At 37.8% G+C, this 137,315-nt stretch overlaps 2 protein-coding genes and 1 long non-coding RNA gene across 3 annotated transcripts; all 3 read left to right on the top strand.

The window, feature by feature from the left end:
• The first annotated feature begins 37,656 nt into the window (after nt 1-37,656).
• EPYC (epiphycan) lies at nt 37,657-73,759 on the top strand. Its single transcript, XM_047867381.1, has 7 exons — nt 37,657-37,720; nt 40,061-40,238; nt 60,292-60,460; nt 65,323-65,481; nt 66,576-66,778; nt 68,104-68,199; nt 73,106-73,759. The coding sequence occupies exons 2-7, from the start codon at nt 40,074-40,076 to the stop codon at nt 73,274-73,276; spliced, it is 963 nt and encodes a 320-aa protein (XP_047723337.1). The 5' UTR covers nt 37,657-37,720; nt 40,061-40,073; the 3' UTR covers nt 73,277-73,759.
• A 6,932-nt stretch (nt 73,760-80,691) lies between these two features.
• CCER1 (coiled-coil glutamate rich protein 1) lies at nt 80,692-82,493 on the top strand. The gene has a single exon (XM_047866970.1). The coding sequence runs from the start codon at nt 81,117-81,119 to the stop codon at nt 82,341-82,343; it is 1,227 nt and encodes a 408-aa protein (XP_047722926.1). The 5' UTR covers nt 80,692-81,116; the 3' UTR covers nt 82,344-82,493.
• Nucleotides 82,494-84,548: 2,055 nt separating this feature from the next.
• On the top strand, nt 84,549-124,405 carry LOC125170383 (uncharacterized). The gene is made up of 3 exons (XR_007154007.1): nt 84,549-84,622; nt 95,463-95,631; nt 124,291-124,405. It is a non-coding gene; the product is annotated as an uncharacterized LOC125170383 (long non-coding RNA).
• The last annotated feature ends 12,910 nt before the right edge of the window (nt 124,406-137,315 follow it).

Here is a 137,315-nt window from a genome sequence, read left to right as displayed (position 1 = left end):
GCAACAACATGGATGGGTCTAGAGAGTATCGTGCAAAGTGCAAGAAGTCAGTCAGAGAAAGACAAATACCGGATGATTGCACTCGTATGCAGAATTTAAGAAACAAAACAAAGAAAAATCGAGACAAACCAAAACACCGACTCTTAACTGTAGAGAACAAACTCAAGTTCACCAGAGGGGAGGTGGGTGGGGGGATGGGGGAAACAGGCAAAGGGGATGAAGAGTGCACTCATTTTAACGCGCACTAAGTAATCTACAGCATTGTTGAATCACTGCATCGTATACCTGAAACTAACATAACACTGTACGTTAACTCTACTGAAATTGAAAGAAGAAGAAGAAGTGCAGAACGAATGGTAAAGATGCATGGAGTAGGGTGTCGTAAAGAAGCTACAAGTAGGAAGGAAAGGGAATTACACACGGACTCCGGGGGCTCTTGACTCAGGTGGCTAAATAGAAATGACCATTGGCTCCATTTTGGCCTGCAGATGGAGAGGTGGGTACGCATTTTACTATAGGAGGTCAGAGCCCGGAAGTGAATATTGTTTATGCTTTTAGTGAAATCACATCGCTCCTTTGGTCTATAGAAGACCAACACGCTTTGTTTTCTCAAGGTTCTAGAGGCTAGACATCCAAGATCAAGGTATTGGCAGGTTTGGTTTCTCCTGAGGTTTCTGTCTTTGGCTTGCAGAGGGCGGCTTTCTCTCTCTCTTCACATGGTTCTTCTCTGTGCACACAAAACCCTGGTGTTAGTGTATTCAAAATTCCTCTTCTTATAAGTCAGATTGGGTAAGGACTCACTCTAAGAAACTTATTCTGACTTAATTGCCTCTTTAAAGACCTTATCTCCAAATGCAGTCCACTCTGAGCTTCAGCATATAAAGTTTGGGGGACACAATTCTGTCTGTGACAATAATCATCTGAAAATGTAATCTTTTCCTTTTCCTTAACTGTTTTAAGTATTTTATTTAGTAACTGGGAAAGGTACACAATAATAGATTGTGTGAGTGTTTTTCCCGCATTTTGTCAGACTAGCCATTACTATCCACCTTTACACACAACTACATTTGCCTGGGTGTTTTAGTGCTTAGAGGAAAGTCTGATTGCATTAGTCACTGTATTTAGAAGACTGATCTAATTGGTTGTTTTAAAGTATTTAAATGCAAGGTAGCCTAGAAAAAGGAAAACACACAAATCAGTATTAGATTCAATCCTAGTTATCAGCCCTACAAAATACATAACACTTTAAATGTAAACCTAAATAATTTGTGATAGAAACAAGACTAATTAGTGAAGTGTTGTCTAAAGCCAGTTCATTTCATTTGTTCGACATGAAAGTTTCTACTCTTAAAATCTAAGCAAATAAACTTTACAAAGAATGAATGCTCAGTATAAATTCTCAGCAATTCTAAATGGCCAAGATAGTTCAACAATCTCTAAGTTAGCTGACAGAATCTTTTGGTCCTAAGTCATAATTCCAAATGTTTGGGGAAAGATGTCAACAGAATAAAATGAGAATTGCCACATCAAATCTTCTGTGTTTATAAAAGAAACAGCTGTGACTAAGGAGCCTGAGGGCAATGAATTAATATTCAAAGTTATCCTTCTAAAATGGAGTTATGAATTTGAACATGTTCACAAGAAAACAAAATAAGCTGACATCCATTTGAATGATCTTTACAGATGTGAAATAAATATATACCAATCTGCTTTGCAATTAAATCCACATAATTAGTTCAGGGATTTCATGCCAAAAGTATGTTGTAATTCTACTAAATTTAAATTGTGCACAGTGGTAAATGAGAATAAATATTCCAAAATGATAGCTAATTTAGCATGTCCACACACACACATGCATCCCCCCCCCACACACACAGAATCAAACTCATGCAAATCTGGAAATAATTATATCATCTCTTTACTGGCAAACCTAAAGGAAAAGTTCACAAGGAAACCAGTTTTACATTTAATATCTCATATTTCATGCACATAAGGAAAAATAAATGATGGCCAAAAAAAAAAGGTTTATATGTATCTCTTGTCGCAGTCAAAAGATAACTTGTTCTATGAACATATTGTAAAGACATCCAAATGTTCTTTCTTTATCTTCTTTCCTAAATGATAAGTATTTTAATTCCAGATGGTACATATTACACAATGTCATCCATCAAAAGTTGTGTGATTCCAGGCACATAAAACTCTTGCACAAAAGCACTGCTCTGTAGTTCCCTTCTTTTTTGGTTGTTGCTTTTTCTTTCTCCTCTCCTTGTCTTTTTTTTTTTTTTCTTTTTGCAAGGGGCAATGGTATTAATTTCTGGTAATGTGATATCTAGCAGTATCTTTGTAAAGTAACAAAGATTCAGACATCACTAATATTATTTTCTAAGTAGAATGTTAGCCCTCACTCACCATTCTTTTAACGTTTATCAGACTATGCACTTCTTCCAGGAAAGTGTGAAATGCAGCACAGCATCATAACTAAAAGGTTTTTTTAAAAGTCAGCATGCCAAGGATAGCAAAGTGCCAAATCAGTCTAATTTGAGTAGAAGACAGTGTGTCAAAATTGTTATGCTGTTTCTATGGGAGATTTTTTTTTTTTAATCAGGAACTAGAGGTTCAAATCCTGCCCAAGCCTTAGGTCCTAGTAGGATCAGCCTGTAAACAATCAGCCCACTATCTAAGAGAGAATAATCTAGTTGCTGAAGTTATGGCTGAGATGAAGAAGAAAAATACCCTTAAAGAAAAAAAATGACTTTTGAATCATCAAAAGTTACTAGATATATATTGATAACATTATAAACATATAGTATTTAATATATATTGAACAGTAAATATTAGGAGTTTCAATTATGTAAACAGATGAGTAAACTTAATGGTTTATGAAAAATCAAAGATGTTATTTCTCAGTCTGGGAAGCAGAGAAAAGAGTTTGCAGAATCAACGAAGGCAAAAGAAGTTCATTCTGCTTCCACTTCTGATGTATGTGCTTCATTCAGCCACAGAGAACATGCTTTCACATCCTGTATGGCTGGTGTTGCGTAAATAACAGACTGTATTTGTCAGTCACACCACTGAGTTCTTGCAGGAGTTCAAGCAACTGCAAAATACCTAGACTTTCATTTTCTCGTCCATTAAATGAGACTGGTAAGAGTTGCTATAGCAGTCGGTTCTGCCACTGCCGAATCCTATTTTCTATTTCCCAATTTTCCATAGAGACGGGAAGGGCTAAACACTTCCTAGGTTCCCCGCTGTCCTCATTTCCGTTTTTCCTAAAGCAGTTTCTGAGACAAGGATTTGGGTATAAATACCAGGTGGAAGCCAACCGAGGAAACAAATGAAAGGGCAGTGAAGTAAGAGAGCCCATAAAGGATGTGTTCATGAACAATGACCATGGTGGGCAAGTGGGGATCAAACACTACGGGGGCTCTGGGACACTTTCAGAAGACCTCTTGGAATGATCCAAGTGAGGGGTGAAAGGGTTGGGGCTTTTATATAACTACTCCTGTTCTTATCAATTCATTGTTTGATCTCCGTAACATAGGTACCTGAACATGACTGCATCATTAAGAATTGTGGAGATGCATGTATAGTTTGAAAAATGTCGTGTTAAAAATATGGGTTTGTGCAGTATTACTACTTTTTCTTGGTGGTAGAAACTGTACAATTTGGTAAAAAAAATAAATAACCTGAGTTCTATCCCATCCTGCCTTTTCATTCGCTGATAACAAAACAGAATAGTCTTTCTGACTGGGCCTTAGAGTTTTGTGATTTGAGAAATGATGAGCTTGAAATATTGATGAAACCAACAGATTTTCAGTTCCAGTTCCCAAGAGTCTGTGATTAAATACATTTTTATGATATTTATAATAACTTTACTCATTTTTGGTCAGGCTTTAAAACTTTAAATACCACATTTATTGTTTTTCATTAAATAGAATACAGAATGCCTTTCCAATGTCAGAAAGCCATCTGTAAAGTGAATAAATTAACATGGCTAAAACAAAATCCTTCCACAGGAGAAATCGAATTATCTGTTAAAGCAATTGGACATAGCTTGCACAAACTTTCATGATGGTCCATTTAGTACGAGGACTATTACTTCAAGATTTGGAAAGAAATTAGTCAATGTTTAATTTTGAATTTTAAAGAGAATGACACATGTGCAAGCAATAAACTTAGGATCCCAAACAAACCAAATCCTCAACAAAAAAAACCTCTCATGATTAAAATTGTTTCCTAAACTACCATGTTATTGATGCCAGATGTTAATCATAAAAACAGAAGATAAAGAACTTATGCAGAAGAAAGTTCATTTTAAACAGTAGGATGTGAACTGATGAAAATAAGGAGTCAGTGTACGTCTGGTTAGCCAATAAGCCTTCTGTAACATATTATAACATTTTCCATTAACTATGGTTTATATAGTCAAATCTTTTTTATGGGATAAAAAACATAATTTTTTGATAAGTCTTAGATTGTTAAAGGTTAGTAGTCATGTGATAAGTGCACAAAAAGTTACATCTTGAGAGATTTCTGGGAGATTTTCCTCTTTTGATTTTATTTTTCCACAATGAGATAAGAGTTTCATCTATGATTTATAACCCTATCTCAAACCCTGCCTTTACCTTACATAGTCCAAATCCACTTTTCACAGCTTCTGTAACATCTTTACTTGATTGCTTCTTGAGCACCACAAACTTAGTATGCTCAAACCTTTTCTCCCTAGAAATTCTCTTCTTCTGCCAGCTCCCCTTTATTCAACAATGTATTCTTTCATTCAGTCATAGCTTCATTCATTTATAATTTCTTCATTCAAATGTCTACCAGGAGGAGATATATTGGTAGGAGCTAAGGCAGGTACAAAAAACACTAAAATACAGCGGCTGCTATCGAGGGGCTTAGCAGGGGATGATCACAGAAGACAGTTGTCATAAAATGGAGAAATGCTATAATTGCTATCCATGAAGCCCAGAGCACATTTTTACTCTGCAAATTTTGGAGATGCCTCAGATAGAACCCCTTGAGGTTGAATCTCGACTGGGGGGTGAAATTTTCCAGAATAGAAACAAAGGCAGTGGTATAGCATAAGCAGAGTCAAAGCAATGGAGAAAATGAAAGGGTAGCCTGTCTAAACTCTAGATTCATATTCCAAAGAGTATAGTTCCATTTGACCTTCACCATTGTGCTGTTAGTATCATATACATTGCATCTACCTATGTTATAGTTCCCATAAAAGTTTATCCATCCCACTGGATGCAAATACTCTTATTTTTCGTTATTGACAATATCTTCACCTAACTTTTATTTCCTAAGAATTTTTTTTTTCTGAATATAAACTTCACGGTAGACATACTTTTAGCGCTTTAAAAATGTGACTCCAACGTCATATGACCTCCATTGTTTTTGCCAGGTGTTTCTTGAGTTGTTCTCCAGGTCATGCATCATTTATCCCTGCTTCCTTTTTTTTAATAAAGTTTTTTTTTAATGTTTATTTATTTTTCAGACAGAGAGAAACAGAGCATGAACGGGGGTAGGGTCAGAGAGAGGGTCTGAATCAGGCTAGGGGGTAGGGTCAGGCTGAACTGGGGTAGGGTCAGGTCAGAATCTGAAACAGGCTCCAGGCTCTGAGCGGCCAGCACAAAGCCTGACGCGGGGCTCGAACTCGCGACCACCAGATCATGACCTGAGCCGAAGCCGGACGCCTAACCGACTGATCCACCCAGGCGGCCCTCTCCCTGTTTCCTTTTAAGATGTTCTCTTTATTTCTGATTTTTTTGAGTTTATTCATGATGAAACAAGTTTTTTTTCCTTTATATTTATCTTGCTTGGAGTTCTCTGAGAATCTTGAATGTGTCAGTAGATGTTTGTTACCCAATTTGGGAAATTCGGGGTCATCATTCCTCTATTATAAACTGAATTCTAGCCCCTCAAAGTTTGTATGTCCGAGTTCTTACCCCCAATGGAACTGTATTCGGAGAGAGGGCCTATAAGGAGGAAATAGGTTAAATAAGGTTATATAAGGTTAAATAAGATCATATGAGATGAGGCCTTACTAGTCCTTATAAGAAGAGGAAGAGACACCAGATTTCTCCCTCCCTCTTCTTCTCCCTCATCCTCTCTCTCTCTCCTTGCCCCTTTCCCTCTCTCTCCACATGCCCACAGACAAGAGGTCATGTGGGGACACAGAGAGATATCAGCCATCTACAAGCCAGGAAGACAGGGCTTAAAAGAAACCAACCCAGATGGTACCTTGAGAGCAGGCGGGCTTGCCTCCAGAACCATAAGAAAATAAATTTTTATTGTTTAAGCCACTCCATCTGTGCTATTGTGTTATGGTGGCCTGAGAAAACCAATATATCTTCCAAATATTTTTTTAAATTTTTTTTAATGTTTATTTATTTTTGAGAGAGAGAGACAGAGATAGAGCATGAGTGGGAAAGGGCAGAGAAAGAGGAGACACAGAATCTGAAGCAGGCTCCACACAGCCCGACGTGGGGCTCGAACTCATGGACCATGAGATCATGACCTGAGCCAAAGGTGGACGCTCAACCGACTGAGCCACCCAGGCACCCCTCCAAATATTTTTTATTCCCCATTATTTTTCTCATCTCCTTCATGGAATCTAATTACATGCATCTTAGACCTCTTAATATAATCTCACAGATCACTGAGAATATACTGACTTATTTTCAAACTCTCTTCTCTCTGTTCTCTATTAAAACTGTATGTTTTCTCTTGATCTAGCCTCAAACTTAATAACCACTTAGTTTACCATATATGAGGACGTTTAAAAAATATGGCATATAGTCTAGCTCACAGAATTTACTTTGGGCTATTTTCTAGAGTTTCCATTTCTCTGCTGAGATCCCCTATCTGCCTATCCATTTTGACCGTATTTTACTGGGAGTCCCCAACTTTATCCATATTTTTTTTACTTAAAATCTTTGTATTCTCCTTTTAATAATCAGAGTATTTTATGATTGTTTTCTGTTGATTGGTTTTCTCTTGACTGTGGGCCACAATGCCTTGTTTCCTCTCATTGTCTAAGTTTCTTTTTATTGTACAGTGGGTAGCATGGATGATACATTGTAGAGACTGAATTCTGCTTTTTCTGAAGATCAGTGATTTTTGTTCTGGTAGGCGCTTAAACTGACTTGACTCAGACTCAAAATTATGGGTTCCTGGAAGTAGGCATTGGCTGAAACTACTCATTTATCTCATTCTTCTGTCTGTCGCTCTTCATGGAGAACTCCAAAGTCTCCACTGAGCGCATGCAGTTCAGTGGTTAGAAAAGGATTTAGGTTGGGGCGCCTGGGTGGCTCAGTTGGTTGCGCGTCCAGACTCTTGATTTCAGCTCAAGTCATGATCCCAGGGTCATGGGATCGAGCTCTGTGTCGAGCCCCAAGTTGGGCTCCACACTGCGTGTGCAGCCTGCTTAAGATCCTCTCTCTCTCTCTATCTCCCTCTGCCCTACCCCACTTCCTCAAAAAAAAAAAAAAAAAAAAGAACAAGACTTAGGTAAAATTTTTATACAAATTTGGGGTTCTCCCCTGTGTCATTCCTCCTTTACGGGACCTCTCTCCTTTCTCTCCTCCACCCAGGAAAATTCCACTTTGTGTACAACCTTGAGCATGCCCTCACCTGAGCTAGTGTAGTTCCCTGCCTTCATGTGTCAACTCCATCCAGTTTCTGTCTGCTTTGGCCACTCTCTATTTCTTCAAATATTTTGTGTATCATTTGCAATTTTTATCTGCACGAAGGTTTGTCATATATAAGCTACTCTACCATTACAAGAATAAGAGTTTGTGAGGAAATTTTAATAATGGTTACATTTTAAAACTAGATATTTGTCATATTAGGTTTTCTTTTTATTTTTTATTCTTCTTTTATACATTGTATTTTGCAAGTGCTTGCTTATTTCATATACTTTGTGAAATTTACTGGCACACATCCTGAAATTTTTATTATATTATTGAGTCATATACCACAAAGAGTCTGGTGCGTGCCCTGGGTTTGGATGCTGAGTTGTGGATTATTTAATATTACCTTATCATATTATGGATTTAATTCAGATACTTTTCATTTTTTATCTGCAAACATCCAAACTAAAGAGTGTATGTAAACAAATGTTGATAAGAATTAAATTGCCAAGATCCAGAATTTTTACATGAAAAATTCACTTTGTTTATACACTGCCGTTAAATAAAATCTTTCAAATGAAAATAGCAATTTCCCAATTTCCACTATTTCCATAACTGTCACCAATCTGTGATGGTGAAAGAGAAATATAGAAAATGTGACTATTTCATTAAAGAGCTTAAAATAATTTGTTGGGGCACCTGGGTGGCTCAGTCTGTTAAGCACCTGACTCTTGATTTCAGCTCAGGTCATGATCTCACGGTTTGTGGGTTCAAGCCCCGCATCGGGCTCTGTGCAGACAGCGCAGAGCCTGCTTAGGATTCCGTCTGTCCTTCTCTACTTGCCCCTACCCTGTGCTCAATCTCTCTCTCTCAAAATAAATAAACATTTTTGAAAAGCTTAAAATAATTTGTTTTAATCAGTCCCTTGTGGATCCAAGTAAAATAGTATTTTCAAGTTATCACCAAATAGTGGGGGACTTATTGTAAGGATACGGATACAAGTGGACATAAGAAAGTATGACACTTAGGTATGCAACCAGACCTGGGGAATAATGGAAACCATATCAGTACCTAGTATTACAAAGGCTGGAGCTGGGTTCTCAGTAGCTCAAGGTGATTCAGTAGTGACTAGGCTTTAATGCATTTTTACAAACTTCCAAACATCTGCTTTTCATTCTTTTCCCCAAACCAATCTATTTCCTCATAGCTTTTGCTCCTTCATAATTTTGATTTCCTTATGATTTCGCATGCTTCTCTCTTTTAAGCTGGAGATTTTTTCCCCTGTGCATAAATTTCTCATCAATTGAGCTATTTTTAATTATAATTAATAGAAATCCAAAAGAAATTGCCATTAACATAAAATATAATTATTGTTGTATAGAACCGATAAATAAAGGTTTCCCATTGAATTGAGGAATGGTTAATTCAGGGGCTCAAACAATATTACTCTGCCCCTTTTGCTATCTCTCTTCATCTCCATGGCTCTGTCTCAGACCAGATTGTTCCATGTGCTAGCCATGTTGACACCACTAGTCCTAGAGTTATGTCCTATCATCTTGGTGATCCAGTTGGAAATGAGTTTATAACCAACGGCTCTAACATAACATCCACAAGGAGTACTCTGTCTTTAATTAACATAACTTACATTATGTGCCCATCTCTGAACCAATCTTTGTGTCAGTGGCCGTGGAGACAGGAACGGTGTCAGCCCCTCCTGAATTGTATCCCATAGGTTTCCAATAAGTAAGATAATTCTATTCCTGGAAGAATTGTGGAAAGAACTACTGGGTATAGACACAAAGAAAGCCAGCACACTCTACGGTTCTTAATTCAGATTTCTGACAACAGCTGTGCTGTCATTCAGGGCAGTTTCCACTGAGCAGTCTCAGTCTGGCAAGGATGCACTTCTCTTGGATGCGACACTGGGGTCAAAGTGCAGTCATAGGCCCTTGTAGAGTGGTATCACGCTGACGTCAGGTGTATAGAGTAATCCTGTAATAAAAGCTCTGAGTGAAATTGTTTTTCTTAGAATTGTGGGTTTGTGGGTTTGGAAGATATCATAATTGTCATATTTAATAATAGTTAAATAACTATTATTTCAGATGAAGAAAGTCAGTTGGTTACCTTACTTTTATAGACACCAAAATAATCCTTATTCTCTTATTTTTCACCTTATATGTCTATAAATCTATCTCTTAGCTCTTATCACGGTGACAAATATTATAAAATTTGGCATATTTGTAAATATGCTGGCATATACTGTATTTGATTAAGTTTATTATTTAGGTGGGCTGAAGACACTAGGAGAATTTTAACCGCAAATTATCTCTTATAAAGGAACTAGTGGGACCGACCCCTCGATTGACTATGATTCATTCCATAAAATTAAACCATTCCAGAGGCTATGAATCTTTATTGAAATCAAGGGTAACGTTTATGCAAAAATGACCATTTAGACACAGAAAGGGATGAAACAAATTTCATCCAGAATAGTCTCTATATTATTATTTGGACTAAGCCTCAGTGAATGCTTTAATTCTGAATGTCCTTATAACTTAGTATTTTAATGTTCAAAGTAAGTCCAGAAATACTGCATATAAAAATTAAGTAAGGAGAAAAATGCCATTTATAATTGTCTGGTTTTAACAAAAAATAAGATACCAACTGGGCACAATCGTGCTTCATGTCTTTAAGTGTTTTCAGTAAAAAAATGGGACGTGCATGATTTGAATACGAAAAAAGTATGAAAAGTTATATTCATTCAAAAAACTAAACATAAAACAGAATGAATGTTCCCTTCCTTTCTATCTCTCACGCTAGGAAAAGGCTTAACTTTGAAATGTAAATTCTAAATTCAATGTTCAATAATACTGAAGTTTTCCCAGTCAAATTAAAAGGAAATTCTCTTTCTTCAACTAAAAATTCCTCTGCATTCCTCATAATAAGAGATATGGCTGGACTCCTCTACTTATCACAAACACTTGTGTAAACACAATTTTTCCGTAAAGTTCACAAAAAGTTCATCCTACTTTCCAACCCAGCTTCACATGTCTGGAAAACTCCACAACCCTTCCTTTCATTGAGAAAGAGCCATGGAAAGATCAAACTGTCACTAGAAACTTTTGCCATGGTAGTTTCTACTTTGCTTCATTCAGTGCAAGTCTTTTACAACAACAGTAGTGCCAAATTCATCATTTGGGCTCTTGAATTTAGTGTTTGCAAAGGACTCCTCTAAGCCTCCACAAATGAGGCATTGAAAGTGATTCCAGAAGAGACCACCTTCTTTGGAGTCCACAGGTAGGCCAGTGGCCACTGCGGGGTTTGGAGTCTTCCAATGTAACATTTGTGGTAAATTGGTTTTCAGCTAAACCATGATCTTCTGCTTTACATCATCTTATGAGACTTTCCTCTCATTTCACAGGTTAAGGAATATAAGAACTTGAAAGTCATTGCCATATGAGAACATCTGAGTCACGAATGCCGATACATACAAATATTCATATTCATGTCCATATTTGGGAATATGCGTATGTAAATGTACATATTTGAGAATCTTAAATAAATATTAATTCAAAATGTTGTAAACCTAATTAAAATTCATAAAAAATAAACTATTGCAAGTCTCTATAATTGTATACTGTATCCTGTATTTAGACTCTTCAGCTACTCTTTCTTTTAGAATCAAATTTCATGCAGTTTGTCCTCACACCCTTTTTCCACTTTTTCATTCACCTTTAATTTACTTCCAGTTACTGACATTTGCCTTCTGATCTCCTGTATCACTGAAATGGTTTTTGTTTTTTGGGTTTTTTTTTTTTTGCCATTGTCACCAGGGACATCCTTGTTACTAAATTCAGTTATTAATATAACCCCCGTGGCAATGCTGTTCCCTACTTAATAGCCATTCTTTCCTTCTGTGCTAATCAAATAGCAATTTTATTTGCTGTAGCAATGTCCTGTCTCCCTTTCTCTCTCCTCCTTCCTTTCTGTCTCATTCTCTCTCTCTCTCTCTCTCTCTCTCTCTCTCTGTGTCACACACACACATGCGCGCACACACACACACACACACAGAAACACACACACAAAACCTACATTTTCTAGGTTTCCACACCACAGTATCTACCCATTTGACAAGTCTGCCCAATGAACTGCCTACAATGAAGCTTACAGGAGATTTTGGAGCATGTGTGGATTTCCTGATACAAGCACCATATCCAATGTTTGGTTGCCTCTACCTTCTTTATGCTTGTATTTAATGGACAGAAAGTTTGAGGTGGAGAGCTGTTTTATGACTATCGCTTGGAGGAAAAGAAATGACTTATCTGGAGTATAATGTAATCCTTAACTGATACAACCTCGTTGCTGCCTTTATCATTCGTAAAGTCCTTTGTATGGAATCAATAATTTTCCTTGGTTTTGTGACACTTTCATATTCACATTTTTCTTCTTCCTCTCTGTCCATTCTCATTGGAGTTTCTATTTTGCTCTGCCTTGTGTTGCTTTCACTGTGTCTTCATTCATGTACTAAGTTTATTTTATTTTTACATTTTTTCTGAGTTCTGAGGCATTCAAGCTACTTAATACCTCGGTTTTTCTCATGTTAAAATAATAAGAAAAGTACCCACTTGGCATATTTGCCATGAGAATTAAATGAGATAATAATGTATGCCAAACACTTAGAACTATTGTTGGCACAAAATCAGCATCCAGTAAATGTTGGTTATTAGTACTTTATTAAGCTGATGACTTTGTTGTTTTTTAAAACATTTTTCTAAAAGTATAGTCCAATTCAGAAAATTATTAAGCTCAATGACAACAGATGTGAATAAAATTTATTGACAGAAGTTTTCTCAAAATATCCTTATTTATAGTTTTTTCAATGTCTATGGGATTGTAATTTTTTTTCTTTTTTATTCCTTATATTATACCTCTCTTTTTTTCCTAGATTAGATCCAGAAGAGATTTACCAATTTTATGAGCTTTTTCAAATACTAAATTTTGGCTTTCTCAATCCTGTCTATTGATTTTATTTTCTATTTTATTATTTTAAATTCACTATTCCATTATTTTCTTTATTTTAAGTTTCTGTCTTGTTATCTAAATTCTTTAAATGAATATTTAAATCATTCAAATTCTATCTTTTCTTCAGGCCTAATATGTCCATTTTAGGCCACAAATTTTCTCCTATGAATTACTATAGATGCATCCCACATGTTGTGAGAAGCAGTATTTTGTCATTGAGTTGAAAATATTTCCTAATTTTCACTGTGATTTCTTTTTTGATCTATGGATTATTTAGAAGCATATTTCTTTTTTTTCCCCCCTTCAAGTTTTCATTTAAAGCCCAGTTCGTTAACATATAGCACAATGTCAGTTTCAGGTGTAGACTTCACTGATTCATCATAGAAGTGTATTCTTTCATGTGTGACTGCCTTAGTAATTGTTTGTTACCAATTTGTAGCTTCTTCCTTTGGTCGGAGATTATATCCCAGTGACTTTAGTCCTTGGAAACGTGTTGAGTCATGCCTGATAGCTCGGAATACGATCCAGTTTTATAAATGCAATGAAGGAAACTAAACGTAGAGTGCATTCTGCAGTTCGAGGGGGCCGAGTGGCACATTTGCTGTCTCTGTAGCATATTCTACAAGTAGGCCCAGTTCTCTGCCCTTCTTTTCCTCTCCTCACACTTTGCCACTAACGCCAAGCTGAGGCAGAACTGCCTCGGCAAGCTCAGATCCAGGAGAATAAATAACCGGTATTTTAAGTTGCCAAATTGGTGAGAGGTTTGCTTTTGTTTTTTAATTGAAAACCATAAACATTTTTCAAAGAAATGTATTGCAAAACGGTGAATTTTATTAAAGAGGTGCATTTGTTTTTATTAATAATAATAAAAAACCCTCTATGAAACAGCAAAGACTCATTTCGCAAATAACTTACACTGAGTGAATGGTTAGTTTCATTACCAAACTATCAAACAAGGGACAGAGATTATATTTTAATAAAGACTGAAAGATCAATATAAATACTGACGGTGGGTGGGTGGGGGAATGTTCTATATCCCAAACTGCACTATTCCAGCTCTGTGTCCTGTTCTGTGATTATTATTTGTAAAAATCTTAACTACCCAGTGGTTTAAGTTTTGTGACTTCAGTGATGTGTTAGAGGACAATGAGTTTTGGTTTGAAGTATCTGTTGCAACTAAAAGCCAGAACAGTACTTGCCTTTAATGATGATTAAATACATAAAATTATGGATGATTTCCTAATACGTCCCGTATCTTATTTTTTAGTTCCGAAGTGGAATCTGTGCCTTGAAAGTCCCCCACAATATGAACTGTACCGGAACAGTAACTGCAAAGGCCAGAAAAGCATCTAAAGAGCTACATCTGTTGGCAAAGACTGATCTCTTTTAAATCATTTGTCTACTTATTTTCATAGCGCAGAGCATGTTTATTTGCGTGTACAACAAAGAAGATTATGATACTAGGTAAAAAGGGAAGCAATCTTCAGGAAAATGGAAATTAAGACTTTGAAGTGTCTGATTCTGGAAACTACTACATCCAGTGGGAAGACCCGCTGTGCTGCCTTCAGGAGTGAAGTCACTTCACCTGATGCCTCAGCAGCCTTTTCAATAGGCCCCTTTCTGCTGCGGTAATCGAGATAGTCTATGTTTTGCATCTTTTATCCAGGAACTCCCAGGAAACCTGAGACCAGCTTCAGATCTCAGAAGCCAAGATCTCCAGGCCCTACCGAACGGCGCTTAACATGTTCTCCAACGGCAGAGCAGATTTTAGGACTCGCGTGCCCATTGCTTCGTTCTTCTCTATCCAGCCCCTTAATAAGTGGAAGGCAGACAGTACATTCATGTTTTCTTTGATATCTAGTATCGTACACATTGCTCTGCATCTCACCTCTTCACAACGTAAAGGAGGTGCTTTACATTGTAGTAAAGGAGGTGCTTCTCTCTGTGCACTGTCAACAACAGGCCATGGATAAATAAGCATCACTGCCATGCGGCTCATAAGATCGACTTCTAGCAGCCTCCCGCTCTGCAGGGACAGGGCTCTGGACCAGGGATTCAGGTACTTGGTAATTGTTCAAATACCTTAGCTCTTGCAATTACGTATGTTGGTCACATCTTTGATATCCTTACTAATATTTGCCTTTTTCCCTCTATTGATCTAATTCGCAGAAATGCATTTGGTCATTGCATTTATCAACATGTCCAAATGTTCTCTTTCTATAGATTCCAGGTTGGTTCAACTGTGTTTTAACATTTTATTAGTAAATTTTTAGGCATATTGGGAAGTTGAAAGCATTTTACCTTGGATACTCATACATTCACCACCATGATTCCACAATTAACCCTCTAATCTACTGTATTTATGGAATACTTATCATATATAAACACTTCTAGCCACCCATCATCCATTTATTATTTGACACTTCTCAAAATAAATAGTGGATATCAGTATATTTCTTCCTAGATACTTCATTATGTAGAATTCAATATTTGCTTTGTTATTTTCTTTTTATTAAAAATTTAGATAAAATGGAATATGTAAAAATCCTTGAAGAGGGCACAGGTAGTAATCTTTCTGACATCAGCCATAGCAATGTTTTTCCGGAAATGTCTCCTGAGGCAAAGGAAATAAAGCAACAATAAACTATTGGGACTGTATCAAAATAGTTTCTGCACAGCGAAGGAAACAATTAACAAAACCAAAAGGCAGCCCATAGAATGGGAGAAAATATTTGCAAATGAAATATCCAATAAAGGGTTAAGATCCCAAATACATGAAGAACTGATATAACTCAATACCCAAAAAACAAATAATCCCATTAAAAGATGGGAAGAAGGCATGAACAGACATTTCTCCAAAAAAGACATCCAGATGGCCAACAGACACATGAAAAGATGCTCAACATCATTCATCATCAGGGAAATGCAAATCAAAGCCACACAGAGATGCTACCTCACACCTATCAGAATGGCTAAAATCAAAAACATAAGAAACAACAAGTGTTGGTGAGGACGTGGAGAAAAAAGAACACTAGTGCTCTGTTAGTGACAATGCAAACTGGTGACGCCACTGTGGAAAACAGTAGAGTTTCTTCAAAAAGTTAAAAATAGAACTATCCTATGATCCAGGGATTGCCCTACCGAGTATTTACTTAAAAATACAAAAACATTAATTAAAAGGGACATATGCACCCCTGTGTTTATTGCAGCATTATTTGCAATAGCCAAATCATGGAAGCAGCCCAAGTGTCCATCTACTGATGAAAGGATAGAGAAGATGTATCCGGATATATATATATATACTGGAATATTATTCAGCCACAAAAATGAGTGAAATCTTGCCATTTACAATAACATGAATGGAGCTAGAAAGTATAATGCTAAGCAAAATAAGTAAGTCAGAGGAAGACAAATACGATATAATCTTACTCATATGTGGAATTTAAGAAACAAAACAAATGAGCAAAGGAAGAAAAAAAGGAGAGAAAAAAAAAATCAAGAAATAGACTCTTAGCCAAAGAGAACAAACTGATGGTTACTAGAGCAGAAGTCAGCGGAGGGCATGGGGAAAATAGGGGGTAGGGTTTAAAGAGTATACTTGACATGATGAAAAAAAATGAAAAGAAATATGTAAATGTTTAGTATTCATTTGCTGAGTTTCAACAAACAAAGACAGTTATATCAAATTCTTACAAGGTATAGAACATCAATATCAGTCTGGAACGTCAACTCTTAACCTCATCCTCCTGCAAACATCCACTGTTCTAATTTTTTCCATTATAGACTCATCTGCCCATTCTAGAATTTGATATAAAAGGAATCATAGAGTATGTATCCTTTGTATAAAGCTTCTTTCACTCAGAAAAGTTTTAAAATCCATCTATATCATACGTCTATCAATTGCCCCTTTCTTTTAATTACTATGTAGTACTCTTTTCCTTTTTTATCTATTTTGGTAACGTTTGCCTTTTTTTGTTTAGTTTATTAGCATATAATGGAATTATTAATATTCATTGTTTAAGGCCTATCATTTTTCTATTTGTTTTCTGTTTATACTGTGTTTTGATCTTCTATTCCCTTTTTCCCCTTTTCAAGAAAGTATTGTTATTGAAATATAATTCACATGTAACATTCTGTAAGTTTAAGGTGTACAACATGTTGATTTGATATGTTTATTATTACAAAATGATTACCACCATAGCATTAGCTAACACTTCTATCATATCACATTATTACCATTTTTTAGTTGCTGTTGTTTCATTTTTTAAATATTTTTAATATTTATTTATTTTTGAGAGAGAGGGACAGAGCATGAGTGGGGGAGGTGCAGAGAGAGAGAGAGAGACACAGAATCCGAAGCAGGCTCTAGGCTCCGAGCTGTCAGCACAGAGCTGACATGGGGCTCGAACTCAGGAATTATGAGTTCATGACCTGAGCTAAAGTCGGACGCTTAACCAACTAAGCCACCCAGGTGTCCCGCTGTTGTTGTTTTAATTTAAGTATAATCTATGTACAATATTATATTAGTTTCAGGTATACAACACAATGAGTCAAAATTAATATGCCTTATGAAATGCTCGCCACAGTAAGTATAGTAATCCTCTTTTCTGTTTTTTGTTTTTATCATTTGTCTTTTACAATTCTATTTTAACATATATTTACTTGTTAGTTGTCTCTTGTATGTCTCTTTTCGTTATATTTTTAGGGATCGGTCTAGGGATTAGATTAGAATAACTCCCGCTGGAGTTCTCTTTGTCTGTTTAGATTTTGCACTGTAGCTCGTTCCATTTTGACAATTCGTGTTTGAATAAGATGATTTTTTCTGGCCTAATTATTTGGATGAGGTTTTCCTGACGGATGGGCCAGTGGTATATTTCAGGATGGTGAGAAATATTTTTATTCCCATCCCTGTGTTGATGTGTGTGAGAAGTTTATTAGCTCTTACCTATCCCCAAAATATTGAGGTTAGCAACTGGCAGGCAGCTCCCAATGGCATGAAGGACTCTCTCCTCTCCTTGGACTGAGCTACAGGTAGGTTGTCTGTGTAATTTTTCCTTCAAAACAGAGCCAGGCCCAAGGAAGCTCCCCCATCAGCCCAGACACCCTGTTGCCATTTTTGCAAACAAGAAACTTGCTTTTGAATCTCTAGATTGCAAAGAAGTGCTTATGGCCTTTGAATTGAGTTCTGCAGCCACAAAGATCCTCTCTCTATATCCCGTTGGTCTTCACTATTTGAACAGTCCTCTCTCTTATTTAATAATTCAGCGTTACTTACTATAACCTCCAGGATTTTATTCATTTATTTTTATTTATTATACAATGAACTTTATGTATCTGTTTTCTATCCTCTTTGTTGCCGCTGGATGATTGCCAAGAAAAAGAAGGGCACACTGATTATATTCAGCCACACACACACACACACACACACACACACACACAATTCACCCTCTGGGGGGTGCCTGGGTAGTTCAGTCAATTAAGCGTCCAACTTTGGCTCAGGTCATGATCTCACAGTTTAGGAGTTCAAGCCTTGTGTCAGGCTCTGTGCTGACAACTCAGAGCCTAGAGCCTGCTTCAGATTCCGTGTCTCCTCTCTCTCTGCCCGTTCTCTGCTCACCCTCTGTCTCTCTCTGTCTCAAAAGTAAACATCAAAAAAATAAATAAAACAAAAATAAATAAAAATAAGAATTCACCCTCTGAATAATTTTCTTTCCTCTTAACCTATTTTGTTGTCTTTGTAACATGTATATTTATTTGTTTGTTTGTTTATTTATTCTTTTAGAGAGAGAGAAAGAGAGAGTGCATGAGAGGGACAGAGAGAGAGAGAGAGAGAGAGAGAGAGAGAGAGAGAATCTTAGGCAGGCTTTATGCTCAGCATGGAGCCCAACATGGGGCTTGATCCCACAGCCCTGGGATCATGACCTGAGCCAAAATCAAGAGCCAGAGGCTCGACCAACAGCCACACAGGAGTCCAATTACATGTCATTATTTCAAATGTATTTTTTTCCTTTTTATTTGTCTGACACCCCCACTTGGAAGTAAATTCATTGAAAGCAGCAGTTTTGACAGCCTCAATTATTTCTGCATCTACAGTGCATAGAATAGCTCCTGACATTATAATTGACAAATATTTGTTGAAACAATAGGAGTTCAGGAAATATTTGTTGAAACTTATATTTTCACCTGAATAAAACTAATTATTATTGAAAGCATGATACACTTCCAAGCAAGTGGTTGTACGAGACACAGATTTCAGCAGTTTTACTTAGGTAATTTTAAATTTTATTTTTAATGTGATACACATGATAAAGAAAAACACTCACGATTTCTGTAAAATTTCTGTGACATTCTGAAGTTTCACAGAAATCATGAGATAATATGTTTAAACGAATCAAGTTGCATTTGATTTAATAGAAATATTAAGTAATGGAATGAGTTTATAAGGATATGACAAACCTCATCAAAGCAGCCTGGTAATAATGGAAGTTTGGAAAATACTGTATTGCTTCATATGTTTGAACAAGACAGTAATTACTAGGCTGTGCCAGCCTGGGGCTAGAAATCAGGTGACTTTTTCTTAACCATTCAAACTGCAATGACTTCAATCTCCTATCTGTCCAGACAGCCTCCTCCCAGGGCTTCTCTCTCCAAAGATCCCTGATGAGTGCCTGTCCTGCTTGTTGCTTACCCACTGCCCCCAGCATGGAGGACGGGAACTCACCTGGGCTCCTGAGGCATCTCCACACTGGTGACCTAAAAGGGATATGCCAGAGGAAGCTGGTCCCTATTGTGTTTAATTGCATTGAGTTTAGTTTCTTCTTAAAGGAGTGGCAGATTTGAGAAAGGTCAGCAGAGTTGAGTTGGATTTTGCACGTTTCTAATTTTTTTCCACACTTGCCCTTCAGGCACAGATTCTTTCTCCTGATGAGACCCGCATTCAGATGTCTCTGCTAAGGATGTGCATCTGACATTTTTCGCACACTTTATTCCACACCTCCCTTTCCCCACAGGCGATCAGTTATCTAGTCACATTTCAGGATGATGACTGAGATTACCTAAAAGGCTTACCCAAGAACTCTGCCTTAATATGTCAGGAAGAAGACTGGCTGAAAATAGAATTGGAGGTGCCTGGGTGTCTCAGTGGGTTAAGCGCCAGACTTTGGCTCGGGTCATGATCTCACTGTTCGTGAGTTCAAGCCCCACATTGGGCTCTCTTCTGACAGCATGGAGCCTGCTTGGGATTTTCTCTTTTTCTCTCTGCGTCTCCCTGCTTGTGCGCAAGTGCTCTCGCTCTCTCTCTCTCAAAAACAAATAAACATTAATTTTTTAAGTGAAATTGTACTTAATTTTTTCTATGTCTTGAAATACTTTGTATGTGGAGGTCCCTTAGAAAATACTAGGAAGGGGCACCTGGGTGGCTCAGTCAGTTAAGAGTTTGACTTCAGCCGGGTCATGATCTCACGGTCTGTGATGAGCCCTGCATCTGGCTCTGTGCTGACAGCTCACTCACCCTCTGTCTGTCTCTCTCTCTCTCAAAAATAAATAAACATTAAAAAATAAAAAAAAAGAAAATCTACTAGGAAGAGGAATAGTGGTCAAGGCAGAATGTCAGCATTCCTTGGATATCTAGCTAAGGAATCCAGAGAACAGCATTAATTCTAATAAAACCCATGGTGAATTATGAAATAATTACAATAGCTATCAAAGTAAACAAAAATTACTATATATGCCGAATGCTTCCCGTACATTGGAAATTTGTTATATGCATTTACATTCAATAGATCATTTAAATATACGATCCTCATGTTAATCCTATAAGGGTTTTGCTTTTCTTGTTCTACAGAACAATAATCTGCGGTGAAGAAGGATTAAATGAGCTTTTCAAAGGTACATAGCCAGTAAACGCTGACTTTAGGAACCATCTAACCCCAAAGCCGAGATTCTTCACACTGTGTGAGGAATGAAATGTTTTGAAACCTTTAAATGCATATCAGTTAAAAGGGGATGTGATAGTTCATTTTATGTGTCAACTTGATTAGGCTCTGGCACCCAGTTGTTTGGTCAGATACTAGTCTAGGTGTTGCTGTAAAGATATTTTGTAGATGTGATTAACATCTACAATTGGCTGACCTTAAGTAAAAGAGATTTACCATTGATAATGTGAGTGGGGCTCATCCAATCAGTTGAAGGTCTTTAGAGGAAAAACTGAGATTTCCAAGGAAGGAAGAAATTCAGTCTCAAGACTGAAATAGAGATGATTTCTATTTTGTTTATCATCCTGCCCTACACATTTCAGACTCAAGGCCACAACATTAACCACCACCTGAATTTCCAGCTTGAGGGCTAGCCCTAGGAATGTTGTCCTTGCCACCACCCCCAACCCACACACACACAATGTGTGAGCTAAATTTCTATGGAATATGTGCACATAGTCTACTGGTTCTGTCTCTCTGGAGAACCCTAATACTTGGGGTACTGACACCAGTCCTAACTTACAGTGTGTGCACAGCTAACACTTCAGGTGAGGTGTGGGTCAAGAACTTGCGTAAAATAGACTGCCATAGCAACACCTATACATGACTTCTTATGTGATGACCATTGTAAACCAAAGAAAATTCTTCATGCATGCTTTCAAAAATCCTAGCTCCACTTTGAAACTGCATATGCCTTTAAGATTTCAGGGAGCTTCAAGATTATCACCTTAGATTTCAAAGGGTAAATAAACCTACCCTGGTGCATTCACATTGGCCCAAGGCCCCACACACGCGCTCCCAAGTTCTTCTTGAGTGAGGTAGATTCAGATGCCTTCAATGAAACCTCATCTGAATACCCCATGAGAGGTATTTAAGTATTGCACATTTTACTTTCCTTCATGACCTTTGAGTTACCTGCCATTCTACAGATTCTGAAGTTCGATGAGGAATCTTTGCAATGACTTGTAGGAATTTGAAGAGATCCATTCTTCCTTTTCACTGCTCAAATTCTAAACTAATTAGAGTTGAGTATGAGATACGGAACACTCGGTTAATTCAAATCTTAGGCAAACAATGAGCAAGTTTTTAGTATAAAAACGTCCCAAGTGTTACATGAGGCATACTTATATTTTAAAAATTGCCATTCATTTGAAATTCAAATTTCACTGTGTTGCTATATTTTTAGTTCCTAAATCTGACAACACTTGCTAGTAATTGAGAGATACAATTACAGAGTAAATCAAACAAAAGGGTAAAACATCACATTTGCTAATATAATGGTAAATAATATTGATAAAATACTTCATAATTGCCAGCATTTTCACTTTAATGTTGATAAGAATACTCTAATAAATTATAATCATAAAAGCTGACTTAAAGGGCTTTGGTGTTTCCAGATAGTGTAGTTCAAAAGACATTTTACCCAGGGATGGTGAGGATTGATGAGAGATAACACTTTTTAACGTAAGAGATAATAATTCTGAAAAATAAAAAAAAATGTATACAAAATAAAGAAAAAAGATACAAACTTCCAGTTACAAAATAAATAAGTCACAAGGATGAAATGTACAGTATAGAGAATACAGTTAATAATAATGCACCAAACACCTTTGTATGGGGTGACAGTTGATAGATTTATCAGGGTGATCATTTTGTAATGTATAGAATTGTAGAATCACTACATTGTAAACCCGACACAAATATAATATTGTATGTCAACTACAATAAAAAATATAAACAAAAATAAAACAAACTTGCATACCTGAAAAAAAGAAAGAAAATATTGTATTATCTGTAATTTTAACACACAGAGATAAACATGAATAATATCTTGATGTATTTCCCTCCAGTCTTGGATGTGCATGTGCATGCACATGTACATGGTGTATAAATATGCACAAGCAGAGTGAGGAATTGGTAGAGTATTCTCAAGAGATCCATTCTGTCGACCTCTTCAGCTCTGAAGTTTGTCAGGTTTATTAATTTGTATTCCCTAATACCTATGGGTGACTGGCGTATCAGGACCGCATAAAGACTTCTTGAATGAAGGGAGAGCAGACTTTTATGAAGTGCGGAGTAAGAGGGAAGTCAGGAAAACTCAACAGCAATCACCCACTGAGTGGCTAGAACAGTATATCATACAACCGAGTGGTCAAGAGGCACCAGCTCAAAAGCTGACACAAGACATACTGAATAATGGCCACTACCAACTACTGTTTCCACCAATAGACATTTTGACCTCATGAGGAAAGAGTCTTCCAGATGGTCTTCTTGTATTTTACTTGGGTATGACCTAGTTCTATACTAATTTGACTCAATGAAACCAAATGGCCACACGATATAAATTTTGAAACTGTATTTTCTTTAGCCCTACATTTATTGGAGTCCTCCTTTGTTCCAGAGACAGAGCTAGACAGCGGATATCCAAAGATAGGAAAACAAAACGTGATTTTTGCCCCTATGGAAGTTTGCTTTGTGGGAATTAAAGAGGACAATAAATAAACACAAAATATTCAATAAGAAAAAATATGGAAAATGAAAGCAAGATTCTATAATAATAACAATAAGAATTTTGGTTTGGAGACATCATGAAGGCCTCTCTGAGACACAAATGATTGACAGGGGTGTTTTGAGAGAGGGAGGAAAGTACGTATGAGACAAAAGGAAATGATAGCGGTGAAGAAGTCAAAATAGAAAGAACTTGGTATATTGGAGGCAGTGAAAGATTAATGTGACCGAATCTTAAAGGAACATGACAGGATGAGGTTGGAAAGGTACCAAGCCTCTACAGAAAGCATATTTCAGCTAGTTCAATGATGTTTTATTTATTTCCAAGCACAAGAAAGTTCCATTGCTTTGTTGTAGATATAAACAATGTTTTCAGTGGATTTTTAAAAAGAACAACAGTATGAAAAGATGCATTATAGACAGTTTTAAAGGAACTGATTGTCTGTGTTTTCTCTTATAAAAGAGAAGCATTTCTGATTCCTAGAGGCATTTACTTAGTATTTTAAGTAATAACAAAAAGACTAGGAATACAAACCAAAACTGCAATGTGATATCACCTCACAACTGTCAAAACGGCTAAACTAAAAAAAAAAAAAAAACAACAACTCAAGAAACAACAGATGTTGGCGAGGATGTGGAGAAAAAGGAACACTTGTGCACTGTTGGTGGGAATGCAAACTGTGGAAACAATATGGACATTCCTCAAAAAGTTAAAAATAGAACTATCCTATGATCCAGCAATCACACTACTGAGTATTTACTCAAAAAATACAAAAACATTAATGCAAAGGGATACACGCACCCCCATTTTTATGGCAGCATTATTTACAATAGCCAAGATATGGACGCATCCCAAGTGCCCATCAGCTGATGAATAGATAAAGAAGATGTGGTACATATATACAATGGACTATTATTCAGCCATAGAAAGAACGAAGTCTTGCCATTTGCAATGACATGGATAGAGCTAGAGAGTATAATGCTAAGCTAGGTAGATCAGTCTGAGAAAGACAAATACCGTATGATCTCACTCATATGTGGAACTTCATAAACAAAGCAGGGGCACCTGGGTGGCTTAGTGGGTTGAACATCTGACTTGTGATTTCAGCTCAGGTTGTGACCCCGGGGTTGGGAACCCCTGCGTTGTGATTCACGCTGAGCGTGGAGCCTGCTTAAGATTCTCTCTCTCTCTCTCTCTCTCTCTCTCTCTCTCTCTCCCTCTGCCCCTCTTCCTTGCTCACACTCTCTCTCTCTAAAATAAAAATTAAAAAAAAGAAACAAAACAAACAAGCAACGGGAAAAAGAGAGAGAGAAACTAAGAAACAGACTCTTAAGTATAGAGAACAGACTGATGATTGTTAGAGGGGAAGCGGGTAGGAGGCTATGTTAAATAGGAGATGGGGATTAAGAAGTACACTTGTGATGAGCCCTGGGCGATGCATGGAAGTGCTGAATCTCTATATTGTGCGCCTGAAACTAATATCACACTGTATGTTAACTAACTGGAACTAAAATAAAAGCTTTAAAAAATAATAAAAAAGACTAAATAGAATTAAATCTTTAGGTTTGGGATTCATATCACCAAATATACTGTATAGTTGCTTTTACAAATTTTTCACCAATTATTAATAAGCTTTTGAAAATTCCATTTTATCTTCTTTTTTATGTTTATTTACTTATCTTTGAGAGATAGAGAGAGCACCAGTGGGAGACAGGCAGAGACAGAGAGGGAGACACAGAATCCAAAGCAGGTTCCAGGTTTTGAGCTGTCAGCACAGAGCCTGATGTGGGGCTCACACTCACCAACCACAAGATCATGACCTGAGCCAAAGTCAAACACTCAACAGACTAAGCCACCCAGATGCCCCTAAATATTCCATTTTAACTCTCTTTCTTAGGTATATATATTTCTCCTTTTATCATTTATCATTTTGTTAATGGCTTTGGCAATTATATATTAAAAAACTGAAGTCTAAAATATGATTATAACCGAAGGAAACTATAAGGAGAGAAAAATAGCAGCAACTTATAAAAGCTGTATCAAATGCTATCTCAAGCTGCAAACATCAGAGTAAAATTGTTTAAAGCACAGAAAGAGCAAAAGTTTGATGTTCTGGGATGAGAATCAAGTTTGGAGCAAAAAGCCATCTACACGAGCTGTGAAGGCCAAGACGAAAAACGTATCGTCGTGTAAACAAGTACATGAATTAACTTATTCATTTCAGAACGACTGATTTAACCAAGTTAGACAACATAAAGTCATTTCAGCCAAGCGAAGACTGGATGTTAACTGTAACAAAGCCAACAAACCGAAGAGTCAGAAAACTAGAGAGCAAAGTGTTAAGACTGCTGGCATTTATATCCGTGTGTAGACATAAACTTAGAAGCGAGGCTATATTCTGTAGTAAGAACACCATCAATGCACTGTGTGCAACAGTTCTCTGCTCTGAGAAAAGCCTCTTTTTATTTCAATGGTTTTCCTTTAGAGGAAAATATTTGCTAAAGGAGAAAAAATTTCTCATATATATGATATATGATATATATATATATATATATATACACACACATATATATATATAATGTACACACTGGGTGGGTTATTCCTGCAGATTAATGCAGGAACCCATCCATAACTAGAGGTAGTAACGGTGGGAGTTGTAGTAGCCATAGTAATAGTTACCACATTTTAAAATATGGTCTATCCTTAATCCAATATAATACTGTATGTTTACTTTAGGTGCTCCCTACATCAGGAGAATTCCATAAAGTTGTATGCCCCAAGTACAGTGCCTGGGTACACAGGCACACCTCATGTTCTTGCCCTTTACTTCATTGAACTTCGCAGCGATTGCATTTTCCTTTTCTTTCTTTCTTTCTTTCTTTCTTTCTTTCTTTACTGGGTAGTGTAAGCATAATTTTACATGCACTGGGAAGTAAAAAAAAATCATTTAACTTGCCTTATTTGCAGAACAAAACCTGCAGTATCTCTGAGGTACGTCTGTAGTAGGCACACCAAAAATAAGGCAAATTAGTGAGCCAATTAATATATTAATCGTGTGTGTGTGTGTGTGTGTGTGTGTGTGTGTGGTGAAATGAAAAGACTGAATTTTTTTTAAAGATTGAATTTTTGATTAATAGTTTTAGATTTGCAGGCAAATTGGGCAGCTGGTACAGAACTTCCCAGGTTCCCACCTCCCGTGCCCCATATACTATTCCTTTATAATTAATATCTTGCATTAGTATGGGACATTTCTTATAATTAATGAACCAATATTAATACAGTGTTATTAACTAAAGTGCATAGTTAACATGAAGGGTTGCTACTTGTGCTGTACTGTTCTATGGGCTTTGACAAATGCATAATGTCATGTATCAATCATTACAGTATCATACAGAACAGTTTTCCTGCCCCCCAAGTCCCCTGTGCTTCACCTGCTAACCCCTATACACGCCCTCTAAACACTTGGCAAACACTGATCTTTTTACTGTTTCTATAGTTATGCCTTTTTCAGAATGCCATATAGTTGGAATCATACAATATCTTGACATTGAAGATTGGCTTCTTTCATTTAACAATATATATTCAATTTTAATCCAAGTCTTTTTATGGCTTGATAATTCATTTTTCAAAAATAATTTGAGGGGTGCCTGGGTGGCTCAGTCGGTTAAGCGGCCGACTTCGGCTCAGGTCATGATCTCGCGGTCCGTGAGTTCGACCCCCGCGTCGGGCTCTGTGCTGACAGCTCAGAGCCTGGAGCCTGTTTCAGATTCTGTGTCTCCCTCTCTCTGACCCTCCCCTGTTCATGCTCTGTCTCTCCCTGTCTCAAAAATAAATAAAATGTTAAAAAATTTTTTTTTTAAATAATTTGAATTATTTTCCATTGTATGGGTATACTGCAATTTCATTCACCTTTGAAGTATATCTTGAGTGCTTCCAGGTTTTGGCGAGTATGAATAAAACTGCTATAAACAGAATGCTCTCAGTTCCTTCCTCCCATTCTTTATAGCGCTGCTGCCATTCATTTTACTTGTCCATTTACTACATTATCTGTTTGTCTTTGCACGTTGTCCACTTTTTCCAGTAGAGTCCTTCACATAGTAATCATATTTATTTTAGATTCTCTGTCTGATCATTTCAAAATCTGTGTCATCTCTGGAAAACAGTGTGGAGGTTCCTCAAAAAATTAAAAATAGATCTACCCTATGACCCAGCAATAGCACTGCTAGGAATTTACCCAAGGGATACAGGAGGACTGATGCATAGGGGCACTTGTACCCCAATGTTTATAGCAGCACTCTCAACAATAGCCAAATTATGGAAAGAGCCTAAATGTCCATCAACTAATGAATGGATAAAGAAATTGTGGTTTATATACACAATGGAGTACTACGTGGCAATGAGAAAGAATGAAATATGGCCTTTTGTAGCAACATGGATGGAACTGGAGAGTGTTATGCTAAGTGAAGTAAGCCATACAGAGAAAGACAGATACCATATGGTTTCACTCTTGTGTGGATCCTGAGAAACTTAACAGAAACCCATGGGGGAGGGGAAGGAAAAAAAAAGGTTAGAGTGGAAGAAAGCCAAAGCATAAGAGACTCTTAAAAACTGAGAACAAACTGAGGGTTGATGGGGAGGTGGGAGTGAGGGGAGGGTGGGTGATGGGTATTGAGGGCACCTTTTGGGATGAGCACTGGGTGTTGTATGGAAACCAATTTGACAATAAACTTCATAAAAAAAAACACAAAATCTGTGTCATATCTGAGTTGTGTTCTGATACCTGCTTTGTCTTGCCAAACTGTGTTTTTCTTGTCTTTTAGCATACCTTGTAATTTTTGGTTGAAAGCTGGGCGTGATGAATTGGGTATTAGGCACCGGGGTAATTAGGCTTTTAGTGTGAGGTTTTATGTTAATCCGGCCAAGAGTTGGGTTGTGTTTAATGTTCACCATGGCTGTAGATGCTAGAAGCTTTAGTTTTCTCTAGTTTCTTTGTTGGACATTTACTCCCTCCCCCCATTGCCTATGGGTTTGCCCTAAGAACGCTTTCTTAAATAGATTCCACATCTTGAATATTTCTCAGTTCCAATCTGTTGTTTTGTTTTGTTTTGTTTTTTAATTTTTTTTTCAACGTTTATTTATTTTTGGGACAGAGAGAGACAGAGCATGAACGGGGGAGGGACAGAGAGAGAGGGAGACACAGAATCAGAAACAGGCTCCAGGCTCTGAGCCATCAGCCCAGAGCCTGACGCGGGGCTCGAACTCACAGACCGCGAGATCGTGACCTGGCTGAAGTCGGACGCTTAACCGACTGCGCCACCCAGGCGCCCCTCCAATCTGTTGTTTTTAAGTTGAAGCCCTGTTGATGTGCTGGTAAGATGCTGGGGAGGGTAAACATTATATATTTTTATAGTTACAGCTCAGGTTTTTAGTAGAACTTAATCCCTGGGAAGTATGCCTTAGTGCTTTCTCTCTCTCTCTCTCTCTCTCTCTCTCTCTCTCTCTCTTTATGTGGGACAAAGAGGCTAACAGGAGCTGGAGTTGGCTGGTTGCCCTTGCATCAAGTCAGAGAGGCCTCTGGTAAAGTAGCTTCCCATGGACAACAGGCCTTTGTTAATTTTCCTTTGGGCATAATTCAAAATATTTACTAAAAACAGTAAAAGAGCGGCCAGTTTAAGGACATATACAGGAAAAATAATAACTTTGACTAGAGTGAAAAGAGATGATGACAGAAAATAACAAAATGTCTCAATATGATGTATTTGTTATTTGAGAAAAATGATTCCAATGAATTAAACAGAAATCAAAATTCAAAGGTAAGCTAGAAGCGATTTGTGCTAAAATTAAGAATAGTAACTAATCTGCAAGTAAAAAATGCACTTTCTTCTCTTGGAAAGATTAATACAGAACATAAATGTCAAGCCATCATTTGGTGATGTTACCAAGGCTCAAGGTGTAGAAAACATCTTATGAGCCTCCAGAGGAGAAAAGAAAATGACCTAAACAGTGGAAAATGATTAGGCTGGCTTCAGACTTTTCCACTGCAACCTTTAGAGCCAGAAGACAATGAAGCAATGTCTCAATGTCCCAAGAAAAATGTGACCTAAGAATATCCTACCAAACAATTTGTCCTCAGAGTAAAAAGTTCACAGACATTTTCAAACATGCAAGGCCTCAGGGAATTTGGCACATATGAGATGTTTTTTTGGGAAAAAAAATCTGGAAACAAATGTAGCTAAAAGCATTGTTATCTGTAGATACACAGAGATAACATTTTGGGCCCTGAGCATTTGGATGGTTATCTTCCCTTTTTCTCAAAATGTCCTTGAATTTTTATAATGACAAAATATATAATTTATACCAAAATAATAAGCTTTTTAAAAAGATGCAACATAAAAAAAAGCAAATAAAATGTAATACTTTAGAGTCCAAATTATGATAAAAAAAAACCTCAACTCTGTCTATAATTGTTATTATAAGTATTACCGATTAGGCTTGAACAATGTGAAAATGATACAGAAAACATGATCTACCATAAACTCTCCATGAAGCAGAGATTTAATGGTACTATCACATGTTGTTTGTCAATGATTTGTTGATACCTTACATCAATTTACTGGGAAGACATATAAAAATAATAAATTTATCAGAAAACTCTCAGATCATACAAAATAGTTTTCAGAAAGTCCATGCATTAATGTTCAAAGACTGTCTCCACTCATGATTTATTCTCTCGTCTTTTACTAGTCCCTGCTGGGAACCCCTTCTTTCTCAGTTCATTGCAGGCTCAAGGGTAAAGCATTTGGCCAGAGGTCTAGGTTGGTTCATTAATTTATTCAACAAATATTTGTTGAACGCCTATTGTGTGATTATGGGCTAGAAATGCAGTGATAAAACGAATACATCGTGGTTTTGTGAAGATAACATTCTGGCGAAGAAAATAAAGAAAATTACTTTCTTTATTTTCTTCGCCAGAATGTTATCTTATGCAGTGATGTCAAATAGTTAGAAGCGTTCTGAAGAAGGTTGGCTCTCTTTTAGACAGAGTGGTCAGAAAAGGAGTGACCGTAAAGGTAACATTTGAGCTGAGCCTCAAATGAGGCAACGACTCAGCTGAATAGACACTAAATTCTCTCAACTCCATTTTTTTAAGTAATGTGCATTGATTTTATCAGAATTAATAGCGCAAAAAGTAATATTTTCTTAGGTTACTAAAGAATCCCCCTTTCCCCCTGGATTTTCACCCAAAAAGATGTAAGATATGGAGCAGACGTAGTCACCTCCTTGGCTAGGTGGCCCACTAAGAATGACGTCAACCAAAAGCAAATTCTCTGAAAAGAGAGAAATGTACTTTTCAGTTACTTGGGTCAATGAATTCCCTGTTTCCTAAGTCAGTTTGAGTTTTGGATTTCTATACCTCTATTCAGAAGGATTCCTAACCGGTATGGAAACTCTCTCAAATTCTCATCACAAGTCCTCACAAGTCCGTACCATATGTCTTTGTATGTGACACAAGGAAGCATTAGCAGCAAATAAACATGAAACCTTGCTGCATGAGGCCCATGGGCAGTGGCTTGAAAAGTGTTAAGAGATAGCCTGGCAGTTAGCTAAACAGAAAGATGCAATTAAAAAGAGAGAGAGAGAGAGAGAGAGAGAGAGAGAGAAGAAAGGCCAAAACCCACTTATCATAAATGCAAGTAATCCTATGATATATATTTTAGAATAGCCCAAGCAAATCATAGTTTATTAAGTAATTATGTCTTACTTTGAATTACTGTGCATTTGATTCAGGCAGTCAATCATTAATTGGCTGATTCATTCAAATAACACTGAGCATGGATTTGGGCCAAGCAGTATTTTAGACACTAAGGATACAATTGTGAATGTGACCAATAAATTTTAGGCATCGTGGTGTTTATATTCACCCAGGGGAGATAGATGTAAAAACAGAAAAATATAATAACAGATTGTGGCAAGTGCTATGAAAAAAAAAAATGTAGCGAGGCATTAGAGTATGATGCAAAGGAAGAGGGTCTTCTAGGATGGGGAGGAGGCCAGGCAGGAAAATAAAACCATAGTAAGATGAAAGTGTACTTTATTAAGTTAAGGCATAATTTCAAAAGTCAAAATTGAAAGATTTGTAGGGTGAATCAAGTCTGCAGATACAATTTTGGACTCTGCAGTGCTTTAAAATAAGTTGATTTTAAATTTCTTTAGCTTTACACATGTGTTCTCAAAGATGCTACTATACAGCCATCATTTTTTGACATTTATTCAGTTCGTTTGTGTTATAGGAAACCCCTGCCTGAACTTTGTTCAGAGCATGTGTGTCTGTATGTAGAACTGACCTAGTGGAAAGGGAGATACTGGGAGGGAGGAGAGAATTCAAGAAACACAGACCTTGAAAGGAGGAAAGGGTATAAGATCCTGGGCATCATTTGGGGGGTTTACTTTTAATGCCTTAGTCTGTCACAGAAGGGAAAACAGAGGGTGCCTATACGTGCAAGAGGATTTGATGGCCGAAGTTAATTGAGCATTATTCTGATGACTTTTACCATCACTCTGTTTTAAAAGGAATATGGGATGTTTGACAACAGAGGAAATGTTATAAAGTAGTCATCTTAGAATGTCAGAAAGGGCATCATCATCATCATCATCAGAAACATAGTATGGTTGAAGATTAGTTTAAAGAATTTAAAGTGATGCCCATCATTGTGTGTGATATTCACTGGTAATAGACAGCCGTTCCAATACAGGAGAGAAGAAAGCTGGGAGTTGTGTTCAACTAAAGTTGAGGTTTTCCCAGGTGAGTATGATGGGAAGAAGAAGAAAAAAAAAAGATAGCAGAAAGTACTTGAAAAGGTATGCATATGATAATGGTGCATCCAACCTAAAGGTAAGGAGAGAAGTAAAACAGGAGATTTAATGAATTGTGGGAAAGTGATGGAAGCTATGGAAGAAGGCCTCATTAGGCAAAAAGAAAAATAATAATAGGGCCCCATTAGTAGGTTTAAGTAAAACCTGGTGATGATGAACTAAAAGGCATGACAGTGGTGGTGAGTGGCTGGGTAGGAATGTGGTAACTTTCCTGTATCTGAGGAGATAAAGCAGCCGTCACACCACCATGATAGATGGATCGAGTACATGGAGGTTGGCATCACTGGAGATGATGACCGGGTATGAATAGAGGGTATGAGCGAGCCAGGAGCTGAAGTCATCAACAGCAAGGGGTTTGGCTAGGAGATCAAGCAGTTGATGACAAGGGAGAGGTTACAGATAGTTAAACCAAATGCCATGAATTCCAGAATGGGCAAAATTTTTGCAAGAGTAAAGAGGACAAGTCATTTGAAAGAGAAAATCTAAAACAAGTAAAATCCCCCCATCTTTGAGTTATGTGAGTGAAGAATTAAAAAAAAGAAAACATCAGTTTAAAGGACAGCAGCAGAAAACTTTGCCAGGAGGCAGCCAGATTCTATTATTATTATTATTATTATTATTATTTAATTTACTTATTTAAATTCAAGTTAGTTAACATACAGTATAGTATTGGTTTCAGGAGTAGAACTCAGTGATTCATCACTTAAGTATAACACCCAGTGCTCATCCCAACAAGTGCCCTCCTTAATGCCCATCACTATTTATCCCATCCTCCCATGTTCCTCCCCTCCAGCAACCCTCAGTTTGTTCCTATAGTTAAGAATCTTTTACAGTTTGCCTTCCTCTCTGTTTTTGTCTGATTTTTCCTTCCCTTCCCTTCCCCTATGTTTATCTGTTTTATTTCTTAAATTCCACATAGGAGTGGAATCACATGATATTTGTCTTTCTCTGACTGACTTATTTTGCTTAGTTTAATACACTCTAGTTTAATCCATGTTGTAGCAAATGGCAAGATTTCATTCTTTTTGATCTTTGAGTATTGTTCCATTGTATATGTAGACCATTTCTTCTTTATCTATTCGTCAGTTGATGGACATTTGACTTCTTTCTGTTATTTGGCTATGGTTGATAGTGCTGCTATAAACTTTGGGATGCAGGTGCCCCTTAGAATCAGCATTTTTGTATCCTTTGGATAACTACCCAGCAGTGTAATTGCTGGATCATAAGGTAGAGGGTAGTTCTATTTTTAATTTTTTGAGGAACTTCCATACTATTTTCCAGAGTGGTTGCCCCAGATTGCATTCCCACCAACAGTGCAAAAGAGATCCTCTTTCTCCGCATCCTCACCAACATCTGCTGCTTCCTGAGTTGTTCATTTTAGCTATTCTGACAGGTGTGAGGAGGTATCTCATCGTGATTTTGGTTTTTATTTCTCTGATGATGAGTAATGTTGAACATCTTTTCATGTGTCTATTAGCCACCTGGATGTCTTCTTTGGAAAAGTGTCTATTCATGTCTTCTGCCCATTTCTTTACTGGATTATTTGTTTTTTGAGGTTGAGTTTATTAAGTTCTTCATAGATTTTGGATAATAACGCTTTATCCAATATGTCATTTGCAAATATCTTCCTTTCTGTTGATTGCCTTTTAATTTTGTTGATTGTTTCCTTCGCTGTGCAGAAGATTTTTATCTTGATGAGGTCCAAAAGTTCATTTTTGCTTGTGTCCCTTGTCTCTGGAGACATTTCTAGCAAGAAGTTGTGGCTGAGGTCAAAAAGGTTGCTTCTTATTTTCTCCTGTAGGATTTTGTTAGTTTCCTGCCTTACATTTAGGTCTTTCATCTATTTTGAATTTATTTTTGTGTATGGTGTAAGAAAGTGGTCCAGGTTCATTCCTGTGCATATCACTGTCCAATTTTCCCAGCACTATTTGCTGAAGATACTGTGTTTTTTTCCCATTGGATACTCTTTTCCTGCTTTGTCAAAGATTAGTTAGTGATACATTTGTGGATCTCTGTCTGGGCTCTCTGTTCTGTTCCATCGACATCTGTGTCTGTTTTTGTGCCAGTACCACACCGTCTTGATGAGTACAGCTTTGTTACACAGCTTGAAGTCCAGCATTGTGATGCCTCCAGCTTTGGTTTTCTGTTTCAACATTACTTTGGCTATTCGAGGTCTTTTGTGATTCCATACAAATTTTAGGATTATTTGTTTCAGCTCTGTGAAGAATGTTGGTGTTATTTTGATAGGGATTGCATTGAATGTGTAGATTGCTTTGAGTAGTATAGATATTTTAACAATGTTTGTTCTTCCAACCCATGAGCATGGAATGTTTTTCCATTTCTTTGTGTCTTCCTCCATTTCTTTCATAAACTTTCCATAGTTTTCAGCGTACAGAACTTCTACCTCTTTGAATAGGTTTATTCCTAGGTATCTTATATTTTTGGTACAGTTGTAAATGGGATCCATTCCTTGATTTCTCTTTCTGCTGCTTCATTATTGGTGTATAGAAATGCAAATGACTTTTGTACATTGATTTTATAACCTACAACTGCTGAATCCATGTATCAGTTCTTGCAGTTTTTTGGTGGAGTCTTTCAGGGGGTGGATCCAACATGTTGGTGGAATCTTTCGTTTTTTTCCTCATACAGCGTCTTGTATGTCATCTGTGAAGAGTGAAAGTTTGACTTCCCCTTTGCCAATTGGTTTGCCTTTTATTTCTTTGTGTTGTCTGATTGCTGAGGCCAGGACTTCCAGCACTATATTAAACAATAGTGGTTAGAGTGGACATCTCTGTCGTGTTCCAGACTTTAGGGTGAAGGGGAATGCTCCCAGCTTTTCCCCATATTGGCTGTAGGCCTTTCATATATGGCTTTTATGACATTTAGATTTCTTTAAGATAAAATAAGCAAAGGGAAACTTTCCAAAAGAAACAGAAGGCAAAGGAGAGTTTTCAGATTTCAGGTCAGCCTTGACAGATTCTGGAGGAGGTGATCAGATCAGATTAGGGGATACATCAGCACAGTGTATATGGGTTTATGGTCTAAAATTCCAGGACTTCTATTACTGAGTTCAAAGTCTTTATGGCAACATGCAGATTCTTAGGAAGGTAGCTAATCACTTCAGGTATTGTTTTTATTCTTGATAATCGGTGGAGCGGGATATCTACACCCTCACATAGCTCTTACTGATGTGGTCCTCTGACACTGAGGACAAGGACAGGCAGCACTATACTGTCCTCAGAGTGCTCTTTTCTCTTCGTTACTGCTGTAGAACAAAGAGAATTATTAAGAGAAGACCATTTTGTTTAAAATTAATTCCATTTAAGCAAGCAGGACGATGTTTAATTAATTTTGTTAAGAGTTGTAGCCAAAAGGATTTGTAAAATGTTTGGGGGCTTAAAGAGATAAAGCCAGAAAGCCTTAGTTACTAGATAATGCAACTAGTCTTAATAACTGATCCCCTGAGGGTTTCTGATAACCAAGCTCAGGCTCTATTAAGAAAATCATCATGAAACTAAAAGATATTTACCAAGGATAAGAAAGACTGGAACTGGTAATTAATCCTTCTCACTATTAAACAGAGATTAGGTCCTCATGGGATTCTTACAAATTTGAGCTCCCATAGTTCAAAATAGATTTTGAAATATTGGAGACAGCCCAAAGAAGACCAACCTGAATAACTTAAAAACTGCCCATTTTTTATAAGGAAAAATGAAACACTTACTTATTTGGAAAAAGAGAAGACTCAGGAATGATCATTTGTGTTTTCAATCCTATATTAGGACAAGTAATTTAGGTATTGCCTTCTCACAAAACAACTGCATTAGTAGACAGTGTTATGAAGCCCAAGGACAGCATCACTTAAACCAACAGGTGACCAAAGGACAGTGTGAAAATATTAGTTCTGAAAATAGAGACTTATAGGTTCGGTCAGAGTCTTCCAGAAAACAAGGGACTCCATAGATGCCACCTTTGTCACCTGACAATGTGTGCAGAGTATTAGACTAAATAATGCAGCAAGAAGAAAAAAATTAGGTATTTTCATGGATAGTCTATTCATCTGTTTTTATCCCAAAGCACCTAGAAGAGGCTAAAAACTGGTGACAGGTAAACAGCCTAGAATCTAAGAAACTGAGAGATGCCACTGTCTTTTTACCTTCACCCATATCCCTTAGATGAGCTCAGTAACATCAGGGAACTTGACCCAATTTGGTTTTCTCTTTGTGTCACATGTGACCTTAGAGAATTAACTGATTGAGTGCCACCCACCTGGGAATGGAGAACTACTCTGATCGAGAACGTGTCGGGAGAGTTAACAATAGGTAAACTCATCTAGCATGCACTGTGGGACAGCGCTGTAACACAGCCAGTGTAGGAACCCAGCTTCATGCCTTTTTGTAGAAATGCTTCTGAAAGTAGCCTCCACATGATGTGAAACTGCAGGATGCAGGGAAGGAGTCCCTACCCCCCAGGATGGCCTCTCTGCTATTGGAGAGGTCTTGATAGATTCTGCACTTTATCCAGTATCACTGCTTCCATTACAAATAAAACTGGTCCCAAGGAAAATAACTCACACTGAGCACAGATCATGTGGAAGCAGGTGTGCGTGATGAGGATGACTGACTGTGCCCTGAATCCCCAAAAATTGGGGGTAGGAGGGAGAATAGGAGGGAAGGCAGAAAGAGGAGAGTCTTGAAGACAGACTTTCCTCCATCAGTTTGCCCTCACCTGCTTTCAAAATTCAATACAGCTATTCACTTCTGGTCAGTGAAAAAGAATTCCTGATGCACAGGTTAGAAGCAGACACCTGGATTTATGAAAGCATGCCAGAATACATGACATAAGTTTCATCTTCCTCTAGAACTTTTGCAGTGTGAATGGAAGTGGAGAGAGGAGATTTGACACAAATGTACTTTGTCTCCATACCTGTAGTAAGGCTCAGTTTCACAAACCATGTCAGGTACCAGGAGCCTACAACAAATCTTGTATTCTGTGGGAAAAACGTTTTTATGTAATCTGATTTGTTTGGTTCTGATAGATAAGAGAGGAAAAGGAGACTTTTTTTTCCAAAACACTCAGATCATATTTATGCATTGTTTCAGGGCATATTTTTCTTTGTAAATGGGAATGCAAAGCGTTTATTGTTTCTTTGATCTCAGAATGTTCCAAGCAATAAAAAAATGGATTTTTTTTTACTTTCCCGGCATTAAACAGGTAAGGCTTTTGCCACATTTACTGAATTTCATTTAACATTAATGAAAAGTGAAGAAAGCAATGCTAGACACGCAAGGAAAATTATTTCTTATTAGAACATTTCTAAAATATCCATTTCTAGTATCACTGTATACATTAACTTTTTCTTAATTGGTGAGCTTGTTATAGATTAAATATATTAAAACCAACTTTTTGCATTTAAAATGTTTAAGGCGACATGTTGGCAATTAGAACTCCTTTAACATATTTCAAGAACTCTATACACTATGGCATTTGGATTCGACTGCTTATTTTGAGTGACTATAAAGTAATTTGGGGTTTTTAAAGACTGAGAAGCATTTCTCAAGGTTAGCTTTTCCAAACAGAAAATTGAGTGTTATAAATTCCACCTCCCACAGACCAGAATTCACAACCATTGGTCAGGGGCACATACTACTGGCTCAGCGTCCTCAGTCACTTCGTGCCATTTCACCAAGTAGGAGCCAAAGGTAAGTTTTTACAATTGCTTTCTTATTGGGTGAGATACTTTCTTTTCTCCTCTAACAACTTTTTGAGAAATAATTCAACTTGCTTTCATATTTCATGGTGAACTTTGATTCAATGGTTTAGGTTTAAGTTTGTTATTTTACGTTTATATTACTCTTGGAAAACTCAACTTTTTAATTAGCTCAGGAATTAATAACACACAGTAAAATGGTTGATCTTAACAGCCAGGATAGATGCCAATAAAATTGTAGTAGCTTCCAATATATTCCTTAAATCAAGTGCCCTGACACTGACCATGTTTCTTGCCATTATAGACATGCACTATTGATTAGCATTGTTGAAATATCATGCAAAAGAAGAAAAAGGGAGATTTCAGGCGTTTAAAAATGTATTGATGATTATATGGCAATTATGCATTTAGAATGTCTTTATAAACTATATATTTTAAAGTTTTATTATAAGCATAATTTTCAAAATATCATGAAATGGTATAAAGTGGGCAACAAGTTCAAAGATACAACATTAAATACGAGTATAGTTACTTGGAGGAAGAAATGTACTTTTTAAACTAAGCATAGATAGGTGTTCTTCATATTTCTGGGGTTTGCACAGACTGTCTCATTGCTGATGACTTTGAGGGATATGCCCAAAGCAAATAAACTCTAAGAATGTAGACACATACTCACATTTATAGTTTGAAGTGAGAAAAAAATCATCAGCAAGTACATAATTACTTTGAACAATGAAAGTGGCCAGAAATGCAGAAGGAAATGTAAAAAGAAAAGATTTTCTCTAGGTTAGTGGGGTCTACAGTTAATGTTTTCCACTCGACTATGGAAGAATGGTTTGTGGAAAATTTGTAAATCACACTGTTTGATTAAGCAGGACTTTGCTGGTGATTGTGTACGACAGTTCGAAATCTGCAATCCTGCAAAGACCCCTGCAAAGGCAAGTGACATAGAGGCTTGGCTTATCCAGGATGGATAAAAAAATTACTTGAAGAAATCATAGGAGGGAATAAAAAGGAGCTCCTTGTACTGCTTCTTATTCTCGGAGGAATTTCATATGCCTCTGCCTAAACCTGCTTCATAAAGACTTTCTTTCAAGTAACTGAAGGTCAGTTTGTCTGCCAGTGCATTCAAGTTTAAAAGTAATATTTATCATGAATTCCCTTTTATACGTGTGTATAGGTACAAAACACCATAGGCACTGTTCTTGAAGTAAACCTGAGAAGTGTATTCAAAATACAACACCTTTAAAATTAGACATGCTTGATAAGAAAAGTTTTCCAGATTCTTTGCCTCCTCGAAAAATGATTACCAGGTAACATTTTTGATAAGCCCAATTTAGATGTTTAAAATTAAACGTGAGAGGTTTTTTCCCCCTAAAACTAGAACGTATTCAAAGGAGTACATACAGAACTAAAATAATTAAAATGGTAAGACCTTGATCGAATCCCCCCGCCACGATGTTACCATGGAAAATAAGAATTGTGCTTAACAAAGAATTACGAAACAAAAACTTCTTAATCTTATGTGTGTGGAAATCCTCCTCCAAGAAAATCTTGCCTTATAGTGTCTTTTAGGCATGTATTCTGACTGATTCTGAGTTTAAAGCTTAGATAGCTATGAAGAACTGAAATAAAACACGAAGGACTAAAGAAAAAATCATTTTCTGCCTCATTTGGTTAAGAATAAGTTTTGAAAAATATTGCATGAAATAGTAAATTATACACATATTAAATTATGCATACATCAATGATACCCAGAGGCAACAAGGAAGTAAAAAAGAAAAAAAAAAAGAAAACCTTCATTATTTTGTCTGGAAAAAGCCATAGGCTTAAATGTGCAAGAAACACTTATGAGTCCTAGTTAGATCGCTAGTCAACTCTGCCTCGGTTTCCTCATCTGTAAAATGGAGTTACGGTTATAAGTCCTCCGCCACCTCCTTCTCCTTCCTACATCCCAGAGTTGATGAAAGAAACTTAATGTTTAGTAAAAGGTAAAACTCTAAGGCAAAGGCTTTCATGAACAAGTGTATCACAATATTTCTGTGTCCCCTTTTTCCCTGTGTTTCTGTATGAAAGAAACTTAATTTCACTGTAATGTCTATATCTACTGTAAAAATGTGGATAGGTTTGTGAATTAATTTGAACATCTGCTATGAATAGCCTTCAGAATCCGTATAATTTCATGTGTTATGTTTATAAATGATCCATATAAAGAAAGCTACCAGCTTGAGTTTCACAGTGTCGAACTGTGAATTTATCATTCCTAGTTAGTGGAAACTATTCCTAAGTTATTATCAATTAGATATTTATACATTTAAGTATTTTTTGTTAGGAAAGCTTGAAAAATGAAAATGTTAGCAAGACTCATTCTGGGACTTGTCATCTTTGATGCTGCTGTGACTGCTCCCACTCTGGACCCCATCAACTATGACTCAGAAACTTACGATGCCACTTTGGACGACCTGGATAATTTATACAACTATGAAAACATACCTATTGGTCAAGCTGAGGTAACTGATTCCTGCCTCTCTTGAGACTTTTAAAAGCATGAATATGGGGAGTTATTGAGATTTGCTCTCTTCAAATAGATTTTTGTTTATTTATAAATAGAGATGTTCTACCTTAATGGTTTCATATGAACACTTTCTCCACAATCTGTTCAATCTGTTGGAAGTTAACATTGGGACACTCTTTTGCTTTCGCCTGGTTCACTTCATTTTCTTTATATCTTCTCACAAATTAAAACAACAATAACAAAAAAGAGTTTCTTTCAAGTTAGAACAGAGAGCATTAGAGGAAAAGAGTGGAAATAGTACACGTGTGATAATAAGAGGAAAATAAATTTGAATAAAATAAGAATGCAAAGAAAGGGCAGTGATTTGGAACTCCACTGTGTTCCAAGAGTGAGGGTGCTTTTCTAAATGACGGATTATCTCTCAGCTAATGTAGGCATTGGCAAGGTTACAGCCCATTACATAAATCTGATATGACATGTTTCCAATTAAATGTTAGACTTTTTACATAACTAAAGGATACAGACTAATTTCTTAAATCAAAACACAAATAGACCTTGAAATGTTGGAGGGTAATTAATGTACAACATTGACAAAAACTAATTAAGCATAAATCAACCAAAAGGGAAGTTACATCACCTTTACAGGATCATAACATATTTTGGGCAGTCACTCGAGTGTAAGTCTTGTTAGAATAATTACTTTTGGTAACTAGGGAAATAAAATATTTTGACAAAAGCACTTATTTAAATTGTATGGACATAGCTATATCTTTATTAAGAGGATATGCATTCTTGTTATTGTTTATGTTGCCTTATGTCAAATTTTTGCAACGCGATGACTCTCACATCTTCTTCCCCACCCCATTTTCCTTTCCATCCTCCTCTCTTTTGTTTTTACGCTCTTCCCACCCCATTCCTTCTCTGTCTCCCTCTTTCCTTATTTTTAGTAAAGTTTTAGGCTTGACAGAAGACCACTTGTCTTCTGCACATTTGGTTGTGATTGTTTTCCAAGTCTTTATACATTGTTTGATTCATTTTGCTGTATGACTTCTACTATGTTAAGGGAATTTTCTGTAGAGTTTATAGTCATTAACACTAGTCTTGCTATACATGTTCTCTAGATCTCCAATCTAATGCATCAGTTTAGAATATAAGGAGAAGCTTTGTTAGTGCTTAACTCCTCTGCTCTGCTCCTTTTCCCATTTTGCATAAATATTAAAAAAAAGACTCAGTATGTATCTGCAGTTATCTACCAAGCTAAATATTTTAGTTTTAAATGTACTGTCATTCCTCCAAAAGATATTTCATAAGATCAAAGATGTTTGATGAGTATCATCAGTGAATCCTCTGTTTTGAGTAGGCCTGTGGAGTGGGTTCAAGGCTGCCCTAGATAAAATTTTGAAGGAGATGAGCTTTATCTGTAGACCTCTTTGAAGCCATTCCTTGATGTCAGAATCCCTTTTTGCTGCACAGACATTCTCAAGAGATTCTGAAGTTCTTTGTGCCATCAAGAAGCTTAAGGTGATAAATGTATCTCTATAAAGATGGTTTCGTATCCAACCCTTCCTCAGTATTTGCTTATTCTGGAAGAGCAACCTTCTTGCAAGGTACCAAATATGTGGCATTGTATCCTGTTACCTCATTCAAATATGCTTAATTTTCACACTGACGTAGCCAAACTCAGCATCCTTAACAACTCTCTCCAGAGAGCCACAAAATAATCTCTTGTTGATGACTGAAATACATAAGTCATCCCTGATTTAATGATCTTTTGTGATGAAGAAAACCAGTTTATAGATAGATGATATACATATACATATATACCTGTGCTATAATGAAAATGTAACACATTTGAAAACAAACAATGCATAATTTTTTAATTTTACCAAGTTGGTCCAGTAGCAAAAACCAATTCACCAATCCACCCACCCACCACCTATGAAAGAACAAAATACAAAAACAATGTAATATAATAAATAAAAGGACCTGAGGAATAAAATTCAGAACTGAAGCTCAGATCTTAACAAGTTGTTAATGTAAATTGCTTTAGAAACAAAGAAATAATATTCAATTCCTTATGAGAAGATGTGAAACGAAGCCAATAGATCCAGCCATGCTGCATGGATTCTAGAATATAGTTACTCATTATATGAATTTCTTGACTTTAGTCATGGAAATTCAGATTCTGACAACTCCTGATAAGCTTATTTATCTCATATTTATCAACTAAGAACAGTTGTTCTACATTTTCTTATTCCTGTATGACACTTTTTGAGTGAACACACTGGTAACTTACCCATATAAGGTACAGTTGATAAAAAAAATTCATGGTAAATGAAGCACATGGAGAATGGTAAGATAAGGTTCTTTTCTTTTATGTCTTCAATCCCAAGAGTGTGGTTCTGACTATGTCAGTCTAGAATTTATTTCATTTCTAGAAAAGGCAAGTTTATATTTTAAAATTATAAATTTATAGAATAACCGAGCAATGTTTCTAAAATATATGCCAGTTTCTTTCTTACAAATTTTAAGACTTGCATCTTGGGCCAATATAATAGACCCTCTAGACTTTGAATGATTTACCCTTAAGGCCTTAGACATATGAGGTAGGCAGAAATCTAAGATGTCCCCTAAGTGACTCCTTCCCTGGTGTGTCCATGCCCTCTATAATTCTCAACATCATAACTGTATTGGGATATCAGGCTTATAATTAGGTTATTTTATATGGCACAACTGAAATTTAAAAAGGGAGATTCTACTGGTTGGCTTGATCTATACTAATGAGTCCTTTAAAACAGTGTCTTGAGGTCAGGGACAAATTTTAAAGCATGAAATGAATTCAAGGAAATGGAAAACTATTTGTTGCTGGCTTTAAAGATGGATGGGTCCACATAGCAAGGAATGCAGGAAGTCTCTAAATTTTGAGAGTGGCTGACAGCCAGAGAGCATATGGAAACCACAGTCCTATAGACATAAGGAACCCAGAGGTATACCTGAGATCACAGCCCTGGCCATTAGCTTGATTTTAGCCTTGTGAGACCCTGGGCAGATGTCTGGCCATTCCTGGACTTCTGACCATTCCCGGCCACTCCTGGACTTCCGACTCACAGAAACTGTTAGTTAAAAATGGGTATAGATTTAAGCTGCTAAATGTATAGCAATTTGCTTTGCAGCCATAGAAAACTAATACAATATGTAATAATGTAAATTTTTTTCTGAAAACCAAATTTGAATTGTACTGCTGCAAGGCTTGCATTTGTGAATACAGTGATTTATCTAGCAATGAGCCAAACCACCCCTCCAACCCCAGAGTTAGAATCTCAATAGAGCTTTGTCGATTTCTACTGGTGGTAGTATATTCATTACCTCCCTAGTGAGTGAAAGGGTCATGAAAGAATTTCTAGTTTTGAAAATGACATGCAGGAATAGTATTCAGACTGCTGACTTAAGTGATTTCTGATGATTTAGAATATTCAGAATCTGCTGGATTCTGTGTTAGAAGCAGATCTTAGGCTCAGCAATTCCATCATAATGCTCTATGTTACCCAGTGGATAATGGATAAACTTGCTGGTATAACATAAATTTTTTTCAGTCTTTTACTTAGCCTTTATTTTAATTTAATGGTACAAGTGAGAATTGGTTACAAGCAGTAAGACAAAACTATGAACTTTTTGCTTTCTGATGAATATTAGCTAACCTTGATTGAGCACTTTTTATGTGCTGAGTACTATTCTAGGCCTGTCACATGCATGATCTCCTTACTCACAACAAAACTAGGAAGTGATATTGTTCTTTTCATTGAATACATGAGACTATTGAGATAAAGAGCGGTTAAGTAACTTGATTAAGATCATAATTGTTAATGACATATAATTATAGTGATATTATCTTCTCGTATCAGAAAATAATTTCCAGCAGGTTAATAAAAAAAATATTATCCTCCCTCCATTTTCTACCATTTTCCAAATTGTCCTTTTAACTTGATACTTGTTTTAGTAGAACTGAATGCTGGTGCTCCAACACTGCTAAAAGCATTTGTTCTATGGGTGAATAATGTAATCTAGAAGTAAATTTTAGAGACAGTTGACTTACCCAACTTGTGAGAAAGAATGGCTTAAGACTACTTCAGGAGCTCCTGTGTGGCTCAGTAGGTTGAGCATCTGACTTCGGCTCAAGTCATGATCTCGTGGTTTGTGAGTTGGAGCCCCATGTCGGATGCTAGCTCGGAGCCTGCAGCCTGCTTCAGATTCTGTCTCCCTCTCTCTCTGTCCCTCCTCCACTTGTGCTCTGTCTCTCTCTGTCTCCCAAAAATGAATAAATGTAAAAAAAATTAAGTTAAAATAAAAAAAGACTACTTCAAAGATTAATTGTAGATAGTCATCCTCCAACATAGTATATCTATGCTATGGGGAATAGCCTATAGCTATCTCTCTATGTCTCTATTTCTATCCATCTATCTATCTATCCATCTATCTAACATCTATCTATCCATCCATCCAATGTAGATGTAGATATAGATATAGATACAAATATAAATATAGATAGATATATAAAATCATAAATATTTGGTGGTTTAGATTCCACGGAAACATTTTGTTATTTGCCTTAAAGTTTTCATCAGAACACAGTTAAAAATTTGATATTCTTTGAGTGATTTAAACTGAGACTGTATTTTTGATTAAGGTAGGTATTTGATGCTTCCGTTTCCATGGTATAGTTTTGGGGTTATTGATTACTCATTTCTTTTAGGTCTCAGAAAAACATTGGCCTGCCCATGAGTTATTTCCTTTGCCCAGAAAAGTACTCAGTGGCAGTATTCGTATTTATGGAGCATATGAACTTCCATTCCTGCAGTAACCTTTCCTTGGCTCCATCCAATCAGATTTACCCTCCCCTATCCTGCCTCACTCTAGTCTTATATAATTACTTGTACTTAATTGCATCTGCAGTGTCTCTGCATCTTTAATAAACACCATAAATGTTGTATCACAGAGCCCTGTGGAGCACTTGGTTGTACTTAATGTGGGACAGCATGAGGGGCACTTACAGTGATGCCATACAATGCTCTTCAGGAGGCTATGGGGTAGACATTTCTCTCAGGCCTCAGTACCCAAATGGGTTGCAAATTTTCAGGAATGTGCTTATTTTCTGGGCTCTACATCTTGTAAATAATTGTGTTTGTCATTTTGCTCAGAAATTTGTGCCCTGAATTTTTGCTGCATTCTTTCCTCATTTTATATTACTTCCCCCACCTTTACTTTCCCATCATCCTAATCTCCTCGTGTAGATTGTTTGAAGAATTACCATACGTGCTTTTAAAACTGCCTCATATACTTTCTGGAATAGGATGGAGTAAGCATTCATAGATAAATGGCAATAACTAATAAAGGGATATCAGTAATAATTGACCCATAGGGATTTTTTTGAATGAAAGGTGCCTTCTTTGCTATTACTCTCCATTGATCTTAAAATTAGGCCATTGTTTTCTTTTTCATAAGGAGAATAAGTAGTGAACTTATTTAAAATCATCCCAAAGAAAATCACCATTGAAAGAAATGAATTAAGCTTAAAAAATAGCTTTCAGGGATGAAGAAGTGATAAGATTCATCAAAGGAATGAAAGTTAAATTTAGTGGAGTTGTAGAAATGGGCAAGTATTCAGTGAAGGCAGTTGTATCCAGGAACAGTTGAACAATGGTTTCTTTTCAGTTGCCATAATGGTAATATGATGCCATGCAGAATAATTTTAGAACAAATGTTGGTGCCCTGTAACACTAGAAATTGCTTAAGAAAATGACATTAACTTTGAGCTACTCATAGAATCAATGTCCACTTCAGATAATGATATATAAAAAGTATTTTAATTAGGTTATCTAAATATGATAAATTGGTATAGAGCTTTGGTAATGCTAACAGATAACATCTTTGTATTTTCTGAACAGAAAGCAATTAATTAGTAATATTTCTACTATTTATTTCCTCTGGTAATAAAGATATGGAATACTTTTATCTTTTATCTTTTTTTTTACCTTTATATTTGGAATGATGTCTCACTTTGGCCAGTTTATGAAATATATTTAAACGTTTCAAACTTATGGTTTGCATATAAAATACTTTTTTTTGGAAGAAGTAACTTAAACTCAGCCTGAATTAAATGTTCTTTTCAGAATTTGGCAAAAAATAAAAGCTAATATTTCTCCTCACCCTCCCTCCTCACCAAAGACACTCTGGAGAAAGTGGGGGGGGGAGTAGAATTTTGCTGATGAGCTTTTAATATGGTTGTCTGATTGACTTTCCATATGCTTCTTTTAAAAACGTGTTAAACTATTTGAATCTCATTTTAAAACTATTTGAAAACTTTAAGAAAATGCAACAAATATGCAATCATATAGGCTCATCAGGAAACAAAAGAACACTGATAGTCTTTGCCAGTGACTTATTTGTGTTTGTATTATACATTATTTATGAGACCACAAGCCTAAGTTAATTCTCATAACTATCCTTTGAAATGATAAATTATTTTATTATTATTATTATTATTATTATTAACAATTGAAGATCAGAATTTTGCCCAAGGTTATTCAGCTAGTACGTTTCAGAGTAAAATTTAAACCAGATTGTTTTAATGCCAAACCAGAGAGACTTTGGCATTAAAAGCTTCCATTATTTTCCTTCTTCTTCTCTTTAATCTTTACTTCTTTTAGCTGTGTCCAATATTGAGGTTTCTTTCCTCTGAGGTTAAGTAATTTGATTATTAGGAATCAGAAAAGCAAGAATTTTCAAGTGATTATAATTAACACAATATCTAAGCATCTGTCTTAGCTGTCAAAGTATTTAAGGGAGCAAGAGGTAAGACAATCCCTCTGAACTGAAAGCTGCTTTGTGAGAAATGTGAGGATTGAGCAGTCTTCGCCAAACACATTTCTTCCTCATCCATTTTCAAGATAAAATAGAAAATAAGATACAGCTTTCATTGCCAGCGTCCATGGTCACATTCTTTTAGATAATTAATATGGATCAGTTAAATCAATTTGTACACCAGGCTGATATTTAGAGAAGAATTCCACCACACTTAAGATATCTACGTGCCAGTCTATGAAATCCTTATGAATGCTTCGCTAGTAACCCAGGCTGAATATATGAGAACCTTTTAACACCTTTGGAAGCCAATTGTTGACATAATGGTAACAACAAGGAATAGCTTCAAGATTTCTTATCAACTGTGTGGGACAATTTTGAGAAAAGAGAAATTTAAAATTCCATTCCGTTTAACAAAAACCTTATTCTGTTTTTGAATGAAAACAGAATGAGAATCCAAATAACATTCTGGATTTCTATTTTTTTTTTAATGAGAAGCAGATCTGTAATTTAAATATTTTCTGCTGAAGGCCTGGACTTACTGGTTAGGAATTGACTGGCAGAGTGAGGATCTTAATCAAAATGAATACATAGGTGAGGACATTTGTTTTCCAATCTGACTTTGGTTGCGCATTTAAATTATTAAACCACACACTACAAAGAATAATGTAACAAACCACTAACTTTGGTATTAACCCAAAACTGTGGTTAACCACAGTCGTCAGATTAGTGCCTGATTCAGTAAATCGTAGTGCATGGAGGGACAAAGCAATGTATGTTCTTGACAGGCAGACAATTCTCCCCAAAAGGGAAGATGAACCACTCAGTCCTAGTATCTTCTGCCATCCACCAATTAGCCTAGTCATTCTTCTTCAGGAAGAGTGAATGAAAGATGCACTCACCTCCCAGGATGGTGGCCTTCAAGCCATTAGGCTTAACTATTAAGTTCAAGATAGCTCTTCCCATTTTTAGGACAATCACGCTCCCATCTTTATGAGACCTACCACCATGACAGTCAGCACTCTTAGGCATGTATGGCAGAATGGCAGAATGTAGATTTTGATCCCAAAAGCTCTGAAATGGATCCAAGAACATCAGTGAATTTATCTCAAAGGCCGTCCTGCACCTGAGATTGATATCTCACTCTCACTTGTATGTTCTACCTAAAATTATATCAAGCCACATTAATAATAGAGCTTAGGAAAGACTCTGAAATGAAATGAAATTCTGGGTAAATATACTCCAATAAAACAATTCCAAGGGTGCCTGGGTGGCTCAGTCAGTTAAGCCTCCGACTTTGGCTCAGGTCATGATCTCACAGTTCCTGAGTTCGAGCCCCATGTCGGGCTCTGTGCTGACAGCTCAAAGCGTAAAGCCTGCTTTGGATTATGTGTCTCCCTCTCTCTATGCCTCCCCTGACTCTCTCTCTCTCTCTCTCTCTCTCTCAAAATAAGTAAACATTAAAAAAAATTCCAGAAACATAAAGATAACACAAATCTGTGTATATTTCCCCTACTTCTATGAAGCTTGTGTGGAAAAATAAAGGACCAAAGATTAATATCCATCTCCTGCAAATTAAAGTCTGAATTTGTTTAAATCCAAAGAGATTACAGTACAAAATCAGCATTGTTTGACTTTGATTGAAAAAGCCAAAGAACTTCCTTTTCCTAATTCTTTTTGCTTCTCTTCATCTTACCTGGGCCAAGCTGGACTCTCTCGGTAACACCATGACTGAATTCTTCCAGATACAGGTGTAGTTCCTTCAGAAGCACATACTTTGCTAGTAGGTCACTACAGTCTCCCATGACTTTGATATTTTAAGAGAACGAAGCGTTAAGTGTGCATGCAGTATTATCACAAAAATGGCCCTAACCCCCATCAGATTTAAAGAACAAATTAATCCCGAGTCTCCAAAATTAATTATTCCAAGCAAAAGGGTATTCCCCCAGACCAGTACATAGTGTTGGCAGATACTCAAGAAGAAACCTGGAGCTACCTAAGAAAAATCAGGAGATGGAAACAAAACAAAACCAAACAAAACCATGGTTTAGCCTCATCCAGATGTTGGTCAGCTGATGTTTATTGTCCCTAGTTTGCAACTTTGAGCTCAAACACTGGGAGAAATCTCCCATCAGGAGTTCAATTATGGCACAGTTTTACCATTCTCAGAGTAGCTTTTCTCAAAACGTAGTTTCTGAACTAGCAGTATCAGCATCACCTGGGAGCTAGTCAGGAATGCAAATTCTCAGGTCCCAACCCAGACCTACTGAGTCAGAAACTCTAGAGAGAGCCAGGAATCAGCGATTTTAACTCCTCTGTCATTCTGATGCACCTGTGGTTTGAGCAGCACTGAACTAGGAAACACTCCCTAAAATAATGGCTCTTTTCTCAGAGTAGCATTTGAGATATTTTTGTTTTCCAGCATCTTTTTAAAATATACAATGGCGGCTGGCCCAGTTACCAGGTCAATCAAAGTTTCTTCCTCTTTTTGCATACTCAAAGCCTTTGAGTGTCTAATTTCCTGCTAACTTCTGGGTTTCTGGCACCTGATTCTGAATTGTGTATTCTGTCAGGTGACAGATTATCTTGTGAACAAGAATTTTCAGCCAGTAGGGTTCTCCAGCTTGAAAGCTATGCCAGTGGCTTATCCATGGCTTCCTGCTATGGAATTCAAGAAATTTACCTCCCAGAGACCTTTCCCTTCTTCCCCAAGTTTTTGTTTGTTTGTTTTGTTTTTTGTTTTTTGTTTTTTTTCTTTTTGTTTTTGTTTTTGTTTTTTTTCCCAGCTGGAGAATCAACCTCAGCAGATTCTTGAACTGGAACTGTCATGGATGTTTGTGAAGCTTCTGGCCCTGGAAGCCTAGTGAAAAACAATCCTTCTACCACATTCTCATCAAGAATTTACTAAACTTTCAAAGTTCCAGGACTTCATTAGTATTTCTGTCTCCTACATGCTATTCAGTGAAGTACATTTCCCCTTTAGTGTGGGGGTTCTCAACTTTGGCCACATATTTGAATCACTGCTAGAGCTTTTAGAAATCCTAACGCCTAGGCCACACCCCAGACTATTGAAATCAGAATCTCTTGGGATAGGCCCAGATCCAGTGTTTGACTTCCCTCAGCTGGGAAGTGTGAGTCAGTTGCTGGTTTGTTGTGTTGTTTTTTTTTTTTCTAAATTATTTTAATAGTTCTAAATTATTTTCAAAATTATTTTACATTTTTGGTGCCCATACACTGTATGCCTTCTCATTTTTTTTCCAGTCCAAACTTTTGCTTTTCTAACATACTCCTGTAGATTTTGCCTTGTGGCATCTCACATAATGACATATATTTAAAAAAAAATAGTAAATTATAAATATGCCAGAAATAACATCTTTCAAAAAAAGTTTGGAAATCTTATATTTTAGAGTTGGGTAATCCTACCCTGACCATGTTCTCCCATCATACTAATTTCTAACCTGAGATTGAAAGTGACCTATTATTGTCTTGATTAGCTCTCTTTCAATATGCCTAATTTTCACTAGATCTTCCCCAATTTCCTATATTCATATGGACAAGTCCTGCTTAAACTGGTCTTGAGTTTGCTAGGAATAGAGAGGCTTACCTTATGTTTGTTAAGGTACACACTCACAGGCATGGAAATAGTTCAAGAATTATCGCTTGGTAATGTTGTCCCTCATTAGGTTGTACAATTAGTAGCTTTTGATGTCAACTCAGCCAATATGAGATGCAAATAAGTGAGATCTAAAGGGTAATCACAGTGAATCATGCCAGTCTCTCTGCTCACATTCAGTGTGGGCTTTAAAGAGGTAAATGGTATGGATGCAAATATATATTATACACTCCATTTCTTAACATATGAGAAGAATAACAAAGAAAATAAATATATAAGATATTGAGGCAGGATCAAATTTTCTCATAAGTTATGATATTAAGTTATCTTTGGAGTTATGATATCAAAACTCTCATTAAAGTATTAAATGTGAAAGAAATCAAATCCAGGATATTTAAAATTAAAAAAAATCCTCCTACTAAAATTATACTGAATCTGTAATATAGAGAGAGATAAAGGAGATTGAAAAGGATCAGTACATTCTGATACTGAGAGAAGAAAGGAAGATCATCAAATCAAATATTTTCAAGGCCAATCAACTACTACTTAACAGCCTTCAATTGGCAGGATGATTCAATCCTGAAACTAATAGTAAAAACTTATGGCCATCAACAAATTTAAAGATTTTGATCCCTAGAAAAACAGCACCTCCTTCGCCTTATGCTATTACAAAGCTGACTTACCTATAGTCTTTTGTTCTGGTGCTATGGTCAACAACAATCTTTTGATCATGATTAGTTTCCCGGGTGAGACTACAGAGGCTACAGGGGATATATTGGTGGCAGTAAGTGCCTTCAGGTTAGCATTCTGGTCTAGTTCAGTTTTTGCATTTGTTTAAACAAATTCTGCCTCTAAAAGATACAGTCAGGTTTCTAAATTTGTAAAAAATTTTTAAGGTTTTACCACTGGAACTAAACAGTAGAAATAAATAACATAATAATTATCTATTTCAAAGCTAATTGGCTATTAGCTAGCTGGTCCTCCCTGCTGCACATTTTCCTATTCAAAATGTCTATTATTACCCTCTGATAATATATACATCATCATCATCATCATCATCATCATCACCATGAGTGAATAGCAATTTTATGCAGATAAGTTCTATGTATTAAAAGGCATGGCTTATTATACTTTGTGAATCAATACAGTCTGTGCTAGAAGGAATAATTTGCTTTGTGTAAAGATAGGAAAGATCAAAACTTAAAATATTACTAAATTGCTCTGTCAAAAAAAAAAAAGCTAGAGTTTATAAGGTTCCAAATCTCTTGGTTTTCAGTCCAACTTCTTTGTTTTCAATTACTGTGATTGACTCTCTCTCTCTCTTTCTCTCTCTCTCTCTCTCTCTCTCTCTCACCTCTCTCTCTCTCTCTCTCTCTCTCTCCCCCTATCCTCATGAGATTACTGATTTCAGCCTACACTAAATTGTCCTTCTGGCATCCCTACTTGGGGAATAAGGGAGGTAAGGGGAAAGGGAATGTGAACTGACTTTATTATTAGATAATGTTTCTAAAGCCTTTGCCAAAGTTCTCTTCCAATATTATTTGGAGACATTCAATTAGAACTAGATGATACATTTTGTGAGAACTAAGATATTGAAAATCTATTAAGTTTTTCTGGAGCCTAATGGAATGGTGGTGAATGGAGTCCTTAATAAACAGGGATAAAACTAAAGTAGAAATTTTTTTCTGGCAACTAAAAATGGAATATTGCCACTTTCTGACAATAAGGAAAGGAAATGAGTAAATAAACATGGGAACAACAAAATGCTGTGGTCCCAGAAGAGATACAGACTAGAGAGGATATTATTAAATGAAACCCTCAAATCATCAACTCTCATCTCTCTTGCATTACAATTTTCACCTAAACATTGCATTAAATACAAAGAAACACTACCATTCAGAGTTATGAATTTATGATGAATCACCATCTATTAGGATAGATTTTTTAAAAGCATGAAATAATTTACATGTTTTCATAAATACATCCTAGCAAGTCAATATCAAATATGATTTTATGCTTTTTTGAAGTAAATAGAAAGCCATTAACTAATTTTGATATTGGACTTGTAGAGATTTATTCATAATATATATTTATAAACTCTGATTTAATCTAGTTAATAAAATACTGAGCTTTAAAAATAAGTGAATCGAAATAATTGTGAATTCACTCAAATGTGGTAGTATACCATTTCAGTAAGTATTCCACCAAATAAGCAAAATCAAAGAACAGTTGTTTGTAAGAAAGAAATCAGAGAGGATTGAGTGACACACGCACACAAAATGCATTTATGTTTTCGAATTTCAGTGATCTGTGCCAGGTAAATCAACCCATAACAATATTAAAAATTGTTCCCTCAGTATGATTAAGATATGGATAAGAAAACAAAAATTTAAAAGATCTATGTTAAGGCAAGTTACATTAGTAGCTGTAACAAACAACTCCAAAATCCCAGTGGCTTTACACAATAAAAATTTATATCTTGCTGACATGACTGTCCAATGCAGGTCAATAGGTTTACTGTCCTCCAAGTAGTTATTTAGGGATTCAAACTTCCTTCATGCTAGAACTTCACCATCTTCACCTTGGGACTTCAAGGTCACACTAGTATCTTCTGTTGACAGATGGAGAAAGTATACTTGCGCTTCACTAATTTGGACCAGATGTGGTGCATTACTTCTTTTCCCATTCAATTGGCTAGAACGAACCACATGACCCGATCTAGAGTCAAGGAAAGTAGAGAATGAACTTTAGCTTAATGCCCAGGAGGAAAATGAAACTGTGGTGAATGCATGGAATTGTCTTAGCCATCAAGTTTAACAGACTAAAGCTTCATTCTGACATAATACCTATTTCTCAAAAAAGTTAGAATTACAATAAATGCTGCTTGAATTTTACAATCCACCTATATTGATATTATATGATGCTTCTCACACTTGTCAATTTCAGGGGAGGATTGAATGACTGTCAAGAGCTCCCACAGGGCAATGTGGCCTTGGTATTGTCTTTCGCCTTCAGGATCAGCAACTGACTAACATAATCAATGATGATCAAATCAGATTGTAGGTTGATGAATGATGCCCAGCAAAAACTATATGAGGCTTGAAATTTTGACAAGATAGTCCATTTATGAATGTATAAGGTGAAGCCATTTCCCAGTAGTAAGGCTCACTTCCCTGATCCAGATCCCATCTTTCTCAGAAGGAAGTTTCCTAAGAAACAAGATTATTCAGCAGAAACTTATTTGGCTGAATACAGGTTCAAAATTAAGTAAATCAAGCAGTCTTGTGGCAGGACTAATTAGATTGGAATCCTGGTCTTACTATTTGTGTGACCTCAGACAATTCATTTTAGCCCTCCCATCTCCCATTCTCAGTTTACAAATCTATTAGATGTGCACAATTACTGCACCTTCTACAAAGAGCTGTTCTGATAATTACATATGAATCAGTGGGAAGAACATAACAGTTTCTCACATAGAGTGAATGTTCAGTCCATGCCAGTTATTTTTATCTAGCAGATTATGAGATCCAGTAAAACGTCTCTTCTCCATACCAGAGATGATCTCTTTAGTGACTGCTGCTTATGGCCAACAAATTTAAGATTTCTCTCCTCCAAACAATGCTGGACACAACAACAAATCATTCTTTCCTGAACTCAATTTTTTTAGGCGGTCACTCTCTTCATTTTACTTTTTCTTTAGCTATGTTATTATCACTAAAAAGTCAAGAGTCAGGAAGCTGTTCTCAAAACCTTGGTGAAACAGTCTTTTCTTGTGCGTTTTTAAGGTCAGTTTTACATCATGAGAACAATCTAAAGTGACTTCTTGGAATGGAGACCTCACTGCGACCCTCTCCCTGACCCTATCAGTATTTACACTAAAATATGCATTATTTTCTTGTATTGCCATAGGAACAATTATATCTTCATTCTTAAGTGAATATCAATGAGTCACCAGGGATCTCAGTGTGCACATGCTTTTGCTTTCTTTGTCTTGCAGGATTTACTGTAGTGTCAATAAAGCTGTTAAAAAATAAAATAAAATAAAATAATATTGGGGGGGAAGCTAAGGGATGGAGGGAATACCAAGCAGAACAACTAGCACATGCAAACGTCTTCTAGAAAAAGGAGCATAAGAAATTAAAGATGGGCAATGCTGAAAAAGTTCAGAGTTTGTATGAAATGGAAGAAGGCAACACTAGAAGGGCAAAGCCATGCAGGACCTTGTAAGGCAGAGAGTTTTGAATTTATTTTATTAATAATAACAAACATAAGGGGCGCCTGGGTGGCTCAGTCGGTTAAGCGTCCGACTTCAGCTCAGGTCATGATCTCACAGTCCGTGAGTTCAAGCCCCACTTCGGGCTCTGTGCTGACAGCTCAGAGCCTGGAGATGGCTTCAGATTCTGTGTCTTCCTCTCTCTCTCTGTCCCTCCCCTGCTCATGCTCTGTCTCTCTCTCTGTCTCAAAAATAAATAAAAACATTTTAAAAATTAAAAAAAACAAACATAAAATAAAAACAGCAAAAATAAAAATAGCAAATACTATTAATAATAAATTTCCATGGCACTTACTCTGTGTATTAACATTTTCATCCTAACACAGCTGTACTATATACTATATATACCAGGATGTTACAGGTAGAGAAACTGAGGTTTAGGAAGCAAAGTCCCTCACCCAAGATCTCACAGATAGGCCAGAGTCAAGTTCATCCAGTCAAACCAATATGTTACCTTGCTTCTGCAAGGCCACTGTTCTTGTGGCTATTAAGAACAATAAAATGCCATTTAAAGATTTTAAGCAGAGGTTGGCAGTGATCAGTTCTGTCTTTTAAAGAGCTTATTCTCATTAGAGAGTGAACATATAATTGAGGAGATGCCAACTTCCTGTAAGTAGACTATTGCTGTATTCCTGGCAAGACAGGTAGCGACTTAGATTCTGGCCATAATGGTAGACATAGAAAAAAAAAATAATGGTATTGATAGATGTTTAGAAAATAATACTGACAGGGAAAATGGACATAATGATCATTACTTAAATGTAATGTTTGGCATAGACATTCATTCTGGTTGATTAGGTAACCGTAAAGACTGGCAAAACTTCCAGCATTTACAAATTCACTCATTCATTCAGTGATCTTTTCATCCATTCATGAAGGTAGGAATCGATTGAGTATCCTGAATTCTTTCATAGCTTTCTTTCCGTCACACATCAGTGACATTTTCATTAAGTGTTTCTTTGGAAACTTAAGTTCAGTTTAAGTGCTGAGATCAAAAGATATCAAAATATTAAAACACACACATACACACATACATTATGTTTTTTTAGTTGAAACACATGCTTAGCAGCAGCAAATGACTCTCCATCATCCTAAACAAGTATAAGCAGCATGTTCAGCAAGAGTCTGCAGTGACGGGGTTCCTGGCAAAGGAGGCAATTAGGAAGAGAAGTGTGGCTATTGTTTCCGAACACACTTCTTTTTTCATATTTTTACCATGAACTTAAGACAAATACATTAAGTAGACTCAATGGTAACAATGTTCCTCCAGGTCATTTAGATGTGCTTTTGGATGAGACAAGTGGATTTGATTAAATTTGTTTAAAACCAAATGTTATCACTTAAAATGGTGCTGAGTGCTTTTAGAAGATTTTTCTGTGGACACCTCTTCTGATTATTGGAGAATGAAAGTCTGAAATCTTTTGCAGTATTATTGATAATGAGATAAATATCGCTGGTAAAAGTCTCAGTACACATAACCTGGTCCAAGAAATGTAACTGAATCATTCTTCACTGAGTCCTTATGTCTCCAGGGGGCAGGGACCTCATCTAAGACCCTTGTGAGTTATTTCAGACCCCTTTTCCCAGGGATTGTATTGGGCTTACATGGAGTCAAGGCTGTGAAAGGTGCAGAGGCCAAGGTAGGCCTGATGACTCTTTTTGGCACTGTTATTGCTCTAACCTGACATCTGCTGACACTTCACTCTACCCAGGTCACTGCCTGTGGGCTATGCATTTGTCATCTCTGGTACAGATGTACTCTTTTATGTAGATAGTTTATGTCCACCATGACTACAGTTCTAAAGCCAGGTAAACAAGAGGATAGCTTAGGGGCACCTGGGTGGCTCAGTTAGTTGAGCATCTGACTGTTGATTTCAGCTCAGTTCATAGTTCCAGGGTCGTGGGATCAAGCCTTGTGTCTGGCTCTGTGAGGAGCATGGAGCCTGCTTAAGATTCCGTCTCTCTCTTCTCTCTGTCTCTCTCTCTCTCTCCCTCTGCCCTTCTCTCTAGTTTGTGTGAGCTCTCTCTCTTTCAAAAAGAAAAAAAGAAAAAGAAAGAAAAAGAAAAAGCTTACTGCACCCCAGTCAACTCAGAGACGTGCCTTGCTGGTGTTATGTCAAGAAGATATAGGGGCACCTGAGTGGCTCAGTCGGTTAAGTGTCCACCTCTTGGTTTCAGCAAAAAGCATGCTCTCACAGGTCGTGGGTTCAAGCCCCACATCAGGCTCTCTGTGCTGACAGTGTGGAGCCTGGTTGGGAATTCTCTCTCTCTCTCTCCCTCTCTCTCTCAAAATAAATAAATAAACCTAAAAAAAAAAGATATGCAAGCACAGTGGTGGCTAAGTTCGAGGCCATGTGCAGGAGTGACCCTTTGTATTTATTGTGTTTGTAAAATCCAGGTAAACATAATAAACAGATCAAAAGAATTCAGTAAAAAAAAAAACCAGTAAAACAAACAGACAAAAACAACAGGTCAGAGTAAAACAAGGAGGTAAAAGGAAAAACAACGGAGGAACATTCGGGAAGAATGAAGATTTCTATCACAGGCTCAGTTATATTTGCGTTTGAGTGTTGCCAGTTGTAGCCTAAGAAAAAGGGGCAGGGATGTTTTCTGGCTATTTGTGTTGATTCCCAAATTTAGGTTTCTGCAGGATAAGCATAAAAGTCAGCCCCATGGAGAGCCAGGTGGCTGTGCTTCCCTGGCCACATTTCTTTGCACGCATTGCCTCATAACTTCATATCGCAGTGTGAAAACTGTTAAAAGAAAGGGGGAAAAAAGACAGAAGCTTAAATCATTTCTATTCAATAGTGAGAATAAATGGGTCTGCAATGCGAAAAGCTTACCAGGAACAGCACTTTGAGTTTATAGTTCTGTAATTTTGCTGAACTGAAAAGGCATTCCTTTCCCTTGGTCTTCAAAATGGTTCAACGTTCACATTTTATTAGCAAGTAAGCATGAACAAAACGGGTTTTGATAAGCACAAAAGCTGTTTTTTGCCTCATTATACTGGATGGCAAGTGAGATCTTACGGCTTCGCATCAAATCAGTGGAAAAACAATTATCTGTAGAAAGTATGTGCAAACATTTTTCCTACAAAGCTAAAGATTCAAGGCGACGTGTCTGGAATGTGTTTCTCCCTTTAGGCTGCCTCCATTCCATGAAACATCTGTCTCAATTTCCGCTCTTCCTGGAGCCTCCTTTTGGTCTCTGCAGATCTATTCCTTCTAAATCTGCTTCATTCTGATCCTGCAGATGGAAACCGTATGTCTCCCTGCTTAAGGAAGTGTGCCCAATCTTCTCAAGTGGAGATTTCTGGCCAAGAGTTACAATATCTTCACGTATGGCTTCCTAATGCACCAAATACAGTATGAGATGCTTTGGGTTTGATTTCATGCTTTAAAATGCATTAAAGTGGGCATTAACACATTCATGATTCTTATCAGTAAAATCTCTAAAGTTAAATATAAAGCTGTGAATTAGATATAGTTTGGACAAGCAAGCTTATATTTAATAAGTACTTGTTGATCATCTATTACGCTACAGCCTTGAGTTACAAAGATAAAATATGTAACTCAGAGTGTACCATGTAGTGGGCTTGGATAGGCAGGAAACTGGCGGAGTCACTACAATACAGGGAGGAAGGGCTGAAAGGGACAGACTCTCCAGAAACAGAAAAAGACACAATTCAGAAGTGTGAACTGACAAAAAAGTTTAGTGTTCCTTTAAAAGAGTAATTTTAGGGGCGCCTGGGTGGCGCAGTCGGTTAAGCGTCCGACTTCAGCCAGGTCACGATCTCGCGGTCCGTGAGTTCGAGCCCCGCGTCGGGCTCTGGGCTGATGGCTCAGAGCCTGGAGCCTGTTTCCGATTCTGTGTCTCCCTCTCTCTCTGCCCCTCCCCCGTTCATGCTCTGTCTCTCTCTGTCACAAAAATAAGTAAACGTTGAAAAAAAAAATTTAAAAAAAAGAGTAATTTTAATTTTCATCTGTGAAGCCACGCATTCAAATTTATTAAAAATAACATTAAATAATAAATGTATCTAATTTTAAATATATTACGATTACCTGAAACAGCTATCTAAAATACCAAAATATCTGGCCTAATTACATACTTACTTCATACATGAAAGTAATATTGTGCATACCATTTGACATTAAATACATTAAAAGGTAATTTGTAGGTTTTTTTTTTTTGCTTATTTAATAAATGTGAATAAAGAAGAAAGGTGGGAAGAATCAAGCAGCCATATAAGGGTAGTAAAAGGAGAATCTGAGATTTCTGGATGCCATCAGGAAAGTAGACTCCCAAAGTGTGTCCTTCATGTTGCCAATGAACTATCTTGAGCAGATTTCCTGCCTAAGGTTATAAGATTGTCAGGAAGGTAGATATTTATTAAGTAATGCAAAGGAATAGACGTTGAGACACGGGGAGGGATTTGAGAGTAAGCGGTTATTCTAAATGCAAATGGTGTTCTTAAAAGCAGTAGTAACTCATTACCTAAAATATGCAAGAAAAGAACACCACGTATAATCTAAAATATAATCTCTGAAAAAATATTTGAGTATTTTTTTTCCATTTTAACAGATGCCTTCTATTGTCAAAACTCTCACAAAGGCCAATTTTAACGAACCCAAATATTGTTGGTAATACTTGTTACTCAAATTAAAATTGAAAGTATATGAGAAATTGCACATGATAAAATCATATCGTTTTCATATATCCATACATATTTTTTTCATTTTAGTAGAAAGGATACTTCTCAGTAAAACTATTGGAAGTGTAAATTGTAAAGAAACAGAATATTTGAATCTAGGAAACTAAGGATGAAAAGGACCAGAGCATACACATTAATTTCTTAATAGTGATTATCTTCAAGCAGAGTGGAATCAGGGTTTCAGGGTGAAGGGGACTTTGGGATTTTATTCTGCACACTCCTGGATTAATTTAAATCTTCCACAACAATAATGCATTCTTGCAATGCTATGTATTTATAAAACAATAAATGAGGTTTTTAAAAAATAAATAATCATATAAGAATGTTTTAAAGAGCAAGATAATCACCCCCCCCCCCCAAAAAAAACATGGGCATTGGAAATTATTACTAAGATTTGAGAAACAAAATTAATTAAACCCTACAATAACAATAACTAGAACCACATGTGCCCTCCCTGGCAAGCTGTCCTGTAGTGTTGAACTTCAGAACACCAGTGCCCTCTTGTGGCAAAAAAAAATGGATACATTTAAAATTTGTGTCCCTACCACACAGGGGTGTTGAGGCTTCCTGGTGAAATTTTGTTTCTTTTCCAGATTGAAATAGCCACAGTGATGGCTTCTGGGAACAGAGAGCTTCTCACCCCACCCCCACAGCCAGAGGAGGCTGAAGAAGAGGAGGAGGAGTCCACCCCTAGACTTATCGATGGCTCTTCCCCACAGGAGCCTGAGTTCACTGGGGTTCTGGGCCCACACACCAATGAAGGTCAGGTCCATCAAAGCTGATGTGAATGAAGTCCACTTGGTCATACCGCAACACCGTCAAGCTCCAAGGTCATAGGCAGTCCACATGACTCACAGAGAAAGTTTTGCTACAGGCTAGGTTTGAAGCAGGAGATAGGTATTTTGCATTCAAATATAAAGGAGTTTTAATAATTCATAAAAAGCAGTTTTGATAATTAATTTAATAATTAAATAAGCTTTGGCATGATAGAAATGATCAAATAACCAAATCTGGGGACGAAAACATTCGCCTAGCATCGTTACTCAAAATCTTTGTGGTGGAACGCATTTCTAGAACAAAGAGTATACTGTTAGCAAGATGAGAATCGATGTCTGACAGATGAGGCCACAGCAGTTCAGGGTGATAAGGTAACGACAGCTGATTGGGTTGACGACAGTAATGCTAATATTTTACATTGACCGGGCACATACTACCTGTGGGCCATAAGGCTCAGCGCTTCATATTCTGTCACTTGACTACCACCACCCGCGTGTAAAGGTGTGAGGATTAATCTTTTCATCGTTAATAGCTCAAAAATGGTAGGAACTTGTCGGAGATCACGCAGCTGTTAGTGTCACACACTGAGTTCAAAGCAAGCCCGTTCCGATTCTTGTCTGTGTACTTATTGGAACAGTCTTCTTCTCTCACTCAGTCCTAGGGAGCAGCAGAGAGGAAGGCATTCCATAGCCCTGAACTCCATCTTGTACAGCCTGAGGGTGACCTAAGCCACGGCCGTTAGGAGTTCCTGAGGCTAGATGTGATTCTATGATCTATGTTTCTTGTTAGAATTCGTCCGTGTCACCCCTGGAGGCACTCCAGTGGACTCCCACCAGAATAGTTTCACACACAGAGGATGGCATAGTGAGGGGGTGTACCAAAATGAGCAGAGTTCCCATTGCAAAGGTTTATTTAGTACAGAGAGTGTCTCTGGACTGAAACTTCTGGAGCTACGAAACTTATCTTAAAACGGACTGCTGTTTTCGTGGATATTTTTCTCTAGTACAGGGAGACAGACGTGTAAACAAATGGAGAGGCAATAATGTGTAATAGGTAATATGACAAAAGGCTGTACAGAACATACTGAGAGAGAAAGCAGGGGAGCGCATTCAAATCCCAGCTTTGGGACTTGCTGGGAACACAATCTTGAGCAAGACATTCACCATATTTTGCCTTAGTTTCCTCACCCAAAATGTGGGATAACAAATAATACAACTTTCTTCATAGAGTTGTTGTAAGAATTGAATGAATGAATTTAGTGCCTGACCCACAGTAACATAATAAATGTTATTCACGTTGCTCCACTATTGATAAAAGAGCTTATTTTTTAAAATTCTCAACAAATATTTCAGTGTACAATACAGGTTTGCTAACTATGGGCACTATGTTGTACAGCAGACCTCAACAGCTGACTTATTTTGCATAAGCGAAAATTTACATGTTGTTGAGCAGCAACTCCCCAGTCCCTGGTAGGCACCAACCTACTCTCTGCCTCTACCGGGTTTTAACTGTTCACCAGTAAGTGATGTAAAAGATTGTCTTTTGTAAAATGCTGCCTATACGCCAACCGCTAAAACATTTTATGTATATCAACCCTTTGAAGAGTCAGAATGATACTCTGTACTAAGTATTATTATTTACGCTTTACAAATAGGACAACTAAAACTCCAACATAGGATAAAAGTTGTGCAAGATCATGGCCGTGGTACTTAGCTGTGCTGAAATGCAAATAACGACCCCTCTATCCTAAGCCAATACTTCAAGTGAATACATTATATTCTTACCGCATAGCTAACATTCTAAGAAGTAGTAGAGCACGCTACAAATAAAAACATGCAGATACACACACGATAGAGAGAAACGTAAGTATCCAGCAGAAAGTTTTCAGCAGGGAAATTAAACATATATAGAACGTTACTCACTTTTAAGTTATTTCAGATCCTTCAGAAGTTGACTTCTCTGGCACTGTTACCTATACTCAGGTCTTTCAGCCAAGCCAGGAACAACAGAAAAACATAACGCCCAATCTTTTCAAAAGCTTTAGATTTTGAAAATTGTGTTTAGTTTTTGAAATTATGGCTCAATAATGTCAGGTTTGAACCCATAAAAAAAATCTATGGCTTTAGAAAAAAAAAGTTATCTGCAAAGTAGTCTGAGGGTGAGTAATGAAGTTAAAATTTTACACTTGACCTTAGCCAAAAGGCTGAGAAGCGATGAAGTTAAAATTTTAATTCACATTTTAATTTCCACAGAAAAATCAGCACCAGAAATGCTAAACTTTAAAATTAAATTTAAATCTTATACATGCATCATAGCTAAATAGCTTGGAAGGAACTATTTAGAGCATTAATAATCAAAATATCATATTTTTTACTATGAATACAAATTTCTAAAAATAATTTTCTGAAGCCATATAAAATAAGCTTGGGTTATGAGTGGAAAAGCTAGAATTAAAATATAACTGGCGTGAATATATATAAATTACCTTAAGCAATTACTGCTAAATTAGCAAGGCAATGAAAATATAGAAGAATCAAATACTTATTTTAAAAAAATATATATGTGGTAAATATTAATTTATAATGAATTGAAAATTAGCAAGTGTTCAATATTTTATAGTTCCCCTTAAATTTTCTTTCCTAGATTTCCATTCCTAAAATAGTTTTCATTCCCAGAGCTGTTATTGTAAATAATTTCCCTACTTGATGATAGCAATAAGACCTTAGTAGGTACACTAATAATTCTTGATCACAAACCACAAGTAGATCCCTCCACGAAGGCAACCAAATGTCCGGGTCTGCCTGGGAGTGAGGCATCCCATAGTGGGGGGGTTTCAAGGCTAACACCAGGAAAGTCCCAGCTAAACTGGGATGAACTGATCACTGAGCGATTGCAAGGAAGCTCTTCCATCACTTTCGTCTAGTTTCTCTCATGGCTATTTCACATTCTCCATCTCACATCTTAACCACCCTTCTCCTCCTCCTCCCTTTTTTCTTCAAGCTCATCAGAGAGCCAAGCCTCTTGCTCAACAGTGAAAATGCAATCTTCTGGTCAGCAGCTCTTGGTCTTTCTGTTTTGAGATGTAATCTTCACCTACATGGACATGCACGCACCTTACCTCCCTCTCCTCCTTTCACAACAGATGGACTGTCTGTCCTCTCAAATACAGGATGCGATCTTGCCCACTGTGGCTTTGAGTCCATGTCTTACCGCCCTCTCAGGATCCTTTTGATCTTCAAATTCTACTTTGGATCTCTTTCTACAAATTTCTCCTGCTTCAGTCAATTTACACACTGCATATATATTTGCTTATACTTATCACCATCTCTCTTTCCTCCTTCACAGTTAAACATCTCACTAGCATTGTCTATATCTGCTGTAACTACTTCCTCACCCTCAACTCCCTCCTCAATTTGCTGTTAATCTGGCTTCTAGCCCCATCACTCTGTAGCTCTTACTGAAGTTGTATATAACCACCGCAGTAACTAACCCAAAAGACATTTTCAGTCCTTAAATTATCTGACATCTCAGCAGCTTTAGAATGTTTTCTATTCCCTTTTCCTTTAAACTCTCTCTCTCTCCATTTGGCCTCCATAATATCTCCCCATCTTATCTTGCTCCTTTCCTTCTGGTCATTGCATTTCTGTCTTCCTTTGAAGCTCACTGTCCTCTACATGACCACTAAACAGAGAGTGAAGGAGGGGTGTGTGTATGTGTGTGTGTGTGTGTGCACATGTGATAGAGAAATATAGATCAATATGTTGAGACATAACGCAGCTTCACAAATACCTTTTGGATATGTTGCCTTTTCAACATGTCACCATGACCCCAACCAAGCAACTATCATCTTTTATCTAGACAGCAAGTCATCTCCACTCTGTCCACTTGCCCTCCCTCAGTCTTCTATGACAACTTCAAGCAGAGTGTTTTCTTAATCTGTGCAAATCTGATCATGTAATAACTTGCCCATCCTTAGGATAAGGAACAAAACCTGTAATAGCACAGCCTATAAGGCCTCTGCATGGTCTGCCCCATACATTTCAATGTAGTCTGTGCTATAGACACATGGACCATCTTTTAGTCCCTCCAAAGTGAAGGGCCTTTGCAAATGCTGCTTCCTCTGCCTGGGTACTCTTTCCTCCCACTTGCATGGTTAACTCCTTCTGTTCTTGCAGATCTCAACTCAGTTATCACCTCCTCAGAGAACCATGACTGTCAGACTGAGCCAGATTCCCCTATTTTATGCTCATATATTTCATGACATTTTTCACAGTTACCATTTTATTTGTTTGTGTCATTAACACTTATCTTACATAGAAGATCATAAAATAGAACTGTGTCTCCTCATGCTCCTCACTATTTCACCAGCTAGCATAGTGTCATTTACATAGAAAGAATTCAATAAATATATTGAATGAATTAATATTAATGATCATTACTCTGTCATTTTTCTTGAAGCAGGTTTTGTTTCAGTGAGGTGTTTAATTATTAAACCAAAGACTTAATAAAAATATTATGTGTGATGTTTTAACTTTATGAAAACCAGTCTTACTATTTACATTCGAAAAGAGAATTTCTAATAAGCATAAAAGCAACAACCACACTTTATCCACTCAGTAATTTGAAATAAAATTTACAACATTACAAAGAATATACTAATCATCATGGCAGCTTTCCTTGGTACGCTTGACTTTAACTTCTATTTATAGAAAACTATATGATAAAATATGAAATATCCCAGGGTAGTCTATATGAGACCCTAATATTATTTAACAAACATCTAATCACATTATTTCTTGGAAATTGCTTTTGTTACTTACGCACAATTATTTGCCTCTACCTTGTAGACTTTCCAACCTGCCTTCTGTGTACATGTATAAGTACCACCGTATACTGTGATGACCATGAACTTGATGCTATTCCACCGCTGCCCAAGAACACCGCTTATTTCTATTCCCGCTTCAACAGAATTAAAAAGATCAACAAAAACGATTTTGCAAGCCTAAGTATGGATGACAGCATTAATACCATTTCTTCTTTACAGACTTTTCCAAAATTTTTGCACTATAAAATGTTGGTACTAAAAATGAACCTTGGATATGAAAATTGGCCCATAAACAACTCTTTTCTTATTTAAATATTTGAAGGTATTTTTAATTATATTAAAAATGATGACGAATTAAAGGTCATTATGAAACTATATAGTTGATATTTTCAAATGAGCTATTTTCAAGAAATAGAATCATAAGTGTGTATATTTTATAGGCTAAAATTCATTATCATGTTATGACATTGAGTAAAATGTCATGGTCATATATTTACTAGGATTTGGGTTGTTTGAATAGATTCCCATTAAAGCACAGTTGCTTTATGATTGATGCATAAAAGCCTACATTCTGACTTAATAATTTTGGCAACTTAGAAAAGTTTTTACAAAACTTTATAAAGTGTTTTATAAAGTGTCTTTATAAAGTGGTTTGATCATTTGAGAATTTCTTTTTAATGCCTTTGTATTTTAATGCTAATGTATCTATGACTATTAGAAAATACAGCAATCTGGCATCAGTGAGGAAAACCTTTTAAATGGTAAAATCTAGACAAAGCTTATGAAGAATATAGGGAAAGCACAAGTTATCTTAAATATAATGTTTTGTTAAAGTTATGCTTTTTTAAAAATTTTTTAATGTTTATTTAGTTTTGAAAGAGAGAGAGAGAGAGAGGACAGAGTGCAAGTCAGGGAGGGGCAGAAAGAGAGAGTGAGACACAGAATCCAAAGCAGGATCCAGGCTCTGAGCTGTCAGTACAGAGCCTGACGTGAGACTGGAACTCACAAACCACAAGATCATGACCTGAGCCAAAGCCGCAGCTTAACCAACTGAGCCACCCAGGCACCCCTAAAGTTATGCTTACTTATAAGTGTATAAAAAAATATGTATAGCACTGGGTGGAAGCAATTAAATTTGTATGTAAAGTAGTTAGAAATAATTATTTTATTAATTGTCCATTGATAATTAAATTCATTGTTAATTTATATTCATATTTTTATGCGAGCACAACATATTCAACACTATTTAACTACTTCTTTCATTTTTCCTTCTAGATGACTTAAAAAGAATTGATCTGACTTCAAATCTAATATCTGAGATTGATGAGGATGCATTCAGAAAGCTACCTCAACTCCGAGAGCTTGTCCTGCGTGACAACAAAATAAGGCAGCTCCCAGAATTGCCAAACACTTTGACATTTATTGATATTAGCAACAATAGGCTGGGGAGGAAAGGAATAAAGCAAGAAGCATTTAAAGTGAGTTTTAAGTTTGGATATGGAAGACTTTAATCTTTCCACCTCATTTGCTGTCATTGACTAGCTTTTTTATTTCCATAAGGAAAGTCTCAATTTTATGAGACTTTTAACTACTAAAAACAAAACAAAACAACAAACAAACAAACAAAACCTCTAAGTACTACTTATCAAGTTTTGGAGAAATATTGTGTTCTGGTAAGTTCTGAGGCTAGTCAAACACAAGAACAGAAAGCAGAGTGAGACTAAGGAGTTGGTTCTCCCTGGAACACCAGTCTACAAGGAACACCTAGAAATGGTGTAAGCCAGACAATTTGTATTTCCCAGGAACTCCGCTCAAGGCGAATATTTTACATGGCTTAAAGGATAACTACTTGTGCAGGGTGAGGGAGTTGCGTTGAATAGAGAAGTCTTCTAAATCACCTTGTAAAAAGGATGGATTCAGTTAATCTTAGAAATTTTATTTTCTAAATGAAAGAAGCAAGTCTGAGGCTAGAATAACAGCATAGAGTATGAGAACACTCACCAACCAGCTTTCATACCCTCTCTTTGTTCAAGCTGCTCTTCTAAATCTATGCCAAACAAACAAATTTAAAATACTATTTGAAGAGACACCATGTTATTCCCAGGGAGAGTACAGAGAGCTGTGTGGACCCATTAGCACTAAGCAATGGCGAAAGTTCCATTTCTCCACTAGCTCTCCCATAACATTACCCTGGTAAGGCAGTGGAGTTAGGACACCTTACTGTATGTAGTCTGCCAAGGGTCAAAGTTCAGTCTCCCCATTCAGCTTTTGTTGGCATGGGTGATGGTGAGTCACGGTTTATTCTGTAGTATTTGGCTAGAGTAGACCTCTTATTGTCTAAATGTTTTTTGTTTTTTGTTTTTTATCTTGTTACGCTGCCCTTTTCCTGTTATTTGAACTAGAAAGAATAGGATATTGTTGGAGAGAAACTCTTTTCTCTATCCATAAAAAATAAAGGACCTTCCTACGCCTTACCCAAATCTTCAAAACCTTATTGCAGAAGATCTTCCATGGGAAGACACTGCCTTGCTTAAACTGAAGAAGTTAGAGTGCACAAAGCAAGGTTCTTCCTACAGCTCCAGAAACACTTTACACTTTCATCAAGAAAGATTTGCTTACAGTTAATTCTTACAAAACTCATTTGAATTGTCTAGCAACTAGAGAACTAATCTGCTTCACCCTTGCAAAACAAGACCTGGATGGGCATGTGTTATTTTACAAGTAGTTGAAAGAACAGGGAATGGAAAATACAACTGTGGCACCGCTAATTTCCACTAAGTCCCTACATTTGGAATGTTTACAGGATATGTATGATCTCCATCATCTCTACCTCACCGATAACAATTTGGACCACATCCCTCTGCCACTCCCAGAAAACCTACGGGCCCTTCACCTCCAGGTAAGCTTCTACTAGTAAGGTACGCTCAATAGCTCCATGGAAAACAAAAGCAAAGAGGAGGAAGCTGGGAGGCAAAAACTGTTTATAATGTCCTGTTGACACACAGTCACCATTTTTCTTCTTCTTCTCCTCCCTTTATTCACTCTCTCACTCTCTATCTGAGTGCAAGGTCTTTGTATATTCATGCTTCTGTCTATACTGTTTTATTTCTGATAACCATAGTCTCTAAAGATTTTCAGTCTTTGTTAAATCTTAATACACCTTTCTGGCACATGAAATTACTTTTGAAAAAAAAAAATCAAAACCTTTATCTCCTGAAGAAATGTGTGAGAATTGGAAATGGAAGAGAAAAAGGCAGAAAGAAATTTTTAATTTAATTCCTGGCTTTCAGGAGGAAAAAAAAATGTCGATTTTAGCTTTTGATTTTAGGTTTTATGTATTGAATTAAATTCAATCCTAGGACATTCCTATCTGCTGAGGGATGACAGACTTCCAACTCTCTGGATTAAGAGATTATTACTGCTGTCTGTGATAATACTGACCCTACAAAGTAAATTGGTCTCTGATGTTGCATTCAAACACAATGGATTTGTATATACAATATGACATTAAAAAATAAAAAGTAATTGGCTTCACATACCCTACTCTAAGGTTTAAAAGGGTATCATTAAGTGCACCCTTTAAAACATTTCTCTTCTCATGACCACTTTATCAACATGCAGTATATAGCTGTTTTTAAGTTTTTTTTTTTTTTTTTTTGAGAGACAGAGGATGCAAGTGGGGAAAAGGCAGAGAGAGAGGGAGAGAGAGAATCCAAAGCAGGTTTCACACTACCAGGGTAGAGCCTAATGCGAGGCTCAAACCCATGAACCACGAGATCTTGACCTGAGCTGAAGTCAGACGCTTGAAGAGAGCCACCTACGCACGCCTAGCTATTTTAATTTACATTGTTTTCCATTTGTATTTATTTTTAATGCTTATATAAAAATCTCCAATTTTGATTCATTTCAAATGTCTGCCAAATATATATATATATACATATATATATATATATATATATATATATATAGTAATTAAGAATGAAGGCTCTGGCAAAAGCAGATTCCCCAGGATGAAATTCTACTCCCAACACTATCTAAAGATTGGATAAAATAGCTGAACCTCCCTGCACCACAGTTATAGGAACATGGTAAGTTCTTACATGTGAGGCACAATTATTATTAACAGCAGGTACCTATTACCTATCAAGGAAAATAGTAGAGCACATAGGCACTAAATCTGTTATTCCTGATGGACACTTTGTAATGAGAAGAGGGTCAATTCAACAGAATGATAAAATGATTATCCACATATATGCACCTAACAATGTATAATTATATATTCCTATATATTATTATTAATCATTATTACGTTATTATAATAATGACTATAAACAGTATGCCTCAAATTGTGTGAAGCATGAATAGAAGTGAAGGTAGAAATAGACAATTCAACAAGAAGTTGGATCTTCAATACTTCACTTTTAATAATGGGTAGAATGCTAGTCATAAGATCAACTAGGAAACAGTTCAAGAAGATCTTAGCAGCATCTCGTTGATCTATATATCAACCAGACTTAACAGTCACCTACAGAACATTCTACCCAACAACAGCAAAATATACATGGTTCTCAAGTGTTCAACGAACATTTCCCAGGATAGATCATATGGTAGGCCACAACAAATTGAAAAGAATTGAAATTATGCAAAGTACATCTGAGTATAATGGAATTAAAATAGAAATCAATAACAAAGGAAATCGGGAAAATTTACAAATATGTGGACATTTAACAACATTTTCCTTAATTAACAATGAGTTAAAAAAGAAATCCAATAAATGATTTAAGCAAGGTAGTAGGTAACAAAATCAATATACAAATATTAATTGTATATGTATACACTATAAATGAACAATTTGAAAATGAAATTAAGAAAACAATTCCATTTTATATTAATCACAAAATAATAAAGCACCTAAGAATAATTTTCACAAAAAAAGTACAAGATATATAGTTGGAATACATATTGTTGAAAGACTTCTGCACAGCAAAGGAAATAATCAACAGAGAGAGGAGATAATCTACAGAATGAAAGACGATATCTACAAACTATACATCTGATAAGGGGTTAGTATCCAAAATATATGCACAACTCAAATAACTCAATAAAATATCGACTATATTGGCCAAGTACCTAAATAGGCATTTCTTAAAAGGAAACATACAAATAGCCAACAGGTATATGCAAAGATGCTCAACATCACTAATCATAAGGGAAATGCAAATCAAAGCCACAGTAAGATGTCACCTCGTTGAATGGCTATTATCAAAAAGACCAAAGATAACAAGTGTTGACAAGGATGTGGAAAAAAGGGAACCCTTGTCTGCTATTGGTGCATAAGGGGTACAGGCATTCTAGAAAATGGTATGGAGGTTCTTCAAAAAGTTAAACAGAACTACCATATGATCCAGCAATCAATCCCATTTCCAGATATATATTCAAGGGAGAAACTAAATCAGTATCTCGAAGAGGTATCTGCACTTTCAAGGTCACTGCAGCATTATTAACAATTGTCAAGATATGGAAGCAACCTAGGTGTCTCTCAATGGACGAATGGATAAAGAAATTTTGGTATATGTATACAATGGGTAATTATTAATTCTTTAAAAAAGAAAAGAAATTCACCAGGCACCTGGGTGGCTCAGTCGGTGAAGCCTCCAACTTGATTTTGGCTCAGGTCATGATCTCACGGTTCGTGAGTTTGAGCCCTGCATCGGACTCTGTGCTGACAGTGCTGAGCCTGCTTGGGATTCTCTCTCTTTCTCTCTCTCTCTCTGTCCCTCCAGCTCGCTCTCTCTTTCTCTCAAAATAAATAAATACACTTTTAAAAAAATAAAAAGAAAAAATTCAAAAAAGAAAAAAAAATCTTCCATTTACAACAACATGGGTGAGAACATTATGCTGAGGGAAATAAGTCAGACACAGAAAGACACATATTATAAGACGTCACATGTAGAATCTAAAAAAGTCTAACTCAAAGAAGAGAGTAGAATGGTGGTTGCCAGGGTTTGGGGGCTGGGGCATATGGGAACATGTTAGTCAAAGAATAAAAAGTTTTAGTTATTCAGAATGTATTAAGTTCTGGAGATATAATGTAATACAGCATGGTGACTATAGTTAAGAATACTATACTGTGTACTTGAAATTTGTTGACAGTAGTGGATCTTAAGTGTTCTTACCAGAAACACACATAAAGGTAACCATATGAGGTGATGGAAACGTTAATTAGCTTGATTGTGGTAATCATTTCACCATGTATACATGTATCAAAACATTATGCTGTATACCTTCAATGTATGTAATTTTATCTGAGGAAAAATAGATCTAAATGAAGGAAAGATAGCCCATATTCATTGTTTGGATGACTTAATATTAAGATGGAAATAATCCCCAAATTGATCCATAGATCTTTTATACAGAAAGTCAAAGTAATCCACTAAACCATTTGAACTTAAATGAGTTCAGCAATGTGGCAGGTGATAAAATCAATATAAAATATCAATTGCTCAATACACTAGCAATGAACTCAACCACAATGAGGTACCACTTCACATCCACTTGGTCAGCTAAAATAAAAAAGACAGACAATTACAAGTGTTGGTTAGGATGCAGAGAAAATTGGAACACTCATACATTGTTGGTGGGAATCTAAAATGGTGCAGCTACTTTGGAAAACAGTCCAATACCTCCTTGAAATGTTAAACATAGAGTTACTGTATGACCCACAATTCAACTCCCAGGCCTATATCCAGGAGAACTGAAAACATTTGTCAACACAAAACTTGTATGCACATGTTCATAGAAGCATTATTCATAAAAGCCAAAAGTATAAACAATCCAAATTTCTGTAGCTGATGAATTGGTAAAAATGTGGTTATGTCCACACAATGGAATATTATCAGGCAATAAAAAACAAACAAGTGCCGACACATGGTACAAAATACATAAACCTTAAAAATACAATTGGAAATGAGAGAACCCAGTCACAGAAGATGATATGTGATTTCATTTACATAAAATATCAAAGTAGGAACATCCATAAAAACAAAAAGTAGATTAGAAGTCATCAGGGGCTAGAGATAGAGAAAAATGGTGGGGGGTGGGGGGGGGAAGTAATTGCTAACATCTATGGGATTTGAGGGGCTGTTTAAAGTGTTCTAAATTAAATTATGGTGATGGTTGTATAGCTCCATGACTATCTTAAAAACCACTGAACCACACACTTAAAGTGAATGAATTTTACGTTATGTAAAATATATCCAATAAAGCTATTTTTAAATACATATTTCTGGGCCCTGCGTATCTCCCTAAGATTTGCTCACTCTCTCCCTCACTTTATTGACTTCAGCCATTTTGACTTTTTTCCCATTCTTGAACATTCCATGGTAATTACTCAGATTGAACATGGTGTTCTCTCTCCCTGCAATATTCCTACTTTGGCTCTTTCCATTCTCAGCTCCATTGCTACCTCTTAAGATGACTTTCCACAGTGACCACCCTTCCTTTTCCCTACTCATCATTTTTAGATATAACATTTTCTTTAAATTTGTTTTCTCGCTTTCTTATTTTACATTTCTATTACTGAAATGTAAGCTCCATTAGGGCAAGCACATGTCTACTTTGTGCTTCAATGATTTAATCCCCACTGTCTAGAAAGTGTTCAATGCATAATGATCCCTAACATGCATTTTTGGATAAGAGAAAAAACAAAAGAATAAAAATGGGGGTGAGGCAAAATGCACTATGTTATTAATCAATACTAGGCATATGTTATATTTTGTCTTATAATTTATTATCATCTCTTTTAGAATAACAACATTTTGGAGATGCATGAAGATACTTTCTGCAACATTAAAAATTTGACTTATATCCGTAAGGCGCTAGAGGATATTCGATTGGATGGAAACCCTATCAATCTCAGCAAAACTCCTCAAGCATACATGTGCCTACCTCGTTTGCCTATTGGGAGTCTTGTCTAATTGCGGATAACGGTTAGCATTATGATGCCTGCTATAACGAAACAATTCTTACTGCTCTCTTCGGAAACAAAAGCTCAGCATACTTTCAAATAGTGTTCTTAAAAATGATATAATTTCACAAAATACAACTAAAAGTTTTAAGATATGATGACAGTTTATCAATTTAAGCAAACACCAGATAAGTCAAGGATAAAAACAAATGATGTACAGAAAGAGTGAAACCAAATGATAAAAAAAATATGTATCTATTTCGCAGATATTCTTGAAAATCACATGTAACTTGCAGGCTTTAAAGATTTCTGTCCCATATAGTTTCAAGTTAAGTACATAATAAAGAAAAAACTTTAAATGAGCACTTTAGGTGTATTGTCAAGATTTAGATTTTTTAATTAAACTTTCCTTTTCCTTTTTTTTTTCCACTAAAGCATGTTTCTGTTTCCAAATTTATTAAAGAAAATCAAAGAGAGAATAAAAGTATTTGAAATCTACAATGGCCTTGTGGGCAAATATTCACTATAATGCAACATACAAATAATTATATCCAACAACAACAACAACAACAAAAAACATGGCTTTGGTTGTTGAATAATAATGTTTTATCACCTTAAAGATCTATCAACTCATTTTAGAACCTTGCTTAAATGGAAATTTGTTGGCATATGTCATAAGATGGTGGTGTAGTAGGAAGACTTCAGGCTTGTCTCATCCCTTGAACACAACTAGATAACTATCGAATCATTCTGTTGGTATATCTTTATGCCTGTGAACAAAATAAAGTTTATAAACTAGAAAACAGAAAATGGATGATATGAGAGCTACATTAGGGAAGAAGCTAAGGAATGCTTTCTAAGGTAAGTTGATCTTTCTGAAATGTATGATCATAATACAAGCACATGGTTTAAAAGTGAAAGATGACAAAAGAATATACAATGAAAGGTGATTTTCCTTCCAGCTGCACACCTCAAGTTCCACTCCCAAGAACAAACTAGGCAATGGTTTCTTGCACACTTTTGTGAAAGTTTCCGTAAGAAACAAAAACTTGTACATAAGCAATTACTCCTCTTTATTACAAATATACACGTGCAGGTGCCACACAGACATATATATCACCATAATATATGCATCTATACATGTAAACATGGATTTTTAAATACAATAATCACTATTCTAAACTTTGCTCCTTTCACTTAAAAATATTTCTCGATGATTTTTCCATATCAGCACATACAGCTCTACTGATTCTGAAAAGCACGTATCAGCCCATTACATGAGCATACATTTTATGTTCTTTTATTTACACTAAAATTGGAAGGACTAGCCTTATGTAAACAAAAATAACTTTGGGTACATGTGAGAGTACATCTGTGGGTAAAGCCATAGAAGTGGAATTCCGGGTTGAAGAGCATATTATTTTAAATGTTAATAAATATTACTAGATTGGCCTTCAAAGATGTTATACCCATTTATACTTTCACCAACAGTGTGGGAGAGTGCACAATTCTCTATACCTCACAAAAATGTTTTAATATCAAACTTCTTCATCATTGCATAATCTGTTTCTTATGTTGTTTTTTTTTTACTTTATTTTTGAGACAGATAGAGAGAGACAGAGTGTGAATGGGGCAGGGGTGGAGAGAGAGGGAGACACAGAATCTGAAAAGTAGGCTCCAGGCTCTGAGCTGTTAGCACAGAGCCCAACACAGAGCTCGAACCCACTAACTGTGAGATCATGACCTGAGCTGAAGTCGGCCATTTAACAGACTGAGCCACCCAGGCGCCCTTGCCTAACTATTTCTGAATTAATATATTAAAGTAAAAAAAGAGACAATTGGCAATAGTACACCTTTAATAATTAAAAACATACAATATATTGGGGCGCCTGCATGGCTCAGTAGGTTAAGCGTCAGACTTCGGCTCAGGTCATGATCTCCTGGTTCATGAGTTCATGGTTCATGGGGTCGAGCTCTGTGCTTACAGCCCAGAAACTGGAACCTGGAGCCTGGAGCCTGTGTCTCCCTCTCTCTGTGCCCCTCTTCCACTCATGCTCTTTCTCTCCCTCTCTCAAAAATAAACATTAAAATTTTTAAAATAAAAAATAAATAAAAACTTAAAGTATATATTTTTATTTTCAACTATCTCTTTCAGGCAAATATATTTCTTCGTCTATATTTTCTGAAATTTTTCTCATTATTTCATACCATCCATCATATGCCATTATTTATAGACATTATAGCTAAATCCAGAACTTCTGTAGTTCAGCAACTGAAAAGAATTGTTATGTTTCTCCACAGTAGATGCATAAGCATTTCTTTGTTTCAGTTTAAAAGTATAAATACCAATATGTCTGTAATAATTAAAAATATGTATTAATTTGCTTGAGACATATGGGGTAAAATTAATCATGCACCCTGTGAATCACAATTTGTATACCCCAAGTTGTAAACCTTAGAAAAGAATAACCATCAAGCCATCATTATAAAACAGTGATATTTAGAAATTAATTGAGCTTTTGTTTGGACTTTTTAGACACACTCCAATACATGATTCTGAATCAGACTAAAAGTAGAATTCTAACTTTGCAACTCTATATTCGTTTTCTATTATTGCTTTAAAAAAATTGGCACAAAATTAGCATCTTACTATCTCACAGTTTATATAGGTCAGAAATCCTACATGAACCAACTAGGCTCTCAGCTAAGGATTTCACAGTTGCCAAAGTCCCATAATGGTTTTAGAGACCTATAAAAATGTCTTCATTCTTTTAATATAAAACAAAGCAAGATAATGATAATAATGATAATAAATATGCACTAATGAATCTAGTCTGGATTATATGTTTCCTTATTTCACATGGAATGTGCAATATGATGATAACATTTTAGCATTCCTTGTAAATGCATCCTATTTTTCAGTGGCCATTTCCAACACGTCACATTCTTCATTGAAAGCTTTAATTCTAAAACTGGCCCCTGATTAAATACTGTGTTTTTTAATAAACTTTTTTTTCTTTATTCAATTGCTACACAGGTTTATTTTTCTCGAATATTACAGGCCATTTTTCGGGGGGGGGGGCACTTCATTCTGTTGCCCCACACAATACAGCATACTTTAAACTTATTTATAAACAAACATTTTCATGCTAATAATTCCTAATTAATCATTACTGACTACACATGTTTTTCAGATGTCATGACTACAGTATGTCAGGTTAATTCCCCGAAAATCTTGAGTGAATAAAAGATTAGTAATATTTTCAAAGCGTGATAACAAATAATACCTACACATAGTACGATTACCAGTACAAAATTCCCATCCTTACTTCTCTTTAATTCTGCAGAAACTGTCTTTGTAGTTATCTCATTACAAAGTTAACTTTCTCTTCATAATTTACTTAAATGACACAAGGAGTCATAAGTAGAAAAGCACCACAATGTTATTCTTTGATGCACAGTAGGCCTCACAATATGCCAACTATCCCCAAACTTCCCAAATTATCAAGGGAAAGCAATGAGTACTTTGTATCTCACTATGTTTTAATATGAAATGTGTTGTCAAATTGGTTTCCATACGACACCCAGTGCTCATCCCAACAGATGCCCTCCTCGATGCCCATCACCCACTTTGAAAGCTGGTCTTAATACTTTGCATTTAGCCTCTAACACCAATAGATGGCGCCTCCCCTTGTGGTTTCAACTTCCTGTGCATGGATACCTTCAGGGTGGCAAAAAGCAAGTTCTTGAGAGTGCATAAAATATGTTCCATTTATTTGTTTTTTCATTTACCATAGAACTTAATTGGTTACAAAGACGGATCTAAAAAATATTTGTTGAATTTTATTTATCTGACCAAATGTATCAGGTATATCCAACTTCTAGCTAGAGAATTTTTTATACGTTTAATTGAGGTTTGCTTTCTAAAAGCCAATTGAAAAAATGCTAAAATCTAGTAACTCATATTGGCAAACTGGAATAGTTTAAATATAGTGTTCGTGATAAATATAAAAATGAAGTACCTATATTCTCACAGCTTGTTTTGTATACCAGGGCTTTCGCTGACCGAATTTTGAATGAGTTACTACTGCCATCAAGTGTTTGAATTCATCCTTTTCAATTCACACAAATGCACAAAAAACAACACTAAGATAGCAGTGTGTTTTCAACTTAAAAATATACTGTCTCGCGTACATAAAGCCTAGTGTAACCTATGCTGTCATGTGGCACTCAGTGGAATTTCAAAATGTAAAATGTCATTAAGTCTCCCAAATAAAATCATAACTAGCTACCAAGAAGTACATATTTTACTAAATTTACTTGGTATATGTGATGAACAAGCTCTAAGGTAATCCCCCAATTAACTTCCCACCTCTTGGTATCCGTGCCTTTGTGGAACCTTTTCCTCTTGAATGCCGGTAAGACATGGGGTCTTGTTTCTAACCAATAGAGTATAACAAAGATGATGGATGTCACAAATGTCAATGTCAAGCCCATGCTATGATACATATGTACGTGTGTGTGTATTCATTGTGCTAGGAAGCACCAGGGAGATCTACCTTGCTGACTTGATTGGAGTGAGTAGCCATACTGAGCCTAGGCCTTCCCATGGCAAAGAAGTGAGAATGGTCTCTAGGAATGGCTGTTGACCCCTAGGACTTGTGGGTGGCCTCCAAACCTCAGGGCATCCTCCAGAAAAAATTCTGTCTGTCCAACAGACAGCTGGAGGGTCCTAAAGGCAGGGTCCTAATTTGTATACCCACAACAAATTCTGCCAATAACCTTTTCCCAAATGGAGCCTCCAGATAAGAACCAAGCCAGACAAGTGCCTTGGCCATAGCCTGGTGAGACCCTGAGCAGAGGACCCAACTAACACCTGAAAACTCTGAAGTAACAAGTGTACATTGTTTCAGTGAGTTTGTGAGAATTTGTTACACAGCAGTAGAAAACTAATACAACATACTAAGCCATGGCAAGTATGTTATATTTTCATGATGAATTAGAACACCTCATATTACAGTATTTAAAGAACATGGGCCATTAAAAGATGTCTTAAAAAATTCCTTAGTTGCATTTCTGAAAGCTGTGTTTACCATACTCAGGCAGTAATTTTCTTGGGTGATTTACCACTACATGAACAGCCAGAATTACAATGCCAATCTTTTGATAAAACTAAAACTCATAAATCATAATTTTCTGTTTCTCTTAAGAAGAGGAAGGATGGGGCAAGAACAATACCACATTAATGTTCTTTAATAAGGAGAATTAATATGAAATGTATACATCACCGTGGAACAATTGTACAACAAACAATGTCCTTAATTATCTGAGTTAACCTTTTTTGAAACAAGACATTGGTGAGAATTCCACTATGGCACCATGGTCAGTTTCTAAAGTTCCCAATTAAAACCCAATATCATATACCACATAGGTCCTCAGAAAAAATAAATCTGGGGTGTCACCATTCCAATTTGAATTAAGCAGAGTAAAGGGACAGTAACTGCCAAATTTCTGGGTCTACATCCAGAAAGGGACACTGGAGGCTAAATGTGTCAGCATTCTGCACTTTGAGTCAAGCAGGCTAGTCTCAGCAAACCACAGAGCAAACAAAATTGAATGAAGCCTGTGGAGCCTGCAGGTCCCACGGCAATGGCTGAAGTCCTGATCCAAGAATCCCCACACTGTTCTCCGTTTTCAACCAGGAAAGCCTGCATGACCTCTGCAGGCTTCATGGCGCTTCCACCTTTTACTTCTTTGCCATTTACTGGGGGCTTGTATAGACTCAGGTTCCCAATGGGCAACGTTCCATTTTCCGCAATTCTACTCACCATAGGAAAGCAATAAAGGGATATACCCTGAGATGGTTTTTCTCTAGGATCAGGCCTCAGGGCATTTCCTTGATGTTTCTGAAAAGTGGAACGAGAAAAAGTCACAGGGCAAGGACACCTATTTGGGCATTACCCACAGGGTTACTAATCTTTACATACACTGAATCAACTTCTTTATCCTCAAGTAGTTAGTATGACAACAATGATAGTTAACAGCTACTGAGTGCTCATGGGGTACCTGCACTAGCTGTTTTAATGAAGTGCCCTATGTAATCATTAACACAACCCTATGGAATAGGTACTATAACTGTTTTCTGGATATGGGTAAGGAATCTGAGGTTTACAGAGACTAATAATCGGTAAATTGAAATTCAAGCACATTTTTAAATAGATTTCAAGTTTTTTAGCAGCTTAGGTTCACATTCGAATTGAGTGTAAGATCTCCCATATACAGAGATTTCCCATATATCCCCCTCCCCACTCATGCAGAGCCTCCCCAGTTACCAACATCCCTCACCAGAATGGTACTTTCCTTTCAACCGATCAACCTACAGTGACACATCATCATCACCCAAAGTCCATAGTTCACATTAGGGTTCAGTCTTGATATTGCCCATTCTATGCATTTGGACGAATGCATAATGACATACATCCACCCTTATAGCATCACTCAGAGTATATTCATGATAATTTAAATCACAGCCCGTATTTTCAATGTAATGTTATAAACGCTCCCAACGAATGGGTTTTCTGGTACAGATAGAGGGACATATGAAAAGACATAACTGGCATATTTGTGTTCTCACGAATATACATCCTGGTACTATTTATTTAATCAGTGGACATTCGCGTGCTATGATACAATTAGCACAGTGCTTTCCTATAGGATTTCATGTACTCCTCACAAGAGTCCTATTTAAGGAGGGTGGCAGTTGAGGAGAGTCACGTGGTTAAGCATGTGGGTTCTGTGGCCAGACAAACCTAGGTTTCAATACCAGCCCTGAAGCGCTTAATCCCCTTGGTAAAATAACCTCTCAATTTCCTACTCTGTGAGGTGTGATAACAATGCCTACCTCACAGGGGAGGTGTGAGGGCTACGTGCCGTGAGCCCACGCTTGCTGCAGGCACACGCAATAAATGTTCGTGGTAGGGTTTTCCCACATGACGCACTATAACTCTCAAGAGTTAGAAGAGTGTGCACAGGCCATAAGGGAAGGAGTGGGGCCCAGTTTTCTGACTCTAGGCACTTTCCCTTTAAAAGTTTTCCAATGTACAAGCCCCCACCCCCTGCCCCCCTTCCAAGAGGTTCAGCTAACGGTCCAGCTTCCATATGCTCGCACGTCCAGGGGGTACAAAGGTATCAAATATTATCAGAGTTGAGCACAACCCCAGCCTAGGGCCCTCTTTCCCTCCTTCAAAAACTGCGTCACAAGCCCTCTGCGAACCTTCACAGGGCACCTCGTTCCACCTGGAATCCCCCTCCACCACAAGGGGAACGACCTCGGCCCCAATTGGCTATCACCCTGGGCAACCAAGGACGCGGTGGGCACGCGGCGGCTCCGGCCGGTATTTAAAGGCTGCCTCTGCCCTCGGCCCCTCAGTCCCACCAGGACTGCGACGGTGAAGCACCTGGGTTGGGAGTGAGCTGCAAGGTAACGCGCAACCCTTGCCTCCCCGGTTCCCAGCCCGCGCCTCTGCCGAGGCGGGTGTGTGTGGGACCCGGGAGCGGGTCTCGCTGTGCGTCGCCCACCAACACCTTCCTCCCCCACCATCCTTACCCAGCCCCAGTCCCGCCCAACCCACCTGGGCAAGACAACTCGGGTGCGAAGAGATTACGAAGGAAGAGCGATCAAGCAAGAGGAGAAGAGGGAGAAGAGGAGTCCTCTTGGAGAGAAAGGCGTGACCCCAGGAGCAGGCACGTGGTGCTGAGCGGACTAACGAGGCTCTTCAGCTCTTCGGATCTGGCCAAACTTGACCGCTACCAGGACGCTTCCATTTAGACCTCCCGGAGCTCCCTGAACGATGACCCAGACTCTCCACAAAAGGGAGGACCCTCTGAACCTGGGTGGCGGCTGGGCATCCTCGGCCCCGTTAGGCACCTGGTCTTCCTGGCACCGAAGGCGCAGGGGCGCTCCAATAAACAAGCGGCGCTACCGCTCTGGTCCCAAGTCTGAGTATGAGCCCCCCAGGAAGCAACAGCACGGTCCGGGCCCCTGGTTCCAACCACCCCGACGGCCCCACTGGGAGGTGTACTCTAACTGGGGGCGCTGGGGAGGGCCCTGGCGCCCACCTCCAGAGGGATGCTGGAGGCCTCCAGGCCGAGTGCAAGTGATCCGGGTGTACGGGCTGCACCCGCTCTGCCTCTGCTGCTGCTCCTGCTGGCGCGGGCCCTGGAGCCCGCGCTGGGCCAGGCCCCCGGGCAGGAAGAAGCGCTGGGGCCGCAGGGGCCGCGGCCTGCGCCGCCACGCTCGCCGCTCCTTCCCCAGGAGCCCACCCGTGGATCTGAGCACGCTGCTCCGGCCGGTCAACCTGTACGGGTGGCGGGCACCCGGCATGCGGGCGCCGCGGAACACCACCCAGTTCATCATGAACCAGATCTACGAGGACATGCGGCAGCAGGAGAAGCTGGAGCGCCAGCAGGAGGCGCTGCGAGCGCAGCAGGCCCAGGCGCGCGGCCCGGCCTCCCCCGAGGGCCCCTCCTGGAACGACGCGCCCCCCAGCGGCGGCGAAGAAGCCGCGGAGCTGCGGGAAACTTTGTACAGCTTTGCGCAGAACCCGCCTCTGGTCTTCCCTCCGGACCAGTCTCCGACAGCACAGCCTGGGGAGGAGGACGAGGAGAAAAATGAGGAGGAGTATGATGAGGAGGAGTGTGACGGGAAGGAAGAGGAGAGCGAGGAGGAGGAGGAGGAGGAGGAGGCGGAGGCAGAGGCCGAAGATGAAGAGGAGGTCCAAGAGGCGGACTGTGTGGATGAGGGGGAGGAGGAAGAGGAAGAGGAGGAGGAGGAAGAGGAGGAGGAAGAGGCGGAAGAGGAAGAAGACGAGGAAATAGAAGAGGAGGAGGAGGGGGTGGAAGGGGAGGAGCAGAGGGAGGAAGAGAATCACTTACCTCTGGAAATGCCTTTATCCTTCCTAGTGGGCGCTGAGGAAGAGAGAGAGAACTTTATAAACTGTACTTATTTAAGCCCCACGCAGGTAATTCCCAAAATGCCACAGGAAGCTCTCTTCATGTTAGACGACATTAACTGTTAGACATCAGGAAAGGGATTGAGAATGAGATGGAACTGATTTGAGGCTAAACTGCATTAGCAACTTATTAAAACCTAATTTAAAAAGTGGGTTCCATTAATAAACATATCTATGTAAAGCCCTCCTTTGACCATTATAAAACATTTAAAAATTGGTGTGTTTGTGTATGACTCTGGGTGGGGGAGGGGGAGCTTTCAAATATAATTTAATTGGAAATGATTAAAGGCCAAATATTTTATTACTGCAGTTTGAATAGTTTCTTTTGGTGTTTTCCTCTCTAGACACTGGAGGTTTCTTTCTTTCTTTCTTTCTTTCTTTCTTTCTTTCTTTCTTTCTTTTTCTTTTCTTTTTGCTTAATTCTGGCAATGCTGAAAGGTTTTTTTTTAACAAATTTATTCAGCTGTCTACTTAATAAACTTGGAATCAACAGATATTTTGGCTGTTACATGTTTAAGAGGCACATGCCATGGCTAGTGAACGTCTATCAGTGCTCTTAATACTGAAACCATTTAAAAATGTCTATATTTCAAAAAATATTTTTCCTTGTAGATTCTCCACCTTCAGAGTTCGTTTTTGAGGGTTGTATTTTGATGACCCCATTTGCAATGTCTTGTGGCATCGCTCATTTATATTCCTTGTTCCGCAGCGCTATGGATCTTCCTCAGAAGAACATGGAGTTGCTTCTGTGGAACTGGTTATCTGCCATGGCCTCAACAATCCATAAATCCATGCATGGAGAGGATTCCCCATGGTCAGAAGTCAACTTGTACATCTAGTTAAAATCCAAGGTAACGGCCAGCAATGGAACATAGCTTAGGTTTTGAAGCCTTGTTCCTGGATATATTCTTTGTCATAAGTTCACAGGAACCAGAAAAAATAGTTTTTGCACAATGGATTTTTTTTAAAGGATTATTGGCCTATTGGGGGTGGAATGTTTTATTTCTTTCCCAGTTTGTCTTCCTTACAAAGGACAGTAAAACAAAGATGAGTAAGTGCAAGCCTATGTGAGCTAGTTTTTTAAGTTCTAAGCAATTACCTGGAGAGAATACATTATTCAGAGTAATAGCTTTTATTCAAACATTTTTAGGAAGTAGTAACACATTTCCTTCTGGGCACTTAATTCCAATAACTTAATAAAAGTTTCCACCGATGGCATATTCCAGAATATCCCTAGATGAAGAATTTGAACCTTTCTCAAAAATGACATTTTTTTTGACAAACTATACCTCCAGTTTGAACCACAATTTAGTATTTATTTGATGAAGAGAAGACTGTATGGTGGTATCTTACATGGATGTTGAATTTTACTCATATCCCAGCATACATAGCTTTGGGGGTGATAAGCTTAAGCTCTTGAAAAATAAAATAATTGAAGTGTTAAATGATAGTCCTTGGCTTTTCACTTATTATTTAATGTCAGAAATCTATTCAGCAATACTTCAGCTGTCAACAGGATGAACAGAAGAAACGACACACTATAGGAATCTTAAAATGACAACACTCCAAACTGTAGCAATGAATAACCAACCATTTAATAATACTCTAAAAAATCATTACTTTCCACAAGATACAGCTTCTGAGTGACCTATAAAGGAATTTAAAAATAGCCAGCCAGCCATATTACTGTTACTATTCTAATATGTATTTGTAGAGGGAAATCAAGAGTTCTGCTCCTGATACTGACCCACAAATTCTTGCAAATCAAAGCTCATAGAATACTTTGTCCAACACATTACAATATTCACTGGGTCATAAATATGTTCTCATTAAGGATTTAGGATTTCATTTCTTCATTATCACATCTGGACAATTATCAGTTTATTACTACAAAAGATTCTACTTTTACGTTAAAAAATTTAACACATGATTGCCTCCACAGGCACGCGGCATTCTTCCTTAGCCATTGTAAAGGATGCAAACCTCAAGAATTTCCTCCACTTCGCAAGCTTTTGTTCAAAACACTCCTAGGGGTCAAGCAATGTAAATCCTGATAAGGATACAATGGTGAATAAACAAAATCAGTACTCTCGTGTTGCTTATGGTTTAGGAGAAAAGACACATTAAATGAGGAGTTAGACAAATTAGTCACTCTGCAAGCAATGCCAAGGAAATGCATCACTAGCAAAGTATGTATCACAGGGGTTTCCAAGGGGATGTTTACTGTGGACAGAGGGAACCATGAGTGTAAAGGCAGAGAGCTGGCAGGAGCTTGGTGCCTTTAAGGGACTGAGGACAGAAATACGAGAATGTCCCGAAGGAGCAGCCAATGAACAGTGACAGAGGTAGGCAGAAGCTATGTTATCTATTAATTTCTGTGCAACCCATATCTTCTGAAATAGACACCAGCAAAAATTAATGACGAAAATGATTAGTACCTGATGATTCTCTATGGGAACTCTTGTTTTATTAGCCAGGTTGTGATGGCCCCTTTTCTAATCCTAAAGGCTAATATGAAATAATTAAATCATGCTGGGGGGAAAGAGGGATAGTCCCCCCGCCCCCAGTATACCCCACCATTACATTTCTCAGACTTCTCCCCATCCACTCCCATGTAATGACAGGATCCTAGGGGTTGTTGCTTAGCATGCTTGGAGCACTGTAGTTCTCAGTTCTCATGGAGAACCTCTACGCAGCTAGTTCAGTACAACTTGATGATTCAGTAGTATCAGTAAGAACTCAGAATAAATCTAGTCTTTAGTTTTAGAGTTAAGTGTACACTCGAAGAAAATACAATTTTCCAAAGTAAGTGTATCATTCTTAAAGTCGTTTCAAACTCGATGCGTGAACACGGCGATAAAGAGGTGCCATTTAGTCAATTCTCTCAAGAGTGGAGGTATTATTTCCCTTGCCAATGATAAGAAAGATAACATTATAAATCGCAGATATGTCTAGAAGGCCTAGGCTTGATAAGAATCTTTGCTGTCTATTCGCAAGTGTTTTTAAATATAGAGATTCCGGTATTTTCCTTTCCTAGTGACTGACAGCATTTCTTGATTTATCTTCATTACTTCATCTCCAGAGTAACTCAAAGGGATTTTTTTTCTGTGAAAATATTAGTCTTCTAAGGATGGTAAATACGTTTGACATTTAGAGATCAACTCTGAATTCTGAGTATGGTTTTATAAAATTTTTAACATCTGCTTATGAAAAAAGTAATTCCAACAGATTTAGTTCCATTACAATTAACACAAAAGGTGAAATAACCAGTTTCCTGATGGCTACACCAAACCTACAGAGTCTGGGAAGGAAATAATACAAATATCATCTCATAGGTGGTCTCGGGGTGAGGGAGTGAATAAGACTAAGAAAACAGCTTTAATTTTGATTTTAACAGCATAATAAAATTATATATGCAGCTATGTTGTTCATATTTAGCTACATTTATATTAATGGAATAACAATAGAAAATTACTCAATATTCATGCTTCCAAATTCCTTTGGCCTTGGTTATCTGTGTATTTAAAGCAAAATCAGAATGTGGCTGCCTCTTACCTGTTTCAGGTACTATTGTTGTTCTGTATCCATTTACTCTGTATTTGCATCTGTTTACATTTAATCAGTTAATGGAACACGGCCAGACATCAAGGTCAGTTGAGGGAAGAGAAGAGTTTGGGGCTCTGTGTGTGGTCACTGCTGCCTAAGAGTGCCTAAGTAGCCACTTTCCTTGGGTCTGTTTCCTCAAAGGTACTGGTCATACTCCATTACTGCTCAAGTCTACTGTGGAGATCAAATAACCCAGTATTTAAGAAGTACAGTGTAGACTGCATCACCATTAATTAGACGCTAAACTACATCTAATCATAAAAATCATGTCAATTTCTGAACATGAGATCAGTTTACGTTCATTAACTAGGCTCATGAAGTGTCATCTCATTGCAGTTCTGTTGGACTGAGATATCTAGATATTTTAGTTGTTATCACTAAACTAAGAATGAACGAATCTGCCCTTGAAATTCGGTTTTGTCTCCTGGTAAAATAGTGTGCAAATGTAGTGCTTTGGTGCCTTGCTATTGAAAGTGTAGTCCATGGACCACACAGCATTGGGTCTACCTGCGGTCTTGCTAGAACTATCGATGCCCAGCCTCCACCCAAACCTTTTGAGTTAGAATCTGCTTTGTAGCATGATCTTTAAACGATATGCCTGCACAGTGAAGGCCTAGAAGCTTTGTGGTTGAGGGGTTTGTGCCATTGGAGAGTCCTCAAGGGAATTTAGTGATCAAGGCTGCACTTTGTAGCTTCAAAACTTCTATTATTTACTACTTGTGCGACCTCAGGCATGTTACTGAAATTTTGGCTTCTCATTCTCCTCATCTGTAGTATCTGCCTCACGAGATTAAATGAGATTATGAAGGTTAAATGGGTCAATACATACCAAACACTCAGAACAGTGATATCCAATATCTACTACTTACAATACTAAGTATTTAATAAATGCACAGATGAGACCATCGACATATCCTGGGGTGTCTAAAAGTCACTTGTTAGTAATCAGAGCAACTGTAAATGTAAAACCCCACAAGGTAAGTAACAAAATGATTCACTAACTACCTTGTTTCCCCATGGATAAATGTAATCAGATACATACTTTGAGCTGTACTTACTGTTGTGCATGACTACGAAAATCAAATCTATATAGCTAGAAGTTTCTGTTCTTTATCATCTCCCCCTAATGCCAGGTCAGTGATGTTTCTTTCCTTCTTATGGCTGACATTAATATCCTAATGGCTAGTGCTAAGAACTACCCACCCCAGTCAGGATCATTCTTTTTTCAGAGAGGCAATGTATCTTTTCAAAATCAAAACACATGTGTAGTAATGCTTAAAGAAGAATGTTCTGTCTTATGTTACACCTAAGACAGTGAAAACTCCAATAAATATTAAATACCTGCTACAAGCCACCTAGGTGGAAAACATACACTATTCAGAACAGAGATCTTAATACTTCAAAAAACATGTAAGCATATGCAAGATTTTTTTTTAAATTTTTTAATGTGTATTTATTTTTGAGAGACAGAGACAGGGGAGGGCAAGAGAGAGAGAGGGAGACACAGAATCTGAAACAGGCTCCAGGCTCTGAGCTGTCAGCACAGAGCTTGATGAAAGGCCCGAACTCACAAACAGTGAGATCATGACCTGAGCCGAAGTCGGACACTTAACCAACTAAGCCACCCAGGCGCCCCAGCATATGCAAGATGCTTAAGATGTATTATCACATTGAAATACAGAGCCACGCTGTGAACTAATGCTTTATTTTCCTTATACAGATGAAGGGCCTGAAATGCAAAGAAGTAAAATGTTTCAGGACTCAAGTCCTCTGTTTGGAGTTTAAAGTTATAGGCCCACTGTATTATTGGAACATATCTCCCTATTGTCTTATTTAAGACACCTTGGGTAGGATCAAAATTTCCTTTAATAACCTTGACCTGAGTTCCAAGGAGAGTACAAAAGATTATATTGTCTTCGATGTGGGGTGGATGATAATGGCACCTAAGGAAGAGATACTAATATTCCTGTGTCTGTTATAATTCTTACTACTAGTTTAACAGCTTATGTAAGTCATATGATGACGATCACTGTTGGTTAATAATTTTATATATGTGCGTGTCAATATACACATATTTGGTGGGAAAAAAAACACCTCACTGAGAAAATTTAGTTTTAGTGATTGTATTGCTTCTCATCTATAATTAAAATCAATGTTTTCATGATAGAAAAATATTCACAAAAATTGTAGGTAATTTTGTAGGTGTATTAAGATACTGGATATCATTCATAACACTGTAACACTGAAGGTTCTGTCTTATGTTACTCCTAAAGAGAAACTATTAATATTAGCATCTTCTGTAGTTTTCATGTGGCATTTGGACTTTTTTATAATGATTGATACTTCTATTATCATGAAATATTTGAGTATTCTCTCCTGTGAAGAGATTTAAAAGTTTAGCACGTCACTTTTAGTAATTCAAGACCTTTTACTGATGTTAATTTAATTTACCGGTTCTGACAAAAATCACTATTAAATTAGACTTCATACGACATTTACTATTAATAGCACTACCAAAAGCAAAATTATAATGCTGGTATATATAATTGGATATTTTGTTGTTGTTGTAACTTTCTTTCAATTGTAACATTCCACTGAGCTGAGAGATAATATAAAATGACAAGCTGAGATCGGGACTAAGTGGATGGATGTACATCTTCCCACCCCCAGTGGATTTTCCAAAGTCAATGTTCATCTTTTATTTATTCTTTAAAAAAAAAATGTTTTCCTTTTCTGAAAAAAAATTTGTGAATTCCACATTATTTACTGCAATAAACCCATCACCTCAAAGTATATACCAGCACAAATATTTAAATACAAAACGAAGCTAAACTAACTTACCTTTCTCTTACATACTCTCAACTTTGCCTTCAGATGCGGGACATAAGCTCTACAACTATTAACCTATAGGTGCCACCTAGTGGCAAAGGTTGAACATTTAGATGTGAACTAATGATCATGGCATTCCTGTTGTATTTACAGATGCATTTTTCTGGTACACATACTATATTAATACATAGAAGATGAACATTTTAAAGGTGCTGGCCCAAGGACTTGAAGATGTCTGTATCATTTATTTGAACGTGTTGCCAACTATCTTGGTGTTTAACAATAGCATCTTTTTGACCTATGAAACTAAGCCATAAACATAAACTATCAAACTGTAAAAGAAAGAAGGAAAACAGACCCACAAGATTCTTGGATTTCCATGGATTATTATTTTTATACTTCTAATTTTATACTGATAATAAGTTTCTCTAAAGATATTACTATAATAAATCTATTTTGAATTCCTTTTGAGATTTACACCCCTAATTAATACAAGCAGTGTATTTTTGACAGTATATTTGTTTTGACTTAAAACCAACAGCAGAGAAGACAATTAACAAATTTGGAATTTATTTTTCGATGCTTAAATTTTAACTCCCAGTTGCTAAAGTAAATAATGCTTAATACTTTAATCCTGAAAAATAAAACTATGTGCCCATTGGCCTAGTTTTATTTTTTATTTTTTTTTCTAAAATTTAAGTTTTTATTTTAATTCCACTTCTCTGACATGCAGTGGTACATTATTTTGGCCTAGTTTTAAATGCAGGACTTGTGATCGTCAATTACCTCCTGGGACTTGAGCGTCATTTCATTTATTAATGATCACAGCCACTCCTTAGAGCACAACTTGTTAGGGAAAGAGACAACCCTGCTTATTTGTTTGTCTGGCATCCAGAGGATAATTAATATTTTTATTACTGTCCCATTTCCAGCTCTTTCCAGCTGCTTAACCACTTCTATTGGGAGCATAAGTCAGTGCTAAGGATTGGCTCTGCCTTAGCCTGAGAAGCAGTTTCCACGTATACAACTTTCTTAGTAACACTTGCATCAGTTGCTCTGAGCACCTCTGGAAAGAGCAGGTACTCAATTCACCGAGAATTCCATTATCCTTTGAAAATTATAGCTAGTTTTCTGTGGTTCTCCTCCGGCTAGAAAATCCCTCAGGGCAAGGAACTGATTTTCTATTTCAATACAGACTCTTATATATAAAAAGCCCTCAATAAATGTTTTTAATATTCTGAAAATCTTTATTCTGAAAAAATGAAACGAAATGTATGAAATGAGCTGTGATCATTAGGTAGCTCTCATAGGGAAGCACAGTGACTTATTCATGATGAGTGTACTAAAACCACTTTCAGATGCACATCTCTCGCACCCTGAGCTCTGTGTTATACACTAGGCACATCCTTGTGGACAAAACAGATCTGTATAGGGACTGAACACAAAGTCCTTTAATCACAAGGAAGCTCTTGACTCAGGCTTGCTAGGCCACAGAATCATGAATATGAGCCACCTAGATAATGCCCACAGCAACGATCTTCCTCTTCAAGTGCACCTGAAAATACATTTTAAGTTCATTATCATTCTACAATTTAAATAGGTTTGGAAATTTAAATACTTATTTTTTGCCACGTTTCAACTTAACATTGGCTGAGTCCCTACCCTGTTCCAGGACCTGTGCCCTGAGTATAGGTTTAGTTTCCCAGGGAGAAAGCTGAAGCTGACAGCTACTGAACAACTTACTCAAGGTTGCAAAGCTAACAAGTGACTGAAGTTGGAAGCCACACAGTCTGTTTCCTTGTATCATTGCTCTACTCCATGAAATGGAGGGGAGTGTGATGAAATTTTAAATTCAGCTCAGATTAGTCAAGGACATAACTCAGAGTGGATATTCAAAGTCAAACTTCTGCAGTCATACTGCATATTGTAATACTGTCCTGGAAAAATGCTGAGTCTCAGTAGTTGATGTCCAAAGGTTCTGTGATAAATTATTTATGGGAGGAGAAGTTTTTAAAGAGAGAAAAGAAACAGTGTGCAAAATTGTGCTAGAATCCTCACATCATTAGAGCCGTTTCCTGGCCCCTTTCCCCTTTCTTCTTAAGGTGAAAGTATAAAGCACGTTCTGATTGCAGAATTCTTCATTCTCTAAATTAGGAATCAGCTGTCACTAATGGAAGTGGGTGGAAATGGAAAATTGCTGGCTGCTGGCAGGGGAGGAGCCCAAGAGCTGCCACATGGCAGCCACGGTTAAGGAAAAATATAGAATACGGTGTAAAAAAATACAGGCAGTAGCCAATATCAGGAGGTCAGTTGAAAGCTTTGGGTATAATGAAGTGTCCAAATGTAAGAGCTAAGTATCACCATAAGGAAAGCATCAGGAATGAGAGGAGGCAAGAATTTAAACAGGAAATGTGGATGAAGTTAATAGAAAATATGGACTTGGGGCGCCTGGGTGGCTCAGTCGGTTGGGTGTCCGACTTCGGCTCAGGTCATGATCTCATGGTCCATGAATTTGAGCCCCGTGTCGGGCTCTGTGCTGACAGCTCAGAGCCTGGAGTCTGCTTGGATTCTGTGTCTCCCTCTCTCTGACCACAGCCCCCATCTCGCTCACGCTCTTCTCTCTGTCTCTCAAAAATAAACAAACATTTAAAAAAAGGAAAGCAAAGAAGGATTTAGCTAGGAATAATGCTATGTAAGATGTTACAATTCCTCTGTCACTCGTTACCATAAGACCCAGTCATAAATATGACAAGAGACAGGGAGTTTAAATTTTGGTGTACGTTAAAATTCTTTTTTCAAAATAGTTTCCACTGGTCAGTGGTATGTTTATGATTTTTCTAGCTTAAGCTTCCTACCTTAAGCCTCACCACTCCTTTAAGACATTTTTTATTTATTTATGTATCTATAAATCATCTATTAGATTCTGCATTTATCAGGAGAGAGTTGACAATGAATAAGCCCAATGACTATATTAGCATTGATTAGTTTGTCCAGTAATCAGTTGATCAAACAATTGATTGGTTTGTCCTGCTATGTAGCAAAGCTGTTGACTTGGAGGAAAAGAGAGTCCATAGAAGCAGAACAGAATTAAGATTTGAAGGGGATTAAGTGTGGTGATGCATTGGGGCACCTGGGTGGCTCAGTCGGTTGGGCATCTGATTTAGGCTCAAGGCATGATCTCACAGTCTGTGAGTTCAAGCCCTGCGTTGGGCTCTGCACTGACAGCTCAGAGCCTGGAGCCTGCTTCAGATTCTGTCTCCCTCTCTCTCTGCCCCTCTTCCACTCGCCCTCTGTCTCTCTGAAAAATAACATAACATAACATAACATAACATACATAACATAAAATAAATTTTTCCCAAAATGTGGCGATGCATTGCTGATAGAGGCTGGAGGGAGAAAGCTGATTGGTCTAGACTACATACACAAGACAGAATCACACATATTTTACTGAAATCCTTGAAGTCAAGTGTGTTTTAGAACACAGAAATTTTCAGCATTTAGGTTGTTAATCTTCCTTAACCATTGTTCTACAAAAACTATAGAACACTAAAGTGTAGACTCATAACAGCTACTTTGCAAATAGAAGACAATCAGTGCTCACCGAATTTAATATATATTAGGTATGTTACATGTAAGCTGCCCAGTAATTTAAATAGTTTCCCTAGGCAGTGATCAAGCATCAAGTTTACTTATCCAGGTAGATTAATTTATGATTCATCTTGATGTACCTAAGAATCTTTTCTATTCCATTACCAAATATACTACCCGTTCCTAAAATTATATTTATATGCAAATATATAAATATATATGATATGTAAATTCATACTATAATAGGTATACTGTAATATGTATATAAGATATTATGTATATGTATACATATATACACATATATACACATTTATAATTTCATATGACAAAATAGTTCCCTTTGGTATGCCATTATGCTTAGGCTAGTGATAATCTAAAAAAGGATAGGAATGATTTATGTTTGTCTTTGCCTTACAAGTGTTATAAGACCTTCTACAGATTACTTAATTAAGGGTTTTGTGTGTGGTGTGGAGGAGAGATACATTCAATAAACACACACTTAAAACAGACGGTAGGTCTAGTTTGGGATGCCGTTCATTCATTCACTCACCCATTGTGTTTTGTGTTCTTCCCAAATGTCAGGGACTACTCTAAGTGCTATAGATACAGCTAAGGGTTATATTCAAAATATTTAACCACTTGTACTATGGATATCAATTAATCAGAACAGACACTGACCAAATGGCACTCTAGGAATGACTGCATATAAAAAATAGTCTCTGCCTCCAGGGGGCTTAGCATTTATTGGGGAAGATTGATGAGTTAATAGGCAACAGATCTAACAAGGGTAAACACAGGACAATAAAACTTCTTCAAATAGTCTCTGAAGTTGTTTTTTCCTTATTTACATTCTTACCTACTCCATAATTCTTGACACATTGAAAATTGATAATCCAGAGGAATCCAATTAGCCAAAAATTGTTATCTTCAGAAGACAATTTAAAATAAAATCATCTTTAGGGACTTTTAAAGAGAGTTAACTTTTGAAGTTGGCAGCTTCTTTCTTTCTTTTTTTTTTTTTAAATAGGATATATATCTCTCATAGCTGCTAAATCATCCATTTAAACCTACCTTAAAGATCTGTTGCTTTCAAGGTCCCGTATTTGTTACATGGCATATTAAGATTACTGCATAGATCATATTCTATGTTAAATATGCTTTCAGAAATTGCCATGATTGAAAAACATCAGAAATTGAAGCAAAGAAAATTATCCCATTTTTATTCGAATCAACCAACTAAATTACCTCCTACCCTGCTTGCTATGATTTGGAACCTAGTCATAAATGCTCAGAAACAAATGACTTTAAGGAATTTTGTTTGTTAATTTCTAAGACTTGAGATAGAAAATCCTTAGTATGTTAGCCTCTTAAACATTTTCAGGATGTTAATTAAATTGCTGATTATTTTTAAATTGAAGAATTTTCCCAAAATGTAAATTTTACCCCTGTAGTCAAATATCAGGATATCTATTTTCTAAAAATATTTCCAGATATGGACAAAAAAATTAGAAGTCAATCCCTAATGCATAAATAAAAGCTATATGCAGTTTTAATGTTACTTAGGAATACAAATAGATATATAAATTAATTAAATTATGCAAAAATACACTAGTAGACCCGTGACCTAATACGTTTCCTAAGTGGCCCACCTCATTCACTGAAATACCTGTTTTTCTTCTTACAGATGTCATACTTATGCAGTGTCCGTGGTGCATTGCAGATGTTGCTTTGACTCATAATTTCCTCTAGGTGGCGATATTTTCAAAGAAGCCACGCCAGCACACCCACCTAATTAGAGAATTGAGCTTTATCAGCACCCAGTATTTACACCTTACTCTAGCTACTATTTTAATCTCCACAAGACGAAAAAAATACGATTTGGGACACCATAAGATTTTAATTTCTGTCTCCAAAATCTAACAAATTGAAGAGATGGGTATTATCCACTTTAAAATTCTGAATACATGTTTGAGAAAAGATGTTTCAAACACATTTGTCTGAATTAAGCTAAGATTTTGATTTGTTAAGAGGTGACGGAAACATGTTACTCAGATTTTAGTTTCTGGACTGTCTATAACCTCTTTTCTAAAACCCTGACATTATTATTTAATGTGATGCTTCATTGATCTCTTTAGATTGGTACTTGTTTTTTTCCACACTATCCACAATTGCTCTTTTGTGGGTATTCCATTGATGAATGAGGAAAAGTTGGTAAATAGTGCTAATCCCACTTCCATTTTAGATCCTTCTGTAATCTATCAAAAAGAGAATGAGACAGGGCGCCAGGGTGGCTCAGTTGGTTAAGCATCTGACTTCAGCTCTGGTCATGATCTCGTGGTTTGTGAGTTTTGAGTCCCGCTTTGGGCTCTGTGCTGACAGCTCAGAGCCTGGAGCCTGCTTCAGATTCTGTGTCTCCCTCTCTCTCTGCCCCTCCCCTGCTCACTCTCTGTCTCTCTGTCTGTCTCAAAACTAAGTTAACGTTAAAAATGTTTTAAATTAAAAAAGAGAGAGAGAGAGAGAGAGAGAGAGAGACAATAACACAGAAAGAGACTCCTTTAATGTAGATAAATGTATGAGGTGGAAAGTACTCTACAATTCAGAAAGACAGGACTTTTTCTTCCCTTTCCCACATTCTTTGTGTAATAGATGTCTTTCGGGACCTTCATCCAGCCACACTTGCCATTTGTATATATACATTTAGCTTTCTTCTGTTTTGGAACTTCACTTTTTGCTTCTGTTTGTGTTTAAAATTTTCAGAGGTCCACCCTAAGGCTTTAACCTTCCAGAGATGTGGGGCTCACAATGATGAAGCATGACTCCAGTGTCTCTTTCCTAAATGCTGTCACAGACTAATTTGTAGGATCCAGTAATCCTTAAAAAAAAAAAAAAGAATATAGAACTAAAGTACCAATTAATATTTATATAGCTATTTGCAAGGCATTTTCACATTTTTGATATACTTTGACACTTTTAACAAACCTGGGTCATCAGAAAGCAAAAGTGATCACCATCCCCAAAACCTCAAAGAGTTAAGGTCTTTCTTTGGGGTTAAAATTGGTCACTGAAAACCCAGGCCCCAAAGCCTTTTGTTTTGCCTTTGTAAGCCCCGTAAGCTTTGGCTATGTCCAGCTGTTTACAGTAAGACTCAAATTCTGTCCCTAGTGCCTTCCTTTGGCCTGGACCTGACCCCACACACCATGAGCACACTGCTGTGTTCAGCAAGAGGAGTTTCGATTTGAAGTGGTTTGTCTTGGAAGCTTCCGGGAGAGGATTTATTGAACCAACTTATGAGAACCTCCCAGCCTTCTGATTGGTGCCCTGAGCAATAAAGGTAAGCACTGGGGTTCAGGACACTCACACTAAAACTTCTGCCAGCATTCCATTTGGATCCTTGACAAGGTAAGCTCCATCTCTCTCACAATCTTCTCCTTGGCCACTGCCCAAAAGGCAAAGCCCATCATCCCCTGCGGTTTGTTTATCTATCTGCCCTCACCTAGAGTTCCACTGATGTCCCCTCTCTCTAGTCCTGCCCTCCTTTGCCCTCCTTCTGTGATCTTCCTCTGCTACCTCTGGAAACCTCAAGTCAGGGCCAGTTACAGAAATTGTAGGGCTCAAGTGCAAAATGTGAACGTAAGGCCCCTTGCATGAAAAAGCAGGGGAAGAAGCTCTTTCCTTTCTTCTGTGCTCTCTTTCTGAACCAGTCACAGTGGTTTTTAAAAAATCATTCCTTAACGTTTATTTACTAATTTTCAAAAAAGAGAGAGAGCACAAGCAGGAGGGCAGACAAAGAGGGAGACAGAGAATCCCAAGCAGGCTCCACGCTGTCAGCACAGAGCCCGACGTGGGGCTCAAACTCACAAACCGTGAGATCATGACCTGAGCCGAAATCAAGAGCTGGATGCTTCACTGTCTGAGCCACCCAGGTACCCTAAAAAGATACTTAAGTGTCATGTTCCCTTGGGTGAGGTACAAGTATAGAACCTCATGGGAGCCCAGACCCTGCGGTAGCACTTCCGGTGTGGGGCTTGCATTCCTCACCCCCTATTCATCCCCAAGTCCATACATAGGCCCTCAGTGGGGGCAGCAACAGTCACTGATCGGTAGGGGTAGTGGGGTGCGGGAAGCAGGTGGCTGAGGCCTTGTCCAGGGAGGCAGGGAGGCAGGACAATAGGTGAGCCGAGGTTCTAAGCTCTCACACATTCTCCACCGTCCCATCAGATTTCATTTACAAAACAAATTGAAAGGTAAGATTATAAGAATTTGAAGGCAATGTCCACAGAGTGTTAGAGAGCAAGGCCCCGTTTGAGGGCATTAGGAGCACACTCTGGAAGCTCACCTGCCCCATGAGGGGAGGCCTTCCCAGCATCTCAGTCTTTTCTCACATGGAACCTTCTGTCTTAAATCCGGTGCTCCTCCAAGGGACGCGGCTTCCCTTGAAGCTGTCTGAACATACACTGCTTATTCTCTCAAGTTCATGAAGACCAGTGTGAGGGTGGGAGGCATAACTCCTGCTCTGCAATGCTGCCCGCTTGTAAACCATGACTCTCAGCCTAATGTGAGTAAGCACCACAGCAAGCGCATGACCAAGGCCCTTCCACACCTTTCCTTTTCATCGATCAGGCACCCATACACTCTCCAACTTGCAGGGATCATTGTATCGTCTCCAGAGCCCAGTCTTCCTCATCACCCCAAACCTTGCCAAACCCCCTATCTCTGCTGGAAACCCATGCCATAATAGCTATTTCACAGCCCCCTGGCCTCCACCCCACTTGTCTTCGTGTCTGCCATGTCACTTAATTTTGTTGTCATATCTCAGTCTTGCCATAATCAGGGGCCACAAGACCAGTAAAATCTTAAATGTTCCTTTTCTATGGCAACTCTCTTCTCTTATTTTGTTCTCTAGCCCTGAAGAGCTGCTCTTCAAGAGAAGCACAACTTTTTAGGGACGAGCAAGGGAATGGCTTCTTGCGATGGAGTAGAGAGCAGGTTTTGATTTGGGCTGCAGGGTTTTAAATTGTCCCATATCAAATTGTCTCGTGTCTCATGTTTTAGTACTTCTGTAGTTGATGTCTTGTGCTTTTGATAGTGTTATCACATTTCCAACTGTTTTATACATACACACGCAGACACACACACACACAATTTCCATTCTAGAAACTGGAGGAAAGAAAACACACTTTCTTCTCCACACTCCATCCTGCCAGCTCTCTCCATGGAGGCCCACTACACATTTTTCTTAGATTTCACTGAGACTCTCAGACCCACCAACACTCATTTTTCTTTCACTCTGCCAAATCCTTCCTGGCTTCATTTTAATTAGTAATATGTCTAAATTTCACCATCTATCACTTGACCTGCTTTCTTGAAAATATCCTCAAATCCTTTGTTGTTGTTGTTGTTGTTGTTGTTGTTTTTGGTTGCATCAGCCCAGAAAACCAGGAACTCAGGGTCACTAACAATGATTAAAAATAGTACTAAACATTCCATGCTTCATATGTCTCACCTTGGTTTTATCTAATTTACTCTTCGCAGTGATCTTATGAGGTGGCTATAATTATCCTCAATTTACAGAGAAGGAAACTGAGGACTGGCAAGACTCAGGTGACCTGTTCACGTTATTTCTGAAGTTAGAATGTGTGCTTCCCAAACTTGAGTAAGTGAGAATATCATGCGGAGATCTTATGAAATATGGTTTCTGGGATATCCACCTTGGATATTCTGATTTGGGAGAGTTTGCAAGTGGTAAACGAATCTGCATGTTTGACAAGCCTCCCAGGTGATTCTCTGACGCTCCGCTGAGGTTCCCATGATTGTCCTTTCGTTAGGTTTTTATTTGGATCTCCCCTGGAAGAGAAAAGACTATGTGGAGGAGGAAGGCAGCTTAGGAAGCCCTCGCTCTTCCTTTGGATCATCACAGTCCTATTATTATTGCCCTCCTGCAAGCGAAGTGAGATTAGAAAGATCTGTGTCCAAAACCAAATTGACTTTTAAACACAAATCATACAATGAGTAATAGACCAGCTTTGTCAATTATAGGAAAAATAGTCTTATTCAAGTTATTGACACAACTTGAAACCATAGCATTAATTGATAGCAAATCGAATGGTTTTTCTTTCTGTATGGATTCCTTTCTTTTTCTTTTGTTGTTTTTTTTTTGTTGTTGTTGTTGTTGTTGATTTTGACAATTGTGACTTTTAATAAAATTCTTCAATGGTATTCTATAAACTGTTACAATATTTCTACTTCTGACCATGAGAAAGTAAAACAGGCAGGGACATGTACTGGCTTCTTTGTATAATTATTCACCTAGAGATTATAAGATAGAGGAGTGACATTATAAATTTTGTTAAAATGAAACATTATAAAAACATCTTATCATTAAACACGTGATTTTTAAATATATCAATAGCAGAAACACCCAGCATGTTTGTTTAATAGCCTGTGATTTTTCTTTTTTTTCAATTTTTTCAATTTTTTCAGTTTTTATTTATCTTTCAGAGAGAGAGAGAGCGTGAGCAGGGGAGGGACAGAGAGAGAGAGAGGGAGACACAGAATCCAAAGCAGGCTCCAGGCTCTGAGCTGTCAGCACAGAGCCCGATGTGGGGCTCAAACTCACGAACTGTGAGATCATAATCTGAGTCGAAGTCAGACACCTAACTGACTGAGCCACCCAGGTGCCCCTTTCTTTTTTTTTTTCTTTCCTGTTTTTTTTTTAATGTTTATTCATTTTTGAGAGAGAAAAAGAGAGAGTAGGGAGGGACAGAGAGAGAGGGCGAGAGAGAATTCCAAGCAGGCTCCGCACTGTCAGTGCAGAGCCTGACCTGGCACTTAAACTCACGAACCCTGAGATAGTGACCTGAGCCGAAGTCAAGAGTCAGACGCTTCACCAACTGAGCCACCCAGGAGCCCCGATAACCTGTGATTTGTCTGACTTGCTAATAACCTATATGTTGTAAACCGTACTGCCTTTGAAAGTCTGGGACTCTACATGCATTGCAGGGTGTTTTACCTTTCCATAATTCCCTTACTTGCATGTTCACCTGATTTCACTGCATTCATAGTATTCAGTGTATCTGGAGAACTTCTGAAATGTTACATTCCATTTTTTTCCCTTATGTCAGTGGCTGCTTTATTAGATGGAGACAGCTGGGATAACATATGTTTCTTTAAAAGAAACCTTTAAAATTTAAAATTTGAAGAACACACTTTAAAAATCCACCAAAAAGTAGGGTGAATTTTGCCTCTTATGAGATTTATGAGATATTTTAAAGGATTTAAACATCAGCTTGTCAGAAGCCATACCCTACACTTGAAAGCACGTTGCAACAGGAATTGAATCCAGAGATCTTTTCATTAATTTTTGGTGCAGTTTCATATAAGTCATTTAAATCATTATATGTCTTTATTTACAAATCAAAGTTAATAAGGCTTGTCTGGGTACCTCAGCGTATATATTTCAAGACGAGATGAAGCAATGCAAGTAACAACCGATGGATGAAGAGTGGGAGACAAGGGCGGGGAAACACAGTATTTACCAGACATTCATTCTGTTTACTGGTCATCCATTTGGTGTTAGGCACCAGGCCAAGCACATCACATAGATTTTTCCATTTAATCTTAACAATCGCTTCCATAAAGTAGACCTATTATTCCACATATTAAGGGCAGGATAGTAAGGCTCTAAGAAATTAAGTAATTTGCTTAAGGCCAAAAAGTAAATTGCAGAGCCCTATTGGCAAATTCTTTTGACTCCACCTTTCACGCGTATCAAGAATCAGTCACTTCTCACCACCTCCACTGTTGCCACCCAGGCACAAGCTACCACCAAGGCTTGCCTAGGCCACTGCAATAGCTTAACTCCTATTCTATTTTTGCCTTTGTCGCCCGACAGTCTGTTCTTAACACATAAGAGGGAGCCATTTAAAATTCGTCAGATCATTCACACCTCTGTTCAGAAGCCTCAGATAACTTCCTAACTCATTCAGAACAAATGCCAAAGTCCTTAATAAGTCATAGACCCCTATGCATTATCTGGGGTCCTGCCTCCTGATATTTCTTTGGCTTTGACCTCTTAGGAGTCTGTGCTTTGCAGGCTCTAATCCAGCCACACTGGCCAGCTGTGTACATCCCCACGCGTTTCCCTCACCTTGCTCTTTCTCAAACACTACAGTCATGCTCCTTCTTGGGCCTTTTGCATGGGACTGTTCTCTCCAACAGAAATTCTGTGTCCCTAGCCATCTACTTGTGTCTCTTCCTCGTCTTGTTCAAATACTTGCTCCAACGTCACCTTCTTAACAAAGCTTTGTCTAAATTGCTTCATTCCCAAACTTGCTCTCTCCCTTGCTTTATTTTCTCCTTGCAACACATCACCATCTGCCACAGGGAAAAAGAATATATTATTTTGATGACATCTCCCATTTCTCCACTAATAGATAAACATCATGGAGGTAGGCACTCATGTGTTTTCACTGTTGTATCCTTTTGGGGAGTGTCCTGAGGTTGAGCTCCTTTCTTGTTTTGTTGCTGTTGTTGTTTTGTTCTGTTTGTTTGTTTAATGTTCATTTATTTTGAGAGAGAAAGACAGAGTGCAAGCAGGAAAGGGGGAGAGAGAGAGAGAGAGAGGGAGACACAGAATCCAAAGTAGGTTCCAGGCTCTGTCAGCACACAACCCGACAAGGGCTCAAACTCATGAGCCATGAGATCATGACCTGAGCCAAAGTCGGATGCTCAACTGACTGAGCCACGCAGGCGCCCCTGAGTTCCTTTCTTGTAATTGCTCTTGGATGAAGGAGATATGCCTCACCAAGATAAATGCCTTCCCTGGAGAAGCCCCCGCTAAGTGACCAGTGAATGAGGCAATGAAGAACCAGAACCCTTCCCACAATCTGCGACAACCATGAGGGGCCATCTAGCTCAAGAGCTCCCAGGAGACAGGCCGAGGCCCTTTGTGCAACCACGTGTTTACAATTCATCTTCTCCCTCTGCCCAGTTTTGCTTCTTTCACTTTTTTCTAATTGTTGTTCCTTAGAGTACAGCCCAATAAACCTCCTGCAAGCAAATTTCCATCTCAGATGTTCTTTCCTTGGGAACCCAATCTATGCCCACCACCAACAAAAATCATGTCAAACAGTAGGCGCTTCAACAAATATCATTTCAATAACTAGGTAAGTAAATCAATGAATGAATAAACTAGGATAATACAGGTTCAGAACCTGTATTCCAGAGTCAGAAAGATCCTGCATGTGAATCCCCACTCTACCTCTCAATTCCTGTGACTTAGAATTCCTCACTTAACAATTAATTTCCCTCATCCATGAAAGACATTATACTGGTATCTTTCTCAGAAACTTTTTGTTAAGATTAGATGAGAGAAAGCTTATAAGACTCCCATCCTAGTAAACGGAACATTTAAGTTCTTAATAGATGCTATAAAAATAATCATTACTCTTACTATTTCTTGAAGAAATGTGGCCAACTTCCTACATCAAGAGTTATTTCTTTCTGTCGCTCGATTCAAATCTATTACCAGGTGAGAATATGAAGAAGGAAATAAATGAAGACACTTACCTTCATCATCCCTGGGACAATATACATGAGAGTAAAGATGGGGAACACAAAAACAGTCATTATGGACACAGGTTAAATAGACTAAATAGAACTATAGTCACAGACTGCTTGATCAGAAAAATAGTGGAATATACCAGTAAGTATTATAATTCTGTTAGGACGGTACTGGACTTAAGTTAGGCTGTCATCTAAGTGATTCTAACAGTTACATGTGAAGGAATATTTCAAGATCTCTGGCTAAAGTTTATTCCAGTATTTAATCCCTCAGTGCCATCAGATTCTCCTTCAAATAACTTTTCATCTGTTTCTAAAATTTTAATCTATTGCATCCAGTTTTGGCTACTATATGAATACAGGACCACTGATCTCTGTCTTTTTTGAGCCTCAAATACAGTATTCTAATTAATCAATGAGTTATTTACTGAACCTTGTGCCAAATACTGGACTGGGCTTGAAGACAAGTTCTAATTCACGTTCCTCCTTGCTGTTCTCTGACCTCTTTGGAGGCCCAGAGTCCCTTTCATCTTTTATAATTGTCTCATTTTCATTTTTGTAGATTTTCTTTGAATGAGCTCCAATTTCTCTACAACTCTCATAAATACTTCAGGAAAGGCTTGATTATTGCCAAATATGGGAGAAAGATTACTACTCATGATAAGCTTGTCATACTCCTATTAATATACTCCAGCATAATGTTAGCTTTTAAAAAAATTGCTTTATGCTGCTGAATCATACGATTTGTGTTAAATGATGAGTTTTAAGCCATTTCCCCCTTGGTACTTGAGCACACAAAGTCTTTCTTAAATCAACTGAATTTGTTTTTTTGTTCCTCACTGTACTTTCATTTGAGCTTGGTAAATCCAATCCTACTTTTTCTTTTTAGTTGTTTTTTCTACACATTCAAGCTGAATTCTCTCTCTCTTTTTTTTCCAAATAATTGGCAATGCTTCCTATACTCTTCCTGGTTTAATTCAATTCAACACAATAGTTGGCACCTACTATGTGACAGGCATGTGCTAGATGGAATTTTGGGCACAGAATTATTAAACATGAGCTTTATTAAGAAGTTCTTAATATTTCAAGTGCCAAAATAGAGAAATGCGTGCAGAGGGAGGTCAGTAGGTGGCTCCCTGGTGGAGGTAATGCTAACTTGAACTGCAATGATTAAATAGGAATTAAATAATGAAGAAGACGGGAGCCCAGCATTCCAGGAAAGGGGTAGTTACTATACAATTACAAGTTTAGAGACTTAAGATAGTAAATGTATGGGGAGACTATAAACAGCTTCTCATCACTAGTATAGAATGCAAACTGAGGAATCGTAAGAAACTTTATAAACATCATTTCAACCTAAGGAACTAATAAAATATTATCTAATCTTTGGCTGGCCAGTGGTTAATCACCCTTAGTACCATTGATCCTCATTATTTGCAGAGTCCATGTTTGTGAATTTGCCTACATGCTAACATTTACCTGTGACCCCAAGACCAATATCCAGGTGCTTTTGTGGATATTCACAAGCTTGTGCAGAGTGGTGAAAAGTTAAGTCGACCAACCCGCACATTCCCAGCTGAGGTCCGACAAGCTGACTCCCCTACTTTCTTATTTCGGCTCTCCTACTCTAAGCAAGCATCCTTTCTGAGTTCTACTTAGTGCCATGTGCGTTTGTATTTTGTGCTTTGGTGATTTTGCTACTTAACATGGGCCCAAAGTGTAGTCTGCATAGTTCAGGAGCGCTGCAAAGTGCAAGAAGGGTGTGCTGTGATTTCTGGGGAAGATATGGATGTTAGCTAAGCTTCACAATTAACAAGGCTAAACTAATCGGAAGAGAACCCTGTCTCCACACAAAGTCACAGCCGTGCCCGAACTTCGACTTTTCCTCAGTATGGAGGGTAGCTTGGCATTTCGTGATTTCAGCGCATTGTCAGTACTGCCAACCCATGCTTACCTTTGAGCATCGCTGCCAGTGACGTCCTCGAGTGAAAAGTGTCGGCAGGGAATCTGTGCCAACCATGTACAGTTCCACCAAAGTGGGCGTGAATTGCCTTTGTAGATCTTCAGTGAGTCTTTATTGATGGTGACTATAATGGCGGTGACGATGATGACGAAAATGGGCAAATGCTGCACATTCACCTAAAATGAAGCAGCTGCACCCAGACTAGGAAAATACATGCTGTGAGGGCACGTTCAATACAACTAAGTCAATCTGATGCTTAGCAAACTGCTTCTTCACGCACGGCTTTGTACTAGGATCGACCATGGGCAACACAGACTCTGTCCACAGGAAGTTTGCAATCTAGTGGATTTGTGAGGGTAAGACCGTTGTTTACAGTGATGTATATTAAGGAGACATAAAGAGAAGGGATTAAAGTGTTACGGAGTTTTAATGGTGATCAAAATCATACTTGGTAGTGGGGGAAATCTCTAAAAACGCTTACAAGGGAGATCATAAGGGAGATCATGTTTGAGCTAACCTTGGAAAGAACATGGTCAAAGCCAGGAAAACATGAGGCATTCAGAGGAGAAAGCATCCAGCTTGCTGGATGTGAAGGTAAGAAGCAAGAAATGTGACTAGAAAAGAAGGCTGCACTCAAATGCAATTGGAAGTGTTTGAGCAGAGGAAAAATAGCAGGAACGCTCCACCTTTGGAAGTTTCATCTTTTGAGAGAGGGCTGGAAGAGGCACGTGAACAGTTAAATCATTCTGGATGCAGATCCTGAGGGAGATTTTGAAGCCCAGGAACAGGTGGCTGCAGGAGTAGTGGAAAGGGGACAGACATGGCACATTTTGTTGCGCCTGCACACACAGGAAGCTAAGTCTTACAGAGCTGAGTTCTATGGGCGGAACGGGTTGATGGTCATAGGAAATTCAGGAGAAGCGCCTGACTAGATTCCATTTTATACAAGTTGAGTTTCAAAGTATCAACAGATACGTAAGTGAAAAGACACAAGTGGACACTTGGCAAATTGGGTATGGGTCATGAGAGAAATTGGAATAGGACTGGTTATTTGAAAGACATCTGCTTAAAAAACAGTCTTAAATCCTATAAAGTGAAAATCCTTTCACGAAAAAGTGAAAGCAATCAAAATATGCCCCACATGTAGAAATGTGTATATAAAAATATATAGCATACATACATGTGTTTAAACGTGTTGTCTCACTGAATTCTCAGTGTAATTTTGTGGGTCAGTTATAGACTGAAAAAAGCGTGGAAATTCTTTCATTTAGAAATCAGGAAGGAAAAACTACCCCCCCCCCCAATTAAGGAGAAACGGAAGAAAATGAGGGTGGAGGGTGGTGGAAAGAGCTCTTAAAATTCAAAGGCTCTTTCCTTGTTTTGCCTTAACCAGGTGCCTATTGTTTATTTCTTATGTAGCCTGCTAGACTAGGATTCTAACTGGTATTCCTGACTTTCTTTCAGTTCATCAATGCTCCATTCATCTGCTAGAGTGATCTTGAAAACGTTGCTATAATGTTTTGTTCCTCTGCTTAAATACCTACAGCGGTCCCCCCTTTCTTATCACAATGTCAAAGCCCCCTGAGTTCTCATTCCCAGCACCCTTGGCTCTGAGCTCACTCTGGGGCACTTGGCATTTATCAGACCCAGCAATGTAGGTTCAGATCTGTAAAACATTTCTGCTGTTGCTCGTTCCTGCCCACAAGCTTACCTCCTCCCAAATACTAGCAAAATCTTATTTAGCCTACAAGTTCCAGATCAAATGTAACGCCCTCAGATGCTTTTCTGATTTCCATATCCCAAGCAAATGTTCAGTCCTGTGTTGCCCAAGTAGCCAGCCCAGAATGATGTTGGATTAACAATTCTCGGTGCTCATGGGAATCTGACAGGATTGATTCCTTTGAAGGAATTGCATAAAACTAAGCAACAAAACATGGAATAAGTCTAGGTTTGTTTGCTCGCTTTTAAGTAAAATATTAGGACACGTGTAAATTTGAAGCCCTATCTATGTTAATATCAGAGTAAATTTAATTGAAAACTGCCTTGGGTGTATATGAAAGCTACCAAAGTGTAACCAGTGTTTTTTTTTGCATTCCGTACCACCTAGATTTGCTCAGACATGAAGTGTGTTACGAAGAATGGTGGCTTCAGCAAACATTTGCTACAGACAAGGGACTACTTTAATGTACGCCTATTGTGAAAAAGATTATAAAGGATGGTTCTTTCAAGCAGTCCTCTGTTATTGCATATACACAATCAGATTATAAACATTTTCTGTAAGGCCATGTTTGAAACAACTCTGTGGATGTGAAGTTATAAAATAACAACAGTGTTCAGTTTGATTTTTTTGGGACGTGACTCAATATGCAGTTTCAGAAACACAAACTGAACTTCTCATTATTACTCAGTGGGTGTGATCTTAAAGCCCGCCGTCTGCCTATCGGTTGAACTCTCTAAACCGATAAAAGGGTGCTGTATTACTGAAGACACAGCACAGGCAAGAAAAACTTTCAGAGCTTCAAGCCATGAAAATTACATTTCACTTCTGCCCTTTTAAAAATGTGTGTGCGATCCAGCCATAGACCGTCTCACAGCAGAGTCAACATGCCTTTCCAGGCTTTACTACCAAGCAAGGGTTTTATAATACAGGCAAATTATAATGCAGATATGTATTAAAACTGTTGAATGAGGACAATTTGTACCTTGTACTTTCCAAGAATTTTTCCAAGAGACTTTTGTTCTTTTTTGTTACAGATCTAGGCAAAATTAAATAAAAGTTGATAGCTTGAGGAAACAAACTTTACAAAAGGCAAGCTAATTAAAATATTGCTGAACACTGAAGAAATTTTGACAGATGTCTTATTTCGGCATTAATTCACAACTTCAGACCTTAACGAAAATTCTACTCCGTTTTTTGTTCTTGCCGATATCCAAACCCTCTCACCCTCTGCTTTGTGTAAAAGTGTTTCCAGGCAACCCCATCATAACTATTGCTTTTGTCTCATACCCTTTGTCCACCTCAATTCTTTTGTCATTTCTGTTACATAGATAGGCAACTCCAACTATACCTTTGCTACTTACGGAACCTATTTGGCATTGATTCATCCTATCTAATCCTATTCTCTTGCATTCATAATGGGTAAAAACATAAAAATACATAAATAAATCTCTCTTCCCCCAAAACTATTTTTGAGCCCCTTTCCTTTATCGCCTTTATCTGTCTTGCAGATAGATAAACACTCCAATTCTCCCCTGCCTTTATTTTTTCTCTAATGACAAACTAGAAGTTATGGCAGGGGTCAGCCTCCTCTGTACTTCATACTGCTACTTCTTTTTAAATTTTTTAACATTTATTTATTTTTGAGAGACAGAGACAGAGCATGAGAGGGGGTTGGGGGTTGGGTTAGAAGCAGAGAGAGAAGGTGACACAGAGGCTGAAGCAGGCTCCAGGTTCTGACCTGTCAGCACAAATCCTGATGTAGGGCTCGAACTCATGAACCGTGAGATCATGAACTGAGCCCAAGTCGGATGCTTAACCTATGGAGCCACCCAGGTGTCCCCATACTGCTACTTTTAAGGACATTTAACATATCATGTTAAACAGTATATATTTACCAGATCAAGTCCATCTCATTTTGGGGTATCAATCTTTTAGAATCACTCTTGCTGCTGTCTCCTCACATGTTTCTCCTTAAGCTTGTTCATTGCATCAATTTCACCTGCTGACGCACCTAGTTTCCTTAAGGCTACTTATTCTGCACAGAACTACTGTCTTGTGACTCATCATGCTGGAAGTAACCATTAGAAGGTGTCATATCTCCTCTGAGATCTCCAACCCAGCACCTTCCCTCTTCCACCATAGGTTACTTTCAGTTTAATACTCTTACTCAGCTGTTCTGCAACCTAATAAGCAATAATATAATTAAAGCATTTAGAATCTTAAAATAACAGAGGTTTCTATAGCAGTAACCTTTTTTCTCTCCTAAACTTTTGGCTCAATTACTTCAGTACTAGCACAATCAAAGCTCTCGTCTTCCTGAAACTTTTCAAGCCACTGATGTCAATTCCAAGTCAGAATTCCTTCCTAGCAACCACGGCCTAAGTTCCCCTAACAAGCCCACAGAGTAATCCTTAGGAAAGATACAGAACCACAGGGAATTGAACAATTAGAGTCTTGCTTTCCATTTTTAGCTGGCCTTCACCACTATCTGGTACTCTGATTATTCATGTATAATTAATTCCCCAGTGAATTTTCCATACTTCCTAGTCTAGGTCTGCTGAAGGGTAACTGGAAGTCCTCAATCTCATGGTTCCTTCAATCCGTATAGTTGGTATTTAGATTTATTTTATAGAGATGCATTTATCTGTCATAAGCAATCAACACTAAGACCTGAGATGCTAACACTGTAAGAAACTAAAAGGAGGCTCGGGCTGAAAACCAATCCACACCAGAAGATTCTAACATGTGTTACGGTGGGGCAAAAAAAAAAAAAAGTTATAACCTTGAGAACTTTCTAGTCCGAGAGAAAGAGAATGAAGTATTTTAGGTCATCGGTATGAGGAAGGAGGTTCAGGAGGGTAAAACAGATCCACCTTGAGGGACTTGGTGAGAATCCGGAAGTCATAGAAAAGAGATCTGAAATATAGTCTAGGGAATATGGGATAAGGACCAGAAAAATGAGGCTTCAGAACTCAGTTCCAAAGAAAGTCGATGCATTATCAGGCAGAGCCTGAGACACGGGGCTCAGAAGCAAGAATGATCTTGATGCCAAATAGTGCCTTCTGAGGTCAGGAGCCTAGAGCTAAACTATTCACAGGATGCAAGGGGTGAACTAGGTCCACAGTAAGAGTGGAAACGCTCCTGGGAGCGTTTAGGAATGGGAGCCAATAGGAATGATAATAAGGATGAAGCGGTGAAGACAATGGAGTGAAGGAGCATCTTAGCACAGATGCTTGTATCCCCTTTCCTTCATGTCTGTGCACCGACGCATATTTGTATCTGTTTAAAATTTTTCTTCAGATTCACAAGAGGAAATGCCTCTAAATAAAACTAACTGTTGCGTTTGTTTAATTGTTTTCTCAGACAAGACATTTTGCTTGCAGAGTCCGTGGAGGATTTCTTTAAATATTTTAATTTTCTCTGCTTTGAGAGCTGGGTCTTACACCCGCACGACTCGTTATGATTTCAGTTATCCACGCATGTGGTATTTTAAGGGCCATATTACGAAGGGGAAGACACCTGGAAACTTATTCTGATATCGTCATTTTACTGCCCGAGGATGGGAGATGGTCTCAATTTAGAGGCCTTCAGTTGCTCTTCCCCTGAGAATAGCTGTGGTTTCATTGAGTTCCTCCTTTTGTTTGACATTTAATACTTGATACTTTTCGCATGGATTAGAGTATCAAAACCACTCTGCAGAACTAGAGAGGCTCATTGGAAGGTAATTCATAGCAAAAAAAAAAGAATCAAAATTATAGGATGTCCCTGTGTCTCTAGTTACTGAGGCTGCAACAGCCAGTCAACTAATCTTTTATTTGCAAAACAATATTTTATTAATAAAAATAAAGGTAACTATTCCACCTGGATTGTAAACCACACCTTTCTACTCTCTTCTAGAACATTGTTCTTACAATGCTCTTTTTAACAGTTTCATATGGGTTCCCGACCTTCTGCCTTCAATTTCCTCTAGTCTCTGCCCTTCCAAAAAAATTAAAGTCATTTTTTTAACTTGACTGTACTTCCATTTTAACTCTCGCCTTCCTCTTTCTTAGCAACTTTTTTAAAAGTTTATTTATTTATTTTGAGAGATACAGAGACAACACCAGTGGGTGGGGCAGAGAGAGAGAGAGAGAAAGAGAGACAGTGAGAGAGAGAGAGAGAATCCCAAGCAAGTTCCATGCTCAGTGCAGAGCCTGATGCGGGGCTCAAAACCACGAACCATGAGATCATGACCTGAGCCAAATCCAAGCGTTGGGCATTTAATTGAGCTACCCAGCTGTCCCTTTTTCTGGCAGTTTTTAAGTCAAGTACCTGCCATTGTCAGACAATCTTGAAGAAATCATACTAAGTCATTTCAAACTCTATCATTAATCTAAAACAGGGTAATGAAATTTACATGTCTTCTTGTAATAAAGTTCTAAAATTCTAAAAGTATGTTTTTAAAGATTTGCAGGGGCACCTGGGTGGCTCAGTTGGTTAAGCATCCTACTCTTGATTTTGGCTCAGGTATTGATCTCACCGTTCATGAGTTCAAGCCCCGCATGGGGCTCTGCGCTGACAGTGGGAGCCTGCTTGGGATTCTCTCTCTCTCTCTTTCTCTGTCTCTGTCTGTTTCAAAATAAATAAATAAAATTAAAAAATAAAGATTTGGAATTCTAGAGAAGGTTAATAATGAAAACCTACATAAGAGTTAATTTGGTTAAACTCCTTATTTTATAAAGGAGAAATTAATTATTCTTTAGGATACAGTATGTGACTGAACAATATTTTTACTCATGATTTATATTTGCCCAATTGACAGCATCAATATGTAACACTTAAACTACTAAATAGGGATCAGTAGCTACTATTTTGAAGAAAATAAAGCACAACTCTATAAATGTATACAGAGTAATACCACTCTAACAATACTATATATTTTTTCAATGTATCTGGCATTTAATACACCCGGTAATTATTGCACAACATTTCAGATTGAGAAATGTGGGCATCTATTGTGTATGTCAATTATGATAGGAGCAGGTATAAGCTTTTTTGGCCTATTTACTCCTTTACTGGGTAGAATAGGGGACCAAGGAATGTCAAAAATATCCAACACGTATATAGTACTTGCTGTGTGTTCAGACAGTGTCCTGTTTTTTAAATATATATTCTATATGTATCAACTCATTCAGTCTTCACAACAACCCTAGGAGATACCTATTTTAGAGATGAATAACCTGAGGTTCAAAGAGGTCAAGTAACTTGCCCAAGGTATGTGGAAAATTTGGAATTCAAATACAGGCACTGTGGACCACGTTTTTATTCTAAGGGTGCTTTCTTCTGCTTCACATCAGGATCCTCTTTTCTGTCCATCTCTTAGCTTTGCTTGTCTCTTCTTTGCTTGATTAATGTGCTGTCTCTCCCACTTTGTAAAAATGGCCACCTGCAATATTGATGGAAAGATACAAATTTTCCCTTCCCTCCACATGAAAAGTCCAGGGGGGAAAGTAGTCAAGTTAACCTAATCTCTGCAGCCAAGAAAGTGCTGTGATTGGATAGATTTCAGTCATGTGACAAGCTTTTACCCAGCAGAGATCCATCCCATTAAAACCACTTCAAGATAGATATTAATTTTGCTAAATATAGCAATCTTTGAAGTAGATTCTAGGGTGGGCTAAATGAGAATTGAGAAGTATGAGACATGAACTTACCCCAATCCCTGTTTTGAATTTTGTTTTGTTTCGTTTGTTTCTGGCAAGTATAATTCAAACCCAAATTTTGAAAGTCAAAGAGAAACCCACCAGATTCCTTGTGTTCTCAGTTAACTCAGCTGACACAGTTCTTTCCATCTGGTCCCAGGAATTCTTGTGGTCCCATCTTTCATGATAATCTTGGTATGGTGCACATGCTACTAAATATATTGGTAGGAAGAGGGGAAGGAAAGAGTTTCAGTATACCTTATGAGTGCTTTTCACTTACCGAGGTTTTTTAGAATAAAAACCTGGTGAGAGCTGATTTTTTTTCTCCAATTCCCCTATACATCAGACTAATGCTTCCTTGAGTGGAAAATGATACAAACACAGGTTTTTTTTTTTTGTTTTTTTTTTTTGTTTTTTTTTTTGTTTTTTTTTTACCACAGAATGCTTGCGCTTTATACATTTTATGATCTATATACTATAAAGGTTACTGAATTCTGCTTGCTCAAGAATGCTATGCTTATTAAATGAGATAATGTATGTAAAGAACTAGAACATAAGAAAAATATCCATATGTTTTTTTTTCTTTCCTATTAGATTAGAAGTCGGTAGAGAGAGAATCAGTCATCACCATTCCTTTCCAACTTCCAATTCGATGTATGTCACCTCCACATACTTGTTTCCAAAGTTTTCAAAATTAGTAAATCCAACGTGATGCCAAGTGCAGTGGTTTACAAGATATAATTTCCCAAATTAGCACCATCGCCCTTACTGGGCACTCAGAAATGCAGTCTGGGGCTTGACCCCCACTGAATCAGAAATTCCAGGGGTGGAGCCCCAGTAATGTTTTAACAAGCCTTCAAGGTGATGCTGATGTATATTGACCTTAAAAACCACTGTCAGAGGGACTTTCTCTCTCCCCTTCGCAGGGCCACCTTCCCTTGCCTCAGTGATAGGAGACTGCATTCTTTACTAATTAGTATTTAAACAGAAATTTATGCCAGAGAGTTAACAATCGATCCCATATGATTCTCTTCAAAACACAGAATGTTATCATCAGGTCTTCAACAGAACTGGGGCAATATTTCTTGGCTTACCTATTTTGTGCTTGCCAATAACACTCTGATTTGACATCAATACGATATGTTCCCTGAATCTTGCTTGTGGTATAAGGTGTTTATCTCTTTGGGGACTACTATGGTCTGCTTCAGTGGCTGATCCATATATTCAGTGGGATCCTTTTCACAGTTTAATTTCTTAGTCGGTGAAGCTACCAGAGTCTTTTCCTTGCACAGCCATGTAAAATATAAACATTAAAACAGTGGAATAGATGGTTGAGGGTCATTTTTGGTGACTCCTCTGGGCAATTTTCAATAATGCCCAGTGAAAGCGCTATTCGTCATTTTTTTCTGACAATATATCTCTAGCATAGTATTCATAAATATTTGATTGACTCTCGCAGGCTAGAAATCTCCTAGTAGATAATATAACATGTCATGTTTTTTTTTGCACCAATCATTTGGATCACCACCATAAAAAATGGTGTACATTCTTCCATTGATACAATGTACTCAGCTTACATTCAATATACCACAAAACCCCATGGTATACAGGCAAGTCTTGTTGGTTCAGGTAGAATTAATTTTCTTGTAACAGTTGGAAGTTATGCATCAATATGCATTTACTCTCTAGTTTTAACAGTCAGTCCATACTTACTCATCTAAGTAGTTTCATAGCCTATTTGCAGATAAGTTGCAATAATTATGGCAGTTCAACAGTCTATACATTTCTGCTGTGAAGGACGAGCATAAGCCACATATTTACATTAGGTCTATAAAACAAGGTCTACTTACATCCAGTCATTTTGGCTGCAAATAATACTCAGTTGAATAACTCCAAGAAAAATATTGAAGTAGAACATAGGAATCCATTTTCCAATATCTTAGCTAGAATGTCAAAGTGTTTTTACTGCATCATTCCAAAACTTGTGCAGAAGTTCCTTTCGCCTGTGAACTTGGGGTCTAGAGGTCCATGTTGATAGTACAGTTCATGAAATCAGCTTTTGAGCACTGAATTACATTCCAGATAATGATTTTAGAGCCAAATGGGCACTGTGGGAGAGCATGCCTTGGGAAAACGTGGAGTTGGGGTGGGTTTGGCAGTAAACCAGACACGTACTTGGGTGTGGGTGCTTCTAAATCTGATGGTGCTCAAAGCAGATGGCTGATGTGTATGGCGTTCCCATCAGGTGAAGACCATGTAGGTCATCCTCTAATGAGGACTTAGTTCTCACACAGCTCCTGTCATTCAGACAGTGCTTCATTCCCTGGAAACTTCTGGGCCTCAGCTTAACTCATACGCGTTCTCCAACCTTGGGGCTCTCAGCATTCAGGCTTTCCTCCATGCTTTTCCTTTCTTCCCAGGCTATTTTGGTAACCCATACAAACTCCTTTTTTTACCCCTTTATAAAAAACAAAACAAAACAACAACCAAAAAAACACCTCTCTTCTTTCTTTTTTTCCTCATGATTCTTTTTGGACAATAAGGTGGATCCTGTTTATATGTTCAAACTTGAACCCCAGTTATTATTAGCAACAAAACTGCCTCCTCCACTCCACTAGAGGGCAGTGAAAGCTTAATCTTCCTAAAGACCATTGTTTGGTATCCTGGGGATGGTCATGGGGTTTCCAGATTTATCATTCTAGAGAAGGTTTTAAAAAGTGTGAGGAAGAGGGTGTTCAGGAATAGGGACCAGATGCAATAAAAACTTCTCTTTTATTTGAAGAAACACTTTATTCCTGCAATCTAGTCAATGGACTTTTCTATTTATAATGCCCAAGGCATGAACAAAGGAAGCTATGGATGGTCTGAGTCTACTATCAAAGGATTCTGAGTGCACTATATGAAAACTTCGGCCAGTATGCTACTTAGATATTGGCTGGAGCATCCTCCTTGACCATAGTCACTTCTAAAAAAAACCTTTTTCCTTGATGTGTACATAATAAATGATCCCTTGACTATAGGCTGAGTAGGCAACAGTGACCTCTGTGGCTTGACTTGAAAAGATGACTCAGGCCTGTCCAATTTCTGCTTCCATAAACTTAAATTTGGAATAAGAAATACATGAAATGTTTTCCAGTTACTGGTAGGAGTTTAAGGTGGAAAGTTATGATACGGGGGAAAAGCCCAAAAGAAGCCATGATGTGCAAACTGAAGTTACAAAGAAGCTTAAGATAGTGAGAAGGCTGATGTGTTGTAGAGAAGCAGATACAACCTGAGGGAGGAGAAAACAGGAGAAATAAGGTATTAGAGCTTCCTATGGGTTTCCACTTACAGTATATGTGTATCTTTACATAGCAAGATATGTGCTCTCATCTGGTTTTGATTTTAAGAACTCAGCTTCTTTTCGATGTATTTTAAATACTCATTTGATCCTTTTTGGGTCATTCTGTAACAAGTTCCTCTTGTTCCTCATAGTGTTCACAACCTTATCAACATTCACATCCTGCCAAAGGCCTTCCCTCAATAATTAGAGCTGTTTGAAGTCTCCTTTCTTATGGCTGGCAACAGCACAACCTTCCCAGCACACTGATGATGGATGCCCTTGCCCAATGGTCTTTCTGTAGAAATCTAAAAAACTCCTTTTACCAAGGAGACAGAGAATTTGGTTGATTTATCCCAAGACGATCCGCTTAACTGGTGATTCCCTTACTGAGAATCTCTTAGTTCCTTTTCCTCTTTGCTTCTGGCTCCTGAAATGGTCTTCCTCTTTTTTTTTTTTTAATTAGAAATTGTTTTAATTGAAATATGTATAACATATAACATTGTGTAAATGTAAGATACGAATCATGTTGACTGGATACATTTGTATGTTATAATGTCTGCCATTGTAGTGACAATTTATACTTCTGTCACATCACATAATTACATCTTTTTAGTGATTGGGATAATTAAGATCTAGGGATCTTCTCTTTTTTTTTTCTGTTTTTAATGTTTATTTATTTTTGACAGCGAGAGACAGAGCATGAGTGGGGGAGGGGCAGAGAGCGAGGGAGACAGAACCTGAAGCAGGCTCCAGGCTCCGAGCTGTCAGCACAGAGCCCGATGCGGGGCTCAAATCCACAGACCATGAGATCATGACCTGAGCCGAAGTCAGACTCTCAATCGACTGAGCCACCCAGGCGTCCTTTTAAGACCAACTTGTTTTGGGAAGTCCATCAACAATCTGTCTTCTCAGCTCTTTCCTGAGTTGGCCAAGTGTTATAGATTCTAATCTTATTTCCGGAAGAAGAGATTAGCTCACTTGTTCCTGCAGGTTCAAGGTTAACACTACACACCTACCAAAATAAAAGGGGGGGGGGGGGTACGCCTGGGTGGCTCAGTCAGTTGAGCAACCGACCTCAGATCAGGTCATGATCTCGTGGTCCAGTGAGTTAGAGCCCCGCGTCGGGCTCTGTGCTGACAGCTCAGAGCCTGGAGGTTGCTTCTGATTCTGTGTCTCCCTCTCTCTCTGCCCCTCCCCCGCTCATGCTCTGTGTCTGTGTCTCAGAAATAAATAAACATTACAAAAATTAAAAAATAAAACAACACTACATACCTACTTCCTTAGCTGTGAATATACTAGCTAAGCTCAGGACGGAAGAGTCCTCAGACATTCTTTTTACTTGTTACTTTGCCCTTCAAGCCACTTTGACCTCCACTAAGGAGAAATCATAGACAGTCCATACCCAGATGTATGTCACAACTTCTCCATATCTATAGTCCTCGGGGTCAGGCCCACAAGATTCAATCTTCCTCAATGAATAGAGATCTCAAAGCAAAATACCATTGCAATTCACCACACAATTCTATTCTTCCTGGCCTCTGATTGTATCATGTGTGCCTTTTAGTGTTCTTTTCACTGAACACTGGGATACAGCCATATGTTGTGCATTTGGCCCCTTTTATTTTGTCCAAATTCACCCTTTAGTATCAGTGGTATGGAATAAAAAATAAGGATCTAACTGCTAGAGAGTGTCATGGTAAAAATAGGAGAAAGTTCATACTGAGATAGAGAATATTTCACATGATAAGCATGTGACTAACCTCAAGTCAGGGGTTAGTTAAAAAGGGGCTGGTAATCTGAAAGAAATTAGTTTGAATTTAGAGAAGCACATGATCTTTGGACCATCTGCAAACCTGCAGTACAAAATTTCCTTCTTTAGCGACATTATTTTGTAAGAAGGTTACCTGCCCTATTTTAATAGCTCTCTGATTTCTCACATTCACTTTCTTGTCCCATGATCCACTTGACATCATGATACGGTGTTTGTGTGTTTGTTTGACTTTGTTTGTTTGCTTGTTTGCTTTTTAGCCAGATTTTGGAGGAGATCAAGTCAGTTACCTTTTCAGAAACCTGCAGTGGCTTTTTTTGTTAAGCATGACCATCACACGCATCCGAAGTCATTGTAAGAGTTTCAATTAATCCATCCTCTAGATTGTGCCCACTAGTTCTCTTTAAGATACAGAAGCTGAGGCCACACGCGTAACTGTCCACAACCCAAACTTCCTGAGATCCCTAACGAAGAAGTTTGGCCATGTCTGTATGTTTCATGATGATGCTTTGTCTGGAATATTGTTACTGTTCTCCTTGGATAATTTCTTTTCATTCCTCAACACCTAACTCAGGATAACGCCACACTGTGTTTTCTTTAATTATAACTCTGATGTGACAAAATCATGTGTATATTCCTCCCCCAGACTGAAATTTTGACATGTCTTACCTTTGTGTCCCCGGCAGAGCTTTGTGTCCAGCATACCATTTGCCTCCCTGAAGGGCTTGTTCTGGAGAAAGAGAGAAGGGGAGTGTTTAGGTGCCGACTCTTTCAGGGACTAACTCAGCTGCAAGAAAGCCACTTTGGCCAAAGTCGTGCCCCTTTCAGGGGTTCCTCATTTAATGGATATTTAATAAAAGGCATAAAGGTCTGGTTATTTGCTTCAATGTGGGACAAACTAAAGGCCAGGCTAGTTTTAGAGTTTCCTGCAGAATCTCCCAAGCTGTTATTGGACATGCAATGCTTCTTGACTTTTCTCCCGTCCTGATCCCTCTTCCTTCACCTCCCTTTCCCAGGAGTTGGTACCAAGGCATTGCTTCCTGATCTGCATGAAACACTGCATCTCAGACTCTACTGACTATGGAACTCAACCTGTAATTGGTATCAGGAGCGATCCAAGGAAGCAGGAGATACGTAGGGGTTTTGTAACTGGATCGTTTGCTGCCCAGATAGCAACAGAGACTGGTATTTTGTGGGCACAGATAGCCTCTGGCACAAAGTTATAGTCTGACATCTTTTAAAACTTCCACCGATGTGACCTGGAATGGTATACTAGTGTAGCAGCAGAAGAGAATAAGTGCATTAGCTGGTGCATTTTGTCAATAGTTTGAGAAATATGGGGAAAACGGTTAATTATAAGGTCAGTGAAATTGAGTAGCTTTTTCTCAGTTTAATTGACTCTCTAGAAAATGATAACAAGCTGAGAGCGATTAATCACCAATTGAAAGCTAATATGAAAGTCAGAGGGCCATTTTGGTAGCATGCGTAAAAGCTCTCATTTCCTGTAGAGGGAAGGGAAAGAACACTGAAAAACAGCCTGGAGACTTAATCATTAGAATAACCGAGCTAAAAGAAAGTTTCGACTGTCAAACAGTACAGGTGTGCTGTGAAGTTCAGGGCCCTAATTGGGAAATAATGACATCATAACATTGGGATAGGGCTGTTTGTGACACAGTTCCATAGGTCTGAACTGTGGGTACAGCAAGGCCCAGCTAGGTCTTTTACTTAAAATCTAACCAGACCCAAATCAAGATGTTGATAGGACTGCATTCCCTTCTGGAGGCTCCAGGGATGAATCTGCTTCCAAGCTTATTGAGGTGGTTGGCCAAATTTAGTTCTTCACGGTTGTGGGACTGAGGTTGTCATTTGTGTGTTGGTTGTCCACTGGAGGTCGCTCTTAGCTCCTAAAGGTCACTCTGGTCTCTACATGTGGGATCTTAACTTCAGAGCCTGTAGCAGCAGTTCATTGAGTCCTTATAACATTTGGAATCTTTTAAACTCCCCTGTTTCTGCGTCTTTCCTTCTTCGGGCACATCTCTGTGACTCTGCTAGAGAATGTTCTCTGCTTGAAAGGGCTGGTATGATTAGATTAGGGCTGTCTAGGTAATCCCAGATAACCTCCTGATTTTAAAGTCCAGCTTCATAACTTGCATTGGTTAAGTCCCTTTTGCCTTTGAACATAACATATTCACAAGTTCCAAGAATTAGAGCGTAGACATTTGAGGTTCCTTGTATCTTTCACACATGCCCAATTTCTGTATCCAAACCAATTTTCAGACCCAGTTATACTGACTGTAGAAAAAGCAGTGTTCCCAGGAGGGAATATCTTGCAGTACCTTGACAAATGAACATGGTAAAGATTTTCCTCCATCTAGTCCCAAAAGTAATGATGGCTCTTTATGCCAGTGACTGTACATTGGGAAAAGGGCAATGTTCGTACACTTGGAAGACTACTGAACATAAGAGTCATGACCCTCCTGTTTGAATGGGGGCATATGGGGCCAGGACATAAACGGAGTTCTGGCCAATGTCCAGCCCACAGCAGGTCCGCTGAATCCATAGACACATGGGTCGTTATTTTCTCACTTTCTGAATGTATAATTGGGACAGATGTACTTACTTATTGGGATAACTCTCACATCTAGCCTTAGTCCTGTAGGGTAGGAGCTATCATAGTGGGAAAGGCCAAGGAGAACCCTCTGAAATTTCCCCTTTCCAAGACTGTAAATAAAAAAGAGCATCTCTCCATGCAGATGGTGGCTACAGAGCTCAGCCAAAAGCTCATAAATTGTTTGATAAGTAACTAGCACAAGTTCCCACATATCATTAAATCAGACCAGGGTGATGTTAAAAAAAAAGAAAAAAAAACAGTGGGAATGGTCCTATGACGATGAGGACTGCCAGTCATTGCATAGCAGACCAATTTAGAAACTGCAGCCTGTTAGAGCATTGGAAAAGCCTGAGAAAGGCACTGCCGAAGCTCTCCAGCTTCTCCGTGTAGACAGCCCATGGGATGCCCTAATAATCAGTCTGCACCCAAACTCTGAGTGCCTCTCAGACCAAACAACCCGCTACATGTATCCTAGCTATGCAACCAATATTGTTGGCGTGCACATAACTAAAGTTCCTCCATATTCTGATGCTAATCCGCTCTGTACTGGGCATTATGCTCTACTCCTCAATATGCATTCCTCCCAGATCAGTTTGAACAATCCGGGTCAGTCCACTGGGCTGACGAGGGGCCAGCCCTTCCACCGCATTCACAATGTATTCTGAATCCAACCACTTCTGATCTTCACCACTATCATCCTTCTTTAAGCCACAGTTTCTTTATCTGTACTTCTTCCCTAGCCTCTTATCTCTCCTCCTGCATTTGCCCCTATAATTGATTCTCTGCAGGCAGAGTGATCTTTTTCAAAATGTAAATCAGATCACAACACTCTTCTCTTCAAAACCATTCAATACCTCCCTTAGAACAAAATCCAGCAACCTTACCAAGGCCTGTAAGACCCTTCATGATCTGCCTTCCTTGCTAACTTTCTAATTCAGCTCCTTACATAACCTATTTTTGGTATTCTGTTCTAGCCACTTTGCCTTCCACAGAGTTTTCTTGAACATGCCAGGTTCATTTTTGGCTCAGAGCTTCAGATTTGTTCTCTCTGTATAGAAACAGATTTCCTCAGATATTCACATGGCTCCCTCCTTCAGTTCACTCAGGTGTCTGCCTAAAAGTCACTTTCTCAGATACTCCTTCTCTGCCCACTCAACCTGAAATTCCTCCTTTAAAATATGCATATTCTTCCTTCTCCTTTACTCTACGGTATTTTTGTCCCTAGAATTTGTCATAATCCAACATTAAATGTTTTGACAATTTGTGTATTTTTGGTGTCCCCAACTGGAATACAAACTCTACGAGGGCAAGGGTTTCATCTAGTTTAATGCTGTAGTATTTAAAAATACCTAGAGGGGCGCCTGGGTGGCTCAGTCGGTTGAGCATCCGACTTCGGCTCAGGTCATGATCTTCTGGTCTGTGAGTTCGAGCCCGAGTCCGTGCGTTCGAGCTGTGCTGATAGCTCAGAGCCTGGAGCCTGCTTTGGATTCTGTGTCTCCCTCTCTTTCTCTGCCCCTCCCCCGCTCATGTTCTGTCTCTCTCTCTCTATCAAAAAGAAAAAGAAAAAACATTAAAAAAATTTAAAATACCTAGAATAGTGCTTGGCAACCTTAGATGGGCTCTCCAAGCGTTTGTTAAGTAAATAAGCTACTCAGAAAGTGGTCCAAATTTGGTCAGTGACTTGTGAGGAGAAGTACATTAAGTGTCTTCTGAGGAAGGCTCATCATTCCTAAAGTAGACCCTTAGGAAGAGAAAAGATTCTCTCTTCTTCCTCTGGATATGGTTGAAAATGTGTGGCTTGGAATGTCTCAGCCACCTTTGCATCAGCCCGAGGAGGAAACCTATGGAAAGACTGAAGAATGTGAAGAAGTAAAAAGAACCTGGGTCCTTGGTGAGCTCAACCAACTGCTGACTTATCTCTATGGAAGCCATCCATCCCTACTAGGAATGTGAATTGTGAGAAAGAGTAAACATGTTCTGCTTATGCCAGTGTTCTTAAGGATATTTCATTCATGATTTCATTCTTCACAGCCAAGAGCAATCTGGCTCACGCATGTACCTTTTCTAGCCCTTCCTACTACACAATTCCATACACCTGACTCTTCAGACTCATTAAAACTCCAGATGCCCAGCTAAATCTTCATCTGTGCTTTTGCTCAGCTGTTCCCTCAATCCCTTGCTTCTACACATGTGAAATTCTACTCAGCCTTGACACTCCCTCTTCTGTGATCGAACTCAGAAGTTTCCTTCCCCTTCATACCTTCCCTTGCTGCCTCATTACAATCATTCTGCAGTAACCTAATAATTCATTGCTTATTTTCTTCCTGGTTCCTATTAATTCAAGCTTCATGCTACACTTATTTCTCCCCATTCTCAACCTTCATTCATTCAATCATTTATTCATTCATCAACTTTTAGAGAGCATTTATTGCCAGACTTTGGCCATATATCAGTAAACAAAACATGCACAAATTTGGCTCTAATAGAGCCTGAATACTTGTTGGTAAGGATGGGAGTAATCATTCAATAAATAAATTAATTAAATAATACATCAGGGAATCCATAGTTTGAAGAAAAATAAAACAACAGAGGAGTGGATGAGGAATACCAGAGTATGTGAGGGGGGATTGCAATTTTATAAAAGGGTAGTTTATGGGGCGAGGGGTCGGGTTCACCTCATTGCAAGGCAACACATGAGCAAAGACTTGAATGAGTTGAAGCAGTGAGCCATCTACCTGGGGCAGAGTGTTCCAGGTGAGGGAAATAGGCCTTGGACAGAAGCACCCTCGAGTTTGAGGAATGGCAAGAAACCTTTTTGCTCAGAACAAAATGACTGCAGTAGTAAAGAACACATCTTCAGCACCTCGCCAGGAACCCTGCACAGTCACTCAACTACTGAACTTTCAATAAATTATTGCTGAAAGGGCATTTTGCTTTGTATCAGCTAGTTGTTTCTATTGATTGAATTAAAGATTATGTGCATCAAGAATCAAGATAGCCCTCACTTAACATTTTAATTGCATGTAGTATGAAGCAGATTTGTTTTCTACCATTCAGGGAACTTTCCTGAGATATTTACAGCTCCCAGTGTTTAGACTCACATATTTTAGTCTTAATTTATCCCACATTGGCATAAGCTCTAGATCTCAGGTTCATTGTCTTGAGGCTAGCAGTTATCACAATCATAGCGAGATGTAACATAAGCCACAGTTGTGAGATGAATGATCCAAAGAAATAAGCCTCTTGCTGATGCTTTGGCTTCTGCTCTTGCCTCTGGACTGGAACACTGCCGTTCATATCAAAGATTTAGTCCTGGCTACTCCAGATCCATGGTAACATTAGCCATCGAGTATGCACCTTGGTTGAAGACCATCTCAGCTTCTACTGAGTTATGATAACCTGCCCATCACTCCTGTCACTCTGTTCCAATAGCATCACTCCAGGCATCTAGCCAAGAACTAGACAATCTTTTATCATTGCCTCAGATAGACCTATACCATTCCCATCGCCTATTGGAACAGAGCTACCTGCCATGATATGTCTCCACGACTATACCACACCACCTAAGACAATCCAGGCCTAGGTGATTAAGACTGCATCATAAGTCTGGGCATCTGTACTTGGGCATCACTTCCTGAGGTCAGGGTCATCTCACCCCATCAAGAATAGTCTAATCATATTTTGGCCCACAGTGTTTGGCTCCCTTGATGTTCCATGGTTCTCTATGAATATGTATATACCCTTGTCAAGTACCCATTACACTTTCCTTTTTTTTTTCAGGAAAAATGGCTGCATAATTGCCTTACATCTTCATAATTAAGAAATCATTCAAGAAATTCTTCTCAAAACCAGATTTGTTTCAAGGCGCTTTGCTCTCACCAAGCTAAACAGAGAAGCTAGCCACCTTTAAACAACAGCTACTCTAATTTTAAATCACACACATTAAAATGGTTTCTTTTGTATATAGCTCATTTCTATAGATATTCTAATTAAAAGTTTTAAAAAACTGATTCATAGAAAATATGTCTTGATTACTAATTGGTAATTAGTAAGGACTTTGATTGCTAATTGGTAAGCTTGTCAAGAAGAAAAATATATGTTTAGGGGCGCCTGGGTGGCGCAGTCGGTTAAGCGTCCGACTTCAGCCAGGTCACGATCTCGCGGTGCGTGAGTTCGAGCCCCATGTCGGGCTCTGGGCTGATGGCTCGGAGCCTGGAGCCTGTTTCCGATTCTGTGTCTCCCTCTCTCTCTGCCCCTCCCCCGTTCATGCTCTGTCTCTCTCTGTCCCAAAAATAAATAAACGTTGAAAAAAAAATTTAAAAAAAAAAGAAAAATATATGTTTAAAAGAAGTTGTATGATTTTATTTGTAAGAACTTGCATGCATTATTATGAAGGAACTGCATCATAATCACATTTAAAATTGTTATTTCTGTAAAGTTAAGCTCAGATGTGCCACTTGTGATTATCAGGGCCCAGGGACAAGAAGAGCCAACTGCCAATAAAATTTCATGCTAAAGTCATTCTATCTGGATAAGCACTGGTTTGAAGTTGTCAGAGGAGAGTTCATTACAATGACATAGAAATTCTATAGTTTGTTGTTAACTTTTTAGCAAAACTCTCTAAATGTAGATGATTGACAAATCTAGATATAAACATAGATAGTATGCAGAGATATATGCACATATATATTTGTGCATTGTATCAACACTTATTGAATAAATAGGCTAGAATTTATTGAATTCTATACATTTACTGAATACTATAAGCTAGAGGCTGTTCTAAGTACAGGAGATGTGCTTGATCTACTCAGAAACAAAGGCAAACAATATATACTCAAATAATGGAAGTGTGATGAGTGGGAAGGAGGTAACTTAGGTAATATGTCAGAGAAGTACTGTAAGGAAGTAACGCTTGAAATCAGACCTAAACGTTGAAAAGGATTCAGTCATGTGGATGATTCCAGGAAGAATGATTTTAAAATGGAGACATTTTAAATGACACAGAGTACAGTTATGATATTATTGCACTGAGGAAGCTTTGAATGCTTTTAAATTATTTAAGTGACTATACAGAGTCATATTTAACCTTAGTTCCATCTTCCAAGAAAAATGTATCCTCAGGTTATGATTTAAAAATTCTCAGTAAAACTTATCACTTTCACTTTCCACTGTAGTTTTGTATCAGAAACTATTTTGGATGTTTGGATGATCCAACTACTACCCTCCATGGTCTCCACAGAGGTGACCATGTGACACAGCTCTGGCCAATAGAATATCAAAAAAAGCAAACTGAATGGGGTTTCCTAGAAGCCTTTTGTTTTTCTGAGTAAATAGCTTTTACTCATTTTCCCTGTACTTTTTTAGACAAATAACGAAAGCTTCAAGCTCTGAAATGAGGAACGTGAGAAGAAAACCAAGTGATCATGGAGATTTTGGATATTGCTAGGCTGAGGAGCCATCACTATTTCTCAACTTTAAGACTTCTTATTATGGGTAAACAGATAAACCTTTATTCAAACTATTATTATTTGCATGTTTTGTTACTTTGAGCTGAAGCATTCCTAACTGATACAGCTGGTGCTGTGCTCTGACCTTGATCACATTCTTGATGACTTCTATTCATTCCTCCTTGGTTATGCCCTCACTTCCATCAAGCAATTTCTTCTTCAGTGATGGGGAACTAAATCTTAGGGAAAAATATTTAACTTTATACTTTTCATGCATACTCAGATTTGGTACCTAATAATGTTTTACTATTAATGATTTTTAAAGCTGTACTTGTTAAAACACTTCCTTTGTGTTTATTTCTACAAAGAAAAAAATAAGCATCATGTTTATTTTAGATATTTTTTCATAGATGTAGCGTTGAGTAACACTTAGAACTAAATATACAAATTATCATCTTTCAACATTTTATAGATTATAACAGAGCTGGGAAAGCCCTTCTCTAGAATTCATTAAGTGATGCTTTAGATTGTCTTTTTGGGGATGATTTTGCTTTCACACAAATTCTTCAAGAAGGATGACTGAGTCTAGAAAGGGAAGAAGGAGGTGAGTCATTATCTCTATCCCTGCAGAGAATAAATAAGTCACTGAATTTAGCATCTTGATTTGGTGTTCCTAAATTGGTTTTCTTACATTTTTTTAATATTTACATTTGAAAATAAACCCAAGTAACAAATTATATCAACTAACATTCACTTTATCTGTTAAATTATTTTTTAAAAATTTGAAAATTTTCCCAGTTTTATCAAGTTTAATTACTTTATATTTCTTTTATTTGGAAATTATTGTTAATAAAGGTTATCAAAACCAAATATTTTAAATACATTTCTGTATTCTAAGTTTGTTAGATAAAGTGAGAAAAGACCCAGTGGTGAGAGAATAATGCATTGGTGAGTCAGAAATCCAAAAGTTTTTTTTTTTTTTAAACAAACAAACAAAAACCCTCAGACAAATGGTTTCATCTTTTTAAACTTGTGTTGAACATGGTCACTTGATTTGTCTTCTACCAGAATTGTACTTATGAGATGACTTATTTATTTTGAAACTAGAGGAACTCTATGCCAGGGTCTTAGGAAGAAAATTAGAGGGGCGCCTGGGTGGCTCAGTTGGTTGAGTGTTCGACTTTGGCTCAGGTCATGATCTCATGGTTGACGAGTTTTAGCCCCACGTGGGGCTCTGTGCTAACAGCTCAGAGCCTGGAGCCTGCTTTGGATTCTGTGTCTCTCTCTTGCTCTCTGCCCCTCCCCCGCTCATGCTCTGTTTCTCTCTGTCTCAAAAATAAAATAAACATTTAAAAAAAGAAGAAAATTAAAGATATATACTTATATGACACAGTCACTTCTTTTAGGCATTTTATAATCTAGTTGAGTGAATAAACAAAGTATATGTGAGAGAGTCTATGGTATATTTCATGAGTGGTACTTACCCAAATAACTATAAGAAATTGTAACAATATCTTCCAGTTAGGTGATCAGAAAGATTTCACATTTTGAGCTTTGGCCTTGGTGTTTTTGAAAACTTTGGGGGCATGGATTCAAGAGTAAGACATTTTCTGTTCAATTTCAGCTCATCTGGAATGTGTGCCTAGTCACCAGCAGATATAACAGTACCTTAAACTTATAGGACTGATGAAAGATTTAAAAGAATGTAATATATGGAAAGTCTTAGAACAGTTGTCTTCTGTTGTATGTGCTTGAAAATGTTAACTATGATTTTAGTGGGAGAAGAGGTATGGTCAGCATCCTAAACAAGGAACTCCATGAGAGCAGATATCATTAGGAAGACTCAGTTCACCTATTATGTGAGTTTCCTAGAGCTGCTGCAACTCATTAGCACCGACTGAGTGGCTTATAACAAGAGACACAGTCTTAGAGGCTGTAAGTCTGATGTCAAGTTGCCAGGAAGCCATGCTCCATCCACCGTCTTTGGGGGAAAATCCTTCACTTTCTTCCAGCTTCTGGTGGTTCCTGGTGTTTCCCGGCTTGAATAACTCCACTCTGCCTCTGTGTTCACATGACTTTCTCCTATGTCTTGTCCCTGCCTCCTCTCTTTTAAGAATGCTTGTTATTGGATTTAGAGCCTCTCTAGTCCAAGATGACCTCATTTTGAGATCTTTAACTTAATTACATCTTCAAAGACCCCTTTTCCAAATAAGGTCACTTTCACAGATTCCAAGTAGACATATATTTTAGGAGTAACCTTTCAACTGAAACACCTATTTATAGAAATTTAAAAGTGCATACAGGGGAGCTTTAGAATTACAGCTAGAAAAGTAAGAAGTGGCTTTCGATGCCTGGACATAAGGTTAATAATTTTACAGATATTGGAAATCTATTGCAAATTTGAGGGACAAGATGAGGGCTGCAATTTGGAAAGATTTAATCTGGTGGCAGAATGCAGAATTTGTTGAGTAGGGAAGAAATGGAGATATATGTAAGGGAACTCAAAGTGAGTTAAGAGTTGGTCCAGGGTCATGATGCTGAAAATTAGAAAGATACTTAGAGCCAAAAATTTAAAGACCTTGATGAAAAATTGGTTTTGAGTGGTTAATACGGGAAAACTTAAGGGCTCCTCTCAGATTTTAAATGTTAGTTACTCAGAGAATGCTAGTAGCACTTTCAGAAGTATAATTCAGTCCAGAGAGGGAGCTATGGTGAAGGGAAGGCAATCCATATTTTTGAGGGAGATACTGAATTTGTGCTGGGGATTCAGGACTATAACCTAGCAAAGAATAAGGACTTGAGATAGAAATTTGAGAGTCACTTTATAATCATGATTCATGAAACAATGAGATTAGATAATGTTCCTCAGAAAGTTTATAGCCAAAGGCTTTGAGAGACTGTTCAGAGATAGTCCTTAAAATGCCATATATAGTAATGTTTTTTGGGAAAGTGGCTAACAAAAGAGAGAAACTGTAATTTAACTCTTATTCAACCATTCTGCCAAAACTCATCCATGTAAGATAAAACAAATATAACAACTTGCCCCTCTTTCCCATCTGTATTAGGCAAATGGCCTAACTTCAATTGGCTTTGTTTCTGAGTTACAATTACTCCAATGACTGTGGTATCTGGTCATCTCAGCAAAAGCTCAGCAAAAGCATTCTGTCAACATTGTGGGTCATTTCAATCCATCATCTTGATAAAGGTCAAGCATGGCCAAAAAAAAAAAAAAGTTTTTCTGTTCTTTTCACCAATATACTCGCTTTCTCTTTCTTGCAGTTCGAAAATATTGATTTGCCATACTAATATGACAGACAATATAAACTTTAGAACATCTTTCAGTATTAATAGCATGGGGATATGTCTTGCCAATAGAGTAATACTTCTTTTATTAAAGAAAATCTACTCTTGTACTTACTACATTGTTGTCAAGAGCTGTATCAGAGATTTTTAAAAGGTATATACCCTATAGAGAGGAAAGACCACAGTAAATAATAAACAACAAATAAATAATATATAGTACATCACTAAGCAGAATAATGTCACTGGGTTGGCAAATGAGGGGAAAGGAAAGTTGGAAGTTTAGCAAAAAGAGTAGAGATGCAGGAAAATCAGCAGGAAGGACACTTAGCAGGTGCACAGTCAGAAAGGACTATCTCCACATTAGTGTTTCTCAAAGTGTGATTTATTTTGGACCACTAGGGCTTGATAAAAAGGTAGATACCTGGACCCTAATTCTGCAGATTGCTATTCTTTTTCTGAGGGATTCTTATTTGCTCTGCGCCTGCGGGAATATCACTCTAAAAACTCTTTGGAAGAAGCCAGGGAAGAAAGAATTCCAGCTAACCAACTCAGGAGTTGCCTGAAGTAGGCAGTTAGAGCAGTTGCTGTTTCTCCTGCCTTCAGGTCATTCTCAAGTGAGATGCTCAGGCTGATGGGAAGCAGAGTCTCCTTGCAGACTGCAGTCACCCTAAAAAAAAGGTTAAGCGAGCTTTACCTGAAAAGGCAACCAATTGATCCTAATATGGCTTTCCAATCCCCCACAGCTCATCTGAAATCTGACATTCCTTCAGTAAATGAAATTCTTTAACGCTTTCAGATCATAAAGAGATAAGAGACTGCTGAAAATGACTATGTCTTGTTTTAGGCAACCAACTGTCACCATGGATTAGATGATGTGAAATAAAGAAAAACGAGCTTACGTTGTGATAGAGGAGGGCAGTAAAGACACTTGGAGAGCAGCAGATGACTAGCTTGGTATAGAAGGGAGAAAATGGACATTAGAGAGAGACATAGATTCCACTTTGGAATTTTATGGTGTTGAAAGATGTTGATTCTTCTGCAGTCTAAGGTTCCCATCCTATGAAATGGAGATGGCTATCATGAGCATCAGGGGTGCTGCAAGGATTAAATGTGACAATATTGTCCTGGAGCACTCTAGGTGTTCAATGAAAAATATTTCTTTTTTTTTTCTTTCCTAGATTTGAGAAATGTTTTATCCTTAAAAGACTACAAACAGTTTGGAACGTAGAGAAGAATACGATGTAATCACACTTAAAGTCTTCATATTTTGCTCAGGATATGCCATGCAAATGCAAACTGGAAAATGGCAGGTGGAGAGGATATAAATGAGACTTAAAATATAACCTACCCCTGTGTATTAGCATCATGACCTGGTTCTCATGTGCTACCCAGCAGGAAATATGGGATAGCCAATTTTAGAATGAAAGTCCTGACTCAAGCATTTTACTTTAAAAAAAAATTATTTTTAAGTAGGCCCAAAGTGGGGTTCGAACTCACAACTCTGAGATCAAGAGTCATTCGCTCTCCAGACTTAACCGGCCAGCTGGTGGCCGATTCAAGCATTTTAAAGGCCAGTATCACCATTTTTTTTTTTACTCACGCCCCACTTACTTTTTGATCCTTTCACTTTTAAATCATGCTCCTCATCTAGGATATCAGACTACAGGATTTTTTCCTATACCTAGATCTGCTGAATTTCTTGTCCTCTTCCCTCAATTTTATAACTGCGCTCTCCAACCTCATAGGTAGAGGAGGTATATTGATTTCAAATGAAATATATTACAAACCAAAAGTCCTATAATTCTGTGAAGAATGGGATCTTGGCAATGAATGAATTGGGTGGGTTTTTTGTTTGTTTGTTTGTTTGTTTTAGATTTTTAAAGCCTGAACTATTTGTCTCACATGCTTTACAATTTACTTTTAATAAGACTGGTTTTTACAGGGAGAAAATTTTGATCCAGAAGCATCTCTGTAAACTGATTGAGATGCCTAGCTTTTGCCCTTGTCCCCAGCCAAGTGCGGTATTTGAAATAAATGTTTTAACCACTGGAGATCACTAAATGCAATAAAAGTTTTAAAAAGGTTAAGTTGTTTGTGAATATAGTACACATACAACAAAATATCCAAAATATATTTAACAGTGATTTATCATGTTGTTCACGTATGTAGTTGGTCATAATTTAAAAGGTATTTAATGGTCAACCACTGGGTATCTTAGTTATAAAGAAGAAGGCATAGTGCTATGAGAATTTATAATAGGAGACACTGATCTGCTTCTGGGAGTTTCACAAGCCCTCTCAAGAAAGTGTTGATTGAATGAAAATCTGAAATATGAGTCACCTCAGATATGGGTTTAGGAGCTTTCTGTGGAGAAGAAAGCAGTATGGACATAATTCTGAGGTGGGAAGGAGCGTGGTGCATGCTAATTGATCTGAAAGAAGACAGAGAAGTAATGGCTGCGTGCTGACCAGGGAACGATAAGCAAAAAGAACCAGCATATGCAGCCTTCTAAGACATAATACACATTTTGGTCTTTCTCTTAAGGGCAAGGGGAAGTCATGGAAAGGCTTTAGGCAGCATCCAGGATGAGGGTGAGGGAAGTCCTGAGTGTATTTATAGGGGTAGTGATGAGAGTCATGCTTTGGATATAGAAGAGTGAGTGACTTTTAGATGCATTCATAGTAAAATTTGACTTGAAAATATACTGGAGTGAGTAATAGTGTATATACACGAGGATATACAGATCAATGATGTGTAGGTAGATAGGTTTTGCAGTTGTGTAGTATTAATCCAAACTGGCTAACAGAAAGGAACATAGTATAAGCTCGTTAAGGGGACATTTGTCACATAAGATCAGGAATCTTCTCTTATGGTTATGAATAGCTGACATTCCTCTCAACCAGTCTCAGAGAATATAAAAATTATGTGTGGTCAAGTAGTATGTTTCTTCCTGTTTAGGTTCTTACCAACCACAACATATATATATGACCAGCTACTTCTTTCATCCATCTGTCTCAACCAAATACATCCAACGTTCAAACCATTACTCATGTCAGTGAGTCAGGATAATAATTAGCATATGGATTTTTAGGACACATATTATTGATGTACAAATCCCTGTTTTGACATTAAGATCTTGGACAGTTTATATATTTCTTTGTATGGCAGTTTTCTCTAAAAATTAAAAAAAATACTCTAATGAAACTTACTTCATGGAACTGTTGAGAGAAGTAAATGAGCTACTACCTGTAAAGTGATTAGGAAAATGCCGTACCTCAGACCTACTGGCTTCCACTCATCCAGTCAATGTTGTGGTGGCCATATTAGGAGTCTTATATGTGATACTAAGATCTAGACCATAGGTATTTTCTTAGAATATATCTAGCTACACTAAACAAGGCTGGAGGAGGACAAAGTTTCAGAGTAGAAATTATGATTTTCATCTTCAGCATATTTATTTTTAGCTGACTTTGAGGTATCCAAGTGAATGTTTTGAGACATCTGTGAGATAGACTGTTTGGCATTTGGAGGAGGTCAGGGATAGAGATAGAAATTAATGCTGATAATACAGAGGCAAAAGGAAACCACTGGTGTGGATGAATTCACTCATGGAGGAAGTAAGCAATGATGTTTCCCAGGAAAAAAAGATTCTATAGTGAGAATTAGCATATAAGCAGTTTATTAGAGAGCACTTTTAGGATCAAAATAATATGAAAGAAAAAAGTCTGGAATGGAAAGCATGAGAAGTTGGACTATGATGAAGTATGAAAGGCCTCAGGTCACATCACAGGGATGCTAAAATTAGAACAGAATTTCAGAATCGTCCAAAAGTAAGGAAAGGTTTCAGGCCATTGTAGTCCTGTGTTGGCCAGTCATTAATTGAAGTTTTATCCAACACATGAGGGCTCTCTGTGCATCCCCCAGAGCTGGGGGAATGGGTGCTACCATGCTGGATTTGGGAAGCAAGTGACCACATCCACCACAAGTGAAAGAAAAAAAGGTGTTAAGATCAATCCTTGAAGATCTCCAGCTTTTAAAAAATCCAGGAGGTGAAGATAATCCAGGAAAGCAGAATTAGAAAGGAGGGTAGGCAAGATAAATAATCTGTCATTAGCAAATACATTTCAATGAACAATGGAGAAAACAATTTCTACCCCCCAAAAATTCACACACTAGGGCAGTGTTCCTCCAAACATGGTTATGGACCAGAGGAATTAGAATCCATAGTGCACTTCAGTCCTCTTACATAAAAATCTTCCTGGGCAGATCTCAGGATCTACTTTTTTTCTTCCTCAAAATAGACTATTTTTTTAACAACTATTTCAAGTGTACCGAAAAATTGGGAAGATCAGTAGAAAAATCCCTCTATACCCCTCACATATCTTCCCCTATTATGAACATCTACATTAATACAGTATGTTTGTTACAACAGATGAACCTATGTTGGCATATTAATTTTAAAGTCCATGCTTTATCAGATTTCTTTAACTTTTCCCTCTTCTATCTGTCCCAACATCCTGCATTACATATAATTATTACATCTCGTTAGGCTCCTCCCGGTCATGAATGTTCCTCAGACTTTCTCTTTCATTGACTTTCACAATTTCCGGGAACACTAGGAAAGTATGATATATAACACACCGACAATGGCACACTTGAAATTTATCTGATATTGTTCTCGTAGGTAGACTGAGGTTCAAAGTTTGAGGGGACAAAATGAAAGAGATTAATTCCAATTTACATCACATATCTAGGATACATATTGTCAACATGACTTATGACTGTGGATGTTGACCTTGATCACCTGGCTGAGGTACTGTTTATCAGGTTTCTTCCACCATAAAATTACTTTTTCCCTCTTTTTTCATACTGTGCTCATTGGAAGCGAGTCACTATGCTCCCACCGCACTTAAACCCATATCTCTTAGGGCAGAGTATCTACATAAGTTACTTGGAATTCTTATGCATGGACGATTTGTCTGTTCTCTTCCATTTCACTAGCTTACTCAATCATTTACTTATATCAGTATAAACTTACGGATATTTATTTATTTTTTTTTAGCAATAAAGCTAACATTTATTGATTATATATGTTAGGCAATGTGCTAAACACTTTACATGCTTTGTTTCACTTAATGCTCATAACAAACTTGTAAACAAGTAATAGCAATATCTCTATTTTACAGACAAAGAAACATGTAAAAGAAACAGAAGTAAACATTGCCTAAAGTACAAGATTACCATCACTAGTAGTATTAAGTCTATCAGAGAGTTATTAAACACTTATTTTATATCAATAAGTATTCTAAAAATTCTTCCTATATTCACTCATTCAATTCTGCTGGTAATATTATTCTCATTTTACAGACGACAGTATAAATGTCAGTGCCCGTGTCTAAAACTAATAAGCAGATCCTACTGCTTATTTAACTTTTGGACTAAGCTAGTCATATATTTAAACTTTGGACTAGGCTAGACATGTACTATTTTCCCATGGACCTACCAGTGAAAAATACCCTCAAATCTCTGTGTGCCAGTCAATCTACCTGATCATCAATTTAAGGCTGTTTCCATGGCAGTGCTGATTGAAGAGGTTTTGATAAATAAAGAATAATGGTATCAAATCTTGCAGTTAATTAATATCCTTAACATATTACTAACTCTTACAGATATTGTGAAAAGAATGATAGTTAAAGCAAGGGACAATTTATGTGAAATTTATATATATTTTTTTTATGAAATTTATTGACAAATTGGTTTCCATACAACCCCCAGTGCTCATCCCAAAAGGTGCCCTCCTCAATACCCATCGCCCACCCTCTCCTCCCTCCCACCCCCCATCAACCCTCAGTTTGTTCTCAGTTTTTAACAGTCTCTTATGCTTTGGCTCTCTCCCATTCTAACCTCTTTTTTTTTTTTTCCTTCCCCTCCCCCATGGGTTCCTGTTAAGTTTCTCAGGATCCACATAAGAGTGAAACCATATGGTATCTGTCTTTCTCTGTATGGCTTATTTCACTTAGCATCACACTCTCCAGTTCCATCCATGTTGCTACAAAAGGCCATATTTCATTTTTTCTCATTGCCACGTAATATTCCATTGTGTATATAAACCACAATTTCTTTATCCATTCATCAGTTGATGGACATTTAGGTTCTTTCCATAATTTGGCTATTGTTGAGAGTGCTGCTATGAACATTGGGGTACAAGTGGCCCTATGCATCAGTACTCCTGTGTCCCTTGGATAAATTCCTAGCAGTGCTATTGCTGGGTCATAGGGTAGGTCTATTTTTAATTTTCTGAGGAACCTCCACACTGCTTTCCAGAGCGGCTGCACCAATTTGCATTCCCACCAACAGTGCAAGAGGGTTCCTGTTTCTCCACATCCTCTCCAGCATCTATAGTCTCCTGATGTGTTCATTTTGGCCACTCTGACTGGCGTGAGGTGATACCTGAGTGTGGTTTTGATTTGTATTTCCCTGATAAGGAGCAACGTTGAGGATCTTTTCATGTGCCTGTTGGATATCCGGATGTCTTCTTTAGAGAAGTGTCTATTCATGTTTTCTGCCCATTTCTTCACTGGGTTATTTGTTTTTCGGGTGTGGAGTTTGGTGAGCTCTTTATAGATTTTGGATACTAGCCCTTTGTCCGATATGCCATTTGCGAATATCTTTTCCCATTCCGTTGGTTGCCTTTTAGTTTTGTTGGTTGTTTCCTTTGCTGTGCAGAAGCTTTTTATCTTCATAAGGTCCCAGTAATTCACTTTTGCTTTTAATCCCCTTGCCTTTGGGGATGTGTCGAGTAAGAGATTGCTACGGCTGAGGTCAGAGAGGTCTTTTCCTGCTTTCTCCTCTAAGGTTTTGATGGTTTCCTGTCTCACATTTAGGTCCTTTATCCATTTTGAGTTTATTTTTGTGAATGGTGTGAGAAAGTGGTCTAGTTTCAACCTTCTGCATGTTGCTGTCCAATTCTCCCAGCACCATTTGTTAAAGAGGCTGTCTTTTTTCCATTGGATGTTCTTTCCTGCTTTGTCAAAGATGAGTTGGCCATACGTTTGTGGGTCTAGTTCTGGGGTTTCTCTTCTATTCCATTGGTCTATGTGTCTGTTTTTGTGCCATATGGATATTTATTTTATACTTTGGGTTGTAACCTAATCCTATGTTACTTGGTTTGCTCAAATTATTTCAGCTTGGTCATTGGGAGCTCCTTCAACTGTCTTCTATGCCCCTTTGAGAGTCTCATTAAAGTGGGTTTTATTGTTTCTTCTTTTTTAGCACTTTCTTACTTTCTGGCACAATAAGATGCTCTGGGCCCACCCATTTTGCCCCAGGTGAAGAAGCAGCCAGTTCTCTGAGGAGCCATGTTTCCTTTTATTGGAGAATAGCATCAGGCACCAAGATCTCCGTGCTAGGTGAGCTCATCGCTTCTGGGGTGCCATTTCTTTTAGGTACACTCACCTGACAGAACAAGACAACATACGTTCATATTTACCTGCGTATATACACGTATCTGTAAGTCTTTTAATAGGTAACCATCTGTATCTAAAGCTATTAAGCCAAATATATTAAGCTAAATATGAGTGCTTACTGGTATCTCCAACTCTATTCCATCTCCACATGAGTCATTCCATGCTCTTCTCCTTGCTTACCTGTAAATTCCCACTCCAATAGTGAGAAATCTGGCTCCTACCATCCACTATCCATTTATTTAATTGTTCAACTCAAATATACATATAAAGCACTATCAGAATTGTTAACGTGTACCCTCTATCACACACATTTTCATAACAAGCTTCTCAGCTGCTTCTTGTACATATCGAAGTGTTATGATGTGTTAGCCACATTGAATAAATGATTCCTGAATCTAATTACATACACGTTTGTCTTCCTTTATAAGATTAAAACTTCTGTCTTCTTAAAAGGATCATAATTTTGCATTTTTTTTGTATTTTAAATATTTAATACTAAGCATTAAAATTAAATGTGGTTTATGTTAACTTTGACTTGAGACCAGTCGGTAATAAAAGAGAGGTAAATAGCCTTAGCAACAATCGCAATAACAATTTTTTCTGCATTTCATCTCTTTTTGTTAATAACAACTCATGGATTTCTCATTTTGAATGTAATTAGGTGATATTATCCATCTCTGCAGACTCTCCTTATTAATAGCACTAAATGTAATTTACTAAGAAATATAAAAAGTGAGCAGTTCACTGACTAACAGAAGAAATACTTGAGTCCATCTTTAGGATTTAGCTAGCAGTGACCTACATAAACTAGCTTAAGGGGGAACAACAGGCAGAGGTGGTTTGGATTAGGGCCATCTCACGGGAACCCAGGGGAGGAAGCGGGCAGGCCTCACAAGAATGCTGAAATGAGGGACTTCAGGGCCATCTTGACTTTTGTTTCCACATCTCTGTTCTCTCTGTACATTCTTTATTTTTCTCCCTGGCCTCTCTGGTTCCTATGTCTGATAAAAGATGGCTATTGTATGCTTCCTGAACTTGTGCTTTACCGGTACACCCACCCCAAACAACAATCTTTTCCAGGTACACACTTTTCAGTCAGAAATTGACCAGTCTCTGAATTAATCCACTGAGTCCATAAGCAGAAGGGGTGCACTGAGCTCCGTGGCTGCCAAGGTTGATGGCTGCGGGGGAGCCAGGGCAAAGAAATGGTAGCTGTGACTGGCCAGTAGCTCCAAAAGTATCCACTGCAAAACTGAATTCAGTGTTGAACCTGGAAGTGTGTTTGTGAATAAAGTAACACTCGTACCCGAATCAAAATGATAGGCTGATTTCTACTTTCTGAAAGTTAGTACGTCTATTACCTGAGCCATTTCTCTGGTACGTTATTTTGTCCGATATCTTTTCACTTAATTTCTGTAACATTAAATTCATTCATTCTTGATGAGTCATCTCCAGGGTCAGTCTCTCCACGTTCACCAAATTGCTATTCCCAAACACCTATCTGGGAGTGAGAATGGTTGCTCTCAGAGTTCCCATAAACTAAAAAATTGCCCAGGGTGATTCCTCATTATGTGCCTTATCCCAGAGGATAAACACCCCGGCCTTCCCATGCTTCTCAAATCTCACATTTTCTACTCCTGGAACATTTACTGATCATAAAATTGCCATTATTCTAATACCTTGGAGATTCAGAGAGCCCAGCTGAACTCAGTGGGTATCTAAAAAGAATAAAATAAAGGTCAACACAGACACAGCACAGTACCTATGCAAATACACCTTTAGAATTACTTTTCTCACTTCAGGCAATGTTTTGTGATTGAATCCCTCAAGTGAGAGAAGAATTAACCTGTGTGGTTTACAACTTAAAGTATGCTCTTTAAGAGATACTGAAATGTGAGGAACACATATACTTTTCCACAAGATGAGTTAAAAAAAGCCAACTGTGTGGTTTTGTCCCATCAAAAGATAGTGGAAACTTACCTTCCTATCTCCCACTTGACTTAAAAAAAATATTGAGTGCTGTAGAAGTTATATAATGTGTTCTTTCATGCATAAAAAAAAGCGATCTCTTCACTTTTCACCAACTTCCTTTTTTTAATTTCTAGAGTTTACCCAGTTCCCAGTCAGGCAAGACAGCATATTCACTAACAGACAACAGAGCTGTACTGTTAAG

The sequence above is a fragment of the Prionailurus viverrinus genome, chromosome B4 (assembly GCF_022837055.1).
Source record: "Prionailurus viverrinus isolate Anna chromosome B4, UM_Priviv_1.0, whole genome shotgun sequence".
Taxonomy (NCBI): Eukaryota; Metazoa; Chordata; class Mammalia; order Carnivora; family Felidae; genus Prionailurus; species Prionailurus viverrinus.
This window is presented reverse-complemented; position numbering and strand designations above follow the sequence as displayed.

Excerpts from the sequence above, each read along its gene's own strand:
- EPYC (XM_047867381.1), top strand. The coding sequence starts at position 40,074 with ATGAAAATGTTAGCAAGACTCATTCTGGGACTTGTCATCTTTGATGCT. Across the intron at positions 40,239-60,291 it reads TACCTATTGGTCAAGCTGAG|ATTGAAATAGCCACAGTGAT; the intron begins GTAACTGATTCC and ends TTTCTTTTCCAG. Across the intron at positions 65,482-66,575 it reads AAACGATTTTGCAAGCCTAA|ATGACTTAAAAAGAATTGAT; the intron begins GTATGGATGACA and ends TTTTCCTTCTAG.
- CCER1 (XM_047866970.1), top strand. The coding sequence starts at position 81,117 with ATGACCCAGACTCTCCACAAAAGGGAGGACCCTCTGAACCTGGGTGGC.